Source organism: Camelus bactrianus, chromosome 2 (assembly GCF_048773025.1).
Source record: "Camelus bactrianus isolate YW-2024 breed Bactrian camel chromosome 2, ASM4877302v1, whole genome shotgun sequence".
Lineage (NCBI taxonomy): Eukaryota > Metazoa > Chordata > Mammalia > Artiodactyla > Camelidae > Camelus > Camelus bactrianus.
In genome coordinates, this window is record NC_133540.1 from 101,065,424 (window position 1) to 101,209,602 (window position 144,179).

General features: G+C 40.5%; 3 protein-coding genes across 10 annotated transcripts; 1 reads left to right on the forward strand and 2 right to left on the reverse strand.

Annotated features, from left to right (window-relative positions):
- Positions 1 to 444: 444 nt before the first annotated feature.
- Positions 445 to 53,805, reverse strand: CWH43 (cell wall biogenesis 43 C-terminal homolog). Of its 5 annotated transcripts, none has more exons than XM_045522356.2 (16): positions 40,731 to 41,312; positions 38,908 to 39,099; positions 35,384 to 35,504; positions 34,860 to 35,014; positions 32,500 to 32,701; positions 29,221 to 29,309; positions 24,309 to 24,566; positions 21,854 to 21,979; positions 18,806 to 18,885; positions 17,472 to 17,577; positions 16,287 to 16,422; positions 14,496 to 14,645; positions 10,133 to 10,262; positions 6,210 to 6,271; positions 3,653 to 3,808; positions 445 to 699 (listed from the first exon to the last, which is right to left on the reverse strand). In XM_045522356.2, exons 1-16 carry the CDS (start codon positions 40,771 to 40,773, stop codon positions 621 to 623), a joined length of 2,085 nt encoding a protein of 694 aa, XP_045378312.2. In that variant the 5' UTR covers positions 40,774 to 41,312; the 3' UTR covers positions 445 to 620. The 5 variants fall into 5 exon arrangements, with proteins under 5 accessions (XP_045378312.2, XP_010960877.2, XP_045378314.1 ...); XM_010962575.3 differs by having other exon boundaries at positions 10,133 to 10,277; positions 40,731 to 41,299; XM_045522358.2 differs by lacking the exon at positions 40,731 to 41,312 and adding an exon at positions 40,361 to 40,579 and having other exon boundaries at positions 10,133 to 10,277.
- A 45,901-nt stretch (positions 53,806 to 99,706) lies between these two features.
- On the forward strand, positions 99,707 to 113,645 carry OCIAD2 (OCIA domain containing 2). Of its 2 annotated transcripts, none has more exons than XM_010962577.3 (7): positions 99,707 to 99,854; positions 102,244 to 102,363; positions 106,337 to 106,433; positions 108,143 to 108,196; positions 110,858 to 110,905; positions 112,015 to 112,132; positions 113,263 to 113,645. In XM_010962577.3, the coding sequence occupies exons 2-7, from the start codon at positions 102,298 to 102,300 to the stop codon at positions 113,342 to 113,344; spliced, it is 465 nt and encodes a 154-aa protein (XP_010960879.1). In that variant the 5' UTR covers positions 99,707 to 99,854; positions 102,244 to 102,297; the 3' UTR covers positions 113,345 to 113,645. The 2 variants fall into 2 exon arrangements, with proteins under 2 accessions (XP_010960879.1, XP_010960878.1); XM_010962576.2 differs by having other exon boundaries at positions 99,748 to 99,882.
- A 4,867-nt stretch (positions 113,646 to 118,512) lies between these two features.
- Positions 118,513 to 140,968, reverse strand: OCIAD1 (OCIA domain containing 1). Of its 3 annotated transcripts, none has more exons than XM_010962580.3 (9): positions 140,830 to 140,968; positions 139,431 to 139,493; positions 138,923 to 139,003; positions 134,445 to 134,498; positions 127,985 to 128,032; positions 126,819 to 126,954; positions 125,741 to 125,916; positions 121,590 to 121,742; positions 118,513 to 119,045 (listed from the first exon to the last, which is right to left on the reverse strand). In XM_010962580.3, exons 2-9 carry the CDS (start codon positions 139,486 to 139,488, stop codon positions 119,008 to 119,010), a joined length of 744 nt encoding a protein of 247 aa, XP_010960882.1. In that variant the 5' UTR covers positions 139,489 to 139,493; positions 140,830 to 140,968; the 3' UTR covers positions 118,513 to 119,007. The 3 variants fall into 3 exon arrangements, with proteins under 3 accessions (XP_010960882.1, XP_045378265.1, XP_010960889.1); XM_045522309.2 differs by lacking the exon at positions 140,830 to 140,968 and adding an exon at positions 140,672 to 140,753; XM_010962587.3 differs by lacking the exon at positions 121,590 to 121,742 and having other exon boundaries at positions 140,830 to 140,961.
- Between the last annotated feature and the right edge of the window lie 3,211 nt (positions 140,969 to 144,179).

A 144,179-nucleotide genomic window follows, 5' to 3' on the forward strand; every position in this document is an offset into this window, starting at 1 on the left:
CTGCGTGGAGAGGTGTGCTCCCTGACAGCTGGTGGCCTGACTGATGGAGACATCACAAAGTGTGCCATGCACAGCCATGGAGTGATAGAAACATGGCAAGAGGCAGATGATGTTACCACAGCTCAGGAGAGGATGGTGAAGGGCGTGCGGCAGCTGCTGCGTCAACGCTCATTATAGGTACACATTCGTCTTCTAACAATTAGACTTAATTTCTAAACATTTCTTTCCCTGCTTTGACCCAAGAGTGATTTAAGGCTGTTTGATTTTTGCAAGCAGTCCTTCCAGCTCATCAAAAAGTCCATTTCCTGTTTTTTTCCTTCTTTTTCCATTTCCTATTTTTAAGCATTAAAAAGGTAACACACTTTTGTTATCTTCTCTCTCATAGTAGAACTTTCTTATATGACCCTACATTCTATTTTTTTACCAAAAAATTAAGAAAAACAATTTGGAGAAATGCTTTTATTTAGCAATATATTTTGTAAATTGATTAAAAAATTTCCCACTGTGTACATACTGTATCTTTTCAAAACTGAGGTTCTTTGTGTGTAGTTTCCCACTTCAATTCATCTGTTCTTTTTGTTTTCCTTAGGCTTGTTCAATGAGTCCTTGTTTTAAATGGCTCATAAAAAGTATTTGGGAGTGTTCATATGAAAATGATGATTGTTCTCAGAATTGTGTCTTTCTTTGTAGGATCCAAATCTAAAAAAAAAAGTAATTGACATGTAAAAACCATTCAGAAAGGTATGTTCTTATGTAAAATTTCAACCATAATCTATTGTGGTTTTACTTAACTATCATAAAACCAGGAGAGATGCAATTAATTTATAAAACAGCAAGTGAAGAATTAACAAAGGATTCATGCCTAAGGAAAGGCAGACTAAATTTTTAATCTTTGAAGCCCTCGTTCCATGATTATGGACCATTCCAAAAAGTACAACTGTTTAGGAATTAATTGGGTGATAACATTTGTGAAAAAATAAGTCTGGATTTGCTCTCTAGTCCTCAGCCATTGTATAGCCATTGTATAAGTGAAGGGATCATGAAACCTGAAATGTGATTCATGTTACATTTATGCATATGTAGAATTTATTTTGGTATAATCACAACTTCTAAGTCTACTACAGTGCTCAGGCGCTACAGATTAATGATTTACATTAGCAATGAATAATTAGATAATGATATAGCTCTGGTTGGTATGATGGAAAGCACTGAAAAGGCACTGAAAAGAACTGATGACTTTCTTTCTTTCATCAGCAATTGCAATGTTCTAATAATCTCAATAATGTAGGATACAGGAGATCTGTTTACTTTGTCACCTCAAAACAACAAACAATAAGGGATATAAAAATTTTGCATAACCTTTGATTCTACTATTTCACAACTAGAACTGAGTACTAAAGAAGAATCAACGATATATGCAAAACATAAAGAGTCCTGAGAAGACTTTCTGTAATAATGGAATACTAAATGTGCAAAAAAACAACTGGTCAGCCAAGTTTGGTACAGCCATACAATGGAATATTATCCAACCATTAAAAATAGTTTCAGGAGAGTACTTCATTATGGAAGGAAGTTCATCATATACTATTTAGATTTTTTTTTAATCATATTAACAAACAGAATGGGGAGTAGAGTACAACTCAAGTAGTAAAGCACATGCTTAGCATGCACAGGGTCCTAGGTTCAATCCCAGGTACCCCCTCCATTAAAAAAATAATTAAACCAATAGAATGAACACACATACACATAAACACACACATATATATGTTTCATACATTTACTAAGTTGGGATGATTGTGTGATATATAGATATATGTACATATAAGAAACAAAGATGTATGCAAAACTATTACCAGTGATAATCTTTGAATTGCTTATCTCCCTACCAGAACACAAGCTCCACAAAGTTGGTCTTATTCACTGCTCTGTCCTCAGGTTCTAGCATCATGGTACTTAATGTCTATTTGTTTAATTAAGGAATAGGGTTTTTTGGTGAACTTAGTATTCTTTGACTATTTCTATTTGATAGATTTTCATCTGCATATATTTTATAATAGGGACTTTTAAGATTAAAGCAGGCCTTCCACTTATGCTTCTCTTATTTTCATCATTAAACAGAGCAAGAAAGTAGATCTAAGGCTGTTCACAGTTGGTTTGGATCAATCTGCCACTGCGATTAGCCAAAAGTATTTTATTTGGAGTTTTCTATACTCCTAGTATATGAAAATAAGGAAACAGGAAATTATTTTCCTTTCCCAGATGCTTTAGCTTCCATTTAAGAAGTCACCTCAGTCACCAAAAGGAGGGAAGCTTTTGATTTTACTTCTGTTACTGCTACAAACACTGTTGCTACAAGTGCAGCTCCTGGCGATTGAGTTTACACCATGCACTATTCTAAGAACTTGACGTCATTCAGACCTCAGATAACCTGAAGAGTTAGGCGCCGCTATTTTTCCCATTTTGCAGATGAGATTTGAAGCTTAAGAGGGGTTAAGCAACTTGCCCACGTTGCCCAGCTGTTCACTGGCAAGAGTGGGGCTCTAAACTGGGCAGCTTGACTCCCGAGCCCACATTACACAACCACATTACACACAACCACGTTACAGTGACAAAGGGCGAGATCAAATAGTGATACAAATCAAGACGGTAGCTCTCCTCACATTCACTGCCTACACTTTGGTACAGTATTTTCTTGTTGTAAAGAGAGACAAGGAAGAAAAAGAGAAGGGATAAATGTCATTTTTCCCCCAAACAAAATGAGGTCTGAGAATTTTCTACAGCTTTTAGCTAGTAAAAGTAGGAGAAATGTCACATAAGAGTAACAGCGTATGACACGTTCGGGGTCTAGTCTTAGGCGGACATTTCCTCTCATTATCCAGTCACTGGACAAGGAAAGAACTCCTACTCCAAACCATGTGTTTTGCTGCAAATAGATTTCTCAGATAACCTCTGTTTAAGACGAAACAAAACCTAGGATATTTCACAGGGCAGAATATCTGTAATGGAAATAAATGATCCACTCTCCACAGTCTCAATCATAACTGCACATTAGAATAACCTGGAAAGATTTTTTAACTCAAAGCCCAGGTGCCACCCAGAGATTCTGATGAATCGGTCGGGGTGGGACCCAGGCAGAGGTAGTTTTTAAAAGCTCTCCAGGTGAGTCTAATGTGCAGCGAGTGCTGAGAACCACAGCAACCCAATGATGCCAACAGGCTTCCTTCCCACTTCTGAGCTCGGTCATGTAACTCTAGTGAAGTTATGTCACAGTCCTAGCCTGAGCTTCTTTACCTCTAAGGTGGGGAGAACAAGAGAACCCAACCAATGGGGATTAATCAAGATAACACACGATGCACCTAGAACAGGGTCTGGGACACAGCAGCACTCTAACATTAGCTACCGTTGTGTTAACGATGGTGATGATGGTGATGATCGTGGTGCCATGTTGATCTTTTTTGCCTGAGGTCGGGACTTCAACATGTTTCTCTATCTCAGAAAGCAGGGACCATAATTTCAACCCAAGCAGGATGTTATAACCTCTACCATGAGCTCCTTTACATGAATAAATCTCTAGAACCAAATCTAATTTGTAGCTCCCTGGAGGGGATGCCCGACCTCATAACTATAGTTTACAACATAAAAACTCACTCACCTGGGATTGAAGTGAATTTCCTTGGGAACTTTCCTGTGGTCTGTGACTACTTTCTGGTTGTCTCTGTAATTAATGGGGTCATCAGGAATCCTAAATTTGGCCATCTGAATTTCAGAGTCACTCAGTCCAGCATGGGAGATTCTTGCATAACCCAATCTGTGGCAGAAATAGACACGGTTTGTAAAGATTTTATCCTCAAACAGAAATCTGATGAGATCCAGTAGATAACACCTTTATTATTAAGCTAGTTTCCCATTTCTAACTCTATTCTATGTATCACTAGAATTAACTTGATTTATTACTCTAAATATTTATCCAAATATTGCTTTTCTGATATAAATGAATAAGGAACATGCACATAGACTTAATTAACCAAACATACTTGGCAACCTTACTCTGCTTTTTTACACTAATGAATAGTCTGTCTACACAAATTGCCTCTTACACAATTAATTATGTTTTGAGTCAATAGCAGGAATTCTTCAGAATGACAGGATCATATGCCTCAATTCTTTCTTACCTTTAAAAATGCAAATACCACATGTATATTTTCATTCACATTTAAATATCTAAAATAAAAGGTTTTTAACATCTGAAAAATCACACATTTTTAATGTCTGAAAAAATTGCACATCTTGTTTTTGGTTAGAGCTTTCAGTTCTCTGGGAAATTCAAAGTACTTTATAGATGTTATCCAAACAGCTACTGAGAAGCTCAGACAGAAAAATGGGGGAGCCATGAGCAGCCAGGAATTCATTTTATTTTATTTATATTTTGCCTCTCCAAAAAAACTAATACTGAAGTCAGCTTCAGTCATTCATTTATTCAAAGAACAAATACATATCATGTCCCTACTACATGAAGGCATTGTTCTAGTACTGGGGATAAACAGTGAATAAAATGGAGCTCTTGCCCTCATAACGCTTTCATTCCAGGTGGGGAGGACAAATTAAATACGTGTTAAGGCTATCGGGTGGTGCTAAGTGCCCAAGGACTATGGGGGAACAAGCGGAGTAAAGAGGACAGGGAATGGTTTGCTTTCACTGGACTATGACTCATAACGGAACAAGCCATATGTCCAAGGGGAGAGAAACTGACTCCGATTCTGTGTCATCCCTAGAAGACAGCCATTCCTTTCATCAGTGTGGACCACAGATCTTGGAACAGAAGGTTACTTAGGGGTGATCAGGTCAACACCAGCCCTTCTCTTCAGGCAGGTGATGCCAAGACACCTCTGAGTGATGAAGTGCTCTGTATGGAAGAAGGACTAAGGCCCAGTGAAGTCCGTCTTAGAAGCCCACACAGTCCCACAGTTCCCAGCACTGCCCCAAGTAGGGCAATTAGAGGCCTCAGGTCAAATATCTCCAAACAGATCCTGTACCAACTAGGGATGAGTTTCAGGAATGGTCTCCAACATGCTGTTTCCACTGAAGAATCCTGTGAGTGGAGGGACTGTGGATCAGTCACTGTCTCCATGATCTGTCCCTCCTCACCTGTCTCACGTCACCTCCCATCTCACTCTACTCCAGCCACGCTGGCCTCCTCATTGTCACCAAAAGGTACTAGTATGAACCCCTCAAACTTTTGCACCTGCTGTTCGCTCTGCCTGGATGCTTCCCTCAGGATGGGTGCAGGTGGACTCCCTCCCCTTACTCAGTCTGCTGGCTGAACAGCACCGCATCCAAGCAAGTGGCTGTCCTGCCCACCCCATGTCACACACTGCGGCCTCCCCTGTGCTCCCCATCCTTCTTACCCGGCTTCATTCACCTGCCTCATCACACTCATCACCACCTGTCCTAGTCTATTTCTTCCGGGCTTATTTTCTGTCTCCATCCACAGGAGTGTAAGCTCCATGAGTCAAGGATTTCATTTTGTGCCTAGAACAATGCCTAGCATGTAATAGGTATTTAATAAATGCTTGTTGAATGAATGAATGAATGGTTAGTCCCTTTTTCTGGTATTAAACTGCTCTTTGCTTGAAGAAACACTGCCTTCAAAACAGATTTGCAGTTACATGTTTGAATTTTGCAATCTTTCAGCTACAGTGTTTTGGAATATTTATAGACATACATATGTATATTGAGATAATATTCACCTTTTTGATAGAGGGTGACATTTTTTAAAAATATAATCTACCTAGAGAGCTGACCACAATATAGTACCGGCTCCAACAGGTAGTTCCGTCACCCAAGTTTACACGATTAGAAGTTGGCAAAGCTGGAATTCTAAGCCCAGAGTCCGTGCTGTTTCCACCATGCCATACAGTCAAAAACGGTTCCATTCCTAACATGTGTTGACAGTTATACACTTACCAGGCTTAATAATTTACACAGTATCCTGTTTGTATAATTAAACTTAATTTGCTTAGCCGTTTACTCCTTAAATCATTAGGCCAGGGCTTGGAAAAAGTGTCAAGCCGGGTAAATAGCCAAATCAATGTTTATGAAAGTAACAAAATTAATGAATTGCTTCCATAAGGTTTTTCCTGACAGGATAGACCCAAAAGATGACAGTAATAATAGAGTAAGAAAAACAACAATCAAACACCTGTGCTCACCTGATCAGCCCTCGATACATAATGTATTCGCACCATCTGTCTTGATCTGTGCTGTCGATGTCCTAATAATAAAGAGAGAAGAGCATGTTTAAAGCCTTAAAAACGGTGCTCTGTTCTGAGTTGCCAAGAAAACGTGTGAGCTGCAGTAATAAACAGGCCTCTCTTTGTGCCCGCTATTTTCTCTGCCTGACTCCTCCTGGTGTTTTTTTAAGGCCCCAGTTATTTATTCATTCTCCAGATATTTCTGGAGTACCCACCACGTGGCACCTGGCCCCTGAATTAGATGCTGACAGTGCAACACGAAGGTAGTCTTGACAGGGAGTTAGGCAGGTGGATCCGCAGTTACGACCTGGGACCTGCCCCCCCGCCCCTAGCTTTCCAAGCATCTCATCCCAGGCAGAATTGACTGCGCGCTCATCTGCCCACCAGCTCCAGCACTCTGGACAGTTAATTGTTTAGATGTGTCCCCTCTCCCCTTCCTGAGCAGAGAGACTCCATGACACCTTGGCTCCCGGGTCCTTAGCATGAAGCCTGGCGTTTGGCAGGAGTTCAGTCTGTGTTTGTCAAACTGAGTCACTGGAAACAAACGTGTTTCAGGAGTAACTGTGAGTCTTTTTGATGTCGAAAGCTTGAGACCAGCGTTATTTTTCGTCAGAAAATCAGAACATAAACATTTTTTTCTATAATGTGTTGGGAAAACCCTAAATAGGGAACTTTTGCACTGAAGAAATTTCCATTTTCTTCTGTTAAAAAAATCCTGTACGTTATAAATTGTACCAGACTTTTGACTATTTGACTAAATTTTACTATTAAAATTTAATTTTAAATATATTTTTCATCACTAAGAGAAATATCACAATTTATTATGTAATTCTTAATTTTTTTCTGAAGCTTAGTGGTAGATAAATGAATGCTTGTTAATTAACCTTTACTATTACTTAAACATCACAGTCACACACACATATATATGACTTCTGTATACATGGAAACACTGCAATAAATTTCCAAAATTAAATTAACATTTTTGTAATGATGAAAAGAGCAAATAAATTTTTAAAGTAAGGTTCTGATTTGCCTTGGGAAGAGATAAAAATTTAGTCATTCAGCTGTATATACTGGAAGTCATAAACTATGAATATGTTTAACTATCTTTTTATTTTATTAGATTTTGAAAAGATGCTCTCAAATTTTAAGACTGCAGAATTTAAATACTAATTTCTTAAAGAGAAAAATGTTCACTCAAGCATTTATGATTAAAACTCCTCTCTGCATTAATAAACTTTGAAATAGAAAAAGTTATGTAAGAATCTACTGCCAATCTTGATTCAGCTTCTGACTATGATAATGGAAACCAACAGAGTGTCAAATAAAAATCAAATAAAATCCCTCTTCCTTGCACACACACACACAAATAAAAATTCCATCTCTTACTAGGATACAATCAGTTTTTTCTTAGACTTTCCAAATATCATCTTGTCTGACATTCTGTACTTCTAGACCATGTACTTACACATGCATCTGATTTTATACATACAGCCAGACGCACATCGTGCATAAACGTAGCTACCACTTACTGAACGCCTCCTACAAGGCCGAGGGCTTCTCAGACATTATCTTTTCTATTCCACCCTCATAACAACCCTATGATACAACAAGTATTACAATCCTCACTTTACAGTTGTGGACATTGAGGCCCAGAAAGGTTAAATAACTTGCCCAAGGTCACACAGCCAGTAGACGTGCCACCAGCGAGCCTAGTGAATGATGAGACCGTATGGAGAGAGAGGCCCAGCCGACAACCAGCACCAAGGCCCCAGGCATGGGCGTGGGGGCCTCTCAGACCCCCAGCCACCAGCTGACTCCACGAGTGAACCCGGGCAAGAACAGAAAACACTCAGTAGACCCACAGAATTATGAGAGTATTAAACCATTGTTGTTTTAAGCCACTAAGGTTTGAAGTGTTCGCTACACAGTGATAACCAACTAATGCAGCCTCGTGACTCTGCACTCTCCAAAGTTTCCTTTTACTCTTCTGACCTCTCCTTAATCTCTTTTCTGAAATAATCTTCCTTCTCTTACCCATCAGCCCCATGATAGCCATGTTCAATGTGACTCGACTCGGGGTTTTCTTTTCTAATTCCCCAACTCCATAAGCAATATCACCTTACTTCATGGTTTTAATGATCACCTAGATGATGGCAAATCCTTAATCTCTATCTCTAGTCCCGACTGCCCTTTCCAATTCCAGATCCATATATCCAGCTGCCTAATAGACATCTCCACTAACATCCCACAGATGCCTCAACTCAGACTAAAGCTGAACTCATCTTTTCTGCAAAACTCTTCTTCCTTATGTATGCTCTGTAAGTTTCACCATCACAAACCCTCTGACCAAAGCTAAAATCAGGAGTCCCATCTTGACTTCACTTCTGCTTTATCCACTATGGTAGAGATTAACTCATCTCCCTAATATCTGCCTTGCCCCTTTTCTAAAGGTGTAGTGTTTTTAGCTAGGTGTAAGGGTATCTAGTTTAAATACTGCATCTCTCCACTTCCTGTACAGTGACATACGGTCAGATGACTAAATTCCAGTCAACAAGTGTTGGAGGTCAGTTTCCTGGAATTTGCCTTAGAGAAAGCTTGTATACGCTCTTGGCCCCGTCTTTATCCCTTCCTTTCCCTTGCTAACTAGAACATGGATGCTGCCATCTTGGACCATGAGGCAATCTTGGGAATGGAGTCCTTGTAACGTGGAGCCACAAGAAAGAAGGAACACATCCCTGATACTGCAGAGTGCCACACCAGTGGTGAATCACCTGCCCAGACTTTTACATAAAGAAATATACTCTCTTCTTTAAGCCACTGTCATTTTGTGTTTTCTGTCACATGCAGAAAACCCTCATCCTGCCAAGCTCTCTCACCTGTCTTTCCAAGCATTCAGTAAGATGGATAAGCTTTTTCTTGTTTGCAGATATTATCTCAAGACAATGAAGCAAAAAAAATTAATAAATAAAAATAAAAAAATAAAGGAACAAGAAATCCATATAGGGTTTAACTAAGTATGAAAGTTATATTTCCATGATAAATGAATACATTTAACATTCTAGTATATATGTATCTCAAGGATTTGATTTGTCTCTCAGCTTCCCAGAGCATGACTATATCTGGGTGCACTGACAAATTCAACTGTTTGGGACCCGATCAGGTAAGGACAAATTTAGTGTCTCTGGCTGATCAGCTAGCCTCTCTGTATGACGTTTTATTTTATCTTCTCCTCTCAACATAATTAACCTGCAAATGTGGCAGGCTGTATTTTCTAAACATGGGTAAAATAATCCACTCTCTATATAGGATTCTTATAATGTGACTCTGATACTCCTCTCACTGAGAGATGAGAGAGATTTATGTCTCTTCCACTGTAACATGAGCAGGCTTGTGATGATGACAGAAGTCCCACTATGTGATTTACAAGGCTCGGTCACACATGGCAATAAACTTCTTCCCGGTTCTTTTGGGACACTCACTCTTAGAACCCAGCCATCATGTAGGAAGGAAGCCCAGGTGGCTCATGGAGAGGAAGCAGGACTCTGAGCCCAAAGCCCCAGCCGAGCTCCTAGTCAACAGACAGCACCAACTTGCCACCTATGAGTCATCTGCAAAGTGGGACGGTCCAGTCCCTAGCTGAGCCACCTAGCTGCATGGAGCAGAGATGAGCTATCCCTGCTGAGTCCTGTCCCAAACACAGATTCATGAGCAAAGAGATGAATGCTATTGTTTAAAGCCAGTATATCTTCTGGTAGTTTTCTTTGTAGCAGTAGATAATCAGGATACATATTAAAATGTTGGGTTGGTTTTTTTAAAAAAAAAAATTAAGAAGAAACATTTTACTTAAGAAATCAGAAATCCTATTAAGATAGGGTTACCTTCACATTGCCGTGTTCAATGAGCTGCAGATAATCTCTGGAACCAGGTGCTGAAGTGATATATCCCAGAAATATCACTTGCTCAGAGCTACTTTTCAGTAGTTTTGAGACAGCAATAGCTTGAAGTTTCCTGTCAAGGTCATCTCTTTAAAAATGCAAAAATATACTTCTTAATTGTATTTGCAAAACAATTTTTAAAAATATTAGGTACCTAAGTTCCCAAAGAATATCTTCAAACAGTGCACAAACCCAGAATAATTCCTACTTGGACACATGACTTAACATTATGCAAGTGAACAAGACAGCTACCGTGCTCCAGCTGAGCAGGAGGACAAACCTTTGACCAGCAACAACCTGACCTTTCTCCACAAATCATTTGGAGTTGAGTTGATCTACATATCAATTTTAAAAACAGCTTTTGCTTAACTTTTCATCAAAAGAAGTTCTATCAATAATCTGACACCTGGTCATTAATATTACAGCTAAAGACTAGTAGTTTTATTAAAAAAAGAGCAAGGAGTACCAGTAAGAATGAGAACCCTAACATTCACAGAGCACACCGGGCTTATTAACCTACTCAGCTCCTTCAACTGAACACTTTCTAAAAGCCTCCCTGGCTCTGCTGGTCAAACACTGGAGAAACATGCTGCTTTTATTATGCGAAGCACTGTGAGTGTGTGACTGGGACAATCAGGCCTGTACATTAGGCTTTGGTGGGGGGATGGTTTACAGTCAGTCTGTCTGGGGGAAAAACTAGGGACATCATATTTGGCATGATCCAGCCAGGAGACCTGAAACCACTCTAGGTGTTTCAAACAAAGTGAATTTAATATAGGGAATTGGCTACTAGGTGGCAGGACGCCAAACAGGAATCAGTGAGGCAGCCAGAGTTTAGTAACAGTGAGAAACCATGACACCTCTAAAGTTAGAGGGAAAACAGGAAGAGGTGATGTTCCCAGAGTCCACAAGCCAGCCCTAACTGCCGGGAAACGGAGCTTTGGAGGAGGCTACTCGGAAAGAGCTGGAGCCACTGAAGGAGGAGTTGGAGCCACAGAAGAGACTCAGCTACTGCCAGAGACAAGAGAGAGAATGCAAAATACCCTGTCTTGTCCCCTCCTCCAGCCCTCTAGCCTTGCACCAGTGCCTTCTATTGGCCACACCTACCCAGGAGCCAGAAGGCAACAGACACTGGGAAATGTGGTTTCCTGCCATCTGTAGCCGGAAGGGAGATGAGCCAGGAATGGATCGGATCCAAGAGCAAACAGGCAGTAGACCATCACAGGCATGGACAGAGTACGATAGCTAATAAATGACTGTTAAGAAAAAGAAATGACAAAGGAAGAAGGAGGGAGATCACCAAAGACTGAGAAGACGGGAGAAACCTCACTGCGGTAGGCTCGGAAGACAGAACTAAGCTTATGCATTTTTATGTACAGACAGCTGAGAGCTAGTACAAGACATCTCAAGAAATAGAAGAGTGAAAAGAATGACCATCCGCTAAACACCTCTGTCCAGATCCATTCCCAGCCCTTCTCTGCCTCTTGGGAGGCGGATCCCAAGCAGATTTCATCTCCTGGGCTCTCCTGTCTGCTAATTTCCAGTGAGGTTTGGCCAATTGGTGGCACCAGCAGGAGATGAACAGGTAGGAGGAGAGAGAAGCTGGGGTATTTCTTCCCCAGGAGCTCATTCCTCATGCCTGATGGCCCTAGTCCTGGCTCCCGATCTCACGGGGCTCTGGGAACACTGTTTCCTCTGCCTGTCCCTTCAGCCCTATGGATGGTACTGAACCCCCACCGTTACTAGTGTCTGAGTGGCTTAGCATCTCTTATCTGTTCCTGTGGCCCTTCCAACATCTTGGTAAGTAGTCCCTTCATTAGGCCTGCAGTGAATTCTGTTCTTTCCAATACATACAATTGGGATTTAAATCCTGTCTAGAGAATTCCACAGTCACTGCACCACAGATAAGAGTTTTCATTCAAATATATTTTAGCAACATATTATTGGAAAATAATCTCTGAATTTGGTTTTACATTTTCTCAGTAGGTAAACTTTATCCAGTGATGATAATAAAAATAAAATGTGTATTATGATACAAAGAAAGGAGAGGGGATAGGAAAGAGGGAAAAAGAGACAGACTGAATACATGATTTATGCTTCCTTATCTCTTTACATTTGATCAGCCCAACAGCCCTATCGATGTGAGCTGGGAAAAATAATTTTATCTGATTTTCAAAGACAAGAGAACTGGAACTCACTGAACTTACAACAGAACCAAAACTATAACTACAGGCTACAGGTTCTGTGTTCTTTCTTCTTTGTAGGTTTATGCATGTTACAGAAAAAAAAAATGTGATTAACTGTGGCTCAGTTAATTACCTAAAGTAATACCAATTTTATTTATGGTGTATACCTAAATAACTTTTAAGGAATTTCTGTTTTCTGTTGATCAGTTGTAAAGACTTATTTGTGTAGTCACTAATTTTAAAAATCTTGTTGAATCAGCTAACAACATGCATAATCATTCTGTAATTCATTCCTAATATGATTTCATGTTTGTGGGCCATAATCACTAGAAAACGAAATCCTGAAATATTTACTCACAGAAAGAATTCTTTATCTAGTATTACAGAAAACAAAGACAAACAAAAATATGTCATGATGGCTTCACAAATTATTCGAAGAAAGAACTTTCTCTTGTCATTTGCTGGGAGGCTCCAGGGTTGATAGACCGGTCTTTTAAGGAGTGAGACAAGAGCTGAGGCTCAAAGGGACAAGACACAACAGATGCTTGATGCATGTTTGATGAATGATTTCCTTTTTAAGCTGCTCAAAAAACCTGATTTGGTTTAATAATAATGGCCAGTATTAATGGAGCAGTTACTCTAGACACATACTTTGCATGAGATGTAATATATCTTATTTAATTCCCACAAGAATCTGATAACATAAGTAGACGCCTGATTTACAGATGGGGAAACTGAGGTTCAAGGTACTTAAATACCTTGGTGGAGGAGATATACTTTGAATTAATTAGGATTCAAACCATATTGTCTGATTCCAGGTTCTGGAGTTTCGTGCCCTTAACCATTAAACTACACTGCTTCCCGCCCTAGACATCTCGGTAAGTGTTAGCCATTATTATTACTGTTGCTGTGGTTGTCATTATTATTACACCAAATTAAGTGAGATGGCAAATAAAAGGTATGCTGTTAGTTAGAGAGCTTTAATATGTGGTTAATAGAAAGTTAGAGAAGGTAGCCCTTCCCTCCTCTTTTCCAAACACAATTTGATGGCTATCTTTTAGTCTTCCCTTCCAAGTCTAGTCTTTACATTTTGGAAGAGGTAGGAGGGAGTTAGAGGGGGCAGGTGAAGAAAAGCAAAGTAAAAATGGGGTGGAGTATATTCAACTGTTTCTTAGGTTGAGACTCTGCAACCTTTAAACACAAAAATGTCTATTTTTTAAAAGATAAACCCAATTCAAGTGCAATTTAAGCTCAGGAGAATGATTTTTGAATGCTGTCCTTGCTACCAGAAAATTACTGGGAGAAACAGAAGGTGTTTCTTGGGCATGCTTTTCTCAAACCCTTCCTCTCTCTCTTCTCCTTGGAACCCACCAGTTTGCAGGTAGGCTGTTTTCTTGCATCATCCTCTCCACTAAAGGGACAGTTGGGCAGGGTGGACTCTACCCCTGCCGGGTAGGGCTGCTGCTGTGGAGGGAGACAGTGTCGTGTATCATTGGGGGACATATTAGCAGGTCCGTGAGGACACACTTAAGCCATGTTGTCCAAACAGGTTTATCAGAATCCAAAGAGATCTTCTGATCTCCCTGCCAGACTCCTCTGCCTACCTCTCAGTTGATTGTGAAAACATGAGAGGAAAAAGAATGTCATTTAGGACCCTCAAATCCCAATAGTTACTTCCAATTGGAATAATTGGAATTTCATCTTTCTGTAGTCCGGTTTACCATGTGGTTCCAAGCACTTGCAGGCTCTGAGTTGGGTCTACCTAATTCCTAGCCGTGTGACCCTGGTTGGACAAGTCCCCTAACCTCTCGGACTTTAGCTGTAAAATGGGGCTGTAACAGTACTAACGTTACACAAAATGAAAATTAAATGCAACAGCGCACTTAGCACAGCACCTGCTCAGTAACTGCTGGCTAACCCAGCCATCACTGCTGCCTTGTACCATTGCTAAGGACTGCCTGCATCTCAAATGTTTCTATGCCTGATTTTTAAAACCAGCAACACAGGGGAAAATACTGTGGGAGAAGAAAATAAGAAAGGTCAATGCATGGAAATCAAAGTAACATGTTAATAATATTTCTTGGCATTTGTGTACTATGAGAAAGACCAAAGAAACCCACTCGTAATTCCCAAAGTGTGTCACAACAAAATCCACCAGTTTGTCGGAAATGTTAACAGTCATTGTGATGGCTGGTGCAATCTCGCCCTCTGGTGACGGAAGAAGGTGATGCTCTGATTTCACAATTGGGTATCTCGACAAAGCCATAATCCTGTATTGGAATGAAAAGAAACACAAGCATCATTATTAGTCCCTCCGCCTCGTGCAGACAGGACTAGTAGTATGTGTCATAAAGGGATGCATCACACTTCAAACATCCTGCTGAGGGGCACTGAGAGCAACGATGTGGAGACGTATGGGACAGTCTGCTGGATGAGTGAATGCTTATGGGCTATTCAGCACGTCTTGCACTAAGCACAACGCTAGCAACTGTGTTTAATAAGCGCTATGGAAACATGAAAAAGGAAGAATTAGTGATACCCAAGCTCCACTTTACCTGCATTGTTACTCTGGCAACATATCTGCATAAACAATTCTAATATTAATCAATGCATTTGGGGATGTACAGTCTTGCCAGCCAGGACACAAAGTAACAACTGACAAAATTATAAATTACAAATGGTCCAATAAAGATAGGAAATATGTCCCTCCCCCGCAAGTCAAAGAACTACATATGGAAAGGACAATCAGAGTGCAGACCTCAGCAGGCTTCTCCCTGGCTGCATGCACCATCTCTCTGACCCTGTCATGAACTTCCTCCAGTGAGGATCCCTGAATGCACACATCCAGCTTGTGCTGTCACACTCAGCCCTCCAGGCTGCACACAACTGCCTCCTGGATATCACTTGACCATCCAGGCACACCTCAAACTTAGCACAATCCTGCTGCTCACCTGGTCATTCCTGTCCCATTGGATGGCATCATCTCGTATCAGATACCCAGGTAAAAAACCTAGGTGTTGCTCTTGTCACTTCTCAGTCCCCATCACCTAAACCATCAGGAAGTCCTGTCGGCTGTGTTCCAAAATACTTTCTGAATCTGCCCCCTTCTCTCCATCTCCATGGCTCCCACTGCCAGTTCTCACCTGTGCTAGTGTCTCCGGCTCATCACCTGTCTCCCTGTCCCACTGTTGCCTCCCACCCCCTGACACCTGTCCTTCTAGGAATAACAGCCAGAATGATCTTTTAAAAATGTGAATCAGATCAGATTGTTCCTGTGTTTAAAATTCTCCAACTGGTTCCCATCAAAACTGAATTAAATCAGTCCTAAGCATGGATTATGGGGTCCCCTAAGATTAGGTGCTCACGTTTGACCTCATTTCTTACTAGTTCCTCCTCCATCCCTGCACTGAGGCACACCAAGCTTGATCCTGCCTCAAGTCTTTACACTGGTTCTTCCCACGTCTGGGCCCTGGGTCCTTCTCATCATGGGGCCCGAAGAGACACCTTCCTGACCACACTACCTCAGTATCCCCATTGCCCTGACCACCCAGACACTCTTCTTTTCTATGCGGCATTTACTGCTATTTCAAATTATCTGATATCTGATTTCTTTATCTTGTCTCTTCACAGCAGCATGTAAGCTCCATGGGCAGCATCCAAGTCCAATGTGTCTAATGCTGTAACCTCAGTTCCTACACTGAATGGTTTATAATAGTGAAGAACTGAATATATTCAGCAACAGGGAAACCATTAAAATGATGATGGAACATGCATGTCTCTCCATCCCCCAAGAAGCATCACTGGGACATATTCGTAGGACTAAGGAATAACAATATCAACTACCCACTCCAAGCCTCTGCTGCCTGGTCTTTCAGGAATATGTTCAAGATTATTTCCCCAGGTACACTCACCCCCAAGTGTGATCCCTTGTGCTTGGACCAAAGTCGGTATAGAAACCCAACTTCTCCCCTAACCACATGGTTAAGTCATTGTTCCCAATGTAGGGCTTAGAAGCATCACTCTCCAAAATTGTTATGAAATCTGCACCTGTTCAGGAAAAAAAAAAACCCACATGGTGATTACCCACAGCAATACAAAGACCGTTAGTAAAACTTGATTCTTTGCCTTTACTCATGAATCAAAAAACAAAGTAGTTCCTAATGAGCTACTAAAGTGAACTGGCTCAAGTCTGAGCTACAGAGGAATTTTACCATATTTAGAATGTAATTAAAACATGGGTTACCTTGAGGAAATGCGGGACAGGATAAAGGCATAATTTTCCTAATTTTTCAAATATTCTTAATATCATTCCCAAAATTTCAAGTAAGCTTAAGGCCTTTCTCAAATGCCTAATTTATGTTCAAAAACAACAGGGTAGTATACAATAGCCTTATTCCTGGGCAAACACCTCCATGGTACTGGCACAGAAGTAAGTGTATTCAGATACCCTGGTCAGATGTGCCCCAGAGGCCTGTAATCAGGGCTAAAGGACTAAGGACCAAAGAAATTTCTTAATGGTGTTAGAATCATCTGGACTGCAGTTTCTCAGGAGACACGGTTATCGTTAGGAATAACCAGAAAAGTTCATCCCTTTATGTATCTTGCTCCACGTAGTTGATCTAAGAAGCAAACGCACACATATTTTAAAGGATGCTTCACACCAAGATGCACACCCCAGGGCCTGGAAACAAACAAAATTGGCTCTCAGGGTCTTGCAAGCGATTTGCTTTGCAAAGGAATATCGCTCCAACCCAATCTGCCTGTTAATCTGACAGTTTTCTGGTCCCCAACAGAGGGTTCCCAAGCGACAGGAGCCACCAGCAGGGGCATCTCTAAGAGCAAAGGCATGACAAAAATCTCCTGCAGATACGCAGTGTGAGACTTTGTTCAGAATCAGCTGAATGAATGGCTCTCCAGCAAACACAGATGTGGGTACAGCAGCTTAATCCTCCTGCAGCTGCCCACCCAAGTGAAGCCTTCTTAAGAGATTAGTTTATGACCCAGCAAACCCTTCTCCCACCACGTACGACCTTGCTCAAAATAAAAGTAACAATAGTAGTTTCTTAAAACCTGGAACGAATTCCAGTAAGACTTACCTGTCTCATTGAGCAGTTGAGCTGCTCTTTCTAGGCTAGACCATCCTTCATTGTCGAAGCCAAACCTGAAAGGCCAGATGGCGACAGAGATCTCTGTGGCTGGTGCCTGAGGAATTGTTTTAATGATAATTTGGGATGACTGAACAACGGCAGTTTCAGCGACCCACTTTACTCCATCTCTCTCTACCAAAATTCGTATTTCAGCAAAGGAACGGTTTTAGGCATTTGTCCACATTTAACTCATAATAACAAGGAGATATTTGCTAGTTGGTATTATCCTAATGAATCTGAATCTAATTTCTAGCTTAGGCTTGGAAGTTAGGAGGAATGTTTGGAAAGTGAATATTTATAATAAGCATTGCTTATAATAGAAAAAAATTAGAAACAACCTGGCTGTTGCTTCAGTGTGGAAAGTGGGAAAGCTAATAAAAAATGCTAGTATATACACCTGAGTACTACACAGCCCTAATAAATGAGTTAGGGCTACATATTTCCATATGGATGAATCTCACCATGATGATTTTAAGTAAAAAATTAAGCTGTAAAGTATATATATGTCAGATATCATTTAGATAAAGTTAAAAATGTGTTAAAAAAAAAAAAACCAACAATATTGTCTAGGGATATGTCATGTGTAGTAACAATATAAAGAAATGCATGAAGATGATAAACAGCATATTCCGGGCAGAGGTCACCCTTGCATCGGAGAAAGATGAGACCACAGACGGATACACAGAGTCCTTTAACATATTTGGAGAGTGGTCTGCCAGTTCTGAGTTATACATGCTGTTACTCTCCACTGGCCTGGCAAGGCAGAGGTTCAGGAGCACAGCACACTCTGAAAGTTGCTCTTTGGGGTCCATGGGCCCAGAGGATGCACTGCCTGACCCTAACCATCCATTTCAAATTAATACAAACTGATCAGCAACAAGGATCCTGTGAAAGAGTACAGCTGGATTAGAGCAACCGAAAAAACACAGGTCAAAGTGGGCTGCAGAAGTTCAGGTAAGCACCACCTCTCTGCATAGGAGGGCCACCACTTAACCTACACAACTCAGTGTGCTCAGCAGTGAGCTGGGCATCTCATCTCTATACAAGAAACATTACTCAGTTTAGTGACTATAAAGAGAGTGGAACCACCCACAAAAACTTCAGAAAATAACTCCACTATGTTGTCAGCCTATGACCTAAGGTTAAAGAGGTGAGATCCAGGGCCCTGAAGTCCTTAGACCCAGGTCTAGGGTTCAATCACAATGGTGAAGTGTACAAATGTATGCATATATATATATATATATAGTGTATAAAAGTTTATAACAAAACTTTTAATTACTCACCCCTTTGCCCAATTTCTTCTCATAGGCTTTATGCCGTAGTCCTAATCCCAACAACCCCACACCAACAAGCAGCCACAAAACTAAACAGAAAAAAGAAATAATTGTTTAGAAGAAACTAAGTTTGTTTTTTAAAAAAATTTATGAAATTATTGAATTTATTAACCAAGGATTTTGTGCAAAGGAGAAATGTCTAGTTCCTGGGTTACTTTTCATGTGTGGCATGCATATATAATCCATACTTTAAACTCAGTTCAAAGACTCTTCCCTAAAAATGTTCCAAGAACCACAAACTAAAATAAAAATAAACCATAAATATAGATAAGAAGTAGTGTACAAGAAAACAAGTCTTCATGAGGAGGAACCATAGTGAAAACACCCTGCAGAATCAAGCCCAAAATACTTCCAAAAATATTTACATTTTTAGAATCAGAATATAAAATAAGCATGCTTAACATTTTTAGAAAAATAAAAGAGGGTCTTCAATAGGATGACTAAGGAATATGAGATTAAATTAATCGTCAGGAATATCTGTAAAGAAATTAAATAGACTTCTAAAAATAAAATTACATAATAATTGAAATTAGAAACTCACTGGACAAGATAAATAGCAGATCAGACAAAACCAAATAGAGAATTAGTGCCAGGGACAGCTTAAGAACAAAGGTAGAGAATATGAAAGAGGTTAAGGGACATGAAGAAGGGATAAGAAGACTCAACACACATCTAATTGGAGTCAAAAAGCAGAGGAGAGAATAGATGGGGAAAAGGAAGTATTTGCAGAAATTATGCTGAGAATTTTCCAGAATTGATTTTAAAAAAAAGCATGACTCTTCAGATTCAGAAAGCCCAAACACTCACACTGGATCCACAACCAAATATATTGCAGTGAAACTCCAGAATATCAAAACAAAGAGAACACCTAAGAGCTGCCAGAGAGAAAAGACAGAGTATCTTCAAAAGAGCAAAGATTACACTGATGGCTGACATCTCAAAAGCAAAAATGGAAGTCAGATGACAGGGGAATAACATCTTTCATGTTCTGAGAAAAAAATAACCAACAACTAAAAAACTGGAAGGTGAAGGTGTAATTTCCAAACTAGAAAGAGGAGTGAGGAAGAGAAGAATAAGAAAAAAAGAAAGAGAAAAAGAAAATTTTTTTCAATGCAAAAGTAAGAAGAAAAAATGGAATATACACCTGGAGAAAGTAGAAAAAGCCAAAGCAAAGTAAAATGATAATCATAGCAGATGAGAAATCACAGCAAAAATAGATTATATTTTCGAGTTAAAAGGCAAAGACTGACATTCTGGAAAAGGCAAAACAATGGAGACAGTAAAAGGATCAGCAGTTGTCAGGGGTTGGAGGAAAGAGGGAAGGATGAACCAGACCAGCATGTGGGATGTTTGGCAGTGAAACTATTCTGCATGACACTGTAATGGTAGATCAATGTCATTATAATTTGTTCAGACTCACAGAATGTATAACAAAAAAGTGAACTCTAATGTAAACTATGGATGTTAGTAATAACATATCATTATTGGCTCATCAGTTGTAACAAATGTACTGCAAAAATGCAAGAGGTTAACAATAGTGAGAACTGAGGAGATGGGAGTGTGAGGAGGAATAAGGGAACTCTACACTTTCTGTTCAATTTTTCTATAAACCTAAAACTGCTCTAAAAACTAAAATCTATTAATTTTTTTAAAAAGACAAAGACAGTGGTTGGCATTGGTAGGGAGGGGGAAGGATGAACAGGCAGAGCACAGAGGATTTTTAGGGAAGGGAAACTACTCTGTATGATACTATAATGGTGAATACGTGTCATTATACATTTGTCATAAACCACAGAATGCACACCACCAAGAATGAGCCCTAAAGTAAACTAAGGGCTTTGGGTGATAGTGTCATGTCACTGTAGGTTCATCAGTTGTCATAAATGTGGCCCTCTGGTGGGGCATGCTGACAGTAGGGGAGGCTGTGTATAAGTAGGGTCAGAGGGGACCAGAAGAAATCTCTGTACTTTCCACTCAATTTTGCTGTGAACCTAAAATGGCTCTAAAAAAATAAAGTCTGTTTTTAAAAACCACACAAAGCAGCCTCAACAACTTTGAAAATAAACTGTTTCAAATGCCTCAATTTGAAGAATGAATAAAGAATTTAATAATAATAATAATAATAATAATAATAATAATAATAATAATAATAATAATAATAACAAAGATTTTTAAGAATAAAAACAAACAAAACTGCCAGTTCCTGGTTTTAAGGGACATGCCTCAAACAAAAGAACACACAAAAAAACCCTAAATTTAAAAAATTTCCCCTAAATATTAATATAATCTTTTCAAATTATGATGGAACATGTATGAAAGTGTTTATATAATGATCTTACTGCTTTATGACATTTAGAAATATATTGAAATTTTTTTTAGCTTCTTAATTGTTTTTTAGCTTTTTACACCATAATATTCTGTCTTCTCTATTAAAACAGTAAGTTTTGGAGGGTGGAGACAAGTTTTTTACATGTCTTTGTATTCTACATAATATTACGTAGTTATGCAGTACATTGTAGTCTAACACACTATCTGCAAATGTTATACAGTCAATAAACATTTTTATTTAATCTAGTATGTTTTGAGATGAGTCAGACTGAATAGTAAACTAGTTTCATACGTGAATTTCTAGTTCACCAATATTCCAAACATTAACATATTTAATCTCCCCAAAAAGGAGAACAAAAAATGAATTAGTTTCAACTATTAGAACAAAGTATTTTGGAAATTCTCCTGTTAAATCTATGTTAGAAGTGAACCAAAATTAATATAGAGTATTTATTGTTGAAATGACATGATATTAAAGATTTGCTTTAAAGTTTTATCTAAAAAAAAAAAGCAAGGAAGATGAGTATTAACAACACTGGCAAAATGTTAATAATTGTTGGAACTGGGTTGAAGGGTACATGAGGGTTCCTCATACTCTTTAATTTCACATGTTTGAAAATTTTGATTTATAATAAAATGCTTTTAAAAATAAAGCAAAACTATACTCACAAAGTTTCACGTATTTTTCACTCTTTCTGAAAAGCACTTTAGGGCTATCTTTTGTTTGAAGAAGAAAGTCAAGGCTTTTCTTTGGACCAAATAGCGTATTCAGCCCAATAATTAGCATTATTATCCCTGTTAAAAAAAAAGAAAGACAAATATATTACATTTCAATCCAAAAATTCTTCTAGTGGTAAATTCTAGGAGCCTAGACTTCATTTAAATGGACACAGCCTGGAAATGCCCTTATTATCTCAGTACCTAAGCAATTACTTCCAATATTACTTTTGATCACTGGGATGATCATAAGAAATCAGCCAGAGTTCTAGAAATTATGCTTTAGAAGACCAAAACCAGCCTTTTGTTGATGAGGGGTTTCCTTCTATTTCCTGAGTGTTTCCTAGTTGTTAAGTTGGTATTGGTATCTGCCACTGACTGCTGATGGTGCAGGGAAGGATGAAGACAGGAGAAAGCAGCCTTCTGGACTGCCTCAGGGACTCAGTCCTGAGTGAAGGGACCACATTCACTGAGTCGAGGAGCACACAAGGACGATACGGAGGTTCTTAATGTAGCAGCGTTTGTGGCAACAACTCTGGCCTGGATTGTGGGTCTGCCCAGAGGACGCACGCTGCAGCTCACACCTTGTCAAGTGGGGTGTGTTACAACACCGCTTACAGGTGAATTGTACGTACTTCTAATGTCGTATATAGTAAGAATGGAAACAAAGGTGTGATTGAACAGTACATAAATTAGGGAATGTCCAGTGAAAGTTATGTTTAGGTGGAAGGCTAGCAAAAAAAAAAAAAAAAGTTATGTGCAATTTCCAGGAGATAGGAGAAAACTAGACAACAGACTTATAACTAGTTTCTCATGTAATACAGATTCTTTTCAATGGTTATTCAAAGCTACTCTGAACATGACCAATGTTCCTTAGTTTTTGTGGCCTTATCAACATAATGTCACTCTTACTAAAAAGAATTTAGTTGTTTGAAGCTAGAATAAAGCATTGTTTCTGCAGTCCCATAAGAAGTAAGAAGAAACTCAAACGGCCCATCATTCATAATATTCTAAAGAAAGAAATGCATGCTTAGAATGGCTCTTACTTTCAGTCATTAGCTCCACATGGCAGACCTCTAAGCAAGCTGGAGTAAGAAAGAAGCAGGGCATTGGACAGGGAGACAGAGCAGGACAGAGTACACACACCTGAAAGAAATCAGAAGAAATACCAAGTTCGCAGAGCCAAGAGTATCGCAGAGGAGATGCAGCAATGTCTGTCTCTGATCAGACGACAGCCTGGGTGTCAAGCTAGAAATATCCAATTCTCAAAAGTTGTTTTAAAACATTCCATGTAATTTAAAAATCTCTCTTCCAAATCAGCCTGTCCTGACAGATGTCTGGCTCATGGAGCAGCAAAGTTTACATTAAAATGTAGAGAGCGGCTGGATGTGCACCAAGGGCACAAGGAGGAGACTGCAGACGAGCACAAGCAGAAGCCCAGACTTGTGAGCAGCACCCACCCCAGCGGTGACCCCCTAATACTTGTCCAGTCTGATGTGTGGTGTTGCCCCCACTACCCTGATGCTCCAGGTGGGCAGGACTCTGTCTCCTAAATCCCCAGCACCCGGCACTGTGCCTGGACCCCAGTAGGAGCACGATGATTTTTTAATGAATAAATGAGCAAATGGAAAAACGCTTGAACAAACAAGAACTGAATCCCCTATTAACATGTTCTGTTTCTTCAGCTTGCAAAGATTTTAGCCCGAAGGCATCTGACATGTTTTACTTAAACGAAAACGACAGGCGACATTTGATCTGGGTATGCCTGGTAGACATCGGTAATTTCATTATTTCCAGAAGACAACTTCTGAAATACTGAACTAAGTTCATGAAATTTTAATCTGGGTACGTAAGTTCAGAACCACTGAAATGGAAGATATGCAGTCTATGACTTGAGAATTTATCATTTACACTAAGATTCATGTCTGCAAAATATATTTTATCGGTAAACATAGGGTAAATAAAAACCATACATAAAATTCAGGGGAACAAAAAAAAAATCACACTTCCATATATATATTTATGAGCCTACCACTGAAATAGCAATGTGAGCACCATGTTCATAGCTCTTCCTGTAATCATAGAATACACATCATTATTATGATATCATTATCATATAACATGAGCATTATAGAGTACCTCTTTCATATATTGTCATAGATTAAACGGTTTTTTTAACTGCTATTCACTGCAAAGGCCTTTGCAGTAAGAAACATTACTGAAACTCAATGAACTAAGAAATTTGTTTTTAAATAGTAATTTAGACATTCCTCCAGAGTCTATTTTAATAAGAAAGGCAAGACCATCCTATTTATTTCCTCCAGTTGTGTAAAGTACTAAATCCTGATCGGTCCTGAAGAGTATTTTTGAGTACTTCCTTCAACCCAGACCTTTCAAATGTACTTACCCAGAAGCATATCAGATCTTTCTCTAGCATACACACCTCCTGGGACAAATTTAAAAGCCGTGCACCAAGCACAGAAAAATATTTCTAGAAGATAAAATATCATGGCAATGGTCATGGGTTTCCCAGGGCTTGACTCTGAGCTCATAAGGTGTCCAAGCACGTGAGGCCACATGGACGCCGTGAAGAGGGCCAGCACCCAGCCCGAGACAGCGGCTGCCCACGTGGGCAGGTACAGGAGGCCCGCAGCTGAGGCCGCTCCTGTTTGAGAGACAGAAAGGAAAAGCATCAGCCAGAAAAGCAGTAACAGGCTCTTCCATGTTCTTAAGAAAAGAAAGAGAGAGAGAGAGGAATAATAAGCTTATAGCTATTTAGAGCCAAAAGGGACCTCAGGGGCGTACTGGTCCAATTTTCAGACTGGTAAGAAACTAAGGTCTTAGCCAGGTTAACACGCTTTGCTCAAGGTCACGCAGCTAGTTACTTGCACAGCTGGAGGTGGAATGTGAGTCCAGTGAGTCTCAGTCCAGGGCTGCTTCTTCGGGAAGAGCAGGGGGAGAGGAGAAGGCATTTAGCTTAGGAGAAGGTTATTTGTGTTAAGACCCTTATAGCAAAAACTGCAATTATCTGTAACACCAAAATTATATTAATTTTACCAGCCGGATCTAGGACATTAGAAAACATGTAGAGTCAGTGTGGCTTCTAGAACATTTTTGTTAAGAAACTTTCTAAAGGAGTTTCCATCCATTTAAATGCTGCCCATCATCCCATGATACATAAACTGCCTTTCCCAGTCACACAGCCCCACAGGAAGCTGTGACTGAGGCAGCATGGTAGACACACTGCTTTCCTGTTCTTTCTGCAGGCAGTTCACCCGTCACACACCACTGGAGAGGTGCTGGGAGATGCGCAATCCACCTGGTCCGCAGCAGACACTTAGTACATATTTGCTAATATGTTGAGCCAAATCTGAGGGAATAGACATTTCTCCATATTCCTAAGAAATTCGCTTGAAGACAGCAGCACAGCAGGGTCTTACAGGACCTCATTTTGGAGCCACCAATATAACACCTTTCCATAGAACAGGACATTTTCTAGACATTAGAAATTTCAATCAATGTTATATAATTGCGACCCACGCTGCAGGGGTGTCCACAGTAGACTCCTCCCTGCTTGGGGCAAGCGCTCCAGGAAGTGGATCCAGCTGGCTTCTGAGTATCCCACAGCTCTCACCTGTCAACTTGTTCCATCCCAGGACAATGCCATGTGATTGTCTATTCCTCCCCACTTCAAAAAGAACATCACTCAGATGAACACGAGAACCAGATCGCAGGGCCCACTACAACCCAAAGATTTTAACTCCATCGTTAGACCTTCAAATTCTTAGACCTGACAATGGTTATTTTCATTGCCAAAATTTTTTTCATTTTGCAGTAAACAAATGTAATGCTTATTCACTGTAGAAAATTTAAGACCACTGAACAAAGAAGCAATTAGGGATGGCCTAAGCCTGAGATGAGATGATCACAGCTAATATTCCTATGTATTTATTTCCCCATGTCTTTTTCCATGTACATACAGAAGTATTTTTACATAAATGGAATCACATCACATATTGAGGACTATATTCTGCTCTTTATGGGTCATTATATCAAGAACATTTTTCATGTTATTAATATTTTTCTTCTAAAACATATTATGTACATATACTATTCCACCGGATAAATATACCCCAATGTAAGCAACCATTTTCCTATTGTTGGCCATTTAGGAAGCTTCCGACACTATGAGGAACATCTTTTTTTGTCAGTAAATCTCTTACTACAACTCTGATTATTTCCTGAAAATAATTCTTAAAAAGATTCTTAGAAGTATAAACTACTGGGGGAGGGGATAGCTCAGTGGTAGAGTGCCTGCCTAGCACGCACAAGGTCCTGGGTTCATTCCCCCGTACCTCCACTTAAAAAATAAGTTAATAAGTAAACCTAATTGCCTCCTCCCCTAAAAGAAAAAAACGAAGCACAAACTACTGCACCAAGAGGCAAGCATTTTGAAGAGTCATTTCTTGTGGTTACCTGCCCTCCTGAGAGGCTACCCCAGTTTCCAGTTTCTCCAGAATCCCTGCCAAGTCTCCCCTTTTGAACCCCGCCAAAAGTATGTCTTTCTAAAAATCCTTATCAAATTAATGATGAAAGTCATACCATACTTTGATTTTCATTTATTTGATTATTAGTGACAGTGAATTGTTCCTGTTTACCAGCTCACAATGACTATTTTTCAAAAGAATGAGTCCTAATTTGATATTCTAATCTAAAGACAGCAAAATAGCTTTGTTGCTTCTCTTACAACAAAGAATTATCTGAAGGGAAAGAAAACATCGCTTCAAATTTCCTTTGACTGTTATCACTTGCATTTTTAATTTAGTTTCTATTTTTAAATGGGCTACATATTTTTAAATCCACTAAAACTGTATTTTGAAATAGGTTATACATTCAAAATCTAAAGTAAAACGGAGTCCCTCTGAACCCTGGAGGTTCATCTATTCCTTCCCCTTAGTGAAGGCAACCAATGTTAGCATTTCCCTCTGCATCCTTCTGGAGACAATCTGCACATAGAAAGAAATGTGCACGAATGTGCATTTCCCTCCCTTTCTGCACACCAGTGGTAGCATATGATACACTGTGAGTCACTTTGCCTTTTTCTCTCAACTGTACAGCTTAACTACTTTTCATTTGAGGCTGAGTCCTTCCAAATAATCTCCCCCAGATCTTTACAACATGTAAGACACTGAGCAGAATGCATGGTAATTAAACTTTCCAGTAATATTTACCATAACTAACATGTTTATTTTCAATGGGCCAAATTTCTCATACAGTAAAATTGTAAGCACACAGCATAGATCCTATCAATGCATTTAGTACATTTATGTCTTTTTTAATAGAGCTTTGTAGGGGGAGGGTATAGCTCAGTGGTTAGAGAACATGTTTAGCATGTAGGAGGTCCTGGGTTCAATCTCCAGTACTTCCATTAAAGTAACTAAATAAATAAATAAACCTAATTACCACCCCCAACAACAACAAAAAAAAGAACTTAGATTTTACTAATTTAATTGCCATCAAGATCTAAAGGTCCTTTATCTTTGCATTTCGGATGTGCTACTGGTCACTGACATAATTAATTTCATGCTAAGACCCAATTGGGATTGCAAACTTCAATGGTACAATGAAAAAATAATTTTATTTTTCTATATTCTGCTTTATGGGTGTTTTCCAGAGATGAATCACAGTGGAAAGTGGGCACCATCTCTAGGTAATTAAATGTGAGCTCCGACTTAATTCAGGTGAGCAGGCATCAGAGAGGGAGCTGAAGCTTGTGAGTTATGGTCCTGCTTTCCTCTCTGCTGCAAACAGCCCACCAGAAGCCTTAAATCTGCTGCCCCTAAGGCCTTCTATTTAATAGCTCAGAGAGACAGCCAGACTAGATTAGGTTTGACTCTCAAGGCTGTGCTTACTTATCTGGGGAAATAAGGATAAGCATAAAACTCTAAGTTCACAGCTTTTCTGTTCTTTAAGTTTATGTTTCTGTGATCCTCAGTTTTCCCATGTTTAACATGAAGCTGCTAATTCCCTGCCCAGTAGGTATTTTGCTTCTATTCCATGAGAAAAGGCATAATATAAATGCTGAACAGACTTTCAGTGTATTCCATGTTCCTTAGACAAATTGCAGGCAGATTAAGAAGCTCTCCATGCTCATTGCAAACTCAGCAGTTACAATGTTATCTGCCTCTTTTCCTGCGGAATCTCAGGAGGTATCTCTCTGATGAGAAGGAAGGTTACTCCTATATTATATTCACACAAACTTCCACAGACCCCATACAGAATGCCGACCCGAAATTACACAAGCAAGTAAAAGTAATCAATGTGACTGCAGCTGTTTGCTCACACAGCTCCAGGAGGATGAGGACCTGGTTAACCTCATTAACTGCGCAGCCTATTTGGATGACGCACACGTCTCCATGCAAGGGTGGTGGCGCTTACGGTGTAGGAGAATGTACCTATTGTGTTATTCAACCCATCTCGTCTATTACCATTACCTGTAGCCTCACAAAGCCGCACCCAGCATTTAGCACAACCCTCTGAATCGCCTGCTTAATTAAAATATATAAGGACATCTCTCCTCATAGAAACCAAACACGTGTTTGCCCTGGCACAGAGTGGGGATTTTTTATTTAACACTAACACTGACTCTACCCACTTCTGCATTTTGAGGGGAAGGGAGGAGGGTGGTGTAATTCAGTCCCAGTGATAAAACAGTCATAAGCATAAAAATAAGGAGTGCTCCTCAAACATGACAGTCTTCATCAATATTCTGTAGTCCTAAAGGGAGTGACTGAGGAGAGAGGGTTCAAGCCTTTGAATGAGTAAACGTGGACCCCAAGGCTGGGGAGAGGCGTGAGGATGAAACTGTAATATACGAAAGAGAAAGGGAAATTGAGCTTCATGTGGAGTCCCAAAGGTGGGCACTCCTGAAAACCAGAGAAGCGAGGGATCTTGGAGAGGGGAAAAGGTCTGCTACGTGGCAATATCTAACCCTCCAGCAACTCAGACCATCAGGAAAACGGTTATGACCCCTGGGCCTGGATAAGTCATTTAGGAGACAGGCAAGATTATGTCAGTATAGCCCGGGGGAGTAAGACAGCTGCAGGAGGAGCGGGGGAAACGGAGCAGAAGGAAGCAGGAACGTGGAGCCCGAAGCCACTGGGAACCGGGGGGACGTCTGGGTTCCAGTGGCTGCAGCTGATTTGAGCAGGCCACCTGGCAGCTGCATGTGTTTGTACAGTCATCTACTTCCACTCTAGGTGCTCAAGCTTGCAAGTAAATTGAGCAACCAAGCATTTCTGCAGAGCAACTCCACGTACCTGTAACCCACCAGATGAGACTGGAACCAGGAAACCATGAACAAGGCGAAATCATTAATCCACCCACCAAGCCCAGCAGAACTGCACCCCTGTTAAAAAAAAAAAAAAATGACATGTTATAAGACACCTGACATTGTTAATATGACACCATCCCAAATACAAAACAGAAACGTATCTCCTACCTTGAGGCACATCTAAGAGATGCTATGAGTGTGCAACAACCAACAAGATAACAAAAGTCCACTAGGACCCATATTACATACATTCAGAACACTGACATAAAAGCAACTCTGACTTGACATGAATGAAAACAAAATTATGGTTACCAAAGGGGAAAGAGGTTGGGGAAGGATAAAATAAGAGTTTGGGATTAGCAGATACTAACTACTACATATAAAATAGATAAACAACAAGGTCCTACTGTATAGCACAAGGAACTATATTAAATAGCTTGTAATAACCTATGATGAAAAAGAATAAGAAAAAGAATATATATGCATATATATATCACTATGCTGTACACCAGAAACTAACACAACACTGTAAATCAACTATATTTCAATTTTTTAAAAAAGGCCATGGAGGACATCGTTGACTGTTGCCTATCCCTAATTCAACAACAAATGTTTATGAAGACCTACTATGTGCCAGGCTCTGTTCTAGGTGCTTGGGATCCATCAGTGTACAAAGATCCCTTTCCTCCATGTGCCCACGTTCCAGTGGGGGAGGAGGACAGACAGTAAACACAACTGGCAGAGAATGAAGGATGTCAGGAGAGCAAGAGCAATGGGGTGGGGAGAGCTGGGGTGGGCAGACAGGAAACTGGAGCACGGACTAACAACACGGTGTGTGCCGCCCCTCACCCTCCCAGGGCCTGTGGTCTGTGCTGATCCTCGGTTTCCCCAAATCCCCTCAGCGCCATCTGTGGCTCTCTCGCCTTCCTCCCATCTCCCACATCTTCATCCCTTCAAAACCTGCTTATGACCCATTCCCTTAAGTAGAACCCAGAGAATTTTAGAAAGCAGTTCCTACCACAATGGTCACAGGGGATGATGGTCTAGCGTGGCGTTTCATGAGATGTGAATAGGTGTTCTAAAAAAGGAACTCCAGGCTCACGTACGTTTGAGAACTGCCCTCTCCCCTAGAATCTCTGTGATGTTCATGGGCCTTGTGAATCACAAAGAAGGAAGGAGAAGGGCAGCGTTTCCAAATCCTACAGATCTGAAAGAGGTTTGGTTTTGTTTGTCTTTTCTCTCAGGGTACCTATTAACATCTTGAGAAGCCACTGTTCTGCACCACACAGTTTGGGAAACGCTCGTCTCCTGAGTTGCATCTCCATCTTTAATGTCTCACTCCAGCACACAGAAAATCATAAAATGTCTGAAAAGAAAACCCTCATTTTACAGGTAAGGAAAACAGGACCAGAGATGTCAGGTGACTGGTCCAAAGGTGAATAATGAGTTACTATTGGCCAAGCCGGCCCTCAGCCCTTGGGCTCTTGGCCCAGCTCTCCTGTGGCTCTTCCACATGACCTATGCTTGTTTTCATGGGAGCTTTGGAAACAAAGCTTTAACCCATGAGAATAAACTCCTTCCTTCCCCTCTCCTCCTTTGTGCCTTTCTTCCTTCTCTCCCTTCCTCCTAAATATGCTAGAGCACCCAGGATCAAAAAGATATAGACCGTGGATGAGATGACATATGTAAACTTCCTAGCTCAGGGCCCAACACAGAGAAAGTCATTAGTTATTAGTTCTTTTTCCCATTCCCTGCCCTCAAGGCGCTTAGTGTCTAGAAAGGATGAAGGACATAAAATAACGTCATATAAACAGTCTGTAATACAGAATAATTATCAGAGATATAAGAAGTAGGGTAGAGGATGGGGTGGGGATTCAAAGTAGTCAGTGGCATTAAGGAAGCCTTGGGGTAATCAGGGAAGACTTCATGGAGGAGATGCTTGAACTAGGTTTTGAAGGGTGAGTAAGAGCTTGCCAGGACATCAAGGCAGAGAAGGCAGCCCAGACAGAGAGAAGAGCACATGTACACGGATGGAGGACTGGAATAGTCGGGCACAGCTGGGGAACTGAAAGTGATCAGCCCAGGTGAAGCACGCGGGTAAGTCAGGGGGCATCTGTAAAAGTGAGGGTGGGGTGCAGGTCCCGCCTTGTATGACCTGGTTTGGGGGCGGAATGCTGAAAGGTTTCAAGCAAGGGTGATGGAGTCACATCTGCACTTTGGAGAGCTCACTCTGGAGCAGTGCGGAGAAGGCCAGGCTGAAGAAAGACGGTCTGAAGACAACAGCAATAGCCTGATGAAATGAGATATGGCTGGGGACAGGGAGGAAGGGGCAGATACTTTCAGAGAAGCAGTACAATTGATTGGACTTAATGCCAAATTAGAGGCAGGAAATGAGGAAGATACAGGATTCTGAGGTGACTCCTGGGTTCCTGCTTGGATGGTGGAGTGAAAGACAGAGTGAACCAAGGCATAGAAGAGGAAGAACATGTCCAGGGAGTGAAAACTACGAAGCCCAGACTCAGACATGCTGAGTGTGAGACACCTGGGGGATGTGCCCAGATGTCGGCAGCGGAAGGAGCCAATGTGTCTGCAAATGCGGGGATTCCAGCACATTAAGAGAGAACAGATGTTTTCAGGGTTCCTCTGATCTTTTTTACATGAAAGGCTGGACCTGGCCACGGGAGAAAAAAGGTGTCAGGAAGAGCAGGGAGAGGGTCAGTGAGGACCCAGCACATACACCAACACTTAAGCTCACGATTGCTAACTCCTTGGGTGCCCCTGGTTAGAATGAGTCCCAGGGTACAGAGGAGGCAGAGATCTCCCTGGGCTTCCTCCTTTGCAGAGATGAGAGCTCTAGGCCCCACTGCCAACCTGGTCTCTCATCCGACCCCGGTCTCGTCTTGCCAGATGACTGTCACTGTAATGGGAAGATCTGGAGGAAACGGCCTGGGGATGCCGCACCTCCCCTGCCACTGAGAAGGCTCTGCTCTGCGGGAATTCCTCAGAAGGCCCTGGGCAGGAGCTCCCAGGACCTCTTACGGAGCCGTGCACAATCCTCAGCCCTCCCTCATGTACCTCCCAGCAGTCCCTCGGCACTGGGGTAAATGCCCCCCGGCTCCCTCATCTCCAGAGGACACAGTAATTTCATGCAATGTTTCCAGCGTCGAGGGCAAGTGGAATATGAAACATTTGGCTGCTCAAACAGAGGAGGAATTTCCTCAACTGCACTAGCCAATTTCTGGATTGTTTCCAAACCCCAACTCACCCGAACGGGTTAGGATCTGGCCCTGGATGGGGATGCCCGCTCACTGCCCATCTGGAAACAAGAGAGACCTCCCCGAAAATCCAGTGGGTGAGGAACATGAGACTGCCGAAGGCAGCCCCCGCCAACAACCAGTTAGGTCTGGCAGCCAACCCCTTGGCCGCCTCCCCAGGCTTCTTCCCCTCCGGCTTGCAGCCGTCACCATCTAGAATGAAACATGGGAAAGCGTCAGTTACATGGCAATTTACCCTCCATATTTAACAGACTTTAAGCCAGTAAGAAATGGTAGCTGGCTTCAAGGAGCTTACTTTAGAAGGGGAGAGGAGACAGGCAACAGCACAAAGCAGAATGCGCTGGGAGAGGTGATGTCAGGCAGCCTAGATCAGGGACAGTTTAGGGAGAAGAAAGCATTTTGGAATCTGACAATTGAAAACACAGAAAGTTACTGACTTCATGTGAAGTCCACAGTAGGAGCTAAAATGCACATAGGAAAAGTGAAAAGTATGTTCTGGGAACAAATGCAGTCCACCTTGAGCAGAACGCTTCCGGTACACCAGGCTGCTTCTGCCCAAGAGAACAGGCCTCTTGTCTAACCCTCTGCATCCCAGGAGTGATAACAGTGCTGTGACTGAGCAGTTACTAGGTACCAGGCCCTGGCCCCAGCCCTTTATATGAACTCATTTCATCTTCACATCTTTATGAGGTAGGCTTTCTTACTAAACCCATTCTACAGATTAGAAAACTGAGGCCCACAAAAACCAAGTAACTTGTCTGAGCTCACACAGCTGGGAAAGAGAGCTTAGGCAGCACCTGTACGCTTGTTGTATTAATGACTTCCCACACAACCATGTAACAACTGGAGAGAATGCTGGCAGGAGAACTCCTCTGTAGAAACAGAGGACCCGTGGGGCAGGTGCTTTGTGACACCACGAAGCCCTTGCAGGGTAGGAGGCAGCCTCAGGGTCTGCCTGTGCAGCTGGCAGCCCAATTGCATGAGGAGGAAGAAAGCCATTCTGCCAATAAAGGAGTCAGAGAAAGGAGAAGCAGAGCTGAAAGCTACAGGGCTGCGGGAGAGGGTGGTGAAGACAGAGGGAGGCAGGGGCCTGAAGGCTAAGCAGTTTTCGGAGAAGAGAGACACCCAACCTGCACGTGCTGAGTAACCCTGCTGCATCCTGTGACGGGTGACCCGTCCCCCAGACCCAGGCCATCTTCAGTAAAGCTACAGAAAACACCAAGGATGATCAGATATCCTGGAAGAGCTGGTGAGGAGTCAAGTTTTGTAAATGGGGCACAGAGCAAACACAGGAAGCACCTGACAACTGGGTCACATACATTTAAAACAGAGGCAAGAAAGAAGAAAACTGAAGTCAGGAACTGTAAGCGATCCCCTGAAGTCCTGATACTTATCAGGCTGCACCTGTGAAATTTGCTGCCTGAGTTTCCGCCTTTACGTGTTAGTTTCATAAAACATAAAACATGTTAGGGCACCAGACTGAGTTCTAGATGTCCTAACTAATACTAATGTCACTCGACCAATTTACACGCATCATGTTCCCCTGTTTTGTGCCCAAATCAGGGCCAACTGGGAATTATACAAGCCCTTTGTTCAGGGTGAGCCAAACCCTCTAAAATTCCATTCATCTCTGAGATTTCTCCTTGTATTTGCCAAAGAACAGCAATCTACTGAGACAGACACAAAAAGCCAGGAGCAAGTTCAGAATCTAGGAACACTTTTCCTTTCTTCTCAGGAGAGGCTCACATCAGCATAGGAAGCAAACATCCCAGGTAGGTATGTGTGTGTCTCCGAGAAAGTTCGCTCCGGAGGGAGACGAGTGATTTCAAAGGTGGTGTGAATACATAGAATTTCCCTTCTTTTCAAGTTTCAGATTTGGAGCTTAAAATATCTTCCGATGTCTAGGCGTGGGGAAAACAAGACCAAAAATCAACTAACAAAACCCATGTAGCAACCAGGGCCCTCACTCACAAATAATTTCCCAGAGTGTGAAAGGTCTTCTGGGGTCAGCACAGAGGATCCTTGGAGACCCTTGTCCAGAGGGAAAAAGAAGGAAGACAGAGCTGAAAGCCAGCCGTGAGTGTGAGGCCTGCTCTGCCACTCCACGCTGAGATGAGCCAGAGATGGCTTGTCATTGTCACCCTCTGTGCGGGAGAGAAAAAGGTGCCTTCTGCTTAGATGACAGTCCATTGCCTGTGCCCATGACTCTCTTGGGGGAAAGAAAAACAAATGAAAATGGAAATAGAGTGCAGAAAGATTAGTTCCATTTTTTCAGGATGCGTTTCATTCAGATAAGAAAGGTGAACTATGCAAGAGAGAAAATCGCTAAATAAATTGGGCCTACACTTACCTGTGTAAATGCGATCTAATGTAGCTATGGTACTTAATGTCAGTATCACTCTGTTGGACATCTGATAAGTCCAGACTGGGTTTAGTGAGGTGTACCAAATGCGGAGAACAACAAGAAGAACCTGTCCTAAAATGAATCCCCAGATTCTGAGGTACCTGGAAGTACAAAGATATCTTTAATGACTTTTTATGTGGTTTCAGTGTACGCTGTCCATCATGAATTTCACAGTGTCATGGTAGTATATGAGTATATGAGATAGTCTTGTTGGTAATCTGCCATGATTCACATGCCTTAGCCATTATACAGCCCATCACCTGGACAACTTGTTATAATTCCTTACTTCTTACATTATTGCGACTGATGGCAAATATTCACATCCTGGTTTGGTTAAAAGGGAAAAAAAAATGAGACTTCTACAAGGCCTTATGCGAGGTAAATACTATATCTTGGAACCCCTGGTCCCAACTTTCCCTTTGGTAACTGATCACACTTGTGTGTCTCTAGGCATAAGATATGAACCATACCTTTGCAAACCACTGCCTGTCCACCACTTCACAGCTTGCACTATCAGCGAGGAAGACAGACCAAGTGCAAGGACCACCAGCCGAAGTTCAGCATTTGGAGACTGGAAGGAGGTAATGCTGCCTACAAACAAATTAAGGAGAACTAAACATTTCTGGCCATCATGCACTGGTATTCAACGATATGCGTTTGATAACTGTTGTGTCTGATACCATGTTTACACTCAGGAAGATGAGTTACTATATAATTGTGAGTGCTCATAAATCTTTTGAAAAATTATTATTGCGATATCATTCATACCATAGAATTCAGCATGTTCAAGTGCACAGTTCAATGTTTTTTAATATATTCACAGTTATGCCACTGCTGCCACTGACGCCACAAGATTTTCATCACCCCAAGAAGAAACCCATACCTGTTAGCAGTCACTCTCTTTTCCTCCTCTTCCCCTCAGCCCCATCCCCTAGCCCCTGGCAGCCACTAATCTACTTCCCATCTGTGTGGATTTTTCCTATTCTGGTCATTTCATATAAATGAATCATACAATATATAGCCTTCTGTGACTAGTTTTTCCACTTAGCATAAAGTTTTCAAGGTTCATCCATGTCGTAGCATGTATAAGTGCTTCATTCCTTTTTATAGCTGAATAATATCCCATTGCATGGATTTACTGCAATTTATTTATCCATACATCAGTTGATGGGCATTTGGGTTGTTTCCACTTTTGGGCTATTATGCATAATGCTGCTATGAACATTTGTGTACCAGGTCTTATGGGAACATATATTTCCATTTTTCTTGGGTCTATACCAAGGTGTGGAGTTGCTGGGTCATATGATGACTGTGTTTAACATTTTGAGAAATTGCCAAACTATTTTCCAAATAAGCTGCACCATCTTACATTCCCACCAGCAATGCCTGAGGATTTCAGTATCTTCATATCCTGGCTAATACTTATTATTGTCTATCTTTTTGATCATAGCCACATTAGTGGGTCAAAATATTTAAGGTCAAAAATAATGTGAATCAATTGTTGTATGAACTATTTAAATAGTTGACTACATAGTAATTAACCTAGAATATCCTATGTGTCAGCAGGGGGATAGCATGTAACACTTTTTTGTAGTTATGTAAGAATACTTTAGGACTCTTTAAAAACAAAGTTGTTTCATTTCCTTAAGAAGCATCTGAAAAGGGAGTTTAAGGCTTACTGCATCTTCTGTTTAGCATCAGCGAAGCTCAATGGTTACGTGGAAGAGTATCTGGCAGAAACTGGCCTCCTCATGCTCAACTCTGAGTCACTTTCCTACCTGCTCCACTTTCTCGAATACAACTCTGCCTCTGCTCAGAGGAAGGAGATGAAAGGGGAACGACAAGAAGCATCCCAAACACCACACCCCAAACTTATTTACTATTACATTATAGCCACCAGAAGTTACTGGTCCAGAACGGGACTCAAATATAAAGAACTGTCCCAGGAACTGCTCGGTGGGTGGTCTCATAGGTAAAGCTGGCAGGGGCAGCACTGAGCAAAGGCAACGGAAAAGTGCCACTGACGAGATCCCTCCAGCCGAGGAGTGATGAGGCCGCGGTCACTCACAGGATGCTGTAAGCCAAGGGCAATTGAACTTAGTTCTATATATACTCAATTCAGGGTAGAAAGTTTCACCTCTATTATTTTTGGAGCTGAAAATTTCACAGTTATGTGATGTCTTTTCATTCCTGTGGATACCATCTTTTCAAAGGATGCATTTTCCTGTGGTCTTTACCACTGCTGTTTCTGAGCTCAAGACCTCTGTGGGCTGCCACAGATCTCACTGCACTTGCTACCCATGTTCTGCCTTCTTCAGGGACTGACACACAGAAAAGCAGGCCACTCCCTAGGGATTTCTGTCACTGTTTCTGAAAAAATGTCAAATGACTGTTCCCAGATGGAAGAAATATACAGCATGGTTCATGAACAAATGCCACTTGGAAAACTCAGAGAAACCAAGCATGTTAACAGAAGAAGGGCAAGATTTTTCAACTGCAGATTCAACCAGACTAGAGTCTGGCGTTTTGATTTTTTAAACATTTTCTCCATGACCTCGTCTTCTTACTTTTTTACTACTAGTCCCTTTCCAAGGTCTCTCAATATTTATTAATATTAATAATCTCAATTCTTTGTGATAGTAAATGTATGTGTCAAATCTTTTTAGTTGCTGGCTTTGGGCAATGTAACATATCGAAATTCAGAATTCAAAGGTATAAAAGGTACACAGTGCAAAGTTCCCATTTCATCCCTGTGTCTAGGTACCATATTTTTCACCCTATAAGCTACTAAAATGATATCAGCTGGGTATTTAAAAAATACTCTCAGAGCTATTTACTGCATGTTCAATTAATTACTCAATATATTTTCATCTAACCTAGTTTACACAAATATTAGTATTCTGCACATACTGTTTAGTGCTCCTTTTTTCCCCACTTAATAATGTATTTTGAAGAACATTCCATTTCCTTATATAAATGTTCTCATTCTTTAATATAGCTGCATTTATATTCTATCATATTCCAAGTTTCATAACCACAATTTATTTAACTAATCTATCCCACATAAATGACATTTAGCTTATTTCTAATGTCATTATTACAAACATTGTTGCAATGATTCAATAATTTTCTATTTTTATCATGTTACACATATGTGAGTATTATCTGTAGAACATACTCCCAAAAGTGGAGCTGCTGAATGTGTGTGTGTGTGTGTGTGTGGTAATTTAGATAAATACTGCTAAATTGTCTTTTGCAGAAGTTATGCTAATTTACATTCCCACCAGCAGTGCACGAGTGCCTGTTTCCCATGGTTACAAGACAGTGTTATCAGTTTGTTCTTTGCCAATCTGACATGTAAACCTATCTATAAATATGTGTGTATATATGTACTGTATTGTATGTGTTTTATATATGTATGTATTGTATTGTATACATTTTAGTATCTTTTTAAGAACGAATTCTATTTCCTTTCCAGTAAACTGATCATATTTCTTTTCCATTGAGTTGTGGTTCTTTTTTATTATTGATGTGTAAAAACTCCATATATTAGTAAAATCAGCTCTTTGAGTAGAAGAGGTGCAATACTTCTTCTAATCTGTTGTTTACCTTTGCTTTTTATGCTGTTCATCATGCATAATTTTCACATTTTTATGCAGTATCATTTAGGAATTTTTAATGGCTTCTGAGATTTGTGTCACAGAAAAAGAACACCATGTATTCCAGACTTGACCTGTTCTGCAAGGTATCTTTTCCCTCTTCATTTCAGTGATCTTTAAGCTTTTCCAGTCTGACAGGAAAGTTAGACATGTAAATATGCTGACTCTGGGTCTTAGTCTTCTAATTCCACTAAAACTCTTCAAGATAGTAGTAAGAGGAAGAGACATCTTTTATTTTTTATGTAATCACTTAGCTTCCAAAAGAACAGTCTACATACTGTCACTTGATTGTTAATTAAAAATAAAAAACTTAAGGAATCACTGTCAAATCTTACCAACGGTGATTATCCGCAGCAGGGCGAGCACCCACTTCTTGTTAACCAGCTCCCAGAAAGGAGTAATCATGAGGAAGACTGGAGAAAGAAATGCTATGGCAAAAGCCTCCAGCCCAGTGAGTCCCAGTGTTTGCAGAGGAAAGTAATAGATCATTGGTCCCAGGCCATGGCAGAGAGACCAAGAAACATATCCTTAAAAAAAAAAAAAAAGTTTCTAAGAAACAAAGTTTACTTTCGTCATGGTTTCAAACCGTAGCCCTGCCATCCACTCCAACTGCTCTAGCTGACCACTCTCCTTCAGGATTCTGGCCTTAACTGGGTTCCAGTAACAGAATTCCTCCCATTCCCCTGTCAGGCCCAGGATGAGAATGGCTTCCTGCTTTTCTGAGTCCCTCAACATCCCTTGTTTGTCCCTTTAACCTCATTCATACCCCTATCGGTATTATTAAAGACTCTCCATTTGGAACTTCTGGGTTGAATGTGATTTCCTGTCAGAACCCTGATTGATAAAATTTCCTAAGTCAACCCTTCTTCAATGATAATATCATGAAAATCAAAAAGAGCAACAAACAGCAAGACTCTTTCCTTCCACTTCAGCTAAAGGCAGGTTAGTTAGGCAATAATCATTATCTTGTGAGTGGACCATTTTAAACCTAGCCCTTCGGGTACAGTATCCAGCAGTGGAATACTCACTTTCTCCTCTGCTACTACAAACTGTCGTCTTCTACAATGGTGATAATTAACTGGTGGGCATTTACCATGTGCTAGGCACTGTGCTAAGTATTTACAGCCATCTTCTCTCTTATTCCTCATACAACCCGTGCCCTATTGACACTATTTCTACTCCCCTCTTACAAATGCAAACTCAAACCACCACCACCACCACCACCACCAAAAAAGCCCCCCAAGACTCAGAGAGTTAAGTAACTGCCTAAGGTCACAAAAGTAGCAAATGGCAGAGTGAACTTAAAACCGAGCAGTCCGGTTCCAGTCCACTCTTAGTCAGCAAAACAGTACTTTTAACCACCTCACAGAGCCATTAAGACAAAACGAGATCAAGCACACAGAGCACCTAGCACCCTGGGTACTTACTGAATGTAACTCGCTTCACATCGCGGAGATACAGATTAAGCCAAAAAATGGGCCCCCTTGGGCACTTAAAACTCCCAGAAAATCAAGTTCTTAGGAAAGTGCCCCTTTCGGGTCACTTGGAATGCTTGTTTCCCCATGAACAGCGAGATTCTAGCAATCTCCCAAAGGTCTGTCTGGGACTTCTGATTTTAATCCTACAAACCCGACAGAATGACACCAATCATTTTTCTTGGGACTTTTTGCAAAGCTGCTAAGTGAGCACACAGGACTCGAGTTCGACGCTTTCGGCCAAGTGCTCAAATGTGCAGCCACTACCCAAGGCCACTTGGGCTGAGCCAAACCGAGCGCCCTGGGTGCTCACCTACAGCCGCCAGGGGAAACAGGTGCCCCTTTCTTTATGTAAGGTCAAGTTCATGGGGTGATGGGTCTTGGGGTTGGTACCAGCCACGCGGTTCAAGGGCGAAACGTGAAGAAGCCGCACCCCAGGGTGGCGCGGGAGCTCGGGAGGACTCGTGGGAGCTCTGAATCCTCGGCTCCGAACCTCAATCTAAGGCTTTTTTCCTTTTTCTTTTTCTTTTTCTTTTTTTCTTTTTCTTTTACCCCTTCAGCAGCAAAAGTTCCCACGGGCGATAAGCATCTCTATTCCGGGCTCCGAGCGCGCTTTCCTCCCTCCCGGAGCTCTGCCAACCCGGCCGGGCACCGCGAACGCGCGGCAGGCGGCCTCGGCTTACCCAGGAGGCTCTCCAGGAGCACCTCTCTCCACGGCGAGGGCATGGCCGCGGCAGGAGCGGCGCTTTCGACGGGAGCCGCGCGGCCGCCCCGCCGTGCACACCCCGCGCCCCCGGCCGGCCGCCGCGTCCTCCCGGCCCGCTAAGAGTTTCCCTCCGCCCGCGCGGCGCGCGCGCTCCGCTGAGGCGAGGGTGGGGCCGCCCCGCCACACCCAGCTCGGCCCGCCCGGCTTCACGCCGCCCGTGCACTCCCCGCGGTCTCGGACGCCCAGCAGCCCCGCGCCACCGCCACGGCCTCCGCCGGCGCCACCGCACAGTGTGCGGGACCCGGGGCCTGGGACCCGCCGCGGGGCAAAAAAATCAGATCCCTGGTCGGCCCCGGGGAGGGCACGCTCCGAGCGCCCCGGAGGAGGGGGCAGCTTTGCAATTTCGGACCCGCGGTGCCCTTTAAACGAGGCCCCGGGGGCGCGTTGCAAGACGGAGGCTGAGACCCAGGTGCGAGCCTGAGCTGCCAGGGCCTCTGGCGCTTTGGGCGAGCAGGTGTGAACTGGGCCTTGGCGTTCCTAAGGCTTGAGCGATGCTGCCGGGCCATCAGGCACCTGCGACAACCACCTGTGCGCACTTCTCAGCTTTGGTAGTAAACAAATCGCATTCTGGAAGGGTGGTTGAAAAATTCTAGAGATTACAGAATTTTCTGAGGCTTTTAGAGATGTCCCAACACTTGCTCAGGGGAGAGGAAACTCTGCCCTCCTCCACTTCATAAATAATGATCTTTTAGAGTGCCTGTCCCTGAGGAGAAAGTGAGAGTCGCTCTAATTAACCAAGGGGGCCAGTGAACTAGGCCAGTTATTTCTTGCTCAACTCTTACCACGTCTCAGAATGTCTTGGATTTTCTTTAGAACCTTCTCAAAGCAATTTATTTCAATTCACTTTAATTTTTTGAAACAGTTTGTCGTTTCTGGAAGGTTTGCTCTGAAATTAAACAATGATGGGTTGCCTTAAAGTGTAAGAATCAGTTAAGAGCATTTATAGCTGTAAGTCCATAGCAGTTTTGAGCAACGAGTTCCAAATCTCTTGATTACTTACTAGGACTCACTGTTGCCAGATAAACATGAAGATCAATATAATTGAGAGTCCAAAAATAAACCCTCATTTAGGGTCAAATGATATTCAACAAGTTTTCCAAAACAATTATGTGGGGGAAGGGATAGTCTTTCCAACAAATAATTCTAGGACAATTAAATAGCCACATGAAAACGAAAAAGTAGGACCCCCTGTCTCAACAAAAATTAACTCAAAATGGATCAAAGACTTATGTGTATGAGATCAAACTATAAAAATCTTAAAATGTACGAGTAAATCGTTATGATCTTTAGTTAGGCAATGGACTCTTAGATATAACAGCAAAAGAAATAATAGATAAATTGGATTTCATTGATATTAAAAGCTTTTGTGCTTCAAAGGACAGTATCAAGAAAGTGAAAAGACAACACACAAAATGAGAGAAAACATTTTAAAATCTTGCTTCTGGAAAGGAACTGGTATCCAGAAAATATATTTTGAAAAGTACAACTCAGTAGTATAAAGACAAGCAACCCATTTTCAAGTTGCACAAAGGATTTGATAGACCTTTTCCCAAAGAACATCTACAAGTAGCCAACAAGCAAACTACATCAGGTAACCCATTCGGTATCATTGCATCAGGGAAACACAAATCAGAACAAGTGAGACACCACTTTACACTTACCAGGATGGCTAGAATCAAAAAGTGAGACAGTAACAAGGGCTGGCAAGGATGTGGAGAAAGTAGAAAACCCCCACACAGCTGATGCGAATGTAAAATGGTGTAACCACTTTGGAAAACCGTCTCATAGTTCCTCAAACGCTTCAACGTAGGCTCAAGTAATTAAACACAGAGTTACCATTTGGAAGGAGAATTCATAAAATGGCTGCCCTTAGGCTAACAGATTGCTTATTCTTACGCTTGCTCTTAAACTGGACAACTATCCTGACTGGTTGCTGTTCACAGCTCCATTGTTAAAATGAAGCTAGTAATTGTACTGTCTCTGCTTTATTCCACTAATCGAAAACAATAATCATGCTAGGTTTCTGAGTTTTTCTCCACAAAGAAGTTCACAGGACTGTAACCTTACAAAATAGCCTGAATTACCAAGAAGACCACACCTCGGGCACTTATAAAGAGATGGAAAGAGTGACAACCACTAGCCTCTATAGAATTGGTCACCTGGGGACACCATGATGCCACTATGAGTCTTATGAGAAGAAAATAATTCTGTTGATTGTTATCAATGCTTTAATGTGTAAGCTATGGCTATATCATCACCCTACCCCATCCCCAAGATGGGTTCACAGTTTTGAAGGCACCAGCCTGCTGTGAGTCCCCTTTGCCCAGCAAAGTAATAAAGCTGTCTCTTTTCTTCTAAGTTCTAGAACCTTGTCTCTGAGTTTCAATTTGGCTTGTCAGGGACAGGGACTGATCTTTTGGCAACAATATGATCTATCAATTCTACTCCTAGAGAAATGAAAACATACAGAATTTGCACACAAATATCCATAGTTGCACTATTCATAATAGCCAAAATTGGAAACAGCCCAAATGTGCCACAACTGATAAGTGTGTAAACAAAATGCAGTATATACATACAATAGAGTGTCATCCAGCTATAACAAGGAGTGAAATGCCAGTACACACTATCACATAGATGAACCTCAAAAGCACTGTGCTCAGTGAAAGAAGCCAGACACAGACTAAATCATATATTATGTGACTCCATTTATATGAAAGGAAAATTCCTAGTGACCAAGAGTAGATGGGTGGTTGCTTAGGGCTGAGGGGATGGATGGTGAAGGAAAGAGAATTAATAGATACATAGTTTCTTTCAAGGTGGAATGAAAATGTTCTCAAATTAGACTTTGGCAGTGGTTGCACAACCCCATGAATACACTAAAAACAGTACATTGCACATGTTAAATGGGTGAAGTATATGGAGTGTGAAATATATCTTAATAAAGCAGTTTTTAAAATGCAATTCATTCTAGGTATATCTTGTAAAAATGCTTTGACTGGATTCCAGCCATTTGGTATCAGGCATTCTTCAATGTGGGATAGACTTCAGTGACTGAAAACATCAGACACTTCCTTTCTCTTTGCCCATGTATGATTCTTTTCCATGCACCCATATTAAAAGCATCTAATTCTGTGTTGTGTGCACCTAGTAGGTGCCCTGTAAAGTTTATCGCTTTTCAAAGCTAAGTGCTAGGAAAATCTTTGCTTCTACTAAAGATGCACTGTGTTTCCTCTTCCACTCAGAGCTCAATTTTTGTCTTAGTGGAGTTTGGTCCTCTCTTTAATACTTTAATAATAGCTAACTTCAAGGGAGTCTGGAAAATGCTGTCTAGCTGTGAGCTAAACAGAAAGGAAAGAAACCAAGTTTTGGTGAGCAGCTGTCAAAGTCTCTGCTATAAAGTTGTATATATCGCGTTGGCCTGTACTAAGCATGTAGTAGGCGAGTACGTGTTACAGCAATTACAGCAATAGCCTCTCCACCCTCAGATCATGTTTATTGCCTTCTCTAGGCTTCTAACTCATTCTGACTGTTTTCCAACTGCGGAGACAAGGGTGGCACTCGGGATGCCAAAGGGATCAGAGTTTTTCCCTCCCCTTCTACAAAGGGATACTGTTTTACTTGTGTTTACAATCATTTTTCTGACTTATCATTTTGTCCCTCCGTGGCATATTGTGAGTAATATGACCATGAGTCCTGACCCTTTCCTTTGTAGCTTGTAAGTTTGAGTTATTATTGTTCCTGTAGTCAATTAACTACAAAGTTACTTTTAATTTCATTCCCAAAATGCTCATATGAACTTTTTTTAATTGAAGTATAGTCAGTTAAAATGTGTCCATTTCTGGTGTACAGCATAATGTCCCTGTCGTGTGTGTGTGTGTGTGTGTGTGTGTGTGTATACACATATATTTGTTTTCATAGTCTTTTTCATTAAAGGTTATTACAAGATACTGAATATGGTTCCCTGTGTTATACAGAAGAAATTTGGGTTTTATCTATATTTATATATAGTGGTTAATATTTGCAAATCTCAAACTCCCGAATTTATCCCTTCCCACCCCCTTTCTCTGGTAACCATAAGATTATTTACTATGTCTGCGAGTCTGTTTCTTTTGTAGATGAGTTCATTAGTGTTCTCTTTTTTCTTCTTCTTTTTTCTTTTTAAATTTTTTATATGAACTTTTAACTACCTTGTTCTCCACTGAATTTCATTGCTCTTTAATTACTGTTACCAGATAATTTTTACTCATCACGTACAGGACATGACTTGCTTGTATAACTGATCACAGCATCATTTGGTTTGCCCTGCTCTATGAATGCATCCATGATATGTAATTCACCTCTGCTACCTCAGTTTTTATATTTAAAGTCTGCCTGGTTTTAATTTAATTTCAAAGGTGATGGCCATTTCATTTTTGTCAGAATCTCTTCTTTGACCTCAAATTTCCATTTATACCTAATTTTACATGAAAACAAATGAAACCCATTATTATAAGCACTGCCCACTGCTTCCTTCTGTCTCTCCTATTCCTTGGAGTATGAACACATTAAGTTTTGTCAGAACACATTGAGACTGTTTTTCTTTTTACCAGAAGACAAGAATCTCTGCTAGGAGGTAATACTTTTTATAGTATAATAAAGATATTCTAATCTAGCAAAAGAACAGCAATGTTTTTCTTTGAAGAGGTGAAATAAGGAGAAACCCATTCATGTCACTTCAAGCTCTCAGTTATGCTCATTAATTTTTTTCAAAAGCATCTGTGCCACTTGAAGATCAGCTCAGTTTGTGTCTTACATGTTCATTTCTCACTCTCATCACATGCCCATTATGGGCCGGCTATCGCCCCTCTCCATCATCGTACATCTGGGACACAGGCTTAGGAACAGCACCTGCCTGCAGGTCTCGTGGAAGGACCACATCACTTCCTCCCACACGCCAAACTCAGTGGCCAAGCCAACCTCAATGGGCAGAGTCTATACAAAGGAGGCAGGAAGTATTTTTGAACAATCATGCAATCTATCACAATCCTCTTTAAAAAAAAAAAAAAAAAAGAAGAATGTATAGTTCTGTTAATTCTTTTCATTTTAGTTAGCAATTGATTAGTATTTATTTAATTATCCTTGGTTGCCTGCTTTTTTTGGCTTAATACATTACGAATATTTTCTCTTGTCGATAAACTCTCTTGTGTAATGTGACTTTCAATAGTTGTTTATTTTTCCATGGCATGGTTATATGTAATTCACTTAACTGTTCTGCTTGGATGGATATTTAGGTGGCTCTGTTTGGAGGTAATATTCAAATGGACAGGCTCCTTACCTAGAAAACATGAACATCTTTTTTTTTTTTTCCCATACGATCTATTCAAAAGAAAGAAGTCACTTGTTTTCAATAAAATAAAAAAAAGTAATGAACTTCTCTAAGAAGCTGATGGCCTTTGGATCTGTTTTAGCCAGAGTCTTCAAAGTACTGGGTTTTACTTGAGATAATCAGACTTCCTTCAACTTGCAGCAATAAGGAAATGGAGGCACATTCTTTGCCCCCATTCCTCTCTAGTTTGAACAGGTAAATGTTTTTCCTTGCATAGAGAAAATGTGGAAGCTCCCTATGGCAGAGAAAGTTAACTATCTACCTGCTTGTCCTCTGTCCATACCAAGAGTTGTTACTGGAGAGAAACTGCCAGCCAGGGGCTGCATTTCTCAATTCCCCTGACATCTCTGTGGGATCTTGAGTGGCTAGTTGTTACCAGCAGAAGGTGACCAAGTGATGGGTGTTGCTGCCAGACAAGGAGGTTAAAAGGTGCTGCCTTTCTCCCCCTCTCTCCCTTTCAGCACTGGGAAAGGCTGAGCCACAAGAGGAAGGGAGCCCACATCCCTGAATCACTCCAAGGAGGAAGACTAGCCCTTGAACTGGGAACCCTGGCCATGGACTTCGATGTGTGACTGAGCCATGGAAATGTTGGGGTTTACTCAACACAGAACCAGCTTTGCCCAAACCAAGACACCCACGTCCAGTGTTTTCCCCAGAAGTTAAGGGGGTATAAAAGTGAAAGCGAATGCCTTTGAGCATTCATCCTATGTCCCTCTGGGCACAGGAAAGACAGAAAGAAGACTACTCAGGTTACAAAATGCAAGTGTGGGGCTTGAACTAATTTCTCCTCTAGGAACAATTATGCTGCCCCAAACGAATATTTGTTCAGTAAACACCAACTAGAGAAATCAGTACAGGCACGGAGCCAGCCTGAACTCCCAGAGCCCACTGTTGGATTTCCAACTAAAGTTACACGTGCGATCTCCACGTTCTTTTGAACTGGCAAAATGAGGAACGTAATGCAAATATTAAGAGTAGGACCTTGGAAATAAACCAACCTGTATTCAAATCACAGCTCATTCCAATTAAAAAAAAAATTTTTTTTAAATCACAGCTCAGCCGTGGAGTAACTCTTGGCTAAAATTCCAAGAACAGTAGCCGAAAATCCCTGCCGTATAACTGTAGAGAGAGGCTCTGCTACGTTGAGCCGGGACGTCATAGTTTGCTCCATAGTCCTGTCCAGGCTGGGCACTCAGCAATTTCACAATAGCCTCTGCTATGGGCGTCCAAGCCACCACTGCCCCAGAGCCTGCCTTTTCAGCTGCCATTTCTGCCACCACCTCCAGAGAGCCTGGGTCAGTTTGGGCCCCTGGAGAAGCAGACGTGAAGACAGAATTAGAAGTGGAAGAGACTGATTGAGGGAAATGCCCAGAAAAGACAAAGGGGGAGGGAGCAAGAGTAGGAAGGAAGAGCATTCAGACCACGGTGCAGGGCTGATACCTGTGAAAAGAGAGAAGGAAGGAGGCAGGTTCGGGTAAGAAGAGCCTCAGGCCATAGTGACTTCTGTGAAAGTCTCCAACAGGCAGAACAGGAGCCTCTGGAGCATCCCACATTGGAGAGGAATAGCCCAGCTCCTGCACCCGCTCTGTTCCCTTGCACTGAATCAAGCTGCTTGGTTAAAGCAGAGACTTGTCGTGAATGCTGCAAAAGGCTGTCAACAGCTTTCAGTTAATTATACCCCCACAGCAGGTCTCTTGACGGGAGATCTGAGTGGCATTTCCACGCTGCCAAAGGATTGCTCCCATCTTTTCCTTTGGCGTCACTGGCTTCTGAGTCAAAGTCTGATGGAGATTAGACCAGATGCCCTTGATGCAAGGATGCCTGGGGGAGCAGGTGACTGGCATTTTTCAGCACCAACAGTCTTCTTAAACATAAGTCAGAACAAATGAGTGTAAAGCCCTTAGCCCAATGCCTGGTGCGTAACAGGCACTGGATGAACAGTAGCTGTCATCCTCACTAACCTCCCTGAGAGTGTCAGGGAGGGCGGTGGAAGGAGAATGGGTTGTGGAATCCATCTGCCCTGGGTTCAGATCTTGACTCCAGCCTCCCGATGAAGTTGACCAAGGGACTTAGCCTTTCTGAGCCTAGTTTCCTCATCTGTAAGGCTGCCTTTGTGGAGTCATAGTGAAGGTTTGTGTTACTATATAGAAAATAGTTAGCCCAGAGTAGGATATATTTACTTTGCAGTGAGCAGAGTAGGGCGCGCCAAGATTAGAGTGTAAACTCCATGCGGTGGGCACTAAGCCAAGCTAGTCTTTGTAGGCCTGGCCCTCGGTGTGGACTGTGGCATATACCAGGCCCTCGATAGACATTTGTTCATGAATGAATGGATGAGTGAATGAATAGACATTTTTTTCTTATTGATAAATAACAAAGACAAAGCTACATGAATCGTTTTGAACTAGGATTCTGTTTTGCAGACTAATTCTTCCTAAAAATGTCCTCTCTTCTCCTCATTTGTTTCTGGTGTTCTTACATTCAATCTAACCTCTCTCCAAGGAGCTTAGAGATTATAGAGTCAAGTAGTTTTATTTCATTTCATTAATTTAGTTGTACTCTTATCAAAGTAATAGAATACTTAGTTTTAAGTGTCACATAGTCAGGACAAAACATCTTCCCCTTGGCCCACTCCTCCCAGCCCTGATTCCGATTCCTCAGAGGCAACCAGTTTCAACTCTTCAGCTGTTTCTTTGGTATTTACTTCCATATCTCTACTTCTTGATTTTTTAAAAAATTAGACGTTACTGATTTTTTTATTGTAGAAAATGGGAGTTCACATCTCTTCTCCCTACACACGAACACCCACACCCGCAACGGCCATACACTCACACACACGATCCTACCTCCTTCCATCCAGTACGGTTGTTTCAATTATTTCACAGCTTTTATTAACTCCGTAGTGTGTTTATTGAAGTAGGATTATGTCGCTGCTGAGCTATGAGGATACCGCGATGATATTTTACTTTTCATGTAATTTTTGTGTCCTCCTTAGTTTATAATTGATTTTTTTTCATTTGCTCACTTGTGACAATCACAAATTCATTTTCAAATTATCCCCCAGAGCTGTAAAACCCTGATGGTCAAACCCGCGAGATCTTCTAGCAGTCCTCCTTCTCCTGAGAGTCCTCTCTCCTGGTGCGCTCCAGTCTGGACAGGCTGCTCTCCAGGCTGGCCACACACCTGCTGTCTGGGAGGGAGGGGGTGCTTCCCTCCAGCCCCATCTGAGAGATGGTTTCACCTCTCTCTTGTGTAGGGTCCCCATTGCCAGAATCCCTTGTCTTCCTCTTACTTGGTTTACTCCAGTGACTTCCTGAGAAAGAACACATGAAGGAAACTTAGCATAGAAACTGTGGGTGTGCCTGCACGCGGGACATTTCACAGAAGTGGCCGGACTTGTCTGCAAACAGAAATTCCTGCCAAGTGACTCTGCCCGTTCCCAGGGGAAACATTGCTGTTTATTAGTTCCTCAAAAGGAACAGGCCTGGGAACAGGAGGGTCTGAATGTAATTAAGATAAGGAAGCCTTAGATGTAGTGCGCATGCGTCAATTTAAAAAAAGTTTACTCTCTGCTTGGCAAGAGTTACTCCTTTGTGTAGATGGTATAAAAAATAAAGGAACCCAAATCTCGGGAGACATTTTGTACCACAGCAGCTCTGTGATTCATTTCGTCAGCAACAAACACATAGGAAGTAAGGGTTTTGGTTTTTGGGTTTTTTTTTTTTTTGAGACTTTATCTGCAAAAATCATTGTGCTACCCTGTCAGTGTAATCCATTGAGATTGAAAAGTTATTAGACTAGGAAATACTTTATTGCAATTTTTCATCCCAAAGTTTGACCAAGTATAACAGAAGTTCCAAAAGAACAGTGGCTTGGACAAGACTGAGGCTTGTCTCTCTCATAGAAACTTTGGCATGAGTAACCCCGGGCTGGTTCGATGGCTCCACAGCCATCCGGAACCCAGCCCTTTCAATCCCCTTGCTCACCATGCCCAACAGACAGATTCCACTTTGTGATTTAGGATAACTGCTTCAGCCCCAGGCTTCACATCCTCATTCAGACCATCAAGAATAAGAAAGAGGGGGTAGAAAGAAAAAGGATATCCCTGAAGGACACTTCCTAAAGGCTCCACACACAGCTTGTTTTGTCCTGACTATGTGACACTTAACTTTCCATCCTTATTTCATCCTTGTTTCTAACCTTATTTTTATGATCTCTCCCACAGATTTGATCGTACCCCTATATCTGCATCATGACTATTATTGGATTTTAAGCACATAGTGTGAAGTAAACATGCCTCTTAATTTGTATCACTTTCCATTTTTAATTTGTAACCAGATGTTGGCTGTCATTAACCACCATTTCTCTTGTATAGATCATCCTACGTTTGAAGCACAACATCATCATAGCCCCTAGAAGAAAACCCACCCCACAAATCAATAATAATTTTGGCAGGTTGGCCTGGTCATCTTCCAGGGGCATTTGTGCATGTTGGAGGTTTCAGGGGTCAGAATTGCTTTTAAGTTCCCTGGTGGTGAAGGGCATGCAATGGGAGGCAGGGGAGATGCTACTGTTTCCCATCCTGTGGGAGAAAGTGGTTTCTTTGAGAGAAAAAAATGAAAAGAAGCACAGAAAACAAAGAAGAGTCTTGGCCAAGTTCAAGTCCCTCGTTCTATTTGTTTCTAAGACCCAGCTGCCTGTATGTCCTCCCTGTGGTTTACTTGTTTGAAGTTGTCATGAATCCTACTAATAAATCTTTCTTTTTGCCCAGGCCAGTTTAACTGGATTTCTGTCACTTGGAAACACAGTGATCCTGACTAATGCATATTCAAACAAAGCCAACTCTTGTACTTGCCACAGAGATTTCTCATCATGCACACAGCTAGTTTCCCCGCTGGGGGAGAAATTGGGGAGTGATGGCCAAAAGGTAGATGGTTCTTTCTGGGGAAATGTTCCAAAATTGAGGGTGGTAATGGTTGCACAATTCTGCATATCCACCAAGAGCTACTGACTGATATAAATAGGTGAATTTTATGGTATGTGATCTGTATCTCAATCAAGCTGTTTTTAAAAACTATTATAAGCTGTAGAATTGCCATCTGTATCTCTAAAATAGTTAGCAAGGGGCTCTCCTTAAATCTACCTACAGCTAGTTTAATTCAGTGTCCTGTAAGAGTGGTGGCTGGGACCATTAGTGTTCTCCCCACAGAAGACGAGTAAGCTTTGTTCCTGCAAGAGAAGATGCAGAAGTGCCTGTTCTCAGAGACCAGCAAAAAACAATCACCATGGCCTGGGTCACGAGGGCTTCCCAAAGAATCGAAGGGAATTAATCCAAAGTAAAGAAGATCTGCTTGAGTGAACATTTTCAATACAACAAAAATAGAATAAGAAAGTCTGAAGAAATATTGAGTTCATGTTCTAATACAAGCATTTAGATTTTCTTTCATTTAGACTTATAATTAAGAACGCCTAGGAGAGGGTGTAGCTCAAGTGGTTGATCGCATTCTTAGCATACACAAGGTCCTGGGCTCGATCCCCAGGACCTCCTTTAAAAATAAAAATAAACCTAATTACCTCCTCCAGCCAAAAAAATAATAACTAAAAAAAAAAAAAGAAAAAAACCATCTTACCACAAGTTTAAAAAAAAAAAAAACTTACTTAGAAGCCAGGCCTGGAAAATCAAGACTCATTCAGCAATTTATTGGATTTATACGTGTTTCCTTATTCATTCTCACACTTCCTGGGAGCCTGACTGCACAGAGATGATCAAGACATCATCTGGGCAAGGAGGAGCTCTTGGCCCAGTGGTGGAGTTTCAAGTGCTCAAGCAATGTCAACCCAGCAGGAAGAGGGCCCTGTGAAGGCCTGAGCTGGGGGCACTGCGGGCCCTGGGAGTCATGGCTATTACGGTCTATTTTACTTGCAGCTAATGTGGTGCTCATTTACTTGCCTAAGCCTCCACTTTCCCACCTATAAAGGGAAGCTAATTATAGCAAGAAATGATTGCATCCTTGCCCTCGGTGGCCTGACTTGAAAGAAGTGCAGATCAAACTCTTGCTGGTGAGTTAGCTCCCCAGAAGACAGTAACTCAGTATGTAAATCTCTGGAAGGAGCTACCTAAATACAAGATTCCCATTAGTATTATCAGATTTTTCATTCATTTATTCATCCAAGAAATATTTATTGAACATCTATTAACCATGCTTCTCAAACTGGAATACACAACAGTGGCCATGTATCAGAGGATAAATAGACTCAGAAATTCAATATTGCACAGCTTTTCAAAGCATTAAGTTCACCTAGTATAAGCAATTCATAACATTTTTATGTTAAATAAATATGGGTATGCTTCAGACAGGGATGCCAAATGCATACAAAGTTTTAGGATTAAGTATTTGGGGCTTTATAGTAGACTTCTTTGATTTATGTCTTCCAGAATTCAGGGAGAATCTATTCATTCTCTTCTGCCACTAATTGAGCATCAATTGTTAAGTAAGTATCTTAGAAGATGCAAAATATACATCCCTCCAAAAGTATATGATCTGAACTGAAACAAACAAGATACATTAACAAATGAATCAAGTAGCTATCCACACACGTGTCTTTTGAGAAGTGTGAGAGATTGCTCTGTGTCTGTGAAGTCATTTTATTTATTTTTATTTATTTTATTTTTTTAAATTTATTCATTTTTACAGGGGGAGGGTATAGCTTAGTGGTAGAGCATGTGCTTAGCATGCAAAAGGTCCTGGGTTCAATCCCCAGTCCCTCCAGTAAAATAAATAAATAAACCTAATTACCTCCCCCTGCCAAAAAAAACACAATAAAATTTATTCATTTTTGTTAACAGAGGTACTGGGGATTGAACCCAGGACCTCATGCATGCTAAGCATGCTCTACCACTGAGCGCTACGCTCACCTCTGTGAAGTCATTTTAAATTAGACTCCTGACATGACAGAACTATGAGAAACCAATTCAGGGGCCCCACTAGAGAAACCTGGAGAAGAAAATGAAATTCAGCAGATAAGTCACTAAGCAAACAGATCCAGAAATAGCCAAAGATGGGTCTTTCTTACACAGAGCGAAAGCTCACATCTAAGATTATCAAGGCAGGTGGACTTAGAAGGATGGAGAAGATTACAAAGGGCAGGGATTAGGGAAAGGCCGTTCCAGGTAAATGGACTGACATCTAGAAAAGGGACAAAGTCAGGAAAAGTGAAGTTGTATTTGGGGCTCAGGGGGTAATTGGTTGATCTAAAACAAAAGTTTCACCCAGCATGCCAGCACAGCCCAATGGAGGGACTTTGAAATCAAGGACAAAGAATGTGACATGTACCTGCCACTTAGCACACGATCAAGGGACACTTGCTGACTTACACGGGCAGGACACGGCAGATGTGATGATGTTCTCCACAGCTCCCCGGCAAGTCAGAATAAGCTCAGCTCCAGGGTCTGCTTGACATGTTTCCAGTTTGCTCCCTCCTCCTCTTCCTGCACCTCTCTGTCTATTCTCTCCCATTCTGTTTTTTAAAAACTGTTCCATCTTTATTAGAAAAGCATCCAAACACACACCTGGAGAATCTTTTGCAATACTCCCCACACCACTAACTTCACTATATGCAGTTCAGTCTGGAGTAGTCCCATGAGATGACTCATTCCGAGGTGGAATAACATGCTGGTGGATAAAGCAGGAAAGGATTAGGACTGCCTCGTTTTGGGTGTGTGTTACCCTTGCAAGTTTGTAATTTTTACCTCTTCACAGTTGCTATATTGTCCACCCATGCTGGGAAGGAACTGTGTCTTAGTTTAATTCCCTGTGTCTTGACACATAGTGCGAGGTTCGAAGGAGTCAATAACAGCACCCTTCTTCCCCACCCAATCTCGGAACTGTCTGAGATACAAAGGGAGCAAACAGATGGAGGTCAAAAAAAATGAGCAGCTTAATTATTGGAAAAACTGAATGGGACCATGTGCTTTAGCTGGGCAGCAACAGTGGGTGTCCTAACAATTGAAACCAAGGATTAGACAGACTCACCCACCCACTCAGCCACAAGCCGACCTAGAAAACTGCAGGTCTCACCCCACCAGACAGAGTCTTTATTGGGTAGCCAATTGCAGAACAAGGCATGTGCTTTCTGCAGGCTGATCCCAGAGAAAGGGAAGAAGAAGATCTGAGGGTTGGATGCCAGCAACTCCTTCCCAAGCCACCTGCATCTCCCTGGGGAAGATTGGAGCAAGGAGGCATGAAAGGGCAGATGTATTGTCCTATAAAGTGTTCCTAGAGGCCAAGACATCCCCACCCTCATTATGTGGTGTTGTGTGCCCCAGATGTGTGCGTTGGATTGTCTATGTGATGAGCACTTTACTAAGGCCAACTTGAAACGAGAGGCCTGATGAGCAAAGGTGCTCAGTTATTCTAGCTGGTCCTCTGTCCTGTGGAGGACGTCGCAGCACACCTTGTTGTCCTGGAAAGAATCAATTGATCCGCCCCTCTTACTTATGCAATGCATTGTCCAGGAAGCGTTGAAGGAGGGCAAAGGGTGTAGCAGGAGGAATCCTGGAACTGTTCACCGGGGAGACCTCCAGAATGCAAAGCAGTTTGCTGGGGGAGGATGGAATGAATTTGCATAAGGAGCCCAGGGCCTTCTGGGAGAAAATGAACTGGGGTCCCAACACTCAGGCTTCAACACCTGCTTTCAGAAATCTAAAGACTTGCAGACTGGCTGGCCAGATGGAAGTAGCATTGATCTTTCCAAGAGACAATAAAATTTGAGAATACAGTAAAATTTGAGATTATAGTAAAGGGCCTTTTTTTTTTAATTTAAATTATTTTAAAAAAAATACTTTTTCACCAGAAGGTGGCATATTTTCAACAATAAAAAAAAGCCTAATGATCCAATGATGCTATGCCTAGACATATACTCACACAATATTATCTTGATAACATTGAATCAGTGGTAACACCATAGAGTTGGGCTGTAAGTAAATTGTACACTATAATAGAAGAATGTGGGATTCTAAGCCTATTAATAATATAGATATTAAATATAATATATATAATAATATAGAGAGAGCAAATGTTTAACCCATTTATTAAACCAAAATTTTCAAGCTTAGTAGCACACAAGAAATAATCACACGAATTGCAAATAATTATTGCAAGTTTTTTCTTTAAGAAAAAGTCTGATTTGCTCTCTTCTTGCAAACAGCCCAGTATGTGTTCCATATGTATATCAAGTTCATAGAGTTTTAGAATTAAAGGAGATCTTAGAAACCATCTAGTTATTTAGTTAAGCAGATCCGCATTTCTTTCATTTTACAGACATATAAGTGACATACCCAAGGTCAAGTTATTGCAGAGACAAATCTAGACCAGTTTCTTGATTTCTGCTTCATACCTTTAAATGCACATTTTCAAGTATGCAGTGTTCTATAAATATCAATTAGGGCACGTTCACTCGTTATGTTGTTCAAGTTTACTGTGTCCTTACTGCCTACCCACTCCATCAGTTACTGAAAGAGTTGAAATCACCAAATATAATGTTAGATTTGTCTATTTTTTAATGTGCATTTTAAAATATTTCCTAATTCTGAATTGTCTCTATTTTAGACTTTCCATCCACCTGATCTAAACTAAAGCAGTTTTCTGCACGGACAGGAACAGCAGAATGGAATCAATAAATAGTACAAAGTTGTCCCCAAACCCTGGCACTTCCTGGGAATGGAAGGAGTTACAGTGAGGGGTGGAAAATGCGCTGTGAAGCCAGTGACCCCGCAGGGGTTCCCAGCAATGTGCTCAGACATTTACGTAAACTTTTCAAAAGTAAGATATTTTAACCCCAATTGGTTCAGATAGCTGTCCCCTTCCATCTTGACTTCCTGTCTGTCATTTCCCTTATATCAAAGACATTAGAGTGATTACAGGCAGTTTTAGGTCCTGCTGAGGAGAAACAGAGTGGGGACTGTGTCAGCTACAATTTTGAAAGTTGTTTTGGAAAGTTTCAGTAAAACAAGTGAGAAGTGACAGACAGCATTTGAATTATTTATTTTATTAAAAAGCCAAAAGGAAAACATTTCCCCAACATCATTGAGGTATAATTGACAAAGCTGTATAAACTTAAGGTGTACAACATGGTGATATATGTATCTGTTGTGAAATGATTGTCACAATAAAGTTAGCTAACACTCCCATCACTTCACCTAGTTATCATCTGAAAGAAAATTCAGATTAAAAAAATTAGTGGAATATGAAATATGGTTATTATCAAGAATGAAACCAATAGAAATTAGAATTTTTCTGACATTGAAAAGCAAATTGTGACCAAAGAATTCCAGATCAGACCAAAAGCAATAATTCATCAAGAGAAAGAGAAAATTTTCAAATGGAAGTAATAAATCGATTTTGAGATTGCTCGATAATCCCATTAAGGAAGAGAAGTGAAAAATATATTTGATTGGAAAAATACTTTGATTTCTTGCAATTTTGACATGAAATGCTGCCATCTAAAAAGATAATAGAAATCATCACATATCACTGCAAGGGGGACATAGCAATAAACCGGTTAATAAGAGCTATCAATTCAAACAGTATTCAAGTTTACATCTTATACCAGAAAATTAGAAAATGTCCTGAAATCTCATATATGGATCATAGGCATTTCCCCAAATTTCCCCACCAATGTAAAATGCACATGACCGTACAGATTGTGAAGCTGAGGGAAGTTCTCAGCTATCAACAGGAGAAAAATTTTTGATGAACCATAATCAAGGAAAATCTGAATTAAATTTCTATTCTCACCAGAGAAAATATTACAAAATCTTTTTTATGAAGGGACAAAGAATTTTTTAATGTAGGAAAAAAGAGTGTTAGGGAGGTGTATAAGATAACTAATTAATAAAAAATATTTTATTTGTGGCATTTGTCAGCATTTTGAAATTTGTAACCATTGTCATTTCTTTCCTCATTTTAAAATAGTCTCTTCCAACTTTGACTTTGTATTTTTAAGTTTGTATTCTTTCCTCTAAAAGAGGGTCTCCTGAACTGAATAAACTACAGGTCCCACAAAGCCAGGACCTGGCCAGGGTGTAAGTTAAAGTGGCAGTGTACGGGGGAGGGTACAGCTCAAGTGGTAAAGCGCATGCTTAGCATGCATGAGGTCCTGGGTTGAACCAGTACCTCCACGAAAAATAAATAAATAAACCTAATTACCTCCCCACCCTGCAAAATAACCCAAACAACAAAATGGCAATATATTTTCTTAATAGAAAGAAATGAGGGTATCTTTTTGCAGCCTTTTGAGAGCGCTCCATCAGAGGCTGACCAGTGTGGTCACGGGGCTGTGGGCTGTACTGAGACTTGGCCAGCAGGTGGCAAGTGCAGTAGAGCAGTTTCAAATCACAGCCCGTGTTGCCGAAGACATGGGAGTTTGAGATTTGCAGATATGAACTTCTATATATAAAATAGATAAGCAACAAGGTCCTACTGAGAACTACATTCAATGGCATGTAGTAAACCTGTAATGAAAAAGAGTATGTATATATGAACATATAACTGAATCACCATGCTGCACACCAGAAGCTAATACAACATTGTAAATCGAAAAAAAATTTTTTTAATAGCAGCAAGATAAAAGGTTATTTTTGCACACTGCCTGGTACCAGATGTTTTGCTTTGGTGCTTTGGAGTATTTTAGAGGAATAATGTTTTAAGACAGATATGAAGCATAGCTTCCCTCACCAGTTAAAATAAATCCAAAGAGCCAGATATTTAATAGCACGTTAAACCCCCATCCCCCTGCCGTATTACAATTACGAGCACGTGCTTCAGAGTTTTACTGCACCAAAACCAGTTTCTCCTAAGGAGTATCTTCTTCCTTAGTACCCTGCAGGAGAGGCCATTGTTTTTCAACTTCAGAACAGCCTCTTCTAATCGTGAAAAGCAAATATTCATCTGCAGGGTCTGTTTCGCGCAAATCTTAAAAGAATTTCATGTTGATGAAGAACAGACAACGCAATCACAGCAGCGACATGAGCTGGTGGCAGGTGGCAAGGTCATGGTCAGTTAAACCCCAGGGTCCTTTCCAACACTGACGCCCAAGACCCTTGGCATAACTATTAACAGTAACAGCTGATACTTCCCTGGGGCTGGCTCTGTGCCAGCCATTGTCCCGAGTTCTTCACATTGTTGTATTAACTCAAGTAATCCTCACAACAATCTGCCACTATCGTAGCACTATTACCATTCTTATTTTCAGATGAGGAAACTGGGCCACAGAGAGGCTAGATAACTGACTAAGGTCACACAGCAAGTGACAGAGCCAGGCTTTGAGTCTAGGCAGCCTGGCTCAAGAATTGAGCACTTGCCTACCTGCTACTGCCTTTTGCTACAAGTCCAGTCCTATTTTTATCCCTCCTGAAGAGAACATCATTATAAAGCAATCAGGAGGACACACCCCAAGAACAGCAATATTGCAATACTCCAGTCTTTTAACAATGGTGAAAAGGATGCCACCATTAAGTCAGATTCTCCCCTGTGTGTAAGAAAGCTGCCTCGCCCAAGAGTGGAAGAGAGAGAAGTCTGCTTCACTCGCTTTCTCCCTCTGTAACTGATCGTGACAGCTGCCAGCTCAAAAACTTCCTATGGGACTGCACTAAGATTTCTCTCCTCAGTGCTCTACTCAAGTTATCCAGTCTCTCCTTTCATGCTGTGAAACTCTGAAAGAATAGGCTGTACCTGCCTTCCAGAATGACTCACTCACTCTTCAATCCTCAACCTGGCTTCTGCCCTATCCATTCTTGGGGAGCCGATCTCAGCGAGGTCACTGAGAACCTTCCATCAGCCAACTCCCCCTCTCCCAGCCTCTTCCCTTGGCCTCCGTCACCCTCCCTGGCTCTTTTGCTAGTCTCTGCCCTTTCTTCCTTTGCCTAGTTTGATGACTTCCCCTCCTCCACCAGGCTCCTCTCATCTCTTCTCATTGGACACCTCTCCCTGGCCCTCCCATCCTTCTGGCCCTAACCGTCTCTTAGAAGCTGATGATTTCCACTAAGTTCTTGCTCCAGTCCCTCTCCTTTGCGCTCATCTCCTATTTCCTGCTCTCCATTACACATCTCTCTTTGGATGTCTCTACTCAAAATATCCAGAATATTATCTTCTGCCCACCGTCTGTGTTCCTTTTCTTACATTCCCTGGATCAGCCAGTGGCATCATCCTTTACCAAAGCTAGACATCCCAGCACCATCCTGCATCCCTTCCCTTCCCTCAAATCCATCTGGTTAGTGAGTGATGGCGACTCTTCCTCTGACACATTTCCAGGCCTCTTCCACACTTGGTCTCCATTTCTGCAGCCCCTGCTCAGTCTCAAATCTGTTCGTCCTCATCAGCTCTGTACAACAGCCTTTCCTAACTTGTCCATCAGTCTACTTTCATACCCACTGCCCCCATCCCCCCTCCCTAACTTCACCCTATCACACTTACCTTGTTCCTAAAATGAAGACCAATGACATTACTCTCCTACTTTAAGATCTTTGGTGGCTCCCCTCTAAGGACAGCTTAAGTCCCTCAGAATGTCATTTAGGGACTGCTGCAGTCTCAACTTGTGTGTCTAAGTTCACCTCTGGCTACAATGCTCACTCTCGTCCCTTACTACACACCCTAGACTTTAGCCAGACATCTGGATGGGGCAAAGAGTGTAAGCTTGTTAGGCAGACCGCTGGGGGTCAACATCTAACCCTCCCACTTCCAGCTATGTGACTCTAGAACTATGATTTAATCTCTCTGAGCCTCGGTTTCTTTATCTACAAGATGGCTATAATGATCCTTTTTCAACAAAGATGCCCCTTCACTGAACAAATATTTACAAAGTATCTACTACGTACCTAAGGTTGTGCTTACAACTCAATAAATGTTAGCTCCTTTTCTCTACACCTAGTTCCTCCTCACCTTTGTTACTGCAGTTCTTTCCGCCCAAGTAGACCTCTCCCACCCCCTCCCCAGCCCTTCAAGGTCAGGTCCTTTACACTAGTAAAGGCTCAAGGCAAGGCTCGCACCGCTCCCTCAGTACCTGGACCAGTTATTTACGGTGTATTTTGTTAGCTTTCTAATGCATTCTTTCCTCTAGACTGAGAGCTCTTTGAAAGTAGGAATGGTGTCCTATGTATCTTTGCATCTCATGCATCTAAATATGTACATAAATACATTCAAGAGGGAAAATTACAGTGCTACCCATTGTTACCAAGAGGCTATGACTCTCTTAGCAGACTCTCTGGAGAATAATTATAGACATATTCTGTGTTGAAATGTCCCAGACATTTTCAAATTGCCTTTTATATTGTGCTGAGTAACTTTTTGCTTGGGTACAATTAAACCCTGTGAATGAGACACATGAAATTCTTGAGAAAATAGGTATGAATGAACTATGTTTGGATGTTCTAATATTTGTATTAAGAAAGGGTAGTTAGTCAACCAGAAATCAGCCTTTGCTAATGTTTGTCTATTATTTTAAGTAAACAGCTTTGAATTAATGATGCTTAACTATGCATGCCCCTGCTATTATTATACACCTTTCTGTGACTTGTTTTGGTTTTGTTTCTCCCTCCCCACTAGAATGTAAATGTTCAAAAAGACAGGAATCTTGTCCATCTTGTTCACTGCTGTGTCCCCAGAATCTAGGACAGTGTTTAATAACATTTGTTGTTAGATGATGAATAAATGAATGTATGCTGTATGTTAATTTTTAATAGAATGTAAATTATTAAAATGTAAAATATGTGCACCAATATATTTAAGGTAATGGTGGAATTATAACCTAAATGGTCCAATATTTGTAGATGTCTCCATTTGCATGACCCACAAACACCTCAAGGTCTCATGTATTAATGTCTATTTGAGTTTCTAACCCACATCCTACAGCCAAACCATTTATTTCCACACTCCTTTGACCCAAATTCCATCCCCATTCCTTTCCTATTTTGAAGATACCCTTGCTTCTTTCCTTACTTGGTAGTCTGAGACATCTGATGTGACCTTCTCAACTTCCTTCTTCTCTATTTCAAAGTTAACTTCTCATTAACTTGACTCATGTTTCCCTTTCCATGCCTCACAGCTTCACCTCCATAAATTTCCTCTTTTCCTAGAATCCTCTTTCCAACTCTCCATAACTGAATCGTATTCACCCTTTACTGCCTACCACAGAAACCATCTTATCCATGAAGCTTTCTTAGATGTCTCCAGCCAGAAATAACCCATCCCTCATCGGACCTTTCTCAACATTTGACCGACGTCTCTTTTAAGATATCCTAACAGAAATAAGGTTTGCTTTGTGCAAAGTATTGTGGGTTTGGGGAAGGTTAACAGAACATGGTTCCAGCCTTTGAAGGCATGTAGTCCAATGGATGACAATGAAGCAATATTATCAAGAATGTTTTAGATCCCTTCTTAGAATATAAACTACCTGAAGCAGGTCTTTGGTTTTCTTATCTTCATATCCCACAGAGCATTTCATATGGTGCCATGCACACACAAACACACACACACACAAAGAAGAAGAAAGAAACAAAGAAACAAACAAAGAAAGAGAGAGAGAAAGAGAGAGAGAGAGAAAGAGAGAGAGAAAGAAAGAGAGAGAAAAAGAAAGAGAGAGAAAGAGGGAAAGAAAAAAGAAAATTTCAAAAAAAAAGTGCTTGCCTGCCCTTCATACAACATTGTCCAGAAGGGAAGTCCTCAGACATCATTCCCTGAATAAGGTAAGTGTCCTTATGATCAGTCAGCAGATGCAGATGGGAAGCTGTGTGCTAAAAAAGAGGTCATGCCTTCTTGTTTTTTAAAATTAGCCTGGAAGAAATGGAGACTCGGGCAGGAAAGGGGAAAGAGGTGAAGGACGGCAAAGTTAAGATATGCTTAGACCTGAAGAACCCAAAGCAGCCATAAGAAAGAAAGAAAGAAATAGGGAGAGAAACTATGAATGCGGGGGGAGGGAAGAAAAGGAGGACGGGGGAGGAGCCTTCTTTCTGTCAGAAGCTAACTGTAAGTTTTGTTTTGTTTTATTTTAAATGAGCCTTTTTTTTTTTCTTTGGCTACCTCCCTTCCCCACATATTCACTCTAAAACAATTTTTAAAATTTGCCTTCCCATTGTTAAAAGCCTAGCCTAATATTTTGGGATTCCTCTGACCCCACGAGTGTTTTCCACTTTGCTCCCCGATGCTTAAAATCCCTTTAACTGGAATAGAGCTTTTCATGCACAGTAAAGGTAAACGGCTAAAAATGTAAATGCTGGGTGGGTTCAGTACTACAAACTTATTAAACCACAGGTCAAAGACTGGTCCTGATCTAGCCATCTGCACAGACAGTGGATCCAACAGTTATTAGCCAGTCCTCTGCCTCTAATCTCTTGTGCCTCTCATCCAGTATTTCCCAAATTTCAGTCATTTGCATGCCATCTTCAGGATTTTGTTTATCCACCTATTCTATTGTTTAATTTTCTCTTTAAATTAACTCACTTTTTCTTCTTCAATACACATATTTTAAGAGAAAATTTTGTATTATGCAGCAATTTCTGAATTCACAGTTGATTATAACTATTCACATTTTAAAATGTATCCATGTACCTAGGGGTTATATACAAAACATTTAACAGTCCAGACTGGCAGAGGGACAACGAACGAAGAGTGATACTCTGTCAGTTCTTCCTACCTGAGTGTCAGCCCCGCACACCCCACCTAAAATCATGCTGTGTACACTTACTGATACACTTACTATATATGGAAATTTTGCTGCAATCCATGCTACCTTCCTTTGCAAATGTCTATCTTCCTAAAATGCAAATCTGTTGTTGCTTTCTTGATCAAAAAATTTCAATGCCCGCTGCCCCACATGACCTATAGCAGAAAGTCTGAACTCATTCACTTGGCATTCAAAGCTTATGTAATAAGACAAGTTATCTTTAATTTATTCATTTAATGGATATTTATTTATTGAATGCCTATTATGTGTCTTTCCAGCTTTATCTTCCACTATTGCCTTTAACATAACTTAAGCCCCCACCACACTTAAACCCTAGAACATGTCCTGCTCCTTCTCACCTCTGTTCCTCTGCTCACACTGCTCCATTCCTCGCTGCTGCAGTGCCCTTTCACAGCCAGGCATCTCCATCCATTAGACTCCTACACAGCTTTCTCCTCCATGAGGCCATCCCACATTCTTCTGGACCAGAAATAGTCTCTCTTCTCTCTTCTCTCTTCCCTCCCATAGCCTTTTGCATCTATAGGGTATTAAAGTGCATCATAGTTGTATTTATGCCTGACTTTACCCCCTTACAACCCGAATATGTTTCCAAAAGTGATCTTGCCTGACCAACCTCCCCTATCCAGTGTCTAATCCAATGTCCAGCCCAATCTCTTGCATCGTTTGATAATGTCTCTTGAACTCAATTTAATATACAAACTGTCCCCTAGCACTACCCCTACCTATTCCACAATATCTCAAGTTTAAAAAACACAAATTAGCCCTAGGACATACATTTGCTGACTTGTTACTCATCCAGAGATATGTAATTTGGAAAGTTTTCCAAAACTTTGCACCTGCTTTGCAGGCTACCCCGTTGTGCTGTGCCACGGGGTCCTATTCTGAGGACTGGATGGAATGTTTCAAAAGACAAGAGGAAAGTGTAGGGAATTGAAAGCTCCATCAATCTTACATGGGCCAGCAAGTTGCAACTAGCACTCCATGCAAAAGATGCCAAGAGGGAGAGTCCCCTGTGAGTCAACCATGGTGCCCATGAAAACAGAGGAAAACATTTCCAGCTGTTTGGCCACCAGGGAACAGCACTGTCATTCTCTCTTCATTTCTGATATAGCTGGAAAGGCCATAAAGTGCTTTGCAAATTTATTTCTTGGGCTTTCTGCCATGTTAAACTTTAACCTTTTATAATTTCCCTTTCCTGTTAAAATCTATAAAACTCAGCCCTAATTAGGTCCCCATAAAGGGCCATGACATTTATTCAGAACTTCTTTCCATTTTTTTTTAATTGAACTATAGTCGGTTTACAATGTTGTGTCAATTTCTGGTATACAGCATAGTGTTTCAGTCATATACATATGTACGTATATTCGTTTTCATATTCTTTTTCATTACAGGAAGATATTGAATACAGTTCCCTATGCTACACAATAGAAACTTTTGTTTATCTTTTTACATATAGTATCTGCAAATCTCAAACTTCCAATTTATCCCTTTCCCCCCACCCTCTTTCCCCTCTGGTAACTATAAGTTTGTTTTCTATGTCTATGAGTCTGTTTCTATTCAGAACCTCTTAAAAGTCTACCTGTCTCAGAGTGGAAAAAAAAAATCCAAAAACTCATGGGAAGAACAACAGAAGCAAAGCCATCATGTCTCTTAAGGTGTCGACTGTTTTGACAAGACACTCAGGTGGGAAACAGCTGCGTTTCGTTTGTCCTTAGGATCTTTTTGCTTCAATTCCTACAGCCACCCTCAACCCGGTGGCTGCTGGGGTCTGCCTGCTCCTCCTTTAAGGACCTGGTTTATGCATATCCAAAAAAGATTTCCTTACCCCTTAGCACAGTTAGGGTAGAATTTTCCAGAAGACTTAACAAAATGACAAAGGGCACATGAGGGAAGTAAATACAAAAGCATAAGAGACAGTCTGGTTCAGTGGTTCTCACACAGGCTTCTCTAGAACACATTCAGCAATGTCTGCAGATCTTTTTATCATCACAGCTGGGGAGATGCTATTGGCCTCTCGTGAGCAGAGCATTTCATTCCTCCCAGGTACGGTACCAACAGTATGATGCTGCTGACCCTCCTCCAGTGCTCGGGACAGCCCCCTGTGGCAAAGAATGTCAGTTCTAAATGTCAGTAGTGATGAAATTGAGGATCCCTGGTAACAGGTGACAGGCCAAGAGAAAAAAGGGATCCCAGCCCTCGGGAGGCAGAGCAGAGCTGGCTGGGATGGCAGTTAGAGTAAGATAGCGCTGAGACTCAGAAAGTGGCCACAGATGAAGGGTCTCATGTAAAGACCTTCTCCTCACACTCCCTCCCCAGTCATCTTGACAGCTCGGTGGCCAAGTTCAAGAGAAAGAAAGACCCTCATTCTGTGACCCACATTCACTTCTCCCACCCAGTGCTGCCATAAAGGCCTCTTTCCTAGTTGAAGACGCTAGGAACTCTCTCCCCCTTCAGGCGTGACCTTACCCCACGTCCACGTGACTGTGGCTTTACCCTGATAACCAACAGTATAAACACACATGATGCAAAACAATCACTGGAGCGTTCACGTGACACCAGTGCTCCACACGTGGCCCAAGCACGTCACTCGGGTACAAGTAGCATTCGGCACTGGCAGTCTCTGCAGCTGAGAAACAGTGGCCCAGAATGTTGTCATAAATGGATAGAAAGTCATCCATTTAACAAGTCCTGGTGCCAAGCCCTTTCTTTGCTAGATGCCAGGGATAGCACACTGAGCAAGATAGATCTGGACCATAAAAATGAATCAGTAAATTGCCAATTATAGTGAACTAGGTGGCAGGCACAATGCTGTCTGTTTTATGTACGTAATTTCAAATAATTATAACAATAATCCCATGAGCTGAGTACTTCAAAGTTGAGAAAACAGGATTGGAGAGTTCAGAGAACTTTGCCATGGCCATGCTTTTCTTAAACTGTGGAGGCAAGATTCAAATCCAAACCTGTTTGAAGCCATACCCTAAGTTCCTAGCCCTTCCTGGGATATGTCAAGAGACATTTTTAGAGCCTAAACCCCTTATTGTCTTCTGCCCCTTGACTGGTCAGCACAAATTTGCATCCCCTCAGTGGCCGGACAGGAAGGAAGATGAGAGTGGGAGAGGGATGCCGGCTCCTCCTCCTCGCTCCGCCTATAAAAGTTTATTTGCCCTGAGTAAGTGGTTATTTTTTGCACCTGAGGTTGCATCCAGAGGGAGAGATGCGGGACCTTCTCCCACCGCTACGCACACCTGCCATCTTGCCACCGGCACTGTCTAATGCTCAGCTTGGAAGAGCCAAAAGATGAGAAATTAAAATGTTTCTTTCAGTGGTGACCAGACCCAGACAAGGGAAGGCACTAATACATCAGACAAGAGGAGAAAATGAAAGAATATAGATCTTATTTGTTCCCATCACAGAAAAAGAAATAGTAATTATGTGACATGGTAGAGATGTTAGCCAAAGCTACCAGCGGTATCCCATTGCAATATACAAACGTATCCAATCAACACTTTGTATACCTCAAACTTACCCAAAGTTAAATGTGAATTCTATTTCAATTAAAATAAAAGAATATAGAGGGGGTGGGTAGAGCTCAGTGGTAGAGCGTATCCTTAGCATACACAAGGTCCTTGTTTCAATCCCCAGTACCTCCATTAAAGATAATAATAATAAAAACTTTTTAATGTGGAAAAAAATATACAGTAGAAACAGCCAGAAAATAAATGTATTAAATGTAACCCACGAGGGGGTTACAAAACTCCATCTTCACAAACAATACAAAAATGATCCAACATGCTCATTTGTGATGCACGGAGCCCACAGGTATCTATGCTGATCAAGATCCGAACCATCTTACAGACAAGAATGGTTAATCCTATAATATGGACCCACCCAACATGGTACAATTGTTTCCTGTAGTTAGAAAAAATGCCTTTTCAACCCTGGAAAAGATTAGAAATGAATAAAGATGAAGAAGCAAATCAAAGTCACAGAACTAACAGCCTTATATTCATTTGTGGAATCTGTTTTGTAATCAACAGGACACTCTTCAGGTATTATTTGAAGGATTATGTAAATGGCTGAAGAACAAGGCAGACTAGAAAATCTGATGGAGTATCCTGTGACTTCAGTTTGAAAGGTGTAGTTGGTTTCTGACTTGAAATTTTAAGTTGAAAAGGAAATGAAACCTTGAGGAAATACTTAATCAGTATTGAAATATTTAAGAGAATAAAAAGGTAACTATATTTATAAATTTAATTTATTTAATGTACAAGTGTTATCTAAGTACTTAGAAAGGTTTTGCTTGCAAATTTGGGTCGTAAATTTGCCTTGGGCATTTGAAGCACTTAAGAAAATTAACTATATTAAATGTATAAATACAATTTAAAATACTTAAGGGAGTTTAATTAAGTTTATAAGTGTAACCGATGTGTGGGGGTTTTAATCTGTTCAAATTGAGTTCATCTACCATTAATCTGAGAACAATTAAAGTTGACTGTTCCTGTTTTATTAGGTTTATAAAAAGTCTAACAAGATTTCTAAACTTAACACAAAACCTTAATAAAGCTAAGTTTTATTTTTTGCAATTTAAATGTTTCAAATACAAATAAAAAAAATTCTTTCTAGATAAAACAGACACCACTTTAAGCATTAAAAAATTCAAGTGACAGATCTTAATGACTATGAGTGCTTCCCAGACTTTTTCAAGGGCTGTGGAAGGATGGCTGGTAGTTGACGTGGTCTACTGCAAGCACATATTTGCTTCGACATCTTATATATTAGTGTTAAAAGTAAATTTTGCACCCCATTCCATAATACATTTTTAAACATGAAAATATTTTGCCTAAAAACCTTCCTGAAAAGTTGACATTCCAAGAAGATGGGCCATGTTCATCCTATAGTTGCATACACTTCCTGACATTCTTCGAAGTCCCTGCAGGAGACAAGGACTCTTGTTGCAGAAGCATGACGTTGCCACTCACCCCTCTCAGCCCTCTCTCTCCATCTCAGGGTTTCTATTGCCAGAAAGCTGTTCCTTCCCGGTACCTCAGACCTTGGGTCTTTTCTTAAGGCAAAGGTGGGGTTGATAATAAGCCAACCTTCTCCCACCTCCCCACCCCAGCCACTGTCTTGAGTCCTGCAAATGAGGTCATACTTCCCTGACCTGCACTGGAAACCACCTGTGCTGGTTATCAAGGTCTTGTTTCTCAGCTCCAAACCCACCGTTTCATAAACTGCTCTGTGATGTTGTGGCTGGACTCCGCAAACACTTTTATTTTGTCTGCTTGCTCCTTGTTGGGTTCCTCCAGTAGGGGGTGCTAGAGAGACCGCAAGGTCGCAGCCGCCGTTTAGCCTCTCAGCAGTAGCTGTTCCAGACTGCAGCTTTCTTGACATGCCCAGAAGCAGCCTCCTTTTACCCACTCAGTGGTACCAGCACCATCTGGACAAGGCTTCTTCCTTAGAGAGCTGTGCCAGCTCCAAGGCCCCACCTCTGAACTTCTAGATTTCGATAAACCCCACCTCTCCCTTTTGTTCCCAAATTTCTAAGGGGCGGTTAGTACCTCCTGTAGTTGTTGTCTGTTCACACGTGTTCCTTTTGCCCCTTCTGCCCTCTGACACCTCCTGTGTACATTATATTCCCTCTGTTGTAATAGCCAACAATAGAGGAGGGTGGCCTCTGTTTTCCTGGCTGGATCCTGATTAACTCCACTCCCTGTTGCCCACCCCCATTGCCCCTATAACAGTCTTGACCCAGCCCTACAAGGTGCAAGGAAAAGGAGTTCCAGGCTAAGAGAGCACACTGAATCTCTGCTTACCCGGGTACCACGGTCTGTTGGCACTTGCCAGGCAAGCCAGTGGGTATCTTCATGCTCTATTATTTGTTTCAACAACAGGGAAGGTACTTTGGGGAAATACTTATCTTTGGGGTATACAAGAAATGTTTCATTCAAAAACGTATATATTCAATTTGGAAGAATCCCTATGAAGATTCTTATAAAAGTCCTGGAGCTCATACTGTAATAATGATTCAGTTCTTCCTCCATCTCCATTTTCCTGGGAAGAACCGGAGGGGATAATTCCCTTTCTTGCTGTGCTCTCACCCAGACCAACTAGTAGCAGAACCAAGTCTGTTGCTTTTCTGTTCTGGCTTCAGAATGTGCTTAATCCAATCGTGTCTGTATTAATTTTCTATCACTGCATAGGAAATACCACAAACTCAGTGGCTTAAAACAACAAACATTTATTAGCTCACAGTTCTGTAGGTGAGATGTCTACCGTGGCATGGCTGGGCTTCCTGCTCTGGGTACCACAAGACTATAATCAAGATGTCTGCTGGCCTAATATTGAAGAAAACTTGTCTCCAAAGTTATCCCTGTCATTGGTAAAGTTCAGGTCCTTCCCATTGAAGGACTAGGGCCCCTATTCCATCGCTGTCCACCAGGGGTCACTCTCAGTTCTTGGAGGCTGCCACGTCCCTGCTCACTCCACCACCTCCAAGCCACAGCAGCTCATGGGATCCTTCCTGTGCTTCTGCTCCCTGACTTCCTCTTCTGGCCCCAGTCAGAGAAAACTCTTTGCTTTTAAAGAGTTCATGTGATTAGGTCAGGCCCATCTGGATAATCTCCCTACTTCAAGGTCAACTGTGCCATACAGTACAATCTGTACGTAGTTCTATTTCACATCTTATCCCAAAGCTGTCCATTTCTCTCCACCTCCGCTGCTACCACTCTCACCCAGTCCACGACTTCTCCGTCTTGGCCGTCTGGATCTGCTATCACTGCCACCAGTCTTTCCTCCCCCTCCTCCATCACATTCCATACGCCACACAGCAACCCCAGAGAATTATAATCATCCGATACTTCGCCATCTATTTCTGCCATTAGAATGTAAGCTTGAGGAGGGTGGGGTCTGTTTTTCATGGCCGTAATTGTTCACCGCTGTATCCCTGGCGTAAAGAAAATGTCAATTCATGCTTGTAAAATCAATTAATGGACTAAAGTACAAACTCTCACTGAGACCAGAGGTCAGAGCAAGATACTCAAGTACAAAAAATTAAGATTAGAAAGTGGACTTTGCTTTTCCTTCCAGAATTAATGATATGAAGTCCACAAAGTTGCTTCATATAAGAATTTTCTTCTGAAAATTTCCTTAAACATAGAGGATTTTAGGTTACTTTTGGAAAATGTCAGAGAAGGGAAGAAAATGTGACCTCTGAGTGACCTTGGATCCTAGTACGTTTGTCATATCTTTTCTTTTACATTATAGTTGTATTCCAGCAAAATAAGTTAAAATATTAACGTCAGGCGTGTATATCGTATTCTCTCAATGACTGACAAAATTAGTGGTATATTTCCTGGGTGAGGAGGAGGAAATCACTTCTTGAAAGATCCAAGAGAAAACTCTAGGAAACACATGAGCCTCCTTTTGCATAACTTTATCAGTTTTTGACATAGGTGCAGTGGGCTTATTTAAAATGGAGAATATCTGTATAACGTAATTTGCCAAGTGAACCTGAGAAATGAAAAACACTGTAATCATTTTTACCGATAACTTCCTTTTTTGGAAACGTACTATTCTTAACTGCCGTGATTAGAGAGGAAAAGGACGCACACACATCAAGGCAGTCATTTCTGAAACAGGATTCAGGAAAGGACAGTTTTGTGATGCAAGCGCAATTTTGGAATGACTATTGTTAAGGAAGAAAAAAATGTTCTCTGGGTAGTCAAAATGATTCACATGATTTAAAAGTCTTAGCTTCCTTGGGAGGGACAATTTTTCTCTAATTATATATATATATATACACACACACATATATACACACATACACACACACATATTTACATACAAACATATACATACACAAAGTAATGCCCAAAAGTACATGACATCACTGTCAACCTAAAAGCAAAACTTTGAGATCATGAAAAGAAAAGGCTTATCCATTGACGAGGGCAGACTTCTGTGACATACAGAGAGTGAAATCCTACTCTGCAGTGAGAAGGTAGTAACTGCAAGCCATCCATAGTGTCATTGAGCACCGCCCCCCCGTACACAGAGCAGTGTCCTCAAGTGTTACAGCAAGTTATAAATAACAGAAATACACATCTTGGTGTCACAGGGACCTTGTTGTTCCTGCCCAAGTGCCAACATCAGATTGAGGGCCATTAAACTGTATTAGAACCAATAGCCAAGGAAGAAATTGAAAACATTTTCAGAGAATTGCCTGTATAAATGGGCTTTAACACCAAGCAGTCATATCATACTGCCCATATTTTCACACTTCCAAAGAACGATTAACTCGGTGCAATATAAATTGCTCCAGAATATAAAGAAAGAACTACCCAATGTATTTTATGAAGCTAACATAACAAATAGCAAACTCTGATATGACCAGCACAAAATATATATGTATGAAAACAACATTTCTTCCTGAGAGCATTTTGGTATTACTTAGCCAAATTAAGTGCGTATGTGTCCTCTGACTCAGAAATTAACTGCTGAGCATATATCCTGGGGACCATTCCCACCCAGCACCATGAGGGGGACCTACATGGCGGGTCACTGCAGCATGGAGATGGCTGCTGAGAGTTGGAGTCTTGGTCGCGCATCGCTGGGAGAGTGAACCAGTAAAAGGTGCAGGTGTACCATGGAGAAATTTGCAGCAGGTAGAAATGACAGAGTTGCACATACTTACAGCAGCATGGATTGATCTTAAAAACGTGGTGCTCAGTGAAAACGGCAGGAAACAGGACAATACAATATCAAGCAAATGAAAAATATATTGCACAAAGCAACAACATACATTATTCAAAAACACATTCAAAAAGAAATAAATCCACACATTAAAAGCGCTGCTTGTTGGAGATGATAGGATTGGGATATAAGACAAAGAGGACGCATAAACATAGGGCCACATCTTTCTTTTTTTTAAACTTTATATACTTGCATAAAAATAAGTTTTTGCAAAAAAAAAAACATACTTAGTTTTTCATCATTTATGTGGGTTTTTTGTTGTTGTTGTTTTTTTTGTTTTGTTTTGTTTTGTTTTTTTTTTGGTACAATCTCAGGTTTGCAAAGTCCTTTACTTAACTAAGCAGAACAGAATCATGATTTCAGGCCCAGCACACTAGCTGAAATCATTTACTCAGAGTCCTCAGTCAGAGATTTGATACAAATGCAATGGATTTGGGATCATCGGTCAAGGAATAAAAACTTGGAAGATGTAAACCAATACAAAGCACATTCCAAGAAGAATTCTGCTATGTCAGTGGAGAACCCACTGATATATGAGTTTAGTGTATTATGTAAGTCCTGGGCCTCTTTTCAGTATTACCTTTGCCCAAGTTTTACCATATTTACTTACAGCAATTAATTGCCTGATTTAGATAAATGAATACTGTAATACATACCTGGATTTCAATCTCTTTGCTTCCTGATCAGAATAAATACACTTGCACAATATTGTATTTTTTATTGCTTTAGCAACCACCATTACCTAAGCTGGGCAAGGCAAGAAGTGAGCACACAAATGGAGTAAAGTTCAATGAAACTATGCATATTAGCTTCCTAAAACTGCTGCAACAAAGTACCACAAACTGAGTTGCTATTCTCTCACAGTTCTGGAGGCTAGAAGTCCAAAATCAAGGTGTCAGCAAGGCCATGCTCTCTCTGACACTTGTGGCGAAGAACCCTCTCTTACAGGGCCACATTCTGATTTCCAGAGGCCCTGGGTCCTTCTACATTTGTGCATCCTCTCATCCGAAAAAAAAAATTAAAAATCATATTTTACAACTGTGTTGGAATAAAGATTATATTAATATTATGTACAAAAACATCTTCTTTGATCTGAAAGCACATTTTTACTTCTGCTTTAAAAGAAATTAAAACATTTTTGTGGACCCCCTCTAAGTATTTTGAGCCCTAAAGCACCATGCTTACTGAGCCCAGTGATAAATCAGCTCTAGATAAAGGAAGGAATGGATGAGCGAGGGGCCTGGAATGAACCAGAAACAATCATGTGCTCAGGACCAAGAAGAATGATTCATTTTGTCCCCTGCATCTGAGGTCCAAAAACTCTTCCAAATAAAGTAATTCCGTAGGTGTGCTGGAGAACTCTGGTGCTCTGGGATATTAATAAGACTTAAAGAAAAAGAAAGGTTCCCTCCCCTACAATTGCTCCATTTGGGAGATGATGAGTTAAGCAAAGTTAAGCAGATTTTATCATATGATCAGTGAGAACCTTTACTATATACTATAATGTAAATTGTGAGTTTCCAAGGGAGTAGGCAGGGAAGTTGGTTGGTGGAATTTTCCGAAGCAGCTGAAAATGCAGTGAACCATTCTGTTGTCAGAATCCCTCTGCTGTGACGGTGAGAACACTGAGAGCTGAGGACGCCCCAGGAAGCATGGCCCAGGCCAGTCCCCGTCCCTGGTTCAGGCAGGTGGATTCACTCACAGGAGCCCGAGCCCAGTCCTCCGTCTGCCCTGGCTGGTCTGTCTCGCCCTCCCCAACAGAGCTGGGCTCCCACCAGCAGGCAGGGGGAGGGTGTGGTTCCATGTTGCCAGAACACTCCCTGGGCAGCACTGTGGTCATGCTGGGCATGAGGGCTAAGCTGCGATGTTGCTTGATTTGTAACCTCAGAAGATTTGGACATGCGGTGAGCTGACTTTGGTTTCTCTACTGCTTTGGGGCCCTCGAATATTAGAGGCAGTCCTGGCCTGATGGTTATTCTAAGATGTCCCTATCGGGCCATGTCAAAACTGGCCTTGCATAATCAAAATCGCTGTCAGTCAGACTCCCAAGACCCCTCTTCCGGATGCCAGTCAGCCCCCGAGGTGCCTAGGCAGGCCAGGGTATCCACTGCCTCTCAGGCTCAGCACCAGCACAGGGTGTGAGTTCTGGTTCCTCCAGCCCAGAATTTCCTTTCTTCTCTGTCCCAGCCCAAGCCCCGCTTTCAGGGAAACACACACACACACACACACACACACACAAACGTACATACACACAGAGAGACACACACCCACACACATACACATGTGCACACAGACACACACAGGCACATGCACACATCCAGGGACACAGCCAGATAACGGTTTTGAATCCAATCTTTAGGAAAACCCAAGGTCTTGCTGAGTCATGACATTCTAGAGTTCCCAGCAGGGAACCAGAATCTCCCTAAATACTCTTACCGCGGGCACTGTGCTGGTTCTTCTCCATTTGCCCCTCAACTCTGCTCTCTGCCCCTTTCTGCTGCGTCCGGTGTCCCAGCAGGCTGACTCCGAGGGCCTTCCACATTGGGCTTCCTAGTCCACGCCTGCAGCTCTGGGACGAATTCACATGGGGGATGAGAGGGGAGAGGGCGCTCAAACGTCAGCCACCCCGTGGAGGGCTCCCTGGAGCGCGGCTTTTCCAGCGGAGTGTTTTGATACTGTACTCAGGAAAGCACGGAACTGAGGATTGTTTCTGTGTAACAAGGTGACTTCAGGGACAACTGGTCTCCTACCCCTACCTATCCTGACGAAGAGACGGAATCATCTAAACTGAGCTTGGAACAGTTCAACCTGGATTGGGCTCTTGATATTAAATACACGGTTTGGGGACTGAATAACCCAGCTTTTAGGAAATGTAGTAACATCAGATATGACTGTGCTGCTGGGGCCACGGGACCAGACCATTCTCTCCTGTATCCTTTCCCAGGACGGAAGGAACGTTTCCAGTTCTCAGTCTTTCAGGCAATGGGTGAATTGTCTAAGGCAAGTAGGCCACAGACAAAAGTGAGGAACAAGCTCCTTTTTCTTTCTAGGGATGGAAGACATTTGGCACAAACCCTGAAGCATTTAGAATTTTCCAGCAGGAAGTGAGCTGCCCCAGCCTGGAAGAGACCTGGGGTTAAGTCAGGACTGAGGCTTTTCAGAGAACCTGAGAGCTGACCTGATCTTTCTCTACTGGTTCTGAACCTCCCTTTCATTGCTATCGGATCTTCAGGAAACTATCCTTAAAACAAAGGTATAGGGACTGAAGGGACAGGAGTGCAGGCAGTGTCCCCTTCACCTATGCACAGACCCTTGGCCAACAGGGAAGGGTCCCACGAGGGTCATCCACGGATGACGTCCCTGCTGGAGGAACAGGAGGGAACACATGATGCACATCCTGGGGGTGGCTTAGAGATCACTAAGGCACAGCCCGAGAGGGACAAGTTACAGGCAGGCTAGATCAATTCAGGTAACTGAAAGAGAAAGGGACACTAGCTATACCCAGTCTTGAGTTACTCATTCAATTTTAGGAACTGAACTTCAAAAACAGCACTGTAAATCATGGATGATGGCCTTTCATCCATATGAACATTGGATGTTCATATCGTGCGGTTCTAAAATAGGTGGGTGGGCACGTAAACATTCTGTTCCTATATTTGAAAAATGGGACTATTTTATACTCCTCAAAACTAACCTGACTCGAAGCTATAAAAAGAAAACAATTCTTTCCAAAATTACCTACCTAAATCTCTCATGCTCCAGAGACACTAAAATAATCAAATGGGATTGTACGGTATTTGATCGATGATCTTTGCTCACAATGTTCCTTTCAAAGTGCTTTCAGGCCTGCTCCTAATAACAGTCATGAATCACATAACCACACAGAAGACTGGGCAAGGGGTAATTATATCAGGTAATAAAAGTAAGAAATAGCCAGCCATTAGAACTGGGAAGCTATTTTTGTACAAAGTACAAACCATGGGATCCGTGTGACATATTCAGGATGAGCCATCTATGTATTAGCAACAGAAGTAGGTAAATCTGATCCCAAAGTCAATGTCTCTACTACAAGAAGCCAAGGAGGACTTCTGTTCAAAGCCAGCCCTGCTGTGGGACGTGGCCCAGGGACAAACACATCATGCACAGCAATTGACTGGGTGTCTGGATGGGACAAGTCACTTTGCTTCTCTGGGATTCAGTTTCAATTGCAGGAGATGGAGCCGGACTAAATACTCTCTAAGTTCCTTTTTAGCTCCAAATTTTTCTTTAAAATGGATACGGAATTCATTCAATTCTTGGGAGCTAAAGAAACCAACCTGGAAACTGTTGTTAAACATAAGCTTATGGTCAGTGGTTCTGATGCCCAGTGTCTGTCAAAGCTTGTTAGACATAGTCCTGGAAATTTAGATCCTGTGGTTCCAAAGTGGGCACCAGGTGGTGGAATATTTCACAAGTTTCCAGAATGATTCCAATATGCTCTGAAATTTGAGAACTGCTTGTTCTGCTAAATCATCAGGCATGATGACTACTTTTTGGAAGGAGATGAAAAGAGAAGCCATGTTTACTGAGAACTTGCTCTATGCTAATACTGAACCTCATTTAATCATCATAACAGTCTTTGGTTCAGAAAAAAAAGGAAATTTTTCCTTAGGAGAAGAAATCAATCCAAGTTGCAAGAAAGGCAATGAAGAATTCTAGATCATTCCTATAAATTAATACCCCTTGTTGACTTTTGCCCAGTCAAATGATTAAGCTAATGGCATTCATTTCTTTGTATATTTGCTTTCTTCTTTTGAAATAGGGTGATAAGTAAAAGGAAGTAAATTTCATAAATTCAACATAATTATATACATGTATCAACTTTATAAGTAAGCTAATTAAAACAGCAAAAAAACACAAGAATTAAGATTCTCCTTGAGTAAAACTTGTCAAGCCATAATTTAATTGTACATTTCATTTTGTGTATGCTAGCCAACACTGCAAAGATTTACTCAGCTGCGAGAGAAAATTAAGCACTCGTACCTCACACTTCACACGTAAACTCTCTATATAATGATGTTTGTGTTTTTCCCCTTCAATGTGCCAACTGCAGGGGAAGACTAATAAAAAGTTTAAAATTCCAGGTTGCTAGGACACATCCATTTCTTCTGAAGTACAAATCTCCATTCTAGCTCATGCTGGAAGAAATTATCATTACTAAGAAATCTTTAGAAATACAGTCAGTTCTCAGGGGTGGGGGATATAGCTCAATGGTAGAATGTGTGCTTGGCGTGCACAAGGTCCTGGATTCAATCCCCAGTGCCTCCATTAAGGGGAAAAATAAAAAATAATAATAAATAAATAAAAGAAAAATAAATATATGTAAAATAAGAGAAAAAATTAAAAACAAGAAATACAGTCAGTTCTCAAAGTGCTTTTCTCAGAATCTTTATTCAAATAGCACCGCTCTGGAAAAGCTCCAGTTTCTTTATTCTTAGGAACTTGGGACGGTGCTCTGACAGACAGTTCTGTGAGTTAGCATCTGGGAAGGCATTTACAGCCCACTGGTAGTTCAACCACCACAGGAGATAAATTTATAAATATTTTGAAATTTCAGAGTAAAAATAGAATTTGACCCTTGCAGACAGACCCATGTTTGTTAGTAGAGTGGGGAATTAGAATCACTTTCCTGGGACCACATTACTGTGCTGTTTCTCGTCCTGACATTTCTTGACTGCAACAGCTGGCACTGAACTGCTGGAAGGAGCTGGGCTTGTGAGCGCTTTCATCCCCAGCTGTGCAGGGAGTACCTGGGAGTACCCTGTAGTACCTTGTGCCTCGGAGTACCTTGGAGTACTTGGGCTACCTCTGCCATTTGGAAGTGTAAGCTCATTCTTGATGACAGGGTTGGGACCATGACACAGATTGGCCAATCATAGTATCCATTTCCCTGGACATAGCGAGTGATCTAGGGGTGGGCAATGACCCAAGGAGAGCCAGACAGAGACCCTTTTTTAAGTCTGACATATAGATAACAGGAAGGAGAAGGTTGAAGTTGGGAGGATGTGACATTTAGGCTGCCAGTAGCCATCTTCTCTACCATGACCTGCAGAGAAAGCCTGTCTGCAAAATGAAGTCAGAGATGAGAAATGGATGGAGAGAATCAGATGATCCCAGTGGTACCCAGCCCCAGGAACAGGTGCTAGTGCATACAGCTCCCCATCCAGTCCTATGAGATACCCAAGGAATAATCTGTTATATGAAGCAAAATATCCTCTACTGCTTTTAAGCCAGTTGGGTTGGTTTTACGTCCCTTAGTATTGACAGAGCTTTAAAAAAAAAACACTTGGTTGCCTTTCCCAGGAACTGAGAACTCCCTTGGTTTTCAGCTCTGTCTCCTTGCCCTGGTGCAGCTCACAACTTCCCTCCATGAATTCCTTGAACTTGAATCAGATTATCATGCATATATCCATCTCTTGAATCATGCAGAAATAGATCACCCTGAAGAAACAATGGCACTGTATTCTGGTTAAAACATTTAGGGACACTGATAAAATATACACAGGCTAGCATTGCCAAGCACACACCTCACCCTGTGATGATTTTTATTGTCTATCTGCAGAGGTTGCTAAATCCCAGATATGGGACGACAAATGAGGGGCTCCTGTGGTGCCAGCCACTTCTATTTCAGCTTGGAAACTATCCTCATGGAATTTCAGCATTATCACCTGGTTTCACTCAGGATAGCACATTCTGTATACACTTTTATAAAATGTGTATTGACTACAGACTTCCCATGTGTGTTTACACCAGAGCTTCTCAACTGTGGCTCCACTCACCTTTTGGACTGGATGACTCTTTTGGGAGCTGTTGGAATTTATTTGGGAGTTTGAGGAGCTGTCCTGTGCATTGTAGGATGGCTAGCTGGCCTCCACCCACTAGGTGCCAGAGCATCCTCCAATCACAAGTGTGCTCAGTCATTGCCACGTATTCCCTGGGGGACAAAATGGCCTCCAGTTGAGAAACACTGGTTTAGACAGATCACCAGATTTGGACATTTGATCTTTGCAAGATATTTTTGTCTTCCATCATTATCTTCAAAAACCACGTGCTAGTTCACCATTTATATATCTTGAGACTCCCAAATAATTGAGAACATTTCACTAGCAACAGCTGCATTGGGGCCATTATTTCAGGTAAGTTTCTGTAATTCATTTACACACACATACACACAAACACATATGCACGGGCATCTTTCTGAGCCTTCACTTTCCTGGGTCCTCTGATTGGACTAATCCATATTTCATAATTGCCTCAGTCACAGTAACTGTAGCCTGTAACAAAGACTTCAGTCAAGGTCTGAGTCCAGCGCCCAGTTGTTTTCCGGATCTGGTCCTGCCTGCCCCAGTGCTGAAGACAGCTCTCCACATGAGCTAGTTCTCCACTGATGTTGCCAGATTGAGCAAATAAAAATGCAGGACACCTAGTTCAACTTGAATTTCAGATAAATAATGAATACCACTTTTGTATGAGTATGTCCCAAATAGTGCTACACATCTTACAATGCACAAGACAGCCCCACCAGCGAAGAATTACACAGTCTGTATATTGCATGAGATGTACCTGCATTTTATCTGGCCACCTCGTATCTCTACTACGCTGCCTTGAATCCTGCTAATTTGTGTCATTGTCACTAGTTTTTCCTAACCACTGCTTAGGACCACAAGGACATTCCCTTATCCAGAGTTGCCCTTGTGGGCGGTGTGCTTGTCAGATTCTGGGTTACTCAGTGTTTCAGCCAGGGTCCAACCAGGAAGCCAGAAACCAACTAGAATTGTAATCTAGGGAATTGGTTACACAGATGACATAAGAGGCTTGAAAAACAGTAACTCACAGATCAGCAAAAGCATAACATTTGTCCCCATCCCTAGGCTGGAGGGACAAAAGGAGGAGATCAAGTTACCAGAGCTCAGGCTTGGGGTCACCTGGCAGAAACTGGAACCTGAAAACAAGCTGACCCAGCAGCAGCAGGAGGCAAGAAGAGATACTGCCCCTGTGTCCACCCAAAGAGCAGAGCAGAGGGAGAGATACCCTGGTTCCTCCCACCAGCCAGTTTCCTATCAGCGCTTCCCAACCGCCAAACCCAGCCAGCAACCAGCTAACATGGGACCTGGGGATGACACCTAGTCTACAGCAGTCTAAGTACCCTGACACTGGTCCTCAGGGTCCTGTCTCGCCTCGTCAAGGGTGGGCTGTCTTCTAGCTGCATGGAGCCCAGGAGAGGTCAAATCTTCCCATTGTTGGAATTCAGGTGAAATGTTGGTAGACACTGCCTCACTCACCAGTGCCTACTCCAAATCTATTAGTGAGAAATTTTGAACTGTTGGGCTTATTCTTTTAATCCTGATTGTATGCATCAGTTTTCCCAGATGAGTCACACTTTCACTATTGTAAGTCCCATTCTCTCCAGTTCTGCACTTCCTGTTTGTTAGTCCCTAGAGCTGCTTACAAATGCCATGGCTCCTGCTTGCAGGCAATTGGTGGCTTTGTGCACCCTGCCTCCTTGGAGATCGTGTGACTTGAATTGGCCAATGAAATGTATGCAGAAGCAACATGTGTTGCTTCTAGTTGAAGCTTTACCAGCAGGCACATGATTTATCACTTGTCCGTTTTCTGCCCTAGGGACCATGAAAGCATTTGTCAAGATTGAACATCGGTCCTGGTATTAGGTTCCTATTGCTTCCATAACAAATTACCACAAATCAAGTGTCTTAAAACAATACAAATTTATCATTTTATAATTTTGGAGGTCAGATTCCAAAATCAGTCCCACTGATTTTGGGCTAAAGTCAAGGTGTCCTCAGGGCTGGTTCCTTTTAGAGGCTTCAGGGGAGCCTGCACTCTAGCCTGTGGCCCTCCCTCACATCACTCCAACCTCCTCCTGCCATGATCACATCTACTACTACCTTTGACCTGCTTGCCTTTCTCTTATAAGGATCTGTGATTACATTAGACCCACTTGATAATCAAAGATCATCTTGCCATCTAAGTCCTTAACTTAACACATCAGCAAAGCACCTTTTGCTACATAAGGTAATATATTCACAGGTTCTGGGTTTTAGGACATGGACATCTTTGGGGGCCCTTATTCTGTCCACTACAGTCCCTGAGAGACTTCAGTGAGCAGAGCCCCACCTGCCAAGCTGCATTAGACATGTAAATGAGTAAAAAATAAAATTTTATGGCATTGAGTCACTAAGATTTAGGGGGCTGACTGTTACTGACACACAATTTAGTCCACATTTACATCCTGTTTCTTTTCTGTCTGTCTATATTTTGAAATATTTAAAAATAACTTAAAGTATTAAATATGACCATTTTCTGCATAAAGTACACTTTAAAAACAGTGTAGCATAAATAATCAATTTAGGAGAACTCTAAGGGCTTTTTTCCTAAACAAAAGTAATTTTAGATCTGTAAAGTAGACCTAAAAGCAAATATTGCATATATTCAATGCCCTAACATGATTCTTTCCTGAATCTGAAAAGTCTTCACAGACTCCTTTTGTTCCGAAAAACTAACAGGTTAGCAATGCTGATTTACTTGGATGTTGAACGAGGTGATAGTAAGGGAGAAAATTAGCAACTTATTGAAAGATTATTAAACCTAGTCCTATTTTGCCTAGAAGCTGAGGGTGGGTGGGGTTCTGAGAGTTGAAATAGAAAACATTCATGTGAATTTCTAAAGTACAACCCTTTCCTTATTTCCTGTACTTATGTCATAGGTCATAAAATGTAGAGTGATCAGTGTCTTACCATCTTGAAGTGCAGAATCCAAGCTGGGCCCCCACCCACACCTCTGCTTCACAAGTCAGATGAACATCTGGACATATCAGTCTCAGAACAAATCTCTAGTTTCAGCTTTTTGGACACATCCCTCTAATCAGTAAAACCTTTTTCGTACATGCTTTCAATATGTTACCTGCCCAGGTGTTATAAGCATTATAACAAATACACAAAAAGGAAAATAAGAAGAGGACATAGAGATGAAATAAATACTGATTTTGAATGCCTTGCTAATCACGATGGCATTATACTACATTCGTTAGTATTTCAAGACACAATATGCCCGTAAGTCAGGGTTCCTCAGGAATGACAGTAGATGTGAATCAACAGATGTACATCCAATTTGTAAACTATCTTCTTGATAATTTTGAGTATTTGTTTCAGAGTTTTTGTCAGATCTGATTTGATCCTCAGTATTTTTACTTTTTAATGCAGATAGTAATGAGTCTGTTCTGGGAGCAAACGTGTCTGCTCCGTCATTTTTGTTGTCCTTTATTTGCTTGCACTCACGTTGCTGTTTCCACTTCAGTCCCTGCTTTCTTTACAAGAAATCTTTTCAAGTCATATGTCTATTTTCTGAGAGTTAATTTAATTAAAACCAGTGACCATTATCTTAAAACAGTTGTGATAATACAGCTGGGCATAGTAAATACATCCTACTGAGCCCAAAGCAAACAAAAGGGTGAGGAAACCACCACCAACCCCTGTGTGTCCTGGAACTCCCTCTCTTTGCTCAGGATGGCTGTGTGTGTGACACAACCAGGACACAAGACTACCTGACACTGGGACTAAGCGACAGTGCCGTGTCAATCCATGTATTTATTATCATATGACTTCTGGGAGGCATGCAGTGTACTTCGTAGCACTCTAATATAAATCACTAAAATGCAAGTTTCTAAGAAGGCTTTTACAAGAGCAATGAATTCAGGTATGTGGGAGGACACCTGGAGTCTATTCAATTAGCATGGCTATTATAAAACACGTTCCAAAGGAACTGAAGTCCACAGAGGCTGGATGACTTTCCCCTAATCCCACAGAGAGTTCTTGGCAACTGGGACCAGAAACCAGATCCTCTGAGCCTCAGGCCAACATGCTTCTCATTACACCATGAGACTATGAATGAGTAAATTTAGCAGTTTTGTGACTGAATTAAGTCCTTCTGGCTTCCTGTCATCATGGCGCTGTGTGGTGGGGGGTGGAGGGGAGAGGCTTAAGCCAAGAACAAGGAGGACAAACCAAGAGGTGACACCCCTGGAGATGGGAGGGGATTTTTAGTTCTCTGCAAGATACGAGGGGGGATAACTTACCTTTCCACTGTATCTCTGGCCACCAGTTTCTGTTCATCTACTGACAAGGATTTTTATATTGATTAAAGTTCTCCTGAAAAGACTTCTTTTGTGCCTCCCCTACCAGATATTTGAGGACACTATATCCGATATCACGTTGATTATATTGATATATATTGATTAGATTTAAGAGCAGCCAGCCAGAAAGGTGTCTGGTGCGGCAATCTATAAGGAATGATGAAATGTCCCTAGAAATGTAATAAGATGACGTTAATTAATAAACGAAAACTTACCCAACTTGGGAAAGGAAACAGTCCAGGAAGTGCAGAGTTCCACACAAGATCAACCTAGAGGAACACACCAAGGCACATAGTAATCAAATTGACAAAAATTAAGGATAAGGAGGAAAAATTAAAATCAGCAAGAGAAAAGCAACAAACAACATACAAGGGAACTCCCATAAAGTTACAGCTGATTTTTCAGCAGAAAATCTACAGGCCAGAAGGGAGTGGCACGATATAATTAAAGTAATGAAAGGGAAAAACCAACAACCAAGAATACTCTATCCAGCAAGGCTCTCATTCAGATTTGATGGAGAGATCAAAAGCTTCACAGATAAACAAAAGCTAAAAGAATTCACCACTGAACCGGCTTTACAACAAATGTTAAAGGAACTTCTCTAGCCATCAAACCATAAGAAAAGAGAACAAAAAGAAGAGAGAGAGAGAAAGATTGTGTTGGCAGTTCAGGGACTTTTATGATTCCATATAAATTTTGGAATTGTTTGTTCTAGTTCTGTGAAAAATGTACTTTGACACAGGGGTTGCTTTGGATCTGTAGATTGATTGGGTATTACGGCCATTTTGATAATGTTGATTCTTCCAATCCAAGAGCACAAGATATCTTTCCATTTCTTTGCATCATCTTCAATTTCCTTCATCAATGTTTTACAGTTTTCAGAGTATGGGTAACCTCCTTGGTTAAGTTTATTTCTAGGTATTTTGTTGTTTTTGATGCAATGGAAATGTTTAAGCCAGTTATAAAATTCTGGTTTTTGAAGTGGAAAAAAAAGTGAATGAAGGGCTGCAAACGGCAGAATATCATTCTTTCTTATGGGTGAGTTGTATTTCATTACATATATATATGCTGCATCTTCTTCATCCATTCATTTATTGATGTGAGCTTAAAATGCTTCCATATCTTGGCAATTATAAATAATGTTGCTATTAATAGCAGATGTATGTATCTTTTTGAATTAATTCTTATTTTGTGGTTGGCTTTATTCCTTTCATAACTATGTAAGTTTAAAAAGTGAAAGCTCTAAACGTTCTTAGAAACAATGAACAGTATATATACATAAATTTAAAAAATATGTGCAGTATGTTGTATATATGTATTTACATGCAATGCATTGTATATGTGCAGTCAAACTGTAACAATTCTACCTAATAAAACTGAAAAATGAAAACAAGAAGATGAAGTTTATTATTTTTCCCTCTCGGACAGTAAAGTTCAATCAGAAAAGCATGACCACACTAAGTATCACGGGATAGATTATTCATTCTGGAGTTAGACCTTATGCAAATTTGGGAGGAGCTGAGGAACAGAAGGTCCCAAAAGTACCAGAGAAAAGTACCTGGTTCAGGGGGACAAGTTGGATGCTAGCTGCAACAGTGGCGAGAGAGGCTGGTGGAGAGGTCTCTGGAAGGCCGTCGGCTCTTTGCGGCTTCCACCTCTGTGAGCTCAAAGCAAAACATTTCCCTGGTGGGTTTGGGGTCACAGCTGGTCAGTAGGGCCAGCATTTGGGAACAAGAGCTGGATCTGGAGTGGAGGAATACCAAGAGCAAAGTGGAACCCACCGGCACCTCGGTGACTGCCCCTAACTGCCTCTACCAACCTTCAAAAGGCTGTTGCTTCCTTTCTGCCTCTTAAATATCAAGCAGATTTCTCCTGTGGCCACTGCGACTCTGAATTATACAGGTTATTCTTGCATCTGGGTATCTGGAAAGTGTGGTTCCAATTTAGATAAGTTGACATTGTCTGAAGCCACCACAACTTGTCTCAGGGACAAGTACTGTGTGGCTGGAAGCAATAGTTTGATAAGCTGCTTGGGACAGAGTGTAAGACCGCCAAGTGGTCTGGCTCCAGGTACAACCCATGGTGGCTATGCTGCCTCGGGGGATGTGGGGCTGTCTCCATGCGAGGCTGTTTGGAATGTGCGTGTGGAATGTGCCGGCTTGGAGCCAGTCCTGAATCGCGGAGGACATGGGGTGAGGCGGCAGGGTGCCCCCTGCAGCACTTCCTCACAGCCCTTGCCTCGAGCCTCCGGAAAGGAATGCAGCTCTGGTGACACCTTGATTTTAGCCACGTGCTATGGTCTGAATGTTTGTGTCCCCACAAGCTTCATATGTTGAGATCCTAACCCACAAGGCAGGGGGGTCCTCCAGGAGGTGATCAGGTCAGGAGTGGGGAGCCCATGTGAATGGGATTAGTGCCCTTATGAAAGAAACCCCACAGGGCTCCCTAGCCCCTCCCACCACGTGACAACACAAGAAGTCTGCAACCCGGAAGACAACCCTCACCCTGTCATGCCGGCATTTTGATCTCAGACTTCTAGGCTTCGCAACTCTGACAACTAAATTTCTGTTGTGTATAAGCTACACAGCCTGTGGTTTTTGGAATCACAGCCCAAAGGAACTAAGAAATCATCTCCCCTGGCAGCCTGCTGCCAATGACTCACTGATATCAGGGTCCAAAAGGCCAGCCCACTCGTCCCAAGGGAGGACACACTTTGTCATGCAACTCATGCTCTAGAGCACCCCATGCGCCAGGCTGCCCCAGCTGAGGCCTCATCCTTGCTTAGCTCCTTCACCTCCTCTCTCCTGCTCTCCTCTCTTCCTTTCCTCTGAGAGCACATCCTCAGTAAATCATAGGCACCTGAGATCCTGTCTTAGGCTCTTCTTCTAAGGAGTCCCAATCCACGACCCCTCTCTATTGCATTCTCCTCTTCAGCCACACGACCCTCTTGCAGTTCCTAGAACCCTGGGCATTGGTTCATGATAAACCTACAAAAGTTTTATTAAGCCCATTTTACAGATGAGGAAACTGAGACACAGAGCTTAAGAACTTTCTCAAAGGTCATATAGCTTGCAAGTGATGTTTGACTCCATACACTGTGCCACTGCACTACAACAACAGACTGATTTATTTACATTATTATTTATTTCCTTATTTACTTTAGTTATTATATGTCTCCTCCCATTAAATACAAGCTCCTAAGGGATACAGATTTTTGTCTGTTAGTCCACTACTGTATCCCCTAGTACCTAGAGAAGTCCAGGTACCATACTAGGCCCTCAAATATTTATTAAGTTACATAGTTTCTGTGACTTCAAGCTATTCTTCGGTGGGGAGGGTACAGCTCCATGGCAGAACGTATGCTTAGCATGCATGAGGTCCTGGGTTCAAACCCCAATACCTTCATTAAAAGATAAATAAATAAATCTAATCCCCCACCCCTCCAAAAACAACAACAACAACAGCAGCAAAGATATAAGCTCTTCTTCCTTCTGGATGCAAGAGGAAAACAAACTGTAATAAGAGTAGATTGGTTATTCAAATTTCAGCCAACATCCATACCATGTCATAAATGCTTCTTCCTTCCCATCTTGATTCAGCTCTGTAATAAGTTGTATGCAATATTTAAGGCACATAGTGATTGTTTCAATATTTGGTTTCCATTTTAGAACCATGAGTGCCACGCAGCTGTGCAATCGTTGGCTGAGGTAGTGATCTCTGGCATCCCGAATGCCAGAATTTGCAATGATGTTGTGAAGGCCTTACCAGAGACAATCAAGGCTGGGAGAAGACCTGTATGAATCTAAGTGGAAAGTGCATGGCCACAGTCATTTGTTACTACAGTCTAGTACTGCTCATTGGGACTTCCGGGAACCCCAAAAATAGCACATCATCCAAGTTCTGAACTACTTGAGAAATAGACCCCCCAAAAATTAGGCACAAAGAAATAAAAATATGTTTGTCACTAAGAAAGCTGATACTGCAGAATGTGGCTTGGATTTAAGAGCCAAATGTTTTCCTAACACTAAACCCCAGAACCAGACAAACTTACTCACAGATGACTCCAGAGTCCCCCAGGCAGGGCCTTGGCCCTATAAACCAATAGCACGAAGGAACAGAGCAGGACAACATATTTTCTGCAGGTCCACCAGATCCCAAGAAGACTCCAGAGGGAAGAGCTGGCTGCTGTATTCCGATTCTCCTTCTAAATTCAACTGTTAGACAAGCTACTGTATCTCCCCAAGAAAAGAGTGAGTGATGGTGCGGTGATGGTGCCAGGAGTGTTACATGATGGATATCTCTTTGACAAAAGGAAATAGTAAGAGTGGGAGATAATATTATACTTGCAACCAACACTGCCCCATGGGCAATTGGATGACTCTTGAAAGAACTCCAATTACATTTTTGCTTTATGAATTTGGTGTATACGTAATACATAATCGCTAGCCACTTACAGCTATCATTCTTCTTCTTAGTTACCATAGCTGAGACTTGATTTAAATCACAGAATTGTGCAGCCAAAAGTGAAACTTCAAAGATAATCTGGTCTACTGCTCTCCTCTTTATAGATAATGAAACTGAGGCCCAGATGGGTGGGATATTTTGTCCTATAAAATGTAGGCCAGTGGACCAGAGCCAGAGCTGGGACCTCCTGTTCTCTTTCTTCTCAGTCCGAAGCCTTTATCTAGCCAATGGTCTGTTTTTCCGTTTTTCATCAAATCTTCCCCAGTGCCAAGAAAGAGAGGAAAGAGAAACCTTCCACCAACAGTAAGAAACAAATATGTAACATACATGTCTATTTCACAGCTAAGATTATGAGGCGGTGGTAAAAGATGAGGTGTTCAAAGAGAAGACAGCAATCATTTCACTAAATCATGTATAATGAGGGCCTCATCCACTCTCACCGGCCCTTCACAACATGATACCTTGCACTGAAATTTCCCATCTGTCCCAGTCCACGGCGCAGTAGTCAGCTAAGACTTTGTTCCAGGAGACTTAGCTCTTTACTTTCATAAAATTCAAGAGAACTAGGTGGTTTTTTTATATATGAACATAAACTCCAGTATCCTAATGATGTCTGTTTTAAATTATTTATGCACAATGCAAACCTCCTGGGCATTGTTTTTTAAAAATCCTACATTACTATGAATCATATGAGCTTCTTCACAACAAATGGTAAAAGAAATGAGTGCTAACTTCAGAAACCCTGAGGAGAGGGAAATCTTATTTCAAGATCCTTTCCCTTCCTTTAATACAATATGCATGTATTAAGGCTGTGAAATAGGACCCAAATATAAAGGTCATAAATCATCGTGTTTGAAAATAGAAATAAAGACTGTATCCATCATTATAAATACAATATAGTAATAATGATGTTTTAAATTTTATATATTCATGACTACTGCTGAAGGTATCCAATTTATTTGCTTATCCCAATGCTCTTCAATATGAAAAGCTAGTGCTGTATTTTAAATGATAGAAAGTTTAGATAGGTACAGAAACTGTCTTGGGGACACGTCGACTGTTTTCAAACTTCTTGTGGAGACGACTTGCCTGTGTAACAGAGCAAGCAGCAACTTTGCGCCATGAATTATGGGTTAGATGTGCCCACGGCCGCGGTGCTCAGAGACGCAGGTGCTTCTGTGTACCCTTTGGGTTCCGCAAGTAGGTCAGGCCACTGAGGAGATCGTTATACTTTGCAGCATGAGAAGAATGTGGTTGCTAAGGGAAGAAAAGCCTTATCTGATGAACTGCGGTCTCTCCCAGCAAATTCAGGTCACTGCATTATGGAAATGCACTGTGGTATCCTTTTGTGTTGGACTGTATGAAAACTGTTGCAACTAGATATCTGTAACAGAGAAAAATAGTCCACTGGCCAGGCAAACCTGAACATGGCCCCACGTTCATCAGGTCTGTCTAGAATAGATGATTCGAAAAGATATACAGGAACTTGTGTGTGTGTGTGTGTGTGTGTGTGTGTTGGCTGTTTGTTTATTTTTTTAAGGAAGTAGCTACTTCAAAGAGAGTTTTTGGTTTCTGTTTATTTTTCTGGAAGAGCCTAGCTTTAGTCCAGACTTCCACTCTTCAGAGGCTTAAGATGATTTGGGGGACCCTTTTCCATCAGGAAAAACAAATCATCTTATAGGGCTAAACATATAAAAAGCCAGGTAGACTGCTGCCCAGTCATGGAAGAAGCAGTTACCAGTTCTAACTGCTAAACTCAACTGTGTTCCAGATTCTCACAGCAGGGATTTTGATGTTTCACCTCAGTATCCCCAGAACCTGGAACTGGGCCTGACACCTAGGAAGCACTTCATAAATGCTGGTTGGATGAAGCATAAATCACTGATTCTAAATTTCAGTCCTGCCTTTATCACAGCTGCCAATGGGATTCTGGGCCAGTGTTTCACCTGTCTGCCTATCAGTTTCCTCAAGGGGAAAAGAGGCACGGAAGACCCCTGAGTGATGTGAGCAGTTACCAGACACAGTGTGTGAAGCAGCGTAGCGCTTGTCATTCAATATCAGGGGATTTAAAATTATTTATATGTATATTTTAAAGAAAGCTTTGCTTTTATGAAATTATGATATGGTAACATTATAACAATGTTCTCGTTTCTGAGACTGTCAGTTTAATAGGACAGACCGTACAAGAGGAACGATGTTCATAGTTTCTCATGACTATAAACTTTAGCTTAACCATTTAGGATTTTCTCTGATACACACCCATTTAATCTTGAAGATTTCAGCTTCCTCCAGAATCTAAGATACATGTCCTGTTGTAGCATGTCGGAAAGTGCTTAAGGTTCTAAAGCTCAAAAGCTCTTTGTGCATATATTAGGAGAAAGAAATGAATAGGGAAAAAAACTATTAAACTGTACTAAAGACCCAAATTGATATGAAACACTGAAAAATAAAGCCATTTGAAATATTAATTGAAGTATCGTATTTATTTCAATCGTACTATACTGAAAACATAGTTACAGCATCATATTTACTGTCTTTCTACTTTGCTAATGACAAAGGTTAACTGTAGTCCTAAACCATCATGCGTCAGACCTGCTTAAAGGGACACATTTATAAATGTATTATAAACACATATTTATATTGTGTATTAATCAGATTTCTCTCTCTCCAATGGGTTCTATTTCTCTGGAGAGATACAGATATAAACACAGATGTCTGGAGAAGTACCTTGCCCAAGATCACAGTTACTAAATGGTCAAACATGCTCTAGCATCTGGGCACTTCCCCCACCCTGCCCCAGGGGAAAGTGTACCATCTCCCTACCCATGGACTGTAGATAAGCAGACTTTCAAGTTAACTGGGTCAAGTCCTAAGGATCTACTCTGAGATATAATTCAGTTCTTCTAGATTTTATTCTTCAAAACTCACAATTTTTTTTATGCTGGACATAATATTCCACCTTTAAATACTTCAGTATGCAACTCACAAATATAAGGACTTCCTACGTAACCAAAATATTTACCATGCCCAATAAGTCACAATATGAGTCATCTCAATGAGTTTTAATATTATTTATGACTCAAGTCATATTCTAATTTCCATAATCGTTCCCCAAATAGATTCTGTAGCTGTCCAAAACCGTTCTAATCTAGGACCACATGTTGCACTAGTGGTTGGGTCCCTTACATTGCTTTTCCTTGATAATCACCTCTGTTTTTATGGTGCTGATTTGCAGAGTCCAGGACAGTGGTCCTCTGGAGTGTCTCACCTTCAAGATTTGCCTGAATGCCTTGTCACAGAGCTTAGCTTGTTCCTGCTTTTCCCCTCTATCATCCGTCTTTCAGACATTCTCCTGATACTTAGAAGGACAGGAAAGTAAGTCACGTCTGCAGGCTGTTAGAGCAGCCTAGAAGGAAGCCTCTGGAGACTGAAGAGGGGAATATGCAGAAACTAATGACTGAAGGAACACTTTTTTGGATTATCCCTAGATTTAATTCATTTGACTAATTCCTAGATGAATGACTGCAAGTAATCAAGAGTAAGGGGGAAAAAACAGCCCAAACAACTTTCATTCTGAGTAAAGACTAGACTTGCAGGCACAAGGTGGCTTTGTGCAATGGATGCCAATATGCAAAGTAGGATTTGGGGGTTTTGCCCTAACAGGCTTTATCAGATTAGGTGGGGCTTTGTAATTCAAGTTCTGATTGGACACTCCAATCTTTCCAGAGTCAAAGTGTAAAGCAGCCGGGCTTAGTTGCCTAGGCAACCAACCATGTAAGACGGGTGAGTTATAAACTCAAATTGTTGCTAACTTGCAGTCCATGAAAGTCTTTTGAATCTTTGTTCAAAGACAACTCATTTGAATGTGCTTTAAATGCTCAGGAAATCGCCCCGGAAAACCTTTATTCAAGGTAGCTAAACAAAAACTGCTGTTTCTATGGTATTATTAAAATAGACTGGATACATTTCAAGATGCTTCCCGCATTCATTTACTCACCAAATATTCTCAGGCCTCCTTTGGCCAGGATCATGGACACATTGCAGATGTGAATTTTAGCTCACTTTACTAGAGTTTAAAAAAAAGCCATGTTCTTATGTCTCTAAATAAAGTTACATTTGTTCAGAGCCCCCATCCACTCAGGAAATTCAATCTTGTGAATCTGGTGGGGGCAGGGTGGGGAGGTCACCCTTTTCCTAGGGTCAGGAGAGGGGATCTGGGGCTCTGGCAATAGTCAATGTCAAAATCCACATAGTCCCTAGAAAGCAGTGGCCTCAGCCCAGTCCTAGATCTTTTGAAGGTGGGGAACTAAATGTTACTTGAACCCTCTCTTGCAGGGCACCCTGGAGATCTTCTGCCCTGAGGTCCTTCCACAGACCAGAGCTACAGGAGGGAGTGACGTGGCGGTCTTCACAGTTCCAGGACCTGCAAACCTCTGCTCCCACCCTAGTCTCTCAAAAAGCTCAAAATCTTCCCTCTAGGATCAGTCCATTTATTCTTCTCTCAGCTGGGGCTTTTTTCCTACAACAAAATTCTCCTTAAGTGTGGCATTGTGGATGCCTGTCTCAAGCCTTATCTGTGAACCTTCCTTTTTACACCTCTGACGCAAAAGACGTCAACAGTCCTGGAGGTAAAGCCACCCTCGACAAATTTGTTGCAACAGAGAACGCCTTCCATTTGTTTAGGCTGCCAAATGAGTACAAAACAGAAATTAATATCTCGAGGTGATTTCCCAGCCACAGATGTGTAGGTGAGAAAGATTGTCCCTGCCTCCAGGGATCTCATGTCTTAAAATAGAGGCAAATAAAGAGGTCATTAAAATACAGCACACAGGAGGGATCCCTGCACCAGAGGCTAGGGAGGGTTTCTCTGGCGGAAGTTGTTATGAACACTCAAAAACAGCACCCCCTACCTACGTGCCAGGTGCTGACCCAAGCAATTATTTACATAACTATAGATGCACGGCGGGGCTATAACTGGAACCCAGGCAATCTGGCTCCAGAGTGCATGCCCTACATCCCTAGGCACTATGGATGTCTCCAATGAGTCTGGAAGAGGAAGCACGAGGTGCCCCTGCAGAACTCACGTGTCTGAGGGAGCAGGTAGGGCAGACATGGAGCGAAGGTGCCTGGGAGGGGCTGTGGACAGGGAAGTTGGAGTTAACTACCTGAAACAGGCAGAGCTAAGGAGGCTCCAGCAACTCTTCAGGGCGCTAATGCCTGTTTCCCTGATGCTGAGGAAAGTGAATCAGGTGAGGAGGGCTGACTAGAGAAATGAAGGAATTCTCGAAAATTTCTCTCCAGAGTAAATCCTCACTGACAACACCAGATGCTGGCAAGGCGCAGAGCAACAGGAACCCTCACTCACTGCTGGTGGGGATGCAAAATGGTACAGTCACTCTGGCAGTTTCTTACAAAGCTAAACCTGCTCTCAGCACACGACCCAACAAGAGTCACACTCCCTGGTACTTACCCGGAGGAGCTGAAAATACATACTTACGTCCTCACAAAAATCTGAGCACAGATGTTTCTAACGGCTTTACTCATGATCGCCAAAACTTGGGAGAAATTGAGATGTCCTTCAGGAGGTGAATGCAAATATAAACCATGGTACATCCAGACAGTGGGATATTATTCAGTTCTAAAAAGAAATGAAAAGACATGGGGGAAATTGAATGCATTTTACTAAGTGAAAGAAACCTGTCTGAAAAGGCTTCTTACTGTACAATTCCAGTGATATGACATTCTAGAAAAGGGAAAACTATGGAGACAGTGAAAAGATTGGTGGTTGTCAGGGGTCGGGTCTGGGGGATGGACAGTGACAAACAGGCAGAGCCGGAGGATTTTTAGAGCAGGGAAAATATTCTGTATGATACTATTATGGTGAATACAAGTCATTCATTATACATTTGTCCAAACCCATAGAGTGTACAACACCGAGTGAACTGTGATGTGAACTATGAACTCTGGGTGACACTGATGTGTCAAGGCAGGTTCATCAATTGTGACAAATGCATCACTCTGCTGGGGGATGTTGCTAATGGGGGAGGCTCTGCATTAGGAGGGCACGGGGGATGTGGGAACTCTCTATACCTCCCTCTCTATTTTGCTATGAACATAAATCTGCTCTAAACAAGAAGTCTATTTTAAAAAAAAAAGTAAGTCTTATCCAACCTTCTGTCAATTAGATTTTGATTAATAAGCCTCTCTTCTAAAATAGAATTATGCCCCACAAGGAGCTAAATCTGTTCTTGTATTTGTATCCTGTTGTGAGTATTTTCACCATAAACTCAAATTGCTTTTCTCCTGCCCTAGCTCTAGCCAGGTGGGGAGGCTGTTCTAGAGAGAGGCTTGGCTCAGACACCAGGACACAAAGATGACAACGCACCCTTGGAATGAGGTCATAATGTCTACCACGAGATATTACTGGCCTCTGCTTGACCACATAGCCTCCCTGCCACACCAGGAATATTCTGGATTTTGCACTCAGAGGGCTTTGCATGTCACAGGCTATGGGGAGCAGCTCTGGAATATTAAAGTACTAAATTAACTTTCAGGATGTCCGTCATGGGCATTCATGGGTGAAATAAAGGCTAGGCCTGTCTCTGGAAGACTGGAGACACAACCAAGTTGATGGACTCATCTTCAGATTTCAGCTTTCCCCTGTCCGGGCCAAAATTATGATCCTTGGGGCCAGCTTTGCTTCTTGCTGAGTCTGGCAATCTGAGCATCAAATCCAGATGAAGCTCTCGGTCAATGGCCCAAAAGCTCCAGCTGAGCGCCTGGCAACACGCCTCCCCTGACGGTGGTGCCAGTTCATCAAGGAAAGCAGGGCCCACGCTCAATCCTTGTGCGACGCCTCCTGTAAACCCACCTGCTCGGCTTTGGGAGACTTGGCATTGTTTATTCCTCAGAGAGGAAATGAGTGACTCACGAGATGTGGTGACTCACAGAGCCTCTCACAGAACCAGGCAGACAGCAAGTGGGGAGCTGGGACGAGGAGAAGGATGGCCGGAGGCCGAGAGCTGCTCTGGCCACTCTGGGGCATCCAAGATGCCTGCTCTCCATCCCTGCACACACACCAGGAAACTTCCCCGCCAGAAAACCGGTCAGAGCCGCTCTTACCCAGCAGGGAAGAGGTGGTTGTGAGTGAGCCCAGAGCTCCCTGGGGCGCTGATCTAGATTCCCGCCAGCGTTTTGTTTTTAATTCATCTCCTCCTCCCCTCCATCCGCCCTTCCCCATCAGGGCCGGTTCCTCAGCCAGCCACACTCCTCCAAACTGTTTGTCTGGTCCTTCTCCCTCGTTGCTGCCTAGGCTTCTGTAGCTGTCTCTTATTTTGCATCCATTTATGTGCACAGTGAGGCTACCGGAGACACACATACTGTAGCGGTTAAGACCATGAGCAACTAAGGTCTGGATCCCGACTGTACCTATTCCCGGCTTTGACCTTGGCCACATTACTTCACTTCTCTGGGCCTCATTTTTCCCACATGTAAAGTTGGACTAATAATAATAATACCTATTTGTCAGGTTGTATAAAAGGCCCTGTAACCACTATGGGAAGGAAGGAAGGAAAAAAGGAGAAAAAGAGACTGTGAGCCACTTGAAATAAAGGACTAGATACTATTCATTTTTCATTCTTTTTTTTTTTAACATTTTTTATTGATTTATAATCATTTTACAATGTGTCAAATTCCAGTGTTCAGCACAATTCATTTTTCATTCTGTGCCTCATTAAATTCATTTATTCATTCTGGAGCTCATACAATGTTCCAGTTACTGAGCAAGGTTGGTCCCTGCCCTCAGGGGGCTCACAGCTATGAGGGGTGACAAGAAATGACACGAGCAGTGGTAACACAGCATGATGACAGACAGGGAAATGCACAGCTCTAGAGCCTGGGTTCAAATTCTGGTCCCGTCACTTCCTAGCTATGCAACTGCATGAGTTACTAGCACCTCCGTCATGGGACCAATGTGGGGATGAAATATACATGCATAACAGATACATATAAACGCACACAAAGATGTAAAATGGGTTTCCACTGCAAAGTGCAATGGGAGCCCAGAAGGTGGAAAAGCGAACTTGAGTCTGGCCAGGCTGCCAAGAGGAAGTGACTCTGAGGCCCAGGCTTTAAGAATGAGTGAGACCATTGACAAAACAAAAAGACAACCTACTGAATGGGAGGAGGTATTTGTAAATGAGATGACTGATAAGGGGTTAATATCTAAAACATACAAACAGCTCATACAACTCAACATCAAAAAAACAAATAGCCCGATTAAAAAATGGTCAGAAGACCTGAACAGACATTTTTCCAAATAGGACATGCAGATGACCAACAGGCACATGAAAAATGCTCAGCATTGTTAACCATCAGGGAAATGCAAATCAAAACCATGATGAGGTATCACCTCACACCTGTCAGAATGGTTGTCATCAAAAAGAACACAAATAAATGTTGATGAGGATATGGAGAAAAGGGAAACTTTGTACACTGTTGGTCGAAATGTAAATTGCTGCAGCTACTGTGGAAAGCAGTATGACAGTTTCCTCAAAAAACTAAAAATAGAACAACCATATGACCCAGCAATTCCACTCCTGGGTCTATATCCAAAAAATAAAAAATAAAAACACTAATTTGAAAAGATATGTGCACCCCAATGTTCATAGCAGCATTATTTACAAGAAGCAACCTGTGTCCATCAACAGATGAATGAATAAAGAAGATGTGGTGTTTATATAATTACATAATGGAATACTACTCAGCCATTAAAAAGAATGAAATTCTGTCATTTGCAACAACATGGATGGACTTGGAGGGTATTACACCAAATGAAATAAATCAAACAGAGAAGAAAAAAAAATACTGTATGATATCACGTATATGCAGAATCTAAAAAATACAACAAACTAGTGAATACATCAAAAGCGAAATAGACTCACAGATATAGAGAACAAACTAGCAGTTACCAGCGGGGAGAAGGAAGGGAGAAGGGGCAATACAGGAGATGGGGAGAAAGAGATACAAACTATTATGTATGAAATAAGCTACAAGGATATATTGTACAACACAGGGAATGTAGCCAACATTTTATAATAACTATAAATGGAGTATAGCTTTTAAAGATCGTGAATCACTATACTGCATGTCTATTACTTATATAATATTGTACATCAACTGTATTTCCATTTTAAAGAAAAGAATGAGTGAGAGAGGGGTGGAGAAGAAGAGGAAGCTGAAACTCCAGCACACGCAAGAGCATGAGAGGAATTACACCAGTCTCTTGCAGGGCCCAGGAGGGCCTGAGATGGATGTGCTGGAGAGACAGGCAGGAGCTGAATCATGCAGGGCCCTGCTAATGAACTGGGATTGTGCCTGAGGACAGTGCAGGGCTAAGGAAATTGTTCAAGCTGGAGCCTGCTATGAGCGTTTTGGCGCTCTCTAAATCAGCCACATTTTTCATAACAGCGATAATCAACTTTGTGATCATGAGCCTGAGGCCCCGGGGGCTGCTGATGCACCGCCTAAGAAAGGCTCTTTCCAGTGACGTCTGCTTCTAGGGCCAACCATATTTCATCGTATCCTAATTCTTTTGAGAAGTGATAAATCCTTTGTGGGAGGGACTCATGTCTTATCTTTTTTATCTCTGAAAATGCCCAGAACCATTCATGGGCACCTCAGATTTGCCCAACCAGTACCAAGTGATGAATTCATATAATCTGTGTGCATGGCATATTGGTAATTTCTAGTTATTTAAGACAATTAACAGGAACATTCTGGTGAAAAGTAGAAATGAGGGTGGGGACAAAGACTTAATTGTAGCAAGATGTTAACAGGACAAATACCCTTAGCATATTTGTTGGAAGTTAAACTTCGGTGTAACAAAGGGCTGTTCGTTTTTGTCACAGAACCAATTAGAAACCTATTCCTTTCAGACCACGAGATGGCAGGGGGTTAGTTCTGACTTCTGATAACACAAAGTAAAATTAGCAATAGAACTGCATCCCCTTTCATTTGGCGGGGGGAGGGGTGAAAAGAAAGCAGTGAATCACATGGAGGAACTGGGGGACAGAGATCTGGCGGATCTCTGGGCAAACACCAATTCTCTAAAACAACAGCATCCTCACAGGCAGCCTTTGAACCCAGGCTCATTGATTCATTTACTCATTCAGCATATACTCATTCCTTCTTTATTGGGTCCCACCAAATATGACATGCCAAGTATCCAATGGTGGGCAAAACACAGACCATCCTGTTCTGTACCTCATGAAGATGACAGTGGGGCAGGGGACACAGGCTTGAAAGGAATAAACACACCAGTAAGTATATAATAACTCATGATACGTGCTGTCAAAGAGAAGGGAGACCCACTTTAGGCTGGGTGGGGGTTGAGGCAGGTCTTCCCAAGGAAGAGTCAGAGAAGGCTGAGTAGGGAAATGCCAAGACAAGACTGATGGGGAGAGGAGTCCAGCAGAAGGAAGCTCACCCAGGCCTCAGATGAGAAGAGCTGGGTGAACAGGAGGAACAGAAAGGAGGCCAGGTGGATGGCAGAGGGGCTGGCGAGGGGGATGAGGCCAGAGACACAGAGACCAATTAGGACAACAAGAAAAGGTGAGAAATGATGTGGGTCTTCCACGTGATCCCCAACCTCTCTTCCAACTCAACATACTCCATGAGTCCCAGTGACATGTCCCAGGGAGGAATCACAGCTTAGGTTGGGAGGTGTCATATAGGTAGTAAAGGCACCCAGCAGCTCCCCCTACTGACAGAGGTTGGGAGCGGCAGAGAGGAAAGAACATGGACAAAGAACAATGGAAAGAGAACGCTTGGGGGCCATGCGGCCCTGGCTTTGACTCCAGCTCCCAGTATGCCTTGCACAACTCAATTGCCTAGTTCACAGTACTCACCCTAAAGGGGAGTAGATAGGATTGCATGCGGGTGGGTGAAATGGGTAAAGGGGGTCAAAGCTGCAAAATTCCAGTTATAAAATGAGTAAGTCATGGGAATATAATGTACAGCATAATGACTAGAGTTAACAATAATATATTTCATATTTGAAGGTTGCCAAGAGAGTGGTTCTTAAAGTTCTCATCTGGGTGTGGAGAAAAGGGACCCCTCCTACACTGCTGATGCGAATGCAGTTTGGTGCAGTCATTATGGAGAACAATATGGAGGTTCCATAAAATAAAATAAAACAAAACTAAACTAAACTAAAACTAAAAATAGATTTACCATATGAATCAGTAAATCCACTCCTGGGCATGTACCCTGAGGAAATTCTAATTCAAAAATACACATGCACTCCAATGTTCATAGCAGCTCTATTTACAATAGCCAAGGCATGGCAACCTGTATATCCATTGGCAGATGACTGGATAAAGAAGATATGGTATATATATAATGGAATACTATTCAGCCATAAAAAGAACAAAATAATGCCATTTGCAGCAACATAGATGAACCTGGAGATTATCATACTAAGTGAAGTAAGTCAAACAGAAAAAGATAAATATCCACTTATATGTGGAACCTAAAAAGTGATACAAATGAACTTATTTACAAAACAGAAACAGACTCACAGACATAGAAAATAAACTTATGGTTACCAAAGGGGAAAGATGGGGAGGGATGAATGAGGAGTTTTGGATTTGCAGATACAAACTACTGTATATAAAATAGATAAACAACAAGGTCCTATTGTACAGCACAAGGAACTACATTCAATATATATATATATATATACTTTTGCACGGGGGGAGGTAATTAGGTTTATTTATTTAGTTTTTCAGTGGAGGTACTGGAGTACTGGAGATTGAATCCAGGCTCTCCTGCATGCTAAGCATTCACTCTACCACTTAAGCTATACCCTCCCCAACTTAGTATCTTGTAATAACTTACAATGAAAGAGAATATATATGTACGTATAACTGAATCATCATGCTTTACACCAGAAATTAACACAACATCGGAAATCAACTATACTTCAATTTTAAAAAATAAAATAAAAATAAAATTTTTTAAAAGTTCTCATCCCAAGGGGGAAAATTTTTTTGGTAACTATCGTGACTGGCTATTAATTAGACATACTGGTGATCATTTCACAAGGTATACAAATATCCAATCATTATGTTGTACACCTAAAAGTAATATAATGTTATATATCAATTATAACCTAAAAAAGAAAAAGAAAAAGAAAAGACTACAGGTAAGTGGATGTAGCCGCCTGGCCCTAGGAGGGTGTTCAGTAAATGGTGGTTGTTCTTACTGTGAGGAAAGTAGTTATTTGAAAGGCACGGAGGAGGTAGAATCCACCAGGTATCAGGACAAGACTTGGGAGCGGGGTGGGAGATTCTAGCAAGAGCAGGTTTCAGCCTGGGCAGTTGAGTGTGGGTGTGGTGCCACCAACAGAGAAGGGGGCTGCACGGTGGGGGATGGGGTGCACTTGTTGAGTGACTCACCCGAGTAAGCGAGGAGCAGAGCGCCGCGGGGGCGGAGCCAGAGGAGGAAAGAGGCGGAAGAAAGCTCGCGAAAGAGAGGTGAGGGCGCGGGAAGCGAGCGAGCGCGGTAAGGGGACCACGGGCTCCGAGGGGCGCGAGGGGCGCGGGCGGGGGAGGGGGCGGGCGCCGGGAAGGCGGGGAGCATCCGGGCTGCAGCCGCGGCTGCGCGGGGAGGCGAGCTGAGCTCGGTGGGCGCCGGAGTTGCGGCCTACGAGGCGATCCTCAGCCCCATGGGGAGCACTCCCCCCCCTGGGAGAGGGGGTGACAGCGGGAAGGATGGCAAGACAGGGGGGCCTCCTTGTCCGCGTTACTTCCCAAGTCCTCGGGAACAGAAGTAGTTGGCCTAGAATCGCCAATTCCAACCCCTCTGCGCTGGCCCGGTCTGAGGCTGAGCCTCGGGCAAGGGTCATGAGGCGGCCGGGCGGGGCGGGGGGAGCGGGGCACGGGGAGGGTGGTGGCGGATTCCTGCAAGCGGATTCCGGCTCCTCTCACCCCAACTAGAAAGAGAAAGTGCAGTGACTCCTGTGGCTGTCGGTCCGTCACACGCACCCCCCCCCCACCAATCCTGCTGAGCACCTCCTTCCCACTCACTGCCTGCTTGTCAGCGCTCCTACCACCCTACCCCCAACAACTGAAGAAGCAGAGGGACCCCAAACCAGGCTGAGCCAGGCTTGGTGGTGGGAGCTGCTCCGGGAAGGCAAGACCTTCAGGAGACTTGCTTAGATGTGGACCCGTGACTAATTGCGTGTGAAGGGACTTGACCACCAAAGCTGAGTTTTGGTATCTGTACTTCCTGACTTGAGGCAATGGCCTAACTAAGCCAAGATAATCTAATTTGGCCTTAGGTCAGCAAAGACTTTCTGGAGGTCCTCAAGAAATAGGGCACCTAGGGCTCTGACAGCTGCTCTTTACTGCTCACACACTGTGCTGGGTGCTGAGCTGCAGCAGTTGACTTACCCTCATCTCTAACCCTCATCCCCCACCCTCATCCCTCATCCTCATCCCTCATCCTTGCAACAGCCCCTCAAGGTCCATTATCCACACTTAGCAGGTGAGAAAGTTGAGGCACAGACACTAAGTCACTTGCCCCAAAGCACAGCGCTAGCAAGGAGTAGAGTCAGGATCTGGATCTGAACTCAGGTCTTTCTGATTCAGGACATTCCACCGTAGGGCATCTTGCTGCCCCTACAATAACATTAGGCACATAGAGAGAAACTTGTTACAGCTACATGTTCTCTTGGCTCATATTCCTGGCAGCTTAGTAGGATACAGAGTTGTGTATAAGATATTCATTTTGCAGGGAAATCTGTGGTTGTCATGGAGTCCAGGGCTGCAGAGTGCAGTGGCCATTGCCCAGTAGGGTAGGGGTTGTAGGGTTCATGGTCCACCTGGACTATATCCATCATTGCCAAATCTCTTTTCTGAGCCGTGTGACACCGATGGTTCATTCCCTCCTTCAGAAACTGCCTCCCCGTTGGATCAGCTATTCTTCTCAGTGATTTCCTTCATTTGTTATTTTTCTCTTCTCTTGTTGGTATTCCCTTAGCCTCAATGTTCACATTCTCCGGTACTCTTTTTGGACATTTTATTCATGTTTCCTACTTTACGTATCATCTCAATGGAAGCATCTCCCAAATTCATCTTTCCAGCCTACTCCTAATCTGTAACTCCAGACTCAAATCCTCAAATATTCTAATCCCTCTTGGCTATTTCCAATGTACACCCCCGCAGGCACCCAAATACAGCATTTCCAGACTCAAATTTATCATCTCTGGCCTTCCCACGAGTGTCTTGGTCCAGGACTCTTCACTTCCTTGCCTGAACTATTACAGCACCTTCCTAACTGGCCTTCCTGCCCCTGGAGTCCATCCGCCTCCACAGACCCTCTTGAAAACTCAGAGTCTCAGTCTTCAGATGGGACCAGAGAGAAACAGGCTTTTCTTTCTCAGTGCCCTGTTCGTGCCTCCAGGGAAGCCCTCTGCATGCTGGGTAACCGCTGACTTGTCTGTCTTCTCCTTTAGATTGCAAGTTCCTTTGGCACTGATTTTGTCTTTAACTTCGTTGTATCCCTTGGCCTGGCACATAATAGACACTCAGTAAATATTTGTGTAGTTAATGACCTCGTAATGAATTGAAACTTTTTTTAGGACACAATTTATAGGTCGTAAAACATTTCACTGTGCCTAGTGCAGTATTTCACCCCACTCTACATATGATGTGTCACCATTAGTGAGTTAATGGAGTTAATGTGTGTGTGTGTGTTTGTGGGGGAGGAGCATTAGAAAGTGGATTTGCAGGTGGTTGGAGATAAGACTAAGGACAAAATGAAAATAAGTTTTCCAAATAGGTGAGTTGATCCTAAAGGTGTTTTTATGTTTGACATAAACACTCAGTCATGGCATGGTGACCTCTCTTTCACTTCCCTTAGACATCGGGTCAACAAGGAAGCTGAGTCCACTCAACTAGAAAAGAAGCAGTCATCATGGCTTCAGTGTCTACTCATGGAAACGAAGACAAAGGTCCCCATTTGCCACCACCAAGCAAGCAGGTATATTATTAATTTGAAAGTCTGCCGTCATACAAAACTTTCCTTAAGCCTCATCCTTGACCAGTCATCTTAACTTTTTCCATTCTAGCACGTTGTTAGATGGGTTCAGGGAAAAGGGAAAGAAAGTGTGTTTTTGGCCAGCTTGCAAAGGAGCCTTTTACATTTTTATTTACAATATCCTTTCTTTACTCTTCCCTGTTTAGAATCCAGCTTAACTAACTCTTATACAGTCTGTCAGTGACTGAAGAGGTTTCCTTTAGCAGAGCAAAACTCTTGCTTGAATCTAACAGAATGAAACACGATGCGTGTATTTTACATTTTTGTTACCAAGGCTAATCATACTGTGTGCTGCTGACAGGTGTTCCTTTTCAGGATAGCAGAGACCTTAACTACTAAATTAGCCATCAGATTGAAAACCCAAGTGTTACCAGGGGCACACTTTTTTAACTTGTTAAGAATGAATATTATGCGTTTCAGGGACACATAATTGAAGAAGAGAGAAAGTATTGTGCTGGGTAAATAGAGTTTGTGTTCTCTGGGGTCGACTTTTCAAGCTAAAAATGGGTTATGGAGGAGATGATGTTTAAGGAGCAAAGTTTAGGCAAACAGACAAATGATATCAAATCACAAGGAAAAGAGTCTAGACACCTGAGTTGCCTCTGAGAAACAGAGAGCCATAAAACATGTATGGCTCTACAGAAAAGGCTCGCCAGATCTCCCCAGGAACACTCTGGTGGGAGCTTTAGTCTTGACTGCAGGACTCATAGCAGTGGTAATGGTCGGGGTCCCTGACCTGGGATGTGTATATATGTGTGTGTGTTTGCTGGAGGGGAGGGAGGGAGGTGTTCCTTATTTCTGCTGCAGCCACAAGCAGAACCAAGAAGAGATATTTACACTGGGATAAGGAGGAGTGCTTGCTGAGGAATTAACGTAACTGGAGCGTAAGAATAGCTCCTTCTCTGGTCGCTGTGACTCACCCTGACCACCACCTCCATGTATTGTGCTGTGGGGAGCTGTACAGAAAGAAGAGGGAGGCTGCCTGCTTGGGTCATTTGGGGAGCTCTGAAGGCACAGACACCACAGAGTCCTTCCACCTTGTCATCACACATGTAAAGTGCTTGGCACCGTGCCTGGCCCACAGGAAGGTGCTCAAGAAATGGTGACCACTATCCACACTGACATCCCCTGCAAACAAGGAGTCCAAAAACAACATTAGCAAAATCTTCAAGGTGAATTTCAAAAGCCAAAGAGTTGCACCTCAACAGGAAAAACACAAAGACTCCCAGAGATAAGTGGCAGAGGACCTACATAAGAAATTCACAGACAAGGAAATACAAGTGTGACTTTTAGAGTAAGGAAAAGTTAAATAACAAAAAAAATTTTTAAGTGAATGAATCATCCACAGAATGGGAAAAATTATTTACAAATCATATATCTGATAAGGGTCTAGTATCCAGAATATATAAAGAGCTCTTAGATCTCAACAGCAAAATGATAACGCAATTTAAAAATGGGCAAAGGGCTTAATAGCAATTTCTCCAAAGAAGATGTATAAATGGTCAATAAGCAAATGAAAAGGTGCTGAATGTTATTAATCAGTAGGGAAGTGCAAAGCAAAACCACAGTGAAATACCATTTCATACCCACTAGCATGGCCATAGTGAAAAACAAACAATGTAGTTAATTTAGTTTAAATTAAATAATTTATATTAAAAAATTTAATGTGCTGGAGGGAGGGTATAGCTCAGTGGCAGAGTGCATGCTTAGCATGCATGAGGTCCTGGGTTCAACCCCCAGTACCTCATTAAAAAAAATTAATGTGCTAATATGAAAAAAAATAAGCAAAACAGAAAATAAACATTGACAAGGATATGGAAAAATTGGAAACCTCATACATTGTTGATGGGATTGTAAAATGGTGCAGCTACTATGGAAAAAGTTTGGTAATTCCTCAGTAAGTTAAACAGAGTTACCGTATGGCCCAGCAGAACTGATTACAAGTGTTCAAACAAAAACCTGTACAAGAATGTTTATAGCAGCATTATTCACAATAGCCAAAAGGTGGAAACAACCCAGATGTCCATCAATGGATGAATGGATAAACAAAATGAGTTATATTTATATATTATTGAGCCATGAAAAGATGGATACATGCTACAACGTGGATGAACCTTGGAAACATTATGCAAAGGAAGAGAAGCCAGCCACAGAAGTTTACACGTTGTGGATATTGTTTATATAAAATATCCAGAAGAGGCAAATCCATACAGACAGAAAACAGATTGGTAGTTTCCAGGGGGTTGGAGGGAGGGGGGAGTGGGGAGAGACTCCCTAATGAGTATGGAATTTCCTTTTGGGGTGATGAAAAAGTTCTGGACCTAGATGGGGGTGATGGCTGCACAACATGGTGGATGTACTTAATGCCATGAATGGTATACTTTAAAATGGTAAATATTATGTGTATTTTACCACATTACAAAATTAATGAACTACTGAATAACAAATTGTTATACCCCAGACCCAGTTACAGGGATTGCCTTAACACTGGAGAAGGACAGTCTGGCTGGAGAATATGCAGAGATGCTCAAACACATTAGTTGTCAGATAATAAGATACTACTTTCTACCTATTAGAGTGTTAAATTTTAGAAAACCGGACAATGCCAAGAGTGATAAAACCGTTCTTTTACTCTAACCTGCTTGGAATCCAGCTTAGCTAGCTCCCATGCAGGGTCTGTAGGCATAGAGAGGGACGTTAGTACCCTGCCTCTGGGAGTGGATACTGGTGCGGCCCTTGGGGAGCGCACTCTAGCAAGACTTTGTCACATTGGGAATATGCATCCCTATATTTTACTTCTCAAAATATATCTGAAAGATGTTCTCATGTGGGTCTATAAGGGGGGTATTTGGCAGTGGGGACTTGGAAGCATCCTGGAGAATCATGCAGCAGTTAGAAACAGTGGACTCGATAGATATCATAATGAAGATGGATCTTAAAAGCATAGAGCTGAGTTGAAAACATCTTTAAAAATAAAACTAAATATATAAAACAATGCCATTTGCAGTAAGAAATGCATGCACCCAAAACAATGAACATTTTGCAAGCATACATACAAGCAAAAGAGCTACATTAAACACCCAGAATAGCAGTGATGGGCAGAGGATGAGAATGGAGAAGGTGGGTAAGAGTAAATGAATAGTACACACATACCTACCAACAGGGAGGGATCATAAAAGATGAGAGTCCAGATTATAGCATATCAACTTATTAAAAAAAAATACTCTAGAACTAGTGAAAATAATCATGTCAACCATGTCAATAGTTCCACCAGAAATTATGTGCAGACCATTTATAAATGTGTAAAAAAATACTGTTAAGATAGAAAGTAAGCTATGTAGAAAAATAAAAAGCAGTCTGTTGCTGCTTTTTAGACTATGGTTGCACATAGTCTAAAAATGCACGTAAAGTGTAACTAGGTAAATTGGAATTCAGATATAGATAACTTGTAATACACTGCTCTGAGTGTGATTCCCAGGTGTGTAAATATTATGCTCTAGAGGAAGTCTCTTCACCCAGGAAGTAACCTTGAACTGGGTCTTACGGAGACCAGGAGGCAAAAGGAGTGAGTGGTATTGCAGGGTAAGAAAGAAAGGCTGGAGGTAAGAAAGAAAATGTGGCCCCAGCAGTAATGCATTCCAACCAGATACCTGCTCCATGCTCACTGGTCAGTGAATCACTCTTTGCCTCTCCAACTGAGGTTCTTTTCTTGCTTAAGTCCATCCAGCATTTGCAGCTGGCAGGCACCGGCTGAAGCTGGCCGGCACCGGCTGAAGCTGGCCATCGCTCTGGGCTGGCAGCCAGGACAGAATGCATGCTGTGTGACCAGAGTGGAGACCTCCTCACCCTCCAGAGAAAACAGAGCGGATGCTTTTCTCATGATTTCTGTCAACTTACCATGTAACTTTCCTTGCAGAGTCTGTTGTTTTGTCCAAAATCAAAACTGCACATCCACAGAGCAGAGATTTCAAAGATTATCCGGGAATGTCAAGAAGAAAGTTTCTGGAAGAGAGGTAATTGTACCCCTCTTAATCTTTGTTAACACTATTTGCTGCAATAAACTGCCTACGTATCATATTAGAATTATGGAAATGATATGTTTTTGTACAGGGACTTTGCAAATTCCTTGAAGAAGATTCCTATCTGAGGCTGTTTGGAATTTGAATCCATGCTGAGACCCTTTTAAGGGCAGGGATAATATCTGATTTAGGAGCAGTTTACATCCCTTACCAAAAAGTGATGCACACGTGACACTTCCCTTCGTGTGACCAAGAATGTGTACCATGAGTGTTATTTAGAATTTCTTAAAAAGTAGAGCTTCCTGAATTCCACTAGGCTCTAACCTTCATCAAGTTTAGAAATGATGTCAAGTTCATCGCTCCCTCTCAGAGCCAAGCACAGTGCTTTACATATAAAAAGACCTTCTCAAATATTTGTGGAATGAATGAAAAGTGGCAGCATTCTATTAATATTTCTCTTACAGTGTCTTAAAATAATCTTTTCTGCTGAATCTTTTCCTCTTTCGGGGCCTGCTTTGTATAAGAGAAGGGTGTGAATTCAGGCATTGCATTAAGGTCTCTTCCAATTAAAAAAATTCATGATTTGGCATTTGAAAATGTCATAATAGGGCCTGTAGATACAGTCCCAGTACTTTGCAATAGTGCTGGCATAGACATAATTTATACTTTGAAGTACTCGCTTTGATTTTGTAAATCATTCAAATCCAGTATCAATTGTTTTTGGAAGTAACACATTTTAGAAGTTGATATGCACTATGTACTACTGGTTATAGATCGTGCTGCTGGGAAGTCTTTTTTGACAACCTATGAGTAAGTAATTTAGTTTTTTTTTTTTGATGGGGGGAGGTCATTAGATTTATTTGTTTAATTACTTTTTTAATGGAGGTACTGGGGATTGAACCCAGGACCTCAAGCATGCTAAGCATGCACTCTATCACTTGAGCTATCCCCTCCACCTGGGTGAGTCATTTAATTAAGCCCTAGTAGTTTAACATTTCAGTGTGACCCACTTGCCTCTCTCATCAGGTAGATCTGAGAGGAGGAATTGATTCTATTTGATTTGTCATGGTTGCCAAGAGGAGCTAGATGTTTATCACTGCTCTTTGCTTTGGGAAGAAGTCGTTTGACGCATTTTGACAGAACTAGAAAGTGCCTTTGTCAGAGGAACTTGCCTGTTTTTAAAAGTCATTGCTAAACATTGCCCGTGTGAATGTAGTAATCTTCAGAAGATAGACTTACCCAAATTGTGTCACAAAACATCATAAAAGACAAAAGCAGAGAATTATCCTAGATAGGGTATGCAATTTATTGTACTTTTTAATAAAACTTTTATGTAGGATTGAAAATTTCAAAGTATATAGCTAGCAGCAACTCCCAAATTCAACAGCAAAGTCCACACACATGAAGAGGCCCATGGGTATGCAGTGATCAGGACCAGATGCGTGATGGGTGTTGGAGATGGAGTTGCAGTTGCGTGGGGTTTAGGTTTTGTCACATTACTGCTATGTCAGGCTGAGTGCCTGGGGCAGACCCCAGGAAAATTCTCCATGCTGTGCTCAACAAATATTTGTTGAATAGTAACAAATGACTAAACTCCCACTGCCAAGGTAGGCTGAGAAAACACTCAGAGTCATTCTCCCTGACTTCTAGGTGAGGTGCCAAGTTTTAAAACAGCAATATTGAAGGGCGTTTTTGTTTTACAGCTCTGCCTTTTTCTCTCGTAAGCATGCTTGTCACCCAAGGACTGGTCCACCAAGGTAAAATTCAGTATTTGTTACATAATTTAACTTAAGAGAATCTAGTTTTCACTGGCCCTCCTGGCAATCTTTGGTTCTTGGCGTTTATTTTTTTGGTGAAGGATTTATTCATGCAGGCTTTTGCCTTCTTCTAGCCTACATCCCCCTCTCCCCCTCCTCCTGTTCTGCAGAATGGGCGATTATGTTAGGTTATGTAGCAAAGGGAAATTAAATTTGCAAATGGAATTAAGGTTGCTAATCAGCTGACCTTAAAATAGGATTATCCAGATGGGCTCAATATAATCAAAAGGGTCCTTAACAATGAGAGTGGATCAGAAGACAGAACCAGAGAGATGGCAAAATGAGAAAGACTCAGCTCAACCTTACTGACTCTGAAGATGGAGGAAGGGGTCACAAGTCAAGGAATGAGTGGCTTCTAGAAGCTGGAAAGGCAAGAAACCCTAGAGCCTCCAGGCAGATCTGTCGACACCTTGATTTAGCCCTGTGCTATGGTCTGAATGTTTGTGTCCCTCCAGATTCACGTATTGGAATTCTAAAGCCCCGGGTGATGGTATTAGGAGGTGGGGCCTTTGGAGGTGATCAGGACTTGAGGGTGGAGCCCACATGAATGGGGTTAGTGCTCTTATAGAAGAGGCCCTACATGTTACAGCAGCTCAAATGGACTAGAGCACCCAGTGAGACCCATTTTGAGCTTCTGGCCTCCAGAACTGTAATGTAATGTGTTGGATTTGTGTTGTTGTAAACCATTGTGGTAATTTGTTAGAACAGCCACAGGAAAGGAGTGCAGCCACAGGAAAGGAGTACAAGACTCTGTACCAGAGTCCCTGTTATGGTTAGATTGTTCCCTGCACAAGGGTGCTCCCGGGAGGAGGTGAGCGGGGCTGAATCCACCCAAGCTCTGTCCATCAAGCCGCTTGTCCTGACGAGAGGCTGCATCAGGAAGGGCGCCCTGTCTAACGTGTGCAATAGATCGTGGGGACTGGCCGCCTCCCTGCATCTCCCACATGACCTCTCCCTGCCTCAGCGTTTTCCAGTGTTCCCCTCTGTTCTTCCTTCCTTGCTCTCTTCTTTCTCTCTGACTCCGTCTAACCAGACTGCATCTAACCAGAGAGTGCACAGGCACTGCTGAGTCTCTCAACAAGGCACCTGACCCTGTTGAAGGCTGTCACATTGAACACTGCTGATTACTAGGACTATTTTTAAACTACATTTTTGTGTGTATGTGTGTGTGGAGAGGAGGTAATGAGGTTTATTTATTCTTTAAATGGAAATGATCTCGGGTTTTTTTTAATTTTTGTTTTTTATTTATTTATGTTTGGCTTTTTGAGGGGAAGATAATTAGGTTTTACTTATTTATTTTAATGGAGGTTCTGAGGATTGAACCTGGGACCTCATGCATGCTAAGCGCACACTCTACCACTGAGCTATACCCTCCTCCACTGATTATTAGAATTTTAAAGAGTATTTGTACCGAGCAAACATGAAGGAAGATATTTAGTTCTTTTTTGGATCTCGAAGTCCACGTATGTTATATAGCTAGAACCTCATTTCAGTCAAATTATTCTTGTCCTTAAAGTTGATTTATTAAATATGATTTCATTTCGATAACTTGAAGATAGTCTTTTTGTGGAAATTTATTTGTCAGTCAGTAATAAGCCTTTGTCAGAATGTATTTGACACAGAAAAAATATGCTATCTATAACCTAAAGGGATTATGTTTTACAAATATTAAATTACTCAAAATCTACCATCTCTTGCATCTGTGCGAATACATTTTTCTAGGTTGTGTATTAGTCTTCTACAGATTTCCACAAACGTAGTGGCTTAAAACAATATAAATTTATTAGCTTACTGTCCTAGAGGTCAGAAGTCCAGAATGGGTTTCGCTGAGCTGAAATCAAAGTGTCCGCAGGGCTGCATTCCTCTCTGGGGGCTCGAGGGCTTCCTTTCCCTTCCTTGGCCCATGGCCCCTTCCTCTGTCTGCAAAGCCAGCAACTTGAGCCGAGTTATACTGCCATTTGTCTGGTTCTGTCTCCAAATCCTTTCACATTCAAGGGTCGTTGTGGTTACATTGGCCCCACCCAAATAATCCAGGATAATCTCGCTATTTTATTTTATTATTATTTTTATTACAGTATAGTCAGTTACAGTGTGTCAATTTCTGGTGTACAGCAGAATGTCCCAGTCATACACGTATATACATATGTTTGTTTTCATATTCTTTTTCATTAAAGGTTATTACAAGATATTGAATACAGTTCCCTGTGTCATACAGAAGGAATTTGTTTTTTATCTATTTTTATATATAGTAGTTAGTCATCTGGTTAGCAGCCTTAGTTCCATTTTCTACCCTAATTCTCTTTTGTTGTGTGACGTGACATACTCAGTTTCCAAGGGTTGGGATGGAGGCATCTTTAGGAGGCCATTATTCTGCCCACTAGAGGTGTTAATGTTTTCATTTTAGAATTGTGATTATATATACTGTGACTCTCTAAATTGAAATTCTGTGTTGTTACTTTAAAAGGGGAAGGGGGCAATGACTAATTGTTTGGAGCTAAGTTATTATCTTCACCTTGGCCCTGATACCTTTAAATAAGTTTCTTTATAAATTTCATTAAGTTATAAAATGAAATAATAATGTACTTATATATTATTTCTTAGGTTATTTAGCAGCAAATCCAAGATTTGGATCATTGCCTAAAGTCGCACGTAAGTCATAGAAGTTAAAAAAAAAAAAAGATTCACTTTTTTTAAAAAGATGTGTGTGGCAACTGGAGAGGGAATGTCCAGGTTAACCAAATTGCATGTGTTGACTCTCTGAAAAATCGGTTTCCATTTTTTGCCGCTTTGCAATTTTTAGTACATTCAGCACTTTCTGATAGAAAGCTGAGCAGTAGGGACGTCACCCTAGTCCTCTTTAAAGCATGGACTAGGAGGGCCTGGCAGGATATACGAGAGGACCTCAGCAGCAGAGCCTCGGAATGACAGCTCCAGCAGAGGTTTTCATTTTCTTCTTTTGGTCAGTCTTTTTGAATTATTTTCTGTAATGGACATAATAAATGAATGATTTTTTTTTAATGAGGGCTTTCTATTAAACATTTACCATAAACTTGAAAGTTTCATCTTCTTGCACTGATTATAACAGACCTCGCATGTACACAGAGGATGCTTTCCTGTTTATAATCTGAAACTTCATTCCCAGCAGGAAGAGCAGGCTAGAGATTTCTCCTGTAGGTGGTTCCCTCTGCCTTGCGACCTCTGTCCCCTACAGGCAAGAGGGACTGCAGCTCCCCATATGCCAATCCAGAGAATTAAGAGTCTCTCCCACCCAGTGGTTTGGAGGCTGCCTATAGCCACAACCCACGTCCTACCTCTCCCTCCCGTGGTGGCTTCAGAGATTTGTTGGCCAGTGGGCCTCCCTCTGGCTGCCCGTCTCTGGGACATCACCTTTACTTGCTCTGTCCTGGCCCTCCTACCTCCAGTTCAAAACTCAGGACATCAAAAAGTCTGCAGTTCCCAAGCTTGCTCTTTAATAGCTTCTTCCCCATAGTTTTTGTTCATTGATTTATCAAGGTACTTCTGATATAAAAATTACCACTTTTAATAAAGAAACTTCCAGAAGGTAATTAATAGAGGCAATTCCAAACCTTTAAATTATTTTTAACATCTTTTTATTGAGTTATAGTCATTTTACAGTGTTGTGTCAAATTCCAGTTTAGAGCACAATTTTTCAGTTATACGTGAACATACATATATTCATTGTCACATTTTTTTCCCAAACCTTTAAATTATTTATCTTTCCCGACCTGCTTTTACAGTTGCTGGTATCTTGGGATTTGGCCTTGGAAAGGCATCATACATAAGAGTATGCCAGAGTAAATTCCATGTCTTTGAAGATCAGCTGCGTGGGGCTGGTTTTGGTCCAGGGCATAACAGGTTGGTACTCTGTTTGATTGAGGGATTGTTAAAGATAATTATTGAAAAGGAAATGAAAGATCATTTACTATTTATAATATTAAACAGTTTGTAATATTCATATATTGAAAAAAGACTCAAAGTTTGAGTTGTTGCTGTTGAACCTCAATAATAATTATTTATGATTTAACTGAATTACTTATTTCATTTGCTTAGTTAACATTTAGTGAGTACCAACTATGTTCAAGGCATTGTGCAAGTCTATAGAATGCCTTAGTCAGCAGACACAGCTTCTACCATCACGGGATTATATAAATTTAAACAGGGTTCTTTACTGCAGGACTTCTCAGAGCCTTTACTATATTAATGTAAATTGTGATTCTCATTAGGGGTGCAAGCAGTAGGACTCTGGAATTAGCAGCATTACCTCTGCTGTTAGAGTCCCTGGGTTCAAAAGCAGTTCTAGCACTTGTGTGACCTTGGACAAGTTTCTTAAACTCTCAAATCTTCAGTTTTCCCATCTGTGTAAAATGGTGATCAGAATTGTTTTCATGGGATATTATAAGGAATAGAAATGATTGTCTATGACAGTCAGTGCTCTGTAAATAGTAGCTATTTCTACCATGGTATTACAGAACTAGTGCTGGGGACACATTTCTGTAAAGATCCCTCACTTGTCACAGTGGACTATGTTTGAGAGTCAGTACGACATGGTGAAAACAACATGGGACGGAAAGAGTACTGTTAGCCTTTCTGTGGATGAAATTCAAGGAGTCTGAAACCAAGAAACAACTCCTATTATTCTTGAAAAAAATTAGGCTTGAGAACTTTAGGTTAGAAAATATTCCGAGGGGGTGGAGGGTGTAGCTCCGTGGTAAAGCACATGCTTATTGTGCAAGAGGTCGTGGATTCAATCCCCAGCACCTCTGGTGACAAAAAAAAATAAGAAGAAGAAGGAGGAGGAGGAGGAGGAGGGGGAGGGAAGAATAAGAAGGAGGAGAAGGAGAAGAAGAAGAAGAAGAAAGGAGGGGGGAGGGGCAGGGGGAGGGGGAAGGGGAAGGAGAAGAAAGAAAATACCTCTAAATAATATTGTGTTCAGACTAGAGCTTCCAATGTCAAAGTGCAAACCACCATTTTTGCTTCTGTTCTAGGCACTGCCTACTTACCTGTGAGGAATGCAAAATAAAGCATGGATTAAGTGAGGAGGGACGTTCACAACCTTCGGCTTCCTAAACTCTGTGACTGTGGCTTTTGAAGTTTCTAAAAACCTCTGAATTTGTACGCATTTAAATTTTCAAGTGTGCTTTAAAATAACATACTTATAGTGGAATAGTTACATGGTGATTTTTCTCACTCTGTTGAAATGCTTTCAGTGTTAATTCTCAATTGACTTGAGCACTACATGTTTTTCTGCTGCTTAAGATCATGTTGGGAGCATTCATACACCAAAAGAAAGAACGTAGCACTCTAAAAGAAAGAATGTCGCACTCTCACTTGCTTACAGCTAATTAAAAGAATTTAGAGATGTCTCTCATTCGACCGCATCCATTCTTTGACTCTGCTTTTGTTCAGGCTTTTAAGATCTCTAACAGAGGACAGGAATGAGTTGAGAAATTTGAAAAGTCCTGCCCCAGAGAAAACCAGTTTGTACAGATAGAAATACAGGGCAAGAAAGATTGTGTCTATGGGAAGTCCTTTTTAAAATATGGGGGGCCAAGATTTTTTAACTTAATGAAAAACATTTCATTTGGTAGAGTCACAATATGAATCAGCTGTCCTTTTGGTGACCTAAGTGACTTTATGTCTCATCGGTATGATAAGGTTTTGGAAAAGTCTGTTGTCTTTGGGTTACTTACTTACCTAATGCGTAGTACTGATGGTCAGCACTCAAGAGCTGGGTCCTTAGTGAGGAGAGTATAGCTCAGTGGTAGAATGTACGTCTAGCATGCATGAGGTCCTGGGTTCAATCCCCAGTACCTCCATTAAAAAATATTAAATAAACAAACCTAATTACTGCCCCCCCAATTAAAACCCATAACTGTGTTCTTTTTTATACTGCTAGTGGCCTGAAAGAATAAACACAACTTCCCAAAATGTCCCTCCTTCTCCCGAGAAACAGTTTACATATTTCTGAGAGGAATCACCAGAATTAATTCATGGAATGATAAACTTCAGGGCTTTGAGGGAGCTCAGAGGCTAGCCAACCCAACTCCAAGCATTGAATTCCTATTCTCCTGCCAGGTTTTTTTGCATGAAAACAAACTCTTCCCCCGGGGACCTTTTGTTTTACAGCAGGTTGTCTGAGCCTTCCATGAAAACTTCTCATATCTTTGCATTTTCTCAGGAAAATATGCATATGTATCACCATTTTTATATATATATAGTGTGTGTGGTGTGTGTTCACAGTTGCATTTTACTTAATACATCTTGAAACCTGTACCATGGAGGTGAAAAAGGGAATCTCATCATAGGTTAATGCTTGATAGATAAAATTTTATGTTCTACATCAAAAATATTTGGAAGTTTTTATTTTTACATGAACATTAAGTGTATAAAATGGGGTGACTTTGACAAGGTCTTTTTTTATATTACACAACCCGGTTTTTCCATTGATAAAGTTCTATTTCTGTAAATCAGAACACAGAGCCAATATCTTAGCTTCTTGGATGCACTTTAACTCCTGGCTCTGACAACTAGCAATTGGTGACTTTGTTATCTCAGCTACTGGTGAAAATTCAGAATTGGGCACATTTATTTCCTGCGTCCCAGAAAATGATTTCCCAGGGATCAGAACATTTTCACATTGCTAAGCACAGCAGGTCAATGTTAAAATCAGCCTCAGGGCAGTGGGAAAAGGTGAATCCATTATTGTTGAAAAGGAACATTGCTTTTGCTGCTGACATCTTCATAGTCCTTTAAATTCCAGTTGGGCTTATGGTTTGGGCTCTTGATTTTCCTAAGTGGATTAGCTTTTCATTGAAGCAGTTTATCACAGTGATCTTACTGTTAAAGGAAATCAATAAAGAAAAAAAAATTGGAAGGTCATCCAAGAAATCTTGAATATTTTTGCTGCATTATCTGTTGTACATATTAGGAAGCAAGTATCTGAGGGAGAATGTCTGTTTTTGCAAGAAGATGTGTTAAAGGAGCCGAATTTGTTAGCATTTAGCGGTTACCAGCACTCATCCCCAAGGTGGTCAGTAGTTTATAAAAGCAGTACTTTAATGATATATTTAAAAAAAAAAAACCTCGGTGGGGTGGGATGGGAAATAGCTCAGTGGTGGAGCACACGCTTAGCATGCCTAAGGTCCTGGATTCAATCCCCAGTATTTCCATTAAACAAAAAAAATTATACACACACACACACACAACATGGACTGATGTTCAAGAATGAAGAAAATGGAAAAGATTCCATTATTTCACATTTGGTTAATGGAATTTAAAATGTATCATTTACCTACTTTATCCCTGGATGTACTTGTAAGAAGAGACAAACTTGATATCTGAAATCAACAAGCCTTGTCACACATTTGTACCTTCTCTAAACAATGTTGTAACATGCTCTTAACAGTGGAGAATGGCATTAATGAGAATAAGGATGATCTTTATCCAACCAGAAAACATCAAAATGATTTCTTTTAATCCCATGCATTCTGTGGCACTCCAGTCATGCTTGGAAGTGTGTTCCTGTTTTAAGTTACATACAAATGGATGACAAGAAAGGATTCTATCAAGCTGTTATATATTTTGAGACATTACTCAAGTTTTCCACCCACTATTAGCTAAGGTGACCATTTGTTTCTAAATTTTTCTTCTGTATGATCCTGGGATTCAAAAGTTATTGCTAGAGTTAAGCTATATTCTGCATGAAGTACACATTTCACAATTTTAAAAATAGTAGAAAAATCCTTTTATGTCTGATTTGTTTACCAAAATAGACCAGAATTTCCAGAATTTCTGATGTCTCTCTCTCCCTACCTATATATGATGACGACCAGTTCAGAGGACAACAGGATTAACCTGCTTCTTCATTCAGGCACTTGAACTGGTAACAAGAGTGGCTCCGTATCAGGCCCTGTGCTGAGATCCAGGCTCTACCACTCACAGGTGACCTGGCTTCATTTTTGCAGTACCTTCAGTATCTGCACACTGAGCCATCAGTTCCACAACTGCCTCAAATCGAATCCCTATAATAAATCCCTTACTCTATATCATTCAGAGCAATTCTATTTTTCCATCAAACTCTTAATACAGACACCGGGTAGCTGGAAGTGGGGGGCTGCCGTAACAAAAACCTAAAGCGTGTAGCATTGGTTTTGGGAAAAAGTGGCAGGTGGATGTTGGCAGGACCTTGAGGAGTTTGTTAGGGAAAACCTAAAGGGCCTGGATGAGAGCATTATCAGAAGCCTAAAGAGCTTCCAAGGAGGCTGTCAAGGAGGGATAACGAGAGAGAGAGGAAAATGTTACTGAAAGCTGGAGGAGACCCTGATTGGGCAGTAAAGTTTAGTGAAACTGTTACCTGTGGTAAAATGGAAAAATGGAAGATGTACCTCATAAACTTGATCTAGTTAAGATTTCTGGGCAGTGTTGAAGATGCTATCTGGCATTTTCTAGCTGTCTAAAGTAAAATGAGAGAGAAGAAACATACTATAAAGAACAAATTATTCCATTTTCAAAAGTGATTTGGAGAAAATATAAAAGCTCAGGAGAGTCTTTTTAAGCCAGGAAAGAAGTTCTCAGATTCAGAAGTGGCTTCCAGGCAAAGATCGAATCCAGAGCTGGGCACTAGAATTTTTTGTTCTGGACTTCAGAAGCCCGAGTGCCTCAGGACACTTCAGACACAAATGGCCTTCTACGTGTCTTAAAGGCATAACTTCGTGGACCCTACCCAAGGCTTCCCAGAATCTTAGGGATGTTGTTTATCAGCCTTACAGGATGCACCACTTAGAAAAGAGACTATTTCTAGTAGATTTATGGGAGGCTTTTGCATAATGGACTGTAAGTTGATACATTAAAACTCCACAGGTTCTGAAAAAACAAAATTCCACGGGTTTAGAAAATTCTATCAGTTTAGAGATGGACTGTATAAAAAGAGGCCTTGGGATCCCTAATTCCTATGGGCAGGAAGCAGGCTGAGAACACTACTCAGTGGCAAACACGAGCTACCTTTATGGGAGGACTCAGAGGGCAGGCCCAAGAGCCCTGAAGAATAACCCCTGGGGAGTTATGCCTCACTCCTAGTCAAAGAGAATGAGGCTGGCTGGACTTCAGAATTGCTATGGGCAGGTGACTGTTGCATGCCTCTCATTTTCCCCACCCCCACTTTTGAATGTGAAAGTCTAAAGAAGTAATGTTTTGCCTAATTAGAATTTGAGATGAACAGGGATGATTACTTCTAAATTCATAGGTCTTCAGGCTGAGAGGAATGGTACTAAAGGACCTTCACCCAAACATCTCATCCACAACTGGACCTGGTTAGATGATGAGCTCCTAGACTTAGAGCTCTTATAATGGATTACGAACTGAAGGTCCTGGGAAAAGTATGAGTTTATTTTGCACGTGGGAATGGTGCCAATCACTATGGTCAAATGGCAGACTGAAAAGACAGCTCAGTGCCTTCCATCCCATGTGTTCTTTTAAAAATGTGACTCTGTGGGGCGTCTACACTCCCACCCTTTGATAGGTAGGCTTATGAAGAAATGATGCTACACAACTTCTGAGGCGAGGTTATAAAGGCAATACAGCTTTTGACATGCTTGCTGGACTCATGCTAGAGCCCTAAGTGGTCCTGTAAACAGTCTGATGGCTCTGGGCACATCGCTAATCGTAGGAGACATGGCAAGGTCCTAACACTAAGTGGAGAGGCCCTGTCCAGGCCCCAGCCTAGCTCCCTGCTGTCTTAGTTCCACCCAGTATCTGACTTCAGACCCAAGAGACCTAGAGCCAAATCACTCAGCGGAATCCTTCCTTAATTCCTGATGCATTAAGAACACCGAGATAATAAATGATTGTTGTTTCAGGCCACAAAGTTTGTGGATGATCTTCTGCAGCAGTAGCTAACTGAAACAACCGAGCTAATTTCTGGTAGAAATGTAATGAGTAAGTATAGTTTAGATGAGAACACAATTTCATTTTCCATTCACCTGAATCAGAAACATACATTAGGTCAATAATGAATAAAGTATACCAAATTTTTATTCCCCTGGAATTTGCAAACTTTTCAGCACTGCTTTTTTAAGGGATTGAGCTATTTATTGTATGTGGATTTATTTACCGAGTCACATTCATATAATTATTAAATATTCAGAGACGTGTGCCTTTCCTAATCCCTACAAAACACCACTTACTTGTAATTGTACTTAAATATTGCAAACAATAAAATGACAAAATCAACGAAGATGCATGTTCCTTTAAATTTTATTTACCATAAACATTTAAGAGAATACAGCAAACACTGGAGAAAGCCTTTTTAATTATTTTTGATGTAAAGTTTCACACTTAAAATTATGCTCGCTCCCCCCACCCACCCCAAGTGAACATGCAGGTATCATTTACTCCCATATATGGTGATTCTAGAGCATTACACTCTCTTGATACTTTAATAACAGAGTATCCTGTTTTCATTGAAGCAGTATCCTTGCCCTGAAACCCAACTGTGTACAATCATGGCCTAATACCATCATTCAAAGAGTTCCCCAAAATGAATATTCACACAATGTTAACATTGAAATCTGTTTTTAAAACATCATTTTAATAAGCCAAACCACAAAAACTCAGGTTCTAGTTTAAATGTGTTTATGAAGACTGCTGCTGAGCTCAAAGCATGCAGATGTTCACGACCACCTAGATGAAGCTGGACAGTGAAACTCCTTCAGTAGGTCCAATGATGCAATTTTTCACTCATCCCAAGTATCTCCATATTTGTTTACTTTGACTAGGAAAAAAGCACAAATAGTTGATGATTCCAAATAGTAATAAGTAAAAGGCACTATTTTGTTTGCTACTATTACGGTTTAAAGTTATGTTTCTCTCTCATTTGATAAGTGCACATGAGAGTCAAATGACCCCCATTCTAAGGAAAACAGATTAGTAACTTGCCCAAGGTACAAGCCTAATGGAACAGGTAGAACTGAAGTCTGAACAAAGGTCTGTTTAGGTCCAAAGCCTGGGTGCCTTTACAACTTTATCATACCAACTAAGTAAGCGTGGTATATATTTATAGCACATACAAAAAAGTTAGCAGCAAATGAAAAGTAACAACAATAATAAACATTCAAATGTTGTTTTTCACACACACACAAAAATTGCATTAGTAATGGTCAAGTCTTCAGATTCGGGTTTTTCAAGATATTTTTGTTGTTGGGAAAGGTATAGGTTTATTTATTTATTTTTAAATGGAGGTACTGAGAATTGAACCCAGGGCCTTATGCGTGTTAGGCACACCCTCTACCACTGAGCGGTATCTTCCCCTTCAAGTCTTCAGATTCTGATTAACCTTCTCTCCCATGAGCTGTTAATACTAGTACAAGGAGGAAATATTTTCCAATATTCTTGCATTCTACATAAAATTGTATTTTGAAACATGCTCTTCTGTCTTCTCTATTTTACTTCTTAGCCTCTCTTCTACGTAGCCTTGCGAATCACAGCTCTTCAGAAGGTAACAACGTAAAGCAGCAGTTATCAAAGTATGACTGGGGGACCCCTTCCCCAAGACTCTTTCAGTGAGTCTCTGAAGTCAAAACTACCCCATTGTTACAGTGAGACATTACATACCCTTTCCCCTCATACCTTGCCTTTTCCCCTTGCTTTTCCTTCCCTTATGAGTAGAAGGCAATTTTCATGAAGCTACATGATGTGTGGTGACATCACTGCTCTGACAGCTAACTGAAAATTCCTCCCGTACTTTCTAATTAGATAAAAAACAAATACAATCCACATAAACTAAAGCTGGAAACTTTGACACTTTCTGACCCAGTAAATCTACATTGTACTGTCAAATTTCTGTCTAGATTCTAGAACAGAACATTCTACAAAATCACTGAAACTGTTTCATAACTGGTTTTTTCTTTATAAGCACACAAACACACACAAAAAGCTTTTCACAAAGAAAAAAATTCTTTTGGATTACTGTGTCACATAAAAGAACTTGAAGCCTGTTCACAGCCAAAACCACAAATGTCCAAATCCAGCAAATGCCACACATCTATCATATTCCCTTTTCTTAACCTTTATTACTATAGGAGGCCCAACCAAAACATGCAATTTCTGACATATTAAATCATGGTACTATGCTATGCAGATATATAATTGAAAAGATTACAAAATGAGAAAGCTACTACTGCCTGCTCTCATGGAGCTTACAGTCTAAATCCTCAAATTGATTAGCAGAACAGAGTACTGGTAAGTCTTTACATGTTACAGAGTCATGGCCACTGAATACATAAGGTTTACACTAAATTTCTTATGACAAACATTAACAAGTACTGATCACAAATCTATTTTAAAGCTAGATTTTTTTACATCAATAATAGGACAGAGATGGATGAGTGTTATAAAACAGAATTCTAAATGAAATAACCATTAACGATCAGAAATAAAATTGGCTCTAAAAGAATAATCATAATAAAAAATACTAAGGATTTTTGTATTTTTGCATTCTCTGTGGCATAACAACTCTCAAGAAGGTACCAAGGACCTATTCCTTCCTCAAATTTTTAAAGTAGTAAATAGAAAACCTTGAAACAATGACACATCTTCAAAAATTCCTCAAAAAACACATCATAAAAATTCTGTACTGAAATAGCAACGAACCCCCATTCAAAATGCCCTCTTTCATTAGAGGTGAACTGCTGCGTCAGAAAACTTGCTTTGGGTAATGCGAAGCTGCTCCAAAAGGACTTAAAAGAAACTGTACTTTTAAAACCTATAATTAATTATAGAGGGAAAGTACTGTTAAAAAAAAAGTCAAACTCCCTTTTTGGAAATGCCATAAAGCTGATTTGTAAGGCATATAACTCTATCTCAATTCCACAGACATATAAGAAAATCATTTTATTACTCAGTCATGATTCTGTGGTTCTGCCAAAAGTGGCATTACAGCCCAATTATCAACCCTAGGTCACCAGACCTGGTTTTATGCAACAGATGCATCATTTAAAAAATGACATTAATTCCCAAGGTGGCTTCTTAAAAGGAAATAACAGTCAAATGCTTGCATAATTTCTACACTGTATTACAAAATTTGTCTGTCTTAATTCATACTACTATTTGGACTTCATTATTTTTTTCTAACACAAAATGGCCTTTGGAACCCTTTAAAAAAGGAAGAATTGATAACTGTTAAGTAGCTATTCTCTTAAATGTTATTTTGGTTAATTGCCTAAGGCATTAAATCACATGTTAGTATAATTAAAGATTTTAACTAATGCTACAGTTTCCAATCCTAAAGAGCAAAGTGATTCAGACTAGACTATCATACCTTCTTTTTTTGGCATTCTTTCCTGCATAGGCCTGACTGAGGGGTCAGTCTTATGTGTTAAAGTAACTTCATATGACTCTCTGTTCTTATTCCTTAATTCCTCATATGTAATATTTTTTCTTTTAGGACTTTCTTCAATGTTGGGATCAGGTCCTAAAACAACAAACAGTTAATAAATGGTGATAAAAGGATTTGAATAAATCCAAAAGCAACTAAATTTTATAAATGCTTCTTACCTACAAAAAAAAAAAAAGAAAAAAAAAAAAAGAATAAAGTAAAATGAAGGATCAAATTATTACCAGCATTCCAAAGGTTCTGTTTTTTCCCAAGGTACTTATAAAACTAAACTCTACTTCCTCTTACACTTCCAAGCTTTAATTTCTAAAATTTAAAATCAACATTAAAAAAACTTAAAACTAACCATGGCCAGAAGAAGAATGGATATAAGATATACCAGCACAAACAATTCACTCATTAAAATGCTAGTGTTTTAAACTAGGAACGTATTCATATAGTTTATATAATTAAAGAGAAATATACCCTACTAGTAACAACTGAACAAAACCTGACATAGCGTAATTTTATTTAGTAATACTTCCATAATTAAGTGTTCCTATAAAACAGAATCTAAATAATGCAAACAACTCTAGGTATTAAAAAATTTATTTTACCTTCTTTATATTTAAACAAAAATACTTGAAAATAGCTATTGAAAAGTATAAAACATAGCCTTTAATCACAGCATGCATCATTTTCACTCCGGTCTAATGGATGCAACACTGAGGCAGAAAAAGTAGCAACTTTTGCCTGGGGAACCAGCATTTATTCTTTATCTCTCCCACAGAAAGTCAAAGTATGAATATATATTATCAAAGAGTCAAACATTATAAAATAAGGAAATGGTTAATCTTAATACTGGTTGAGAGGACCAAATATTGAACACAGTTTATAAAACATACAGTCGGCAAGAAAGGCCATATAAACATTTTTAAAGAAATTAACTAATGGTAACATAACATTCAGTGAACTACTTAACTAGCAAAGTCTTACACACTACTCCAAAAGTATTATTTTTCAGAGGTTTTTAAGGAGACACAGAAATTGGGCATATCATTTTAATAACATAGCCATATTAATTAAAATATTTTTTAAAACCTTTGTAAGTGGTACTATTTAAGAACTCAATGGTAAGGTCCCAGTAAATAATCATAATTTTCAAAGCAACATAACTATACAGTGAATGTTTTCAACTACAACTTTTATTTTGCTACAAAGTATACTTGCACTGATACAAAGCACAGAGCATTTAAATTTCCAACTAGTTCTAATACTATTATATACCATGGTTGAAAACCAAATTTTTCTTGCTAAAAAAAATACAAAAGAAAGTATTATAATCTTATGCTGGGTTTAAAAGCACTTTGCATTTCATTAGTAATAAGTAACTACTGAACTCATGTCCCTTCACCACAAATGATGTATTGTAAATTCTGAAGGAGATCATGTGTGCTAGATTAGTGGTTAGGGACTCTGGGTTCTCATTCCCACTCTGCCAACAATGTCCTTGGGCAAATCACTAAGCTTCTTTGAATCTTGAGTTTATCAATTGTGAAAAATGGAAGTTTGAACTAGCTGATCTATCAATAAAGTTCCTTCTAGGTTTAAAATTTTTTCTTACTAAAGAGAAAACGATTTCATCATTCTGAAATTCTGTGACAAATAATGAAAACAAATCAGACAGAAAATTAGAGAGCTTTTTTCCGACTTATAAAAGCCAAAAGAAAGTATCTTCCATTGTATAGGGAGCATGATTGACTATAATGACCTGGAAGGAACAAGAAAATGTAAAAAAGCATTGATTTAAATCTAACTGTAATAAGCTATCTATGATAAATCTCGTAACAACTATGAAAGAGTGCTTTCTACTTTGAAAAATTAATAACTCTTTCAATTCCTGGTAAGACAATGCAGAGGACAAACAGGACTTAAAAGGGAAGGATGTCCTGATAAGGGAGGACTGCAGGTAGTGCAAAGCAAAGGAGGCCACTGTGGGCCCATGTCGGGGGACAAAGAGTGGCAAATTTGACTTAGAGGAGTCGGAAGAGCAGAGCATGAATGATGGATGGCTGCAGTGAATGACTTAAAACATTAAAATATGGGCTGTGCCATAGTCTGTGGGCAGATACCAAAAGGCTTTTTTGGTTTTATTTGGCAAAGAAATTATGTAACAAAGAAGAATGCAAGACATTAAAAGGGAAGAGTTGGTGCATGACTAGAACAGAAGTAGAATGGATCTGAACTTGGGAGATGGAAAATGGGAGATGCAGTAAGGAACAAGGACAGCAGACTTTGGAGATAAAATAATGAGTTTAACCTTCTCTCCTAATCTTCCTACCCCCTTTCCTTTCTGACTAATCAGATGTCTTTGTTTCCAACCATTCAGGAAAACAAAAAGTTGAGAATTAAGAGATTCTCAACAACTTAATCTCTTTAATTACCTTAACTTCCATTCTCTCCTGCTACTTCTGCAAAGGTCTTCTACTCATCCCTCCCTCACCCCAACTTTTGCTCTAAAGCAGTGCTGTCTTTCTATAATGGTGAGACTGTTCTGTATCTGCACAGTCCAACACAATAGCTATTAGCACATACGGCTACTGAGCAATTGAAATGCTGCCAAAGCAACTGAGGAACTGAATTTTCAATGTGATTTAATTTTAATCAATTTAAACAGCCAGATATAGGTAGTGGCTACTTTATACCCTGACCTACCTAGAACCCATTCTGCATCATATGGAACCTTACTTGACCTATAACTGACACCTCTCTCTCCACTATATTCCCTCCCTCCCTTTAACCTACATATAGATTCAAATCTCTCCCATCTTAAACAAAATGAAGACCCAAATTTTCCCTTAAACTTGTTTGTTCCTCATTGTTACTGGCATAGTCTACTTATTTCAAAGCAAGTGTTTTCAAAGAATACTCCATAAAGTCGACAATCTCTTATTGAAACCCTTGGAGTCAGAAATGTTTCAAAAATTCAGTTCCTCAGATTTTAGAAAATTATTACAGTATATATCTTATTACTTAATGTACATTGAAGGAAGTAGCAATGAATAGCATACACATTAATATTTCTACAACAAAATCTAGAAAAAACGTATTAAGATAAATAAAGACAACAGAGTTATATCAGTTTTTAGGCCAGGGTTTAAAATGAGTTCAGATCTGCCTTTATCACTGATTTATTTAAAAAACTGTTTTTTAAAAAGTGTTTTGGATTTTAGGATTTTAGACAAGGAACTGCAGACTTGTACTTTCTGTTTCTAATTCACTTTTCCCTGCAAATTAGACTGAAGGAAAAAAGAAGGAAGCAAGCAAGCAAGCTAGCTAACATTTGTTGAGAGCCTATTCTTTCCAGGCATTACCTCTGATTATTTCATCTCATCCCAAAAGTTCTTTAAGAGATGGATTATCATCTCCATTCAAGAGATCAAGAAACCAAAGGGATCAGAAATTACAGTTACTTGCCTAAAGTCATATTGCTAGCAAATGTCAATCAGGATTCAAATCCAGGCCTTAATTCAAAGGTGATACTGTTTCACTTACATTATGCGATCTTCAAAGCTAGTATTTACACAAACTTCACAAAGCACTTTCACATGGATTTTCTCACTTGACAACAGTTCTGTAAGGCAGGTAATTATTTTTCTCACATTACAAAGAAGCTAAGGTGAAGTGGCCTTCAAGGCTACCCTAACACATGTAACCTTTTTAAAGACTCCCTGAGGCACAAACTGTCATTTCTTCTTTGCTATTTCAGTAAACTTGGTTAGTATTTTCAATTAACAGGACATTTGAATAATTTATCCTTATATTTCTCTATCTTCTAGCAGACTGAGAGTGCTTCCCAGGGACAAGAACCAGGTCTTATTCATCTTTACTTCCATACCTAACAGAGTGCCTGATACCTATTGAACCCTCCAAAATGTTGAATGAATGAAGCATGAATTCAAATGAACAGATAACACACTGAGTTTAGGCTGATGGTGGAACATATAGGTGATATCCAGCAGAAAAGGTCATCAAATAAAGTTTATACATACGTTGGACCCTAAAATGCTGAAATTCATTTCAAGAGAAGTTTCTACCTTGGGCAATATGATCAGTAATACCAGTGGGAGTAGATTCATTCATAGAAGCACTGAATGGAATTGGCTCATAATGAGGAAGCATCTCTTTTTCTACGTTGTCCGGAGCTGGGGATGTCACAAAAGATGAATGACCACTCACATTTGAGTCATATTTTGACTTTTGAGAATAGTGCCTATAAAAGAAAATCATATTGTATAAGAAACAGGGGTTACTGTCTACATCTTATTTAAAGAAGTGTGTTAAGGTATGAAATTAGTTATCTTATTTTCTAAAGGAATCATATGCTTTTAACATAGTTATTTAAACCAGTAAGATGAAGTCTGTTTCTTTCTGCCACAAAAACATTAAAAATATGCCCTGACCTACTTTTACAACTTAAAAATTATCACTCCTAATACAAGAGAAAAATGTATATCCTATTTTCTAATTACTCTGCTCCAGAGATCACTTTGTGTTTAAAGCTCTTGGAAAGAAAAAGTATTTCAGATTAGAAAATGTGTCAATCTCCCACATTAACAGAGAAGTTGCTGCCACAGGTAGCAGTCCAAATAAACACTATTTTACTAAAGCAGATGTAAGTAATACTAGCTCTCATGGAGTTTATGCTGCTTGCCATTTATGACAGGACAATTTATCTACCAAATCCACTTAATTATTTATCTACCTATCCAGACATACAGATTCATTTATCTATGTTTATACAATTTCCCTACAATTTTAAACAATCAGGACTAAAAAGTTGAAACCTGTTAAGAGATGGGACTGAAGTTTGGAAATTAAACAAAAAAAATGTCCAAAGTATAGTAACCAAACATGTTTGCCAAATTAAAATCTCTCATTCTGGGACATGCACTCCCAATAGGATGCAACTCTATATTTGAAACAAAAGTAAACCAATCCTGTTCTACTTTTAAAAACAAAATACCTTGAGCTTGCAGCAAAATGGCAAATTTCCAATGATCCTTCAGTTAGGCAATGTTTTATGCCCCAAATTATGGCAATAGATAGTACTAGCTAGTTACAATTTTTGGCTAAAATGAAAAAACCTTTAATAAAAATCTGAATCTGGCCTACCCAGTGGGTGAAGATCGTCGTGCCTGTCCTGATCGTAAAGCTTCTCCAAGAGGGGAATTCTCAAGATTCTTGAACTTTTCTTGGCAAGTTTTCACGTAAGAAAGTTTTCCAGCAAAGTATCCCATGATGCAAGCAACTTATTTGTAAAAATAAACAAAGTGTAACTCAGTGCGCCTCTTTAGATAAATATCTCTTCTAAAAGAACATTTTAAAAAAATGTGGCTCTAAATATGTCTTTGGTGTGGAAGAACTGAGATTTCCTGAAATAATGGTAAAAGTACCACATTAAATCAGATTTAAAGTTCACAGAATGATTCCGTGGATATAATTCACTTTCACAAAATAAGTTAAAATAAAGCTGCTATCGGATAAATAAATTCCACTTTACTAATTAATATATTAATATAGATAGGAAACATGTGGTAACAGTATAATAGAGTGAGGAATCAAAACTACACAATTCTAGCCTAGTCACAGGGATTTAGGTCATTTCATTTCTTGTAAAATAGGAATCATACTATTTGCCTAGCTAATGTCATAAGACTGTTTTCTAAATCAGGTGCAACAAATCCCTTAAAGTAATGAATTCCAAAATGCTACCTAAATGTGGCTAATGTTGCATCTTATGTCTGTTTCCAATACAAATGAGACACTACCCTGCAAAGATTCATAAAAGGCCTCAGGTACTCTTTTTTAGGGCAATTTATTATCTTTAACAATATTATAAAATGTAAGAAAGCTATGCTTATAAATGTAAATAAATTATGCTTATTTACTAAATGTAAATTAAGGAGTTTTTTAAAAATTAGGTTTAATTTTAAAATACACTTTATTATGATTAATCAGAACAGCTGGACAACTTTCTTTCCTCAGAGATCAAGGGAACTTAATTTCAAATATTGTATCTTTACAAAATAATTTATTATTTTAATAGTCCTATGACATTACAAAAAGAGAAAAAAAATGCCTCTTTCAAGTAACTCATGATTTTTAATTCTAATAAAAAAGTGCCCAAGTTGTCCATTTATGAAAAGCTTAAACAAAGTGATTTGTCAAAGCAAATAACCAAATAACTGTTATTAGTAAGATAAGACAAAACACTTGACAAAAGCTAGCTATTTTACTTAGGTAAAAAAGCTAAGAGAACTAGTGTTGTTCATACTTACATATAAGTTTAGGGATGGAACCATATTTCGGATGACTTGAAAGAATTCCTAAAGATAAAATAGTAAACATTTCTGAGTAACATTGTTATATTTACATAAGTAAGATGTTTTATCTTTTATTAAGATAAAAGAATAGGTTTATGCCAAGTTTATGCTAAGAGTACATATGAAAATGGCACAGAAATTATGGTAAAAAATGCAAAGAAACTACTTCTGCTAGTCATTATTTGGTCTTTTCTAACAGGAGAGTAATAAGTAGTAATAAGTTTAGCAATGCAGTATAAATTAAGATAAATCTATTTCTCAGCAGCTCTGAGCAGCCCAAAGATACAAGAAAATATCAGTACAGACTATCTAAATGCTATCTGACAACACTGGCTCTTTCCATAACACCAAAGAAGTCTAAAGCTCTTTAAAAGAGAATTCAACATCAGGAGAAATATGAAGAAAACTCTAATCTATTACGATAGGTGAATTTAGCGAGGCCACTTGATACGAGGTCAATAAATAAAACAAAAACAGAAAAAACCCACATTATTTCTACATACCAACAGACAAAAAACTCAACATTTTTAAAAAGATACAATTTATTATAGCACCAAAAAACATCAAAGACCCAGTAATAAATCTAATGAAAAGTATGAAAGATCTTGAAAGCTACAATTTACTGAGAGAAATGAAAGCTAAATAAAAGGAGAAATGTACCATGTTCATGAGTTCAAAGATCAAATATTGTAAAGATGGTAATTCTCCATAAATTCACCTATAAATTCAATGCAATCCCAATTAAAAGCAAAGGAAGTATTCCCCTAAATTGAAAAGCTTATTTTAAAAATCATGTGGAAACAAAGGATGAAGAAAAACCAAGGCAACACCGAAGAACAATATAACTGAAGAAATGACTACCACCAGATATGAAGATAAACAATAAAGCGGTAGTCATTAAGATGGTATGTTTTAAAGTACAAGAATAGACAAACTGACCAAAACTAGGAAAGAGTCCAGAAACAGACCCACATATACAGTCACTTGATTTATGACAACACTGCACTGTAGTGAACAAAGAACAGTCTTCAAAATATAGTGCTGGGTCAACCACGTATCTGTACGAAGAAAAATGTACCTTGATGCTACCTCATACAATATTCAAAAATGATTCCAGATGACTTGAAAATTTAAGTATGAGAAACACAATAAAACTTATGAAAGAAAGCTTAAGAAATTCTTCACGTCCTTATAATAGACAAAGATCTTAAAGGGACCAAGAAAAGCCCTCATCTTAAGGAAAGATTTGATAAACTGGACTCTATTAGGATCTACAACTAATCAGAGTGGGAAAAAATACCTGCAATACATATACCTGACAGAAGACTCACTTCCAGAACGTAGAGAACTCTAACAAAACTATTAGGAAAAGGCAATCCAATGGAAATAGGGACAACGGGCTTGAACAGACACTTCACAAAAGAGGATATATTTCAAATGGGGTATAAACAAAAAATGTCTTCAACTTCATTAGCCATCAGGGAGATCTAAATTAAAACCACAATGCAATCAGCATCACTGTCCACTACCACAATGGCTAAAATTTAAAAGACACAAAAATAGCAAGTGTTGGTGACAATGTGACATAAATAGAACTCTACTAATAAACTGATAGTGGGAGTGTAAATAGATCTAAACAGTTTGGAAAATCCAGCAAAGCTACACATAGACATAATCTATGACACAGCAAAAAGTCTACCAAGAGATATCACATTCATGGCAGAACATCAAAAATGTAACATCAAAAATGAAAACTATATAATCATCAATGTACAATAGGATGGATAAACTGCTATGACACAGTCACATACTGGAAAACTATATGCAGTGAGAATATATCATTTACCACCACATGCAAAAATGTGGATGAATCCTGTGATGGGCTGGTAAACCAGCTTTTCAAATAGAAAGCCCTGATTTGTAATGTCAGTCGATTTCTGTGGTGTAAACACCTGCACTGTGACCAATTTTGAGCTACCAAGGGTTTAAAACTTGGCTTGCCAAGTTCCTGAAATTTTAACAGTCAGCTCTCTGGAGCTGGTACAAGCCAGTTCCAGCATACCACTAGATGAATCTCAGTGTTGAAAGAAGGTACACAAAAGATCGTATCATGTATACATAAGTGCATGATTTAATTTTATATAAAGTATAAAAACAGTCAGAACTGATTTATGCTGTTAGCCTCAGTTCCTTCACTTAGACAGCTGAGGTGATGAGGAGAAAAGGGAGGATGATAATAATATCTATATTTATACAAAAAAGTTGTTCCTTTATTCTGTCACCAAATACCTACAGACCACTTGTAACACACAGGCACTACATGCTAGGAAGGAGGAATGTAACAGTAAACAAGACACTCGTCACCCTCGCAGAGTTTATACTCTGGAGGGTGAATGAAGACAAACAGAACACAGTGTGATGGTTGCTATTCTCCCAATGAAAACCAGGCATAACTCAGAGATATTGCAGGTTCAGTTCTAGATCACGGAAATAAAGCAATAAAGCAAATCACACAGATTTTCTGGTTTCCCTGTGCAGATAAAATTTATGTCTACACTATACTGTAGTGTATTAAATGTGCAATACTACGATGTCTAAAAAACAAAGTACATACCTTAACTAAAAAATACTTTCTTACTTAAAAATGGTAACTATCATCTGAGCCTTCAGTGAGCTGTAATCTTTTTGCAATAGTAACAAGGATCACTAATCACAAATCACCATGACAAATACAATGAAAAAAGCTTGAAATACTGCAAGAATTACCAAAATGTGATACAGAGACAATAAAGTGAACAAATCCTGTTGGAAAAATGGTGCCAGTGAAGACTTGCTCAGTGCAGGGTTGTCACAAACCTTCAATCTGTTAAAACAAACAAACCCACAATATTTGCAAAGCTCAATAAAATGAGGTATACCTGTACTTGGGTGTCTACTACATGCATCATGTCCTTTGTCAGTTGCCAGAGTCCATTTTCTAAAGGAAAGTAGCAAGGGAGGCAAATACACTTGTTGAAGCTAATGTAATACTCTTGGCAACAGACGGCTGCATTAACTGCAATGGGAGTGTAGATGGAGGTAGACAGTCTACAGAGATATTTAAGAGCTGGACTAGAGAATGAATATTTGTTTAACAAAGCAGGTAAGGCATAGAACGGAAGGAAAATGCCTCAGTTTCCTGGATGGAGAGTGATGTCTTTCAGACATGGGGAATACAAAGGAACTGATTTGTGGAGAAATAAGCTCAGTTTAGAATGTTCGAGGAGCTTGTAGGAGGGCCATCCATGTGGAGATACGCAGATTATGATTCTGGAGCAGATATCTTAGCTAGAGAAAATCATGTGATTTAGAGCAATAAATGGTCACGAAAGCCCATATTATTGCTGGATAGTATATAGACTGAAACTCAAAGTCAAACTGTGAAGAACACCACAAGTGGAGAAAGAGAGCTCACACTAGAATGTAAGCACCAAGAGTTCACAGATTTTTTTGTCTTTTAGTATTGCATACCAAAAACAGTGTATAGTGCATATCAGACACTCAAAAAACTTATGAAAAAATGGAGAAGTTGACTGAGATAGGAGAAAAACCAGAAGAATGTGCTGTAATGGAAATCAAGGGAAGAGTAAAATTTTAAGGACTGGTTAAAGTTGTATAATGGTCAAAAACAAAAACTGTCCATTGAATTTAAGCAACAAAGAGGCTGTGTTGGTAAGTTTTAGCACATGTTAGAATACACGCATAATCTATGACACAGACTGCAGTGGGATAAAAGAAATAAAAAGTTAAGTGCTCATTTATGAAGTCTGGTTTCAAACGCAAGACAGCTGGGAGCAGCTGTAAAGGGATATAAGAGAAGATTTTTCTTTTTTATGTTCTCAAGTTAGAACAGACCTGAGCATGTTTAAATGTTTTGATAGAAAAGGAATGAGGATACAGGGAGCAGCTAAGACTAGGAAGAGTATGACACCCTGTAGATGAAAGCATATACAAGATGTTAGGCATTTGGATTAAATGCAGAATGTCTTGATGGATTCTGAATTCCTTTTCTAAAGTCTCTCCCATTTTTTTTTTTTTGAGATTGACTTTTTAATTAGAATACCTCACCCCAAAAAATAAGACCCCAATACAATTTCAGTAATAACAAAAGCCCTTAATTCTGGTTAATAGTTAAATGAGTGACATATCACTCAATGTTCTTTTCTTTATTTTTCACTCAAAGCATCAAAGCCTCAGCAGTAAAACAACTCTGACCAAGGTGTAAAGATGACATACTCAACAGAAAATGTTATTCCACAAATTAGGTTAAGTCATTTTCAACAATTTATCCTTTCTAAAAAATGGATTACTAAATTCCACTGAAAGGCTCCAGGCTCAGTCATTATGAACAATTACAGAGAAAGACGTTGAACACTGTTGCTGCTCATGGCATGACTTTTGCTAATGAAATCACAGAAGCACAAATCATCATTAATGACAAGTCAAATAATTAATCACCAAATGGTGACTAGGAATCCAAGAGGATTTTTGCTACAAGAATAATCTGTCTCCTCAGTACTAGGCCCTAATATTTTCAGTAGGATTCACTCTAATTATATCACAACAGTCCTATCAGGGTGTATGTGCAACTAGAAAAAGGGAATTTCTCTGTCTGGTTCAGTTATGTGTATAATTAGTTACATGTAGGAGCGAGGCATTCCCAAGCTAAGCAAAAAAAATAATCCAACAGTGGTGTGATTTCATTGCTGAAGATAAAATGTCTAAGTGAGTAGATGCAATTTGATCCTCTGAATTTTTACTGCTTCTGCCTTAATTCAAGCTGTCCAGTCTCCTACTCTTCTTAAACCCAAAAGCTCCAAAATTTTGCCTTCTTTGAAACCTACTCAAAACGACCATTTCTCCTGGTTCTACCTTACCTATTCAATGGAGTTTCCACTCGAGAAATTCTGCCACTCCAGCCATCTCAGTCTCCTACTGTCCCTCCCAAAAGTCATGCTTATTATTCTGATAACCAAATCCTTCCTTCCTGAGATATTCTTCCTTCTCTTTTAATCTAATTCTTGCTCATTTCCAAAATTCCCTTCTTTTCAGAATTTTTCCTTCATTACAGTAGCCCAGCAGAGATCTTTCTTCTGGAAAACCTACAGCTCTTTTAGTCTCTACTATACAACTTAGAAGCTTATTAAATGTTTAATTATATTCTCTATTTGCTTCAACATTGTGTTCACATTGTTTCCTCACATGAACTACGAGCAGCTCTTAAATTTCATCTGTATAATTCCACTTCCTCCCCCAAATGCCTAGCTCCAATCATTTGTTAAATGACTGACAGAACTAAGAGAAATAAAATGGGCAGTACAGTAAGACTCTATAACCTCTCCATTCATAGCTCCCTGTGCCAGTTTTTCCTTAAAAGTAATGTGATTAAAATGTCTATTTCATACTACAGAAACAATCCTAGTCTATAAAAGAATTTAGTTCTAAAAGAAGTCTAAGAGGATGTATGTCTTGACTTGTTTGCATTTTAGAAGTTCCTGTCACAGTAACACACTGTAGTGAGGTTCTTTGGGAATTCTTGAAATAAAAACAAAATTTTACATAAAAAGTCTTCCCACTTCCCTCCAAAACTACTCTTCTCAACTAGTTGTGTTGCTATGCTGTCTAAGTAAGTACTTCATTCTGCTAATGTGAAAAGGCTAAAACTTCCTATCATAGTCACATTTTAGGAGGAGCTAGTTAATTTAAAGAACAGATTTCTAGGATATGTAGCGGCATCCTAAGGTAACCATCCTTTTCTGAACACTTTCTAATTCCAAGAAGACAGTTCACAAAACAAATGTAATGAGCATTTATTTCTATTGTTAATTTAAAGATGTAGAGGCTGACACATTTAATACTTAATCTAAACTCAACTCCACAATCTAAGGCAATAGAATTTGGGACAAGGAAGGATCCCCACTCCATTATTTTAAGATAAATCTGGTTTAGGGAGCTGGGGAACTCCTGACCTTTAAGCCAGTATGTAAGAATCACCTGGAACCACAACTCAAACATTCCAATTCAGTAGGTCTGGGATGGGGCCGTGAATCTGCATTTCTAACAAGCTCCTAGCTGATAGTGATGTGGATGGCATACCTATACCAGGTTTGTCTGTCTTCCTGTAAACTACCACTGGCTTTTAGTTACTTTTTTGCTCTTATAGTGTTAAAGTTACTATCGTGTAGGAGGACATCAAATTCTCAAATTTAATATTTGAATCATTGGATCCATGGAGACATAACTCTTCTGATGTTGCAGAAATTTATCAGTGATGTTTAATATGACACATTCCCACATGTGAGTTAGCTAAAGATGAGGAAAATAAAATATTATGATATCCAAAGTGCTAAACAAATTCAAAGTTTAAAATACTGACCTTTACTAATCAATCCTTGAGTAATCAACATACTTGTTGCAGCCAAAGGTACAGCTATAGGGGGAAAAAGAACTTGTCAACACCAACAAAAGGGAAAGATTTTGTCTGAGTTCATTAGAATAAACATGTATCAGTAAAACCAATTAGGAAGTAAGTGGCACAATTAACATCTGTAAGAGATTTTTCCACTTTTAAAAGCTGTACTGTATATATTCAGAGAAATATAAAAAGCATTTTAAATTTAAGAAAATATCAAACAATATCATTTAAGAACCACCCAGATTTAGACTCTAAAAGCCATTCACTAACATCATCAATTAAAACAACATAGTAAATACTGACCAAAAGTTACTTCTGGAGTTAAAGGTGGAAAAAATTAATGTTGAGGGAGGCAAGAAGCATATTATAAATAACAAGAGCCACTACTGAGTAACTGCTAAGTGCCTAATGTACATTATCTCATTTACTTTTTACCACATCTCTATGAGGTAGGTATTATTATTATTACTATCCTTTTAAAGACAAGGAAACTGACGTTTAGAGATGTTAAGTAATTTGTTTAAGGTCACACAGCCACTTCAATGGCAGGTTCTGGATGCCAGTGAATTCTATCTGATACCAGATCTCAAGTTTTTAAGTTCTATATTATACTGAGTGAACCAATATACAAGATATATTTACCCAAAATCATATGGTGATCAGGGCAAGAATTAAAAAGCATGTATTTTAAATACTAATGCTCTTTCTCCTAAGTTAGTGAATTCCAAAAAAACCAAATGAAAATATGATGTATATATGCACATTAACCCAAACTGAAAAATCCAAAGCTCTCATCATAATTTCAAAGGGGCTCATAATTTAAGAAATCAGTCTTCTACACCCACACTATCCAAAAGAATTTTCTTCAACGATGAGAGCAGTCTGTATCTGTTTTCCAGTTCAGTAGTATGCAGGAAAAAGTTAACACAGCAGCCCTGAGACTGCTTTCCTTACAACGGCCGGCTTGCAAAGTTGGTCCTCAGCTTGTATCTGGGAGCTTGACTGGTAAACTGGTAGAAAACTTTACCCAAATAGTAAGTGGCTCATTATGCCAAACCATTTGTACAAATACAGTTCACACTAAACACCTCCTTTCCTTCTGGGAGTCTGGAATTTTGTTATCTGCCAGGCTGAGGGTGCCTACGTGACCAGCACCTGATAAAAACCCTGGGTGTTGAGTCTCTAACGAGACTCTTTGGTAGATAATACTTCACATGTATTACTACAACATGCGAATAGAGAAATTTAGCACATTCTTTGTGTGACCCCACTGGGAGAGGACACTTAGAAGCTTGTGCCTGGTCTCCTCTGGATTTCACCCACACTCCTTTCTCTTTGCTGATTTTCCTTTGTATCTTTTCTGCTGTAAGTTATTTTAAATTGAAATAGCTACATGTGGCTGCTACACTGAACAGTGCAGTTCCAGACTAGGGGTTAGGAAATGTTCTGTAAAGAGCCATGTGGTAAATATTTTAGGTTTTGTGGGCCAGTCTTTGTTCTAACTACTTAACTGCCATTTTAAAGCAAAAGCACTGAGACAATACATAAGCAAATGAACACAACTGTGTTCCAGTAAAACTTTTTATGGATGCAAAAATATGAATTTCATGTAATTTTCACATGTAATGAAATACTCTTCTTTTGACTTTTTTTTCAGCTATTAAGAAATGTGAAACACATTCTTAGCTTATAGCCATACAAAACCAGATTTGGTCCTTGAACTGTAGCTTGCTCAACCCTGGTCTAGTCTGGGCAATTTAAGCAAAGTCATTAAGACATCTGAATTATTATAGAGATTTCATGATTAAAATCCATAACTCTGGAATACTGCCATCAGACACAATTTGCAGAAACCCTAAGTTCTGAATCTTTGCTCTACTCCTTACAAACAGATTTTACATTTGCTGGAAAAATGATCTAATGGTGGTTGGTTGGAATGTCTTCATGCATTATTATTTAAGGTTTTTCAAAGGATAAGTCCTTTTAATTATAGCATCAGGACAAGTTGCAATCATTTTTTTTCCTTCAGTTTAATTCAAGGATTGCAACATGAAGCACTGAAGAATCATATAAGAATAAAAGGCAATGAGTTAGTTGACCATCTCTACAATGGACAATATTTTCCCCATTTTGCTTTCTTTCTAGGCCAAGATGGTATGACGCAAAGAGTAATCATCTGGTTAAGGAGATTCCAGCACTAGTTCTGCCACTCACCATGGTCTTTGCATAAATCTCTTAACTTCTTTTCATGCTATCAAAGGTAACAGATTAGAACTAAGGTATCTATCCAATTCATGTATTGTCAAAGAGAATGGTAAAATTCAAACAGACTTCAGAGATTATCTAGTCTTCATCCTAATCAGAGTACTGATACCCAGAAAGAACAAGTCATTTGATCAAAGCAACACAAATGGTTAGTTTGTGGTACAGCTGAGATCAAAACCCAAGTCTCCTGACTCCCAGGTCAATGGCCTTTTCTACTGCACTACATGATTCCTACTGCAGACAGAGTCTATTAAATAATGTTTCTTAAGGCCATTCAATAACACTGCTGACCAGACACTATTCTGTATTATGGCCATGGTCCCAATCATATCCAACACAAGGACTCCTAAAATTCCTTTAACTCTTTTTCTCCTATACTAGCAAAGTGCTTCTCTAAATTCATTATTTTCAACAGAAACTTTTATTTTATTAATCACAATAGCATTAACAGCCATTTAATAAAATACCTTAACATTTATAACAAATTAAATTGAATTAATCCCTAGAACATTCCAATGAGATTGGTCAATATTACCTCCAAGTAACAGATAGGGAAACTGAAGCATACAAACATCAGGAACTTCTCCCAAATCTCAAAGCTAATATGTGATAGAGCTGTAATTTGAATCCATACAGTCAGGCCTCAGTCAATGCTCTTATAAATCACTATACTGTCTCATTTGAAAACCAGAAGTACACATGTATGAAATATTATTCACAAAACCCTATAAAAGATGAATGAAACAAATATGAATTCATACACCTTTTCAGCAATTTCAGAGGTTGAGACCTACTGTAAAATATAATACACATTAAACTAACCCTTTTATGTAGATTCTTTCAATACCTGTGTATTTGGGCAAAGAGACAACGAGTTGTACACCTTCTCATCCTTCTAACCCATCCTGTACACTGCTAACTGTTTCCTTAAAAATCTTACACATCCCCTTGGCCCAAGAACCTACAATATATAATAAATCAAACCTTAAACTCCTGAGTATTATGTTTATTTTCTACCCCCAATAAAAGACCTCTGCTCCAATCAGTTCAGCCTCAAAGCTCTAGTTGAGATCAAGTTATTGCAGATTCTGCCTTTGCTCACTATTCCTTTCATCTAAACGCTTCTCCACCGTTCATTCACCTGAAGTCCAATTAGTTAAGTCTCACTTGTTTAACAATGTCTTTTTAGCTAAATCAATTTCAATTTATTTATCTCTTTTTAACATTTCTATCACTGTTATGCACTTAATCTTTATCAAAGTGCTTCATGAGTTAGCTCTGTTTCAACTACATCATAAAACTACTTTAGGACAAAGACTATGTCTCATAAAACACCTTCCAAGCATAGTAACTTACACACTACATAAATACCAGGCAGACTGATGAAAACGTACATCCTCTTTAATAAGTTACCTCCTCCCTTTACAAATGCCATCTTGCTTTTTTTTTTTTTAGAATTACCTTATCTGAAAGGATTGCAGTGATCAAGTCAATCAACAACAGGGTTCTATTCAAAAGGAAGATTATGTTTTGTGTTGCTTTCAGCATTCTGTTTTTAAAAATAAAATCTTCATGTATAAGGTCTCTAGTAAGAAATCAACAGCTGGTAATGTAGTAACATCTCACAATGATAAAACAGAAACTAACCAGTTTTTATCATGTAATGATTGAAAGTTTAAGAGTTAAAATCATGAGCTGGCTTCAAGTCTAGACACCACTGCTTACCAGCTGTGTAACACTGGATAACTCTTTAACGTCTCCAAACCTCAATTTCTTCATCTTTAAAGTGAGGGTAATAGTTATCAACCTTACTGGGTTGTTTTTACATAATCCATGTACAATCAGTTAAATGCTATTATTAATAACCAACAAAAATACTTCATGGTCTTGACAAAAGTTCCAGAAATCACTATTTTAAAATGCATACAATTCTGATCATTTCATGATGTATGCAAATGTCAAACTACTATGTAGTATGCTTGAAACTAACATATTATCACGTCGACTATATTTCAATAAAAAATTTAAATAAATGTATATAATTCTATTTCCTTAGTCAACTTCTTTTAGCAATAACTACACTAATGCCAAAAGTCTGCCCATTTTTTCTATATGAAATCATTGTAATTTCAGGTCCTACAGTCAGATTTTGTTGATTAGAAAATTTAACTTACATCTGAACCAGAAGCTTTCATCATTGCATTCTGCAAAGACTCTTCTTTCTTCCTCTGTTGGAATGTAATCAGCCCCTATGTCTTTTTATCAAGGAAAATTGGCAAACATTAAAACATCCACGGAAAAACTAAGTGTAAAAAATTACCTGTCTATACATTAATAAAACATACTTTTTTTTTTTAAATTAAGTAATGTAACGAGTAGCTTGTATACTTTTAGCAAATCTTTACTTCAAGCATGCAAGTCTGTGTTACCATTCACTGGCTATGTAGTCAGGACTGGCTACAGAATGGGCTGGGTCCAGAGGAAAATTAAAATTTGAAACCCTTTGTTCAAATTAAGAATTAAAAATGGCAAGAGGACATCATTAAACCAAGTGTGGATCTGTGTGTGACTGCACAGGTCACAGACCCATGAAGCCAGTCCAGTGGCTACTGTTACTCAAGGCAGTGAAAATTTCTCTTCATAAAAAGTGCTTCTAGTTATAAATACTTAATTGATAGTTACGGGGAATTGGTCTTGGAACTTCTGCATTCGGCTCTCGATAATCAGCCCTCCCATTCATCTTTCCTGCATCAAAAACATTTATGTTAGGTATTAGAAACGATTGAGATTGGTCAAAATAAATCAAGATATAGTATATAAAATTACTAGTCTACATGGCAGCCAATCAACAAATACTTACTAAACACTACGACATCTGAAGTACTCAACGTAAAAACTTACCTAAACAAAAAAGTCACAGACCTATAATTTAGATCCCTTAATTGAAAAAGAAAAGATGCTTTGCTAAGTAGTTACCAACTGATTTTATCAAATTAAGATACAAAAGGTTATTAAAAATTTTTTAAAAACATTATTTTTCCTCCTGAAGCTGGTTTATTTCACATTATCCTGTGTTTGGATCCTTTCAGAAATATATGTCCAATTACTAGGATAATACTCCAAAAGAGGAGAATTCCCAAGTCATTTCTGCGCTTCCATTTTAAAAAATTGAAATAATCATCAGGAAACATACTACCTCTCCCACAAAGCAGGACTTCAAAAAAAAATGAAATAACAAAGACGTCATATCGTTCTCCCTGTGGCGTGAAGCTAACAGTACATTCTGTATCCTCTAAACTTTCCTCCCTCCTCAAAGAGAGGCCTCGAAAAATATACGAGATATAAAAAGAGCATATACTCTTATTATTTTTAATCCATGCCTCCAGATTTAAGAGCCCAACAGATTAGATAATTATGTATTTTACAGGCTGTTCACATAGGATCGTGATTGTTCCCATTTTAAAGAAATTTAAATAAAACGGGAAATGTCATACGCGATGAGGATAGCAACTGAGGCCCTTTCACAATTCACTTATTTAATAAATCATCACTGAGGACTCACTACGCACCAATTCCTTGGCTAAAGAAAAAGAACAAAAAGAATAAATTCATGGATGGATGGATGGAGACTGCTGAGTAAGCTACTTATATACCAAAACAACTGTAAAAGAAAAATCCCTTATTTCCCACAACAGCATCCTACCTAGAAAGACTGCCAAGGTTGACAAAGCCCCTTTAAACAGCATCATTTTAATCTCTTAATCCCAAAGAATAAAAACTGAATTACACCCCCCTCGTCCTATGACCGTCGATTCCCGCACTCCATCCCCCCATCCACTGCGTCTCCCACCTGCAACACCTACACACATCCGTCACCAATAATTCCTCCCACCAACACTCCCCAGACACGCTCCCTCACCAACCCGGTCACCGGCACCCAGGAGCCCGAGACCCAAAGCGCGACCGGCCCACCCTCGCAGGCGGGAAAATGGCGGAAGGTGCAGGGGAGCGCCTGGCCGCGGGCAAGCGGTGAGTGGGTAGATGGGCGCCGGAACGGGGCTTTCTGCGTCACCTCACCCACCTCCCGACGACAGCGCGGGCAACAGCGCGGCAAGTGCGGGCGACCAGGGGCGAAAGCTAGGAGGGGATCCGAGAGGGGCTGGGGGGGAGGGGAGGGCGGGATTGCAGAGGAGTTGGGGGTGGGGAGCGGTCAAGGATGCGGCTACCAAGAAGTCACCCAGAAACGGGATCAAAATGACCGCGACCCGGAAGCACTGGCGACCTAAGGAAGGAAATGACGTCAAGACCTCCCTGCGGAGTCTAAGGGCGAGCAGCCTCGGAATAGACGTCTGCGCCTGCGTCTGTCTGCGCCGTCCTCCTCTGCTCGTCCCTCCTCCCTTCCCCTACAAGGCCGCGGCGCGCACAGGCCAAGCTGCGGCTGCGCCAGCCTACAGACCCGCGCCCCGCTCACCCCCTCCCTGCGCCGCGCCGGAGGCTTGGCTTTGAGCTGCTGCGACGCGCTGCGTTGATCTTCAGTGACCCGCGAGCAGGAACGTTCTGGAGCCCCCTTTTATACCCTTGTTGAGTGTTACGGACTTTTCTTGGCTTTCTCTGTTTTTAGGCTTTACGTAGTTCATTTGTTTCTTTGAGGCTCTAGGCTAAGTAGTAGCTGGTAATTATTAGGCATGCGCAGTTGGCTGCCTGGCTGACTTCTGAGCCTAGCTTCTGACTAGTTCTGGAACCTCAGGCATGGTAAATTCTTGCTCTCGCTGAGCCTCAGGTATTTCTTATCTGAAAAATGGAGATAAGACCTACCTTACAGTGTTGTTACAATTAAAACAGCACACGTAAAAGAAGGTTTAACCGCTCAGTGTTCTATTAATGGAAGTTTATATTTGAATGTGGGGTTCATGGCTTCTGTTCATCAGACGTCCTGCTGTTACACTCGACCACCATTTAGTCATTTATTCATTCTACAAATACTTGCTGAGTGCCTGCTGCGAGCCAGGTACTGAAAGTTAACAGTGAACAATCAGCCCTACCCGCTTGTTTAACTTCTAAAACCTCTGTTTTCTTTTTCTGAGCTCCACTGCCACAGTCCTCATTTCATCTCACTGCCTCAAATTTATTGTCTCACAGACATATTTCGGAGAGGCAGCTGATGGCAAGCCATCTAAAACACAAATCCAGTCCTGTGGTTCCTTTCTTAGGTTGTTTTGGAATCTCCTATCATGCAAAGAATATAAGGCCCTTTCATGGCTTGGCTTGGCCTCTGTTCTCTTGAACTTCACTCTCTTCTATTGTAGCATTCATCATAATAAGAAACACAGCCTGCAGCTCTTTGCACTCACAGTTCCTCTATGCTGTTCCCCCTGGCACGACCCTCCTCCCTGCCTTGTCAGCTCTGTTGGTATTTCAAAATCCTACTTTTCACATTACCCCTTGCGAAGCCTTCACTGAAACACACCCCAGAGAATTAATTACTCCTCCTTCTTAGCACTTCTTTACTTTGTACATACTTCTGTCACTACAATGTCTTTCTGCCTCTCTTTTGTGATCTTCTTGCTTGTCTTTCTCGGTTACAGAGCTCCTTTCAGACAGAGACCTTGGCTTATAAATCTTTGTACTCAGGAGTGGGATCATATGGTAGCTCTATTTTTAGTTTTTTAAGGAACCTTCATACTGTTTTCTCTAGTAGCTACACCAATTTACATTCCTACCAACAAATACAGTTAGTATTTGTTTTATATATTTAGGTGCTCTTATCTTGGGTGCATATATGTTAGTAAGTGTAATATGCTGTTCTTGTATTGCCCCTTTTACCAGTATATAGTGTCCTTCTTTATCTTTCCTTATGGTCTTTGTTTTAAAGTCTGCTTTGTCTGATATGGGTATAGTTACCCCAACTTTCTTGTCATTTCCATATGCATGAAATATCTTTTTCCATCCCCTCACTTTCAATCTGTGTCTTTCACCCTGTAGTGAGTCTCCTATAGACAGCATAGTGTAGGTTCTTGTTTTTTTAATCCAATCTGCCACTCTATTTTTTTTTTCTTTTCTCTCTTTTTTTTGGGGGGAGGAGGTAATTAGGTTTATTTAGTTAGTTATTTTTAAAGGAGGTACTAGGAATTGAACCCAGGACCTTGTGCATACTACACGTGTGCTCTACCACTTGAGCTATACCCTACCCCCGTCACTATTTTTTGATCAGAGCATTTAGTCCATTGACATTGATAGGTATGTACTTAGTGCTATTTTTAACCTTGTTTTACAGTTGTTTTTGTAGTTCTTTGTTCATTTATTCTTTTTGTTGTTTTCTTTTGTGGTTTGATAATTTTCTTTTGTAATATCCTTGAGTTCCTTTCTTTTTGGTTTTTGTGAATCTGTTGTATGTTTTTGATTTGTGATTACCGTGGAGTTAAAGTATGTTGACCATTAACTATATCTACTTGCTTTAAACTGATAGTCATACAAGTTCAAACACATTCTACAAGATCTACATTTTTATACTCCCCTCCCCCACATTCTGTGATTTTTCTGTCCTATATCTTTATACTTATTCTTTTGCTGTTAATTATAGTTATAATCACCTTTACAAAAAAAGTGTGTGATTGCTTTTTAATCTATGTACTGGCTTATTTAAGTGATTTTCAATCCTTTTATATATTTGCCTTTCCTATTTTGGTTTTCCCTTTCCAACAGGTTCTTGCTTGTTTTCTATTTAGGGAAGACCCTTCAATATTTCTTTTAGGATATGGTTACTGTTGATGAATTCTTTTGGTTTTGCTTGTCTAATAAATTCTTTCTCCTTTTATTCTAAATGATAATCTTGCTGAGTAAAGTATCCTAGGTTACAGATTTTTCCCTTTCAGGACTTTGAATATGTCATGTCACTCCCTTCTGACCTGTGAAGTTTCTATAGAGAAATCAGCTAATAGCCTTGTGGGGGTTCCCTTGTAACTGACTTTTTGTTTTTCTCTTTCTGCCTTTGGAGTCCTCTCTTTGTCTTTAACTTTTGACATTTTAATTATGATATGTCTTGGTGTGGATATGTTTGGTTTCATTTTGTTTGGGACCTTTTGTGTTTCCTGTACCTGGATATCTGTTACCTTCCTTAGGTTTGGAAATTTTTCATCCATAATTTCTTCAAATACATTTTATATCCCCTTTTCTCTCTCTTCTGTTTCTGCAACCCCTACTATGTGTAGGTTGGCATACATTGTTTTATGCTACAGATCTCTTATGTTGCTTTCATTTTCTTTAATTTGTCATTCTGTCTGCTGTTCTGATTAGGTGATTTCCATTATTCTGTCTTCCAGATCACTTAGTCATTTTTCTGTATCATTTATTCAGCTATTTATTGCTTCTAGATTGGCTTGAGAATGGAAAGAGATAACTGAAAGGTTGCTATCCATATGGTCAGAACTCAGT

Excerpts from the sequence above, each read along its gene's own strand:
- CWH43 (XM_010962575.3), bottom strand. The coding sequence starts at position 40,773 with ATGCCCTCGCCGTGGAGAGAGGTGCTCCTGGAGAGCCTCCTGG. Across the intron at positions 35,015-35,383 it reads ACAGGCAGTGGTTTGCAAAG|GTACCTCAGAATCTGGGGAT; the intron begins GTATGGTTCATA and ends TTGTACTTCCAG. Across the intron at positions 32,702-34,859 it reads ATTAGATCGCATTTACACAG|ATGGTGACGGCTGCAAGCCG; the intron begins GTAAGTGTAGGC and ends GTTTCATTCTAG.
- OCIAD2 (XM_010962577.3), top strand. The coding sequence starts at position 102,298 with ATGGCTTCAGTGTCTACTCATGGAAACGAAGACAAAGGTCCCCATTTG. Across the intron at positions 108,197-110,857 it reads CCAAGGACTGGTCCACCAAG|GTTATTTAGCAGCAAATCCA; the intron begins GTAAAATTCAGT and ends ATTATTTCTTAG. Across the intron at positions 112,133-113,262 it reads TTTGGTCCAGGGCATAACAG|GCACTGCCTACTTACCTGTG; the intron begins GTTGGTACTCTG and ends CTTCTGTTCTAG.
- OCIAD1 (XM_010962580.3), bottom strand. The coding sequence starts at position 139,488 with ATGAATGGGAGGGCTGATTATCGAGAGCCGAATGCAGAAGTTCCAAGA. Across the intron at positions 128,033-134,444 it reads TCAAGGATTGATTAGTAAAG|GAATTCTTTCAAGTCATCCG; the intron begins GTCAGTATTTTA and ends TTTTATCTTTAG. Across the intron at positions 119,046-121,589 it reads AAGAATGCCAAAAAAAGAAG|TCAAAGTAAACAAATATGGA; the intron begins GTATGATAGTCT and ends CTTTTTTCCTAG.